The sequence below is a fragment of the Buteo buteo genome, chromosome 3 (assembly GCF_964188355.1).
Source record: "Buteo buteo chromosome 3, bButBut1.hap1.1, whole genome shotgun sequence".
Classification (NCBI taxonomy): domain Eukaryota; kingdom Metazoa; phylum Chordata; class Aves; order Accipitriformes; family Accipitridae; genus Buteo; species Buteo buteo.
In genome coordinates this window covers 19,909,565-20,031,460 of record NC_134173.1, presented here as the reverse complement: position 1 = coordinate 20,031,460, position 121,896 = coordinate 19,909,565, and the positions used below count along the sequence as shown (strand labels likewise).

The 121,896-nt window shown below is 42.4% G+C and overlaps 2 protein-coding genes across 3 annotated transcripts; one reads left to right on the top strand and one right to left on the bottom strand.

Moving 5' to 3' along the window:
- Nucleotides 1–267: 267 nt before the first annotated feature.
- On the top strand, nucleotides 268–34,853 carry VAPA (VAMP associated protein A). Its single transcript, XM_075022968.1, has 6 exons — nucleotides 268–431; nucleotides 21,056–21,208; nucleotides 26,780–26,883; nucleotides 28,893–28,973; nucleotides 31,865–32,041; nucleotides 33,044–34,853. Exons 1-6 carry the CDS (start codon nucleotides 356–358, stop codon nucleotides 33,200–33,202), a joined length of 750 nt encoding a protein of 249 aa, XP_074879069.1. The 5' UTR covers nucleotides 268–355; the 3' UTR covers nucleotides 33,203–34,853.
- A 9,697-nt stretch (nucleotides 34,854–44,550) lies between these two features.
- On the bottom strand, nucleotides 44,551–77,206 carry APCDD1 (APC down-regulated 1). 2 transcript variants are annotated; one of them, XM_075022967.1, is made up of 5 exons: nucleotides 77,089–77,206; nucleotides 67,772–67,955; nucleotides 65,889–66,420; nucleotides 51,160–51,481; nucleotides 44,552–49,144 (listed from the first exon to the last, which is right to left on the bottom strand). In XM_075022967.1, exons 1-5 carry the CDS (start codon nucleotides 77,144–77,146, stop codon nucleotides 48,696–48,698), a joined length of 1,545 nt encoding a protein of 514 aa, XP_074879068.1. In that variant the 5' UTR covers nucleotides 77,147–77,206; the 3' UTR covers nucleotides 44,552–48,695. The 2 variants fall into 2 exon arrangements, with proteins under 2 accessions (XP_074879067.1, XP_074879068.1); XM_075022966.1 differs by lacking the exon at nucleotides 77,089–77,206 and having other exon boundaries at nucleotides 44,551–49,144; nucleotides 67,772–68,111.
- Between the last annotated feature and the right edge of the window lie 44,690 nt (nucleotides 77,207–121,896).

The window sequence follows — 121,896 nt, the reverse complement described above, 5'->3', positions numbered from 1 at the left end:
CGCGCGGGCGCATGCGCGCAGGGGTGCCCGCCGCCTCCGCCGCCCTCGTGCCCGCGGAGGGGTGGCGTTGCCGGGCGGCCGCCCAGCCAGTCGCGCGGGGAGGGCGGCGAGCCGGGTTCGGGGCGGCAGCGCGCGCGCGGCGGCTAGGCGGCAGCGCCCGCCCTCGGCCCGCGCCACCCCCCTCCCCTCCCCTCCCGCCGGCAGCGCCCGCAGCCGCGCGGAGCCAGTGCCCGCCCGCCCGCCCGCCGCGAGGGAGCGGCGCCGCCGCCCGGCCTCCCCCTCCCGCCCCTCCTCCTCCTCCTCCTCCTCCCTCCTCCTACCCCCACTCCTCCTCCCGCCGGAGCGAGCGAGCGAGATGGCGGCCGCCGGGGCTCTGGCGAAGCACGAGCAGATCCTGGTGCTCGATCCGCCCACCGACCTCAAATTCAAAGGTGAGGGGGAGCCCGGCGCGGGGCGGGGGGGGCGGGCAGCGGGACTGCCCGGCCCTGGCGGGGGTCTCCCGTTTCGCCTCGGCCCCGGACCGCCTGCGGGCGCCTCGTCGTTCCCCCCTGCCCCGGGCCGCGGTGCCGGGCCCTGCCCGCCCGGCTCCGTCGGGGGGTGGGTGGGGGCTGGGGGGGCCGCCGCCATCTTGGGATCCCGTGGGGACTCGAGACCCCGTCCGCGGCCCCGGCGCCCGCCCGCCAGGCGCGACGCTCGGGGCCCTGCCGCCCCCCCCCCCCTTTCCCCCTTCCGGCCCCCGCCGGTGCGCCGGTCCGCTCCCTCGTCCCCACGCGTCCCCCCGCGGCGTGGCCGGCTTGGCCGCCGCCGTGTCACCCCTTCGCTCGGCAGGCCCGGCCCTGGAGGAGCGGGGCCCGGGGAGGGGAAGGAGCCCTGTCATCTCTGTGGGCGCGGGGGTCTGCGCGGCCGCCGGTCCCTCCCCGGGAGGTCTCCCTCTGGCTGTAGCGGGTAGGAGCGGCCCCGAAGCGGGCGCTGCAGCGAGGAGGGGAGCCGGCGGGGAAGACTGGCTTCGGGAGGCTACCCTGCTCCCTGGCCTCCCCCCCCCTCCCCGCCCCGGAGGGCCGGCTGCGGGCGCCTGCCAGAGCCCAGCCCCGGCCGCCGCCGCCGCCGGCGGCGTCCCCGCGGGCTGCCGCGGGTTTGCGCCGTCGCTCTGGGCCGTGCGAGGAGGCGACCTGCGGGCGCTCGCAGCCCCTCCCCGGCCCGGCGCGTGACTCCCGCCCTTTCCGCCGGGTTGTCGCGTCTCGGGCGGGTTCGCGGTGCGTGGGGAGGCAGCGTGTCGGGAGTTCGTGTCCGTGGGACGCTGCGTGCCGATCGGCTGGCTCTGACCGGCCCGACGTGCTGCCGTCAAAACGGGCCCCCGTTAGCGCTGTTACCCTGCGGGCAGGGGCGGGGGGGGGGGGGGGTGTCTCTCCTGAAAAATCAGGTAGTTGCGAAAAGGGAGGCTCTCGCGAGGATGCGTGATCCTTGGAAGGCAAGGGCATAAAGCAAAGCATGACCGAATAAGTAGTTTTCAGTAGTTTCCTGTGATTGTATTTCATACCCGTAAGGGGCATTGAGAAGAGTCTTGTAACGTTTCAGGTTTGGAATCGGTAATCTTAGTTTTTTATGTTTTTTAAAGTTGTTAATGTTACCTGAACTTACGTTTTAAATCTTGTGACTCGTGTCAGCACATGTACTCCTCTAACCCTATAAATGTTTCTGTTTTATTTTCCATTTTTAGTAGACTCATTTTCGTTGTTTTAGAGGGACAGAGTGGAATTTACGATGTTGTAAAAATCTTTAAATGGACAACTAGAGCAAATGAATGTTTATGATGGAGAAGAACACTGTATTCCCTCAAAAGACCTTTGGCTGGCCTGGCTTTTAGAAATAAAGCTTAAGACTGGTTTATCAAAGATCTTTAACAAACTGTACTTGTTTTATTGATCCCTCAAATCAATTAAAACCCAAAGTCTGTCTGATCACACATACTAATTTCTTCTTAATAACTTCAATTTTTAAATTGCACATCCATAGACAGAGACAAAACCATAGCGGAAACTTACCTTTTTCACTTCTATTTTGCGTTGTTGAAATGCTGCCAGGTCTGGCTGCACTCAGATTTCAGTACTGTATTCTTATTGCAAGAACAGGTTGGAGGAAAATGCGTGATTTTTTTTTTTTTTTAATTAAAAAGCTACCGTGTCTAATTCGAAGCTTTCAAATGTTGAGCTGTCTTCAAGCTGGAAGTAAGCCGTATTTATTTGATATGAAATGAAGTGTTGATACAGGGAATATAGCATAAATACTAGATTAGAAATTCTGTCTGTGTGAAGCCATTGTCAGTCAGGGATCTTTATTGCGCTGTGTTTATGTACTTAGAGCATGAAATGTGTATTCTTTAGGCATAAACTTTGGTTTTAGGCTAATGCATATATTGGGAAAATTTCTGTGGAGCAGACTAGGCAAAAACAAAATCTGAAGCATAATGAGACTGCAGTCTTAATACTCCATGGAAAGCACTCTCTATTACTATATTATTAACAGTAATATACTATAGAAAGAGCTATCTATTGAGAGAGCGTCGAGTGCACTCTCAATAAATATTTTCTAACTGGTTATTTTTCTGAGGTGTTTAAAAAGGTTTGTGGGCTGCAAACTAATTCAGTTCTAAAGTACTGCACTGAAGAATACAATATTGGCAGAAGGGAATTCCGAGTGTTAAGTTTTAAAAAGTAATTGGTTAGTAAGAGAATGTATGACTCGGAATAAGTTTAACTTAGTGTAGGAAAATCATACAACTTTGTTTTTAAAAGAAGTTGGGGTTTTTTTTGGCTATTCAGAGTTATTTTATCAGGACAATTATCCATTATTATTATTGACTTAATACTATTGATGTGTATGTAACAGAGATCCAGTTTAAGTCTAAACATCTGAACTGGACAAATAGCTTTGTTGGTTTTCTTGCCTCAGGAACTTAGAATGGATTTGCTGACCTTTAGGGTAACAGTGAAATGTGTTAGTATGTCCCTATGCAAACAATGATTTCAATTAAAAAGTACATAACTTAAGGAGTTGTTGACAAGGCTTTAAATTCATCACTGCCTGATGAAACTGTCTTTTTTTTCTTTTTTTTTTTCTTTCTATTTTTTCTTTAGATCTACTTTACTCGGTCAGCAAGAATAAGGTCTATGATAACCTTTATCCTGAATTTTATTCCACACGATTCAGGGGGAGGTCTAATGTCCCACGGTGGCTAACATTTTATGTATTTCCCTTGGTGACCAAAAGATTAGAATCCTGTTTTTATAGTACTTTGCATTCCTAGAAATTTCAGTCATTAATAGTGTTTTGGGTCATGGTTAATTGCTTCTGTGATAGCTAGGTTTCTTTGGATTTTTGGAACCATCAGGAATACCTAAGGAAAACCACAAAACAAATAGCTACCTTTCAGAATGTTGTGCAAATGTGGCAAGGGGGAAAACTGTACTTAAAAGTGATGAAACTAAGAGGTGGTTGATACACTACGTAATACTGCTTTCAGAGACTCAGTGTGGCACAGTGAGAATTCGCCTTGTGGTTCTTGTATCCAGGTCTTCAGCCATATTACTCCTGTAGGTTAGCTTTCTTCTGTAGTTTAGTCCAACGTATTTTGTTTAGCTTCTCAAATCTGAAGTTGTTTGGGTTTCTTTAGGGCTGGATGGGAAGAAATGAAACATAAGACACTTAAAAGCAACTAATTCGGAAGGTGGAACATCTGCTTCTTACTGGGGTCTTTTTCATGTGACTCATGCACATAACCATTGTCTGTAGCTCTAGTTTAGTAAAGATTATGGTAACCTGGAATTGGTTCCTTGTGAGTAAATACATCTTTTTTTTAAAAATATTTTTTTAAAATAGTTGTGTAGTTAAATAGCAGCACTTGAAGTTTTCAGTTCAAAGATTTCTAGCATTTTTATGGAAACCTGGTCTTCCTTAAGTCAAAGAAGCCAGTTTTGCAATTGTAAGTAACGTGTATTTAAGTTGGTCTTGGATGATGGTCCTTTTTAAAAAACCTTCACCAAATTTTTAATCAGTCATAAGACATGCTTCTGCAACACCTAACTGAAAATCAACACTAGTTGATTTGATGAGCCTTGGAAGATTAGTAGACAGTGTTCAGAATTTGAATTTCATGTGATTTAAGGTGTCTGACTAGTCAGACATTATAAAAATGTCTGAATATTCTAAATTAATATCCTTTATTGAAGTTCTTGCTTACAAGTGTGTGAAATCTAGTTACGTTACCTGTGTAAATGTCTCAAAATAATGAGGCACACTTTTCCTTTTTTTTTTGTTTTGTTTTTGTTTGTTGTTACCTCAAAGCTGGAAATAAGTCAGCAAGTAAGCAGACTAAAATCAACTTTTGAGCATGTCTGTGTGCAATAAATTTTCCCTTTGATGGTTTGAGTTACTGGGAGAGATCAGTGTAACAGATGATATTTAATTTCTGATTATTAATCTGATTCATAATCTGGGATTCTTAGTGTATAAAATCAGCTATCAGCTGGTGTACGTTCAAATGACTCTTTCCAGGTGAGGTAGAGAGCACTTCACTTAAGTATTATGGCTCATTCTGAAATGCAGATTTCGACAACCTTTTAAAGAATAAAAAAATATTGCTGTAGATTATTTTGTAATTGTTACAGTGCTATTGGTAACATTGAAAGCCACAGGCTATGTGTTGCTGCAAATGGAGAGGGTGGAATTTAAAGGTAAAAATAGCTCAACGTTAAAAGCATCCCCTGCCCTCAAGGTCTGTTGCCAGAATTGGCCCGGGATATCTTTTAGTGTAGGCAGGGTTTGAAGTCCTCAAGTGTGATCTTACTGCCTTATTTGTGTGTGTCTTGATTATGTCAAATTTTACGCCTGTTTTCACTCTATTCAAAGTTCAAGCAAATTTGTGATGTCCCAGCTTTCTAAGATAGGTTAAAAAAAAAAAAAAAAAATGATTGGGATGTCAATTTTCTGGTATCTTCATTCAAGAACATTTTTGAAACTAACAATGGGAGTGCAAAGGGAAAAAAATCCTAGTTGTGATTACTAACACAGTTGTGTCTTTTTGATACTTTGAAATGATTCCATTTAAGTTAATATTTTTGCTGGCTGAGTATTTTGTAATGACGAAGATTGAACATCCCATAGAATGACTCAGTATTCAACAAGTAGTCTTTGACTTCTTTCTTTTTTTTTTTTAAATTCAAGAAGGATTCCTGGAATTGTTTACCCTTTCTATGTATCTCTGCTTCTATCCATTGTTTCCTGGCTCAAATGTAATAGTTGTTAGTATTTTAGGTTTGGGGTTTTTTTTGGGTTTTGTTTGTTTGTTTGGGGTTTTGTTTGTTTGTTTAGGTTTGTTGTTGTTGTTGTTGTTCGGTTTTTTTGTTGTTTTTTTTTTTTTTAAATGATAGGTATTAATGAAAACTGAGACACAAAATGATTGGTGGGAATGTGTTGAGGAAGAGAAAGGAAGATAATTTTTTTTACCAGGTGTTGCTTATGAGCTGATACTATGTTAATACAGATGTCTCTACCATGGTATTAGACCGCATTTAAAACTAACAAAAAAAGAGTTGTATTGATCTGTGAAGTCAGGTGTATTATAGGTGTTAGTTTATATTTTGGCAGACCTAGTTTGCCATGTGTTTTAAGATTCAATAATGGAAGATTTTCCTATGATGATAGAGGGAGGTATACAGCAGTGAAGATTTGGAGGTTTTGTCCTTTACCTGCAATTTGTAGGACTCTGTTTTACTTAATATTGCATCTTCACTAAACAGAGAAGCACCACCCAAACCTCACTGTCTTGTACTTCTATTGTAGTCATTGGTATAAAAGCTTCACCTTTACACTATAATTAATATAAAGTGCCTACTTGTTCTGCTTGGTGATAGCCTAAGCAAGTGTTCTAGATCACTGTAATACATAATTATTAATATTGTAAAAAATACTGTATTATACATGAACACTGTACCATTGTTTAAAGCCAAGATGAAAAGTAGTAGCTTACCATGAACAAGAGGAGCTATTTTATGCATCAGTTAATAGGTCTGAATATTTAGTGCGCTGTCTGTCCGTTTTGGTATTATAAGTTGTTCCTGTTTCGGCTTGACTGTGGTTTGTGAATATGTTTTACTTTCTGACCGACTTTGTCTTTGGGAGATGTTTGTTAACCAGATTTTTGTGACCGTCAGTCATTAGAGGATTATTACATGCACAGCTTACAAGCCGTAAATTCAAGCTGGAAAAGGCTGCTGGAGAGAGTTTACTGTTTGTAAAATGGGGAGAAAAAAATCACTAATTAGATAAGTATTACATTTTCCAGTGTGAAAGTTGTCAAATTACAAGGCTTTTATTGTCAGATGAGCTAGATAAGTTTGTATAAGCTAATTTCTTTAAAAAAAAAAACAAACCCATACTAAGATAATTTCTGATGTGCTATTGTTGAAAATAAAAATGCAGAAACACAAGTTAGAATTTTAGTAACTTTGTTTTCCTTAGGGTAGTAAGACTTTATCTGGTGCATAGTGATCTTGGCCTCTTTAGCTTCTCTTGCCTTTTAGTGTTTTTTTATATTGTATACGGTTACTTCATTGCATTGTAAATTATTTGGCAATGTAGATGTCATATTTCATTTTATGGTTTGAAAGTATTTAGAAATACATGGTTATGCAAATTAAAATAAATATTTTCAGTTTATTTCTATATGAACAAGGTCTTGAGAAGTAAGATAGTTTGATAAATATTATCCTGGTGTAGGACTTCAGGTGTTTGGTTTTTAACAACATGAATAAGGAGGAAAAGAAAAAAAAAATAATTGTTTGCCTGAATTTTGAAAAGATAGTCATATCAGAATTTTTTCTTACTTTGTTTCTCAAAATGTGGTCTCACTTGGGGTAATTTTTAATTTGACACTTCAGTGCTTGAATAGGTCTGACCTCGACAGTATGCAAAGCCTAAGAGGAAAGAACAAAGACCTGGAGATAGCTGGAATGTGGAATAAAATGCAGCATGAGTGTCCTGGGTAGAATGTGCCAGTCTGATCTGAGACCTCCTTCTCTCTCTATCTGTGTCTCTTTTTTTTCATGTCTTCTGTGTGCATCCCCCAAACAAAATCTGATCTTGCCACTGGATTTACCAGATGTAATTATATTATTTCATAGAGTTATAGAATGGTTTGGGCTGGAAGGGACCTTTAAAGATCCTCTAGTTCCAACCCCCCTGCCATGGGCAGGGACACCTTCCACTAGACCAGGTTGCTCAAAGCCCCATCCAACCTGGCCTTGAACGCTTCCAGGGATGGGGCATCCACAGCCTCTCTGGGCAACCTGTTCCAGTGCCTCACCACCCTCACAGGGAAGGATTTCTTCCTTAAATCTAATCTAACTCTACCCTCTCTCAGTTTAAAGCCATTGCCCCTTGTCCTGTCACTACAGGCCCTGGTAAAGAGTCTGTCTTTCTTACAAGCCCCCTTTAGGTATTTAAAGGCCACAATAAGGTCTCCCTGGAGCCTTCTCTTCTCCAAGCTGAACCACCCCAACTGTCTTAGCCTTTCTTCAGAGCCTTCTGTGGAGAATGGAGCCTTCTGACCATTTTTGTGGCCCTCCTTTGGACCCCACTCTAACAGGTCCATGTCTGTCTTGTACTGGGGGTCCCAGAGGTGGATGCAGTACTCCAGGTGGGGTCTCTCATGAGAGCAGGGTAGAGGGGAACAATCATCTCCCTTGACCTGATGGCCCTGCTTCTATTTGTGCAGCCCAGGATATGATTGGCTTTCTGGGCTGCAAGCACCCGATCCCAGCTCATGTTCCATTTTTCATCCACCAGTACCCCCAAGTCCTCCTCTGCAGGGCTGCCCTCAATACGTTCGTCCCCTGGTCTGTATTGGTATTGGGGATTGCCTTGACCCAGGTGCAGGAGCTTGCACTTGGCCTTGTTGAAATTCATGAGGTTTGCATGGGCCCACCCTTCAAAGCCTGTCAAGGTCCCTCTAGATGGCATCCCATCCCTCAAGCAAATGAACATTACCACTCAGTTTGGTGTCATCTGCAAACTTGCTGAGGGTGTACTCAATCCCACTATGTTATTGATTAAGACATTGAATAGTATTGGTCCCAGTATGGATCCTTGAGGGATACCACTTGTTACTGGTTTCCGCTTGGACATTGAGGCATTGACTGTAACTCTTTAGACATGAGCACCCAGCCAATTCCTTATCTATCTAACAGTCCATCTGTCAAACCCCTATCTCTTCAATTTAGAGATAAGAATGGGGCGGGACTATATCAAAGGCCTCACAGAAGTCCAGGTAGATGGCATCCATAGCTCTTCCCTTGTCCACTGATGCAGTTACTCCATTGTAGAAGGCTGCTAGATTAGTCAGGCATGATTTGCCCATGGTGAAGCCATGCTGGCTGTCTCTAACTCCCTGTCTTCTATATGTTTTGATGTATCTTCTAGGAAGGTCTGTTCCATGATCTGAATATTGAAAATTTGATACAGAGGAATCTGCAAAACTAATAATTAAGTTGCAGGTAAAAGAGCTTAGTGGAAAATTGTAAGGTAGAGAAGGGACAAGCTATAAAATAAACTGCAGCACAGCTGTTAGGCTATTGGAAGCTTAATAAGGACATTTCTAAAGGACGGACCAGTGTCATGTTTGAATTTGGTTTAGTATCTTCATTAGTGACCCTGGTATGGGTGGGACTGTGCTGGTAGAGCTCATTGGTAATGCAAAGTTAGGAGGTGTGATGAATGCAAAAAAATTTGTGCATTTGATGTGTGCTAATAATAGAACTGCTGTTTTCTCAGTTTAGTTGAAAGTGATGAAGGAGTAAAACTAGAGACTAGTACTTAATCACAGATTTATTGCAAGTGTGATGAGTCATGAAACGGGGCAAGTATGAGACTGTAGTTGTGTAGTGAGGGAAGTATTAATGCCAAGGTTTATGGCATTGATGAAGCTTTATCTGAATGGTGCAAAGAAAAAGTTATTAATGTAAGTGAAGTAGAATAGCTTGGCTTGTTTATCTTAGCAAAATGAAGACTGAAAGGGGATCTGATTGCTATCTATAAATATATTGGAAAAAGTAAGCACTGGGGAAAAGAAAAGCTATGTAGGCTAAAGGATAGGATTGGTACAAAAAGGAACTGGCATCAAGTGGCTGTGAATGTATTTAGATCATTAGAAACTACTTGAATTTCAAATATGAATCATGTCAGTCTGAACCAACATTCTAAATATTATGTGTGCAAAAATAGTTTTAAATTCATCAGATACCATCTTACAAAATGGTTTGTTTCCTGTGGACTTCAGAAGGCTTCTCCTAGGTCATGAGGTTACAATGTTCTTGAAAGTTTGGTAGGGCAATGGTGGTACCTAATGATGTACTTAAGCTAGATGCTGGTATGTCACGTTACATTCCAAGACATTAGAATAGCTTGACTGCGATATATGTTTAATGGTTTTTTCTTTGTAAGAAGGGATGTTCATACTTTTAAAAATCATATACATAGGTGTAACTGCTCCATATGTGAATTAAACTTCGTAATTATAATTCATAGGAATATGATGTTGATTTAACATTTTAACAGTATGATGTTAATTTGGCCACTAAGTCTAGTAGACCCAGTGGAAGTAAAAACTAGACATCTCCTAGACATGTTCCATGCTGCAGCTCAAGTTAGAGCTCTAGCTGCTTCTGTACACGTCAGCTGACTGGTCCTGGGAAGCGTGGCTGTGTTAGCTCTGCTCAGTACTGTGATGTGAAGGTAGTGAGGGAATGGAGTTTATGATCTTGTGTGAGTGACAAGACTGTGACTGAATGCAACTTTTATTTAAACCAGGTGTTTGTTTTCCTGAGTGACTGTGATATGCTGTACTTGGCTTTTGGAGATTTGGGAGATGAAGACCTGTAGTCTGTACTTCCAGAGAATGAAAGGTCACCCTGAAACTGAAGTGAGCTGTTCATGTCTTTGGGAGGTAGTCCAGATTAGCTAGACCTGTCTGTAGGAAATTTGAATGTCTGCTATTTAAGCCTGTTCAGACTGGGCTCTGTGTTACAATGCTGAGGTTGGACACCATCTAGCAGTCAAACGCTGAGACTGGTTTTTTTTTTAAAAGAACTTTCTGGGCTTTTGTCCACCGTGGGAGAAGTGTGAAATTAATTTATTTTTAAAGTGAAGTTGTTACACTGTTGGGATACTACTTGCAAGGAAACTGGTGAAAACCACAAGAGCTCTGGTGTTCTGTTCAATGTTTGAGTCTGGTCTCTGATACCCAGTTCTTGGAGCACACTGGGAAAAGTGCTAGGTAACAGCTTTTGGTCAGGTATTCTGTGGAAAGACTGATTTTCTGTGTGCTGCTACAGCTGTCATCTGAGATGATTGCAGGGATTCTGATTACTGCTCTGGAGTTTGAAGAGTACCTTGTATGTTGTGATTCAGATCAGAAAGGTGTATCCAGTTGGAAATTTTGTATTTGAGGATGCATGCATATTTTAAGCTGCTGAATATTTGAATATTTTAAAAGGCAGATCGGGACTTTTCAGCATCACTGAAACCTTTTGTAAGCTATAGCAGGTTAAAATACAAAGCAAGTTTAAAAGGGGAAAAAAGGGAAAAGTTATTTGTTTATTTAGTTCTGTTGTTCAAATCTGCTATTTGTAATAGTATTCTCTGAAATCTAAGAGCCTCTGTAATTATCAAATTCATTAGTTATCCTACCTTATGCAAGTAAAGAGAATAGTTGCTCCAGCAGGCAGGGTTTATAACACAGCCCTTACTGAACTACATTGTTGATGTTGCATCTGTACTGAAAGATTGCTTGTACATATTACTTAGTTGTTTCAGGACTTTGGAGGTAGTTTGCTGGTTTAAATGTTCATGTTCAGCAGCAGTATTTCTACTGTTCTTGTTATTTCAATGGTGAGAGAGCTTTGGGATGAATAATACTTTATCATTAGATTCTTAAGACTTTATCCTAGTAGAATTATGAGCTACCATTTTTAGTCTGCTCTTAATATGTATTTGGCAAGCATAAATTGCAACTAAGGAATGCACAACAACGTGGAGGTTAAGTTTAAGAAACGTGCCTTTGATGTTAGTAACTTGACAGTTCTTTACTAGTGGCACTCTTTCAATAGGAAAAATGTCAAGAATAGACATATATGACTGAATTGGACTCAGACTGCTAGATTTTAAATCTTAAGCTAAATACAAATATTAATATATTTGGGTGAAGTTATTCCATGTTATACTATCTTATTAATAGTGTTTTTTGTTGTTGTTGAGGTTATATATGAACAATGGTTTCTTTAGCATCAAATGCAGGACAGTCTCCTTTTAGTCTGTATTTTATCTAATCTATAAAGTAGGTAATGTTCTCTTTATTAGAATTCATGGTAACGATCTGCGGCTGTACTTCACCCTTAACATAGATGCTTATTGCATTTTTACTGTGTTTTTTGGCCACTAACAACATGTCAGTAACAAGCTGGGATGAATATGAAATTTTGATCCAAAAAAAAAAAAGTAAGAAAAAAATTGTTTGTTTTGTCTGCTTTGAAATGCCACTGTATTGTATTTCTGTCTTTTCTCTATCAGAACATCAGGCAAAAGGTTTCGATTCCCATTTTACAGAAGAAGGGAGCCTACAGAGGGTGGAAGCAAGGACAAGTAGCCTGGGAAGAATACAGAGAAATTGTCTGAGCAGCCAGGGAACAGGTTAGGAAAGCCAAAGCCCTGGTAGAATTAAATCTGGTCAGGGATGTCAAGGGCAACAACAAAAGCTTCTATAGGTATGTCGGTGATAAAAGTAAGACTAGGGAAAATGTGGGTCCTCTCCAGAAGGAAATGGGAGACCTGGTTACCTGGGACATGGAGAAGGCTGAGGTACTCAACAACATTTTGCCTCAGTCTTCACCAGCGAGTACTCCAGCCACACTGCCCAAATCGCAGAAGGCAAAGTCAGGGACTGGGAGAATGAAGAACCGCCCACTGTAGATCAGGTTCAAGACTGTCTAAGGAACCTGAAGGTGCACAAGTCCATGAGATGCATCCACGGGTCCTGAGGGAACTGGCAGATGAAGTTGCTGAGCCACTATCCATCATATTTGAGAAGTCATGGCAGTCCGGGGAAGTTCCTACTGACTGGAAAAGGGGAAACATAACTCCTCTTTTTAAAAGGGGAAAAAAGGAAGACCTGGGGAACTACAGGCCAGTCAGTCTCATCTGCGTGCCGGGCAAGATCACGGAATGGATTCTCCTGGAAACTATGTGTTGTTTAACCCTAGCCAGCAACTAAGCACCACATAGCTGCTCACTCACTTCCTGCACTACCCAGTGGGATGGGGGAGAGGATTGGGGGGAAAAAAAAAAGTAAAACTCGTGGATTGAGATAAGAACAATTTAATAGAACAGAAAGGAAGAAAATAATAATGATGATAATAACAATATTAAAATGACAATAATAAAATAATTGGAATATACAAAACAAGTGATGCACAATGCAATTGTTCACCACTTGCTGACTGATGCCCAGTTAGTTCCTGAGCAGTGATCCCCTCCCAGGCCAACTCCCCCCAGTTTATATACTGGGCATGATGTCACATGGTCTGGCATACCCCTTTGGCCAGTTTGGGTCAGCTGTCCTGGCTGTGTCCTGTGCCAACTTTTTGTGCCCCTCCAGCCTTCTTGCTGGCTGGGCATGAGAAGCTGAAAAATCCTTGACTTAGTCTAAACAGTACTTAGCAGCAACTGAAAACATCAGTGTGTTCTCAACATTCTTCTCGTGCTAAATCCAAAACACTATACCAGCTACTAGAAAGAAAATTAAATTTGTCCCAGCCGAAACCAGGACACTATGCTAAGGCACATGGAAAATAAGGAGGTTGTTGGTGACAGCCAGCATAGCTTTATGGAGGTCAAATCATGCATGACAAATTTGGTGGTCTTCTACGACAGGGTTACAGCATTGGTGGATAAGCGAAGAGCAACTGATGTCATCTACCTGGAGTTGTGCAGAGCATTTGACACTGTCCAGCACAACATCCTTGTCTCTAGATTGGTGAGACATGGATTTGGTGGATGGACCACTCGGTGTATAAGGAATTGGCTGGATGGTCGCACTCAAAGAGTTGTGGTTAATGGCTTGGATGTCCCAGTGGAGAGCAGTGATGAGTGGTGTTCCTCAGGGATCGGTATTGGGACCAGCACTGTTTAACATCTTTGTCGGGGACATGGAACAGTGGGATGGAGTGCACCCGCAGCAAGTTTACTGACATCACCAGGCTGTGTGGTGGGTGTGGTCAACACGCTGGAGGGAAGGGATGCCACCCAGAGAGGTGGGCCCGTGTGAACTTCATGAAGTTCAGCAAGGCCAAGTGCAAGGTCCTGCATGTGGGTCGGGGCAATCCCAAGCACGAATACAGGCTGGGCAGAGAGCAGCCTTGCAGAGAAGGACTTGGGGGTGTTGGTTGATGAGAAGCTCAACGTGACCTGGCAATATGTGTTTGCAGCTCAGAAAGCAAACCGTATCCTGGGCTGCATCAAAAGAAGTGTGACCAGCAGGTCAAGGGAGGTGATTCTGCTGTGCTACTCCGCTCTCATGAGACCCCACCTGCAGTACTGTATACAGCTCTGGGGTCCCCAACATAAGAAGGACATGGATGTCTTGGACTGAGTCCAGAGGAGGGCCATGAAGATGGTCAGAGGGCTGGAGCACATCTCCTATGAAGACAGACTGAGAGAGCTGGAGAAGGCTCCAGGGAGACCTTATAGCAGCCTTCCAGTACCTAAATGGGGCCTACAAGAAAGCCAGAGAGGGACTTTTTACAAGGGCATGTAGTGATAGGACAAGGGGTAATGGCTTTAAACTGAAATAGGGTAGATTTAGATTGGATATAAGGAATAAGTTCTTCCCTGTGAGGGTGGTGAGGTGCTAGGACAGGTTGCCCAGAGAGGTTGCGGATGCCCCATCCCTGGAAGTGTTCAAGGCCAGGTTGGATGGGGCTTGGAAAAACCTGGTCTACTAGACCAGGAAGGTGTCCCTGCCCATGGCAGGGGGGTTTGGGACTAGGTGATCTTTAAGGTCCCTTCCAACCCAAACCATTCTATGATTCTGTCACCAGCCCCCAGTAAAGCATGCATGCCAGCATCTGCACAAGCACCTCTAGTAAGCTTTATAGCCATATATAAGCTCTGCTTGCCCCTTTGACAGAGGAAGATGAGCTCTTTTAGGATTAAAAAAATGCGCATTGTTTCAGCATTTTTTAGAAGGAAAACTCTTTGATGGATACATCATCAGCATGGATGCTGGCAGCACGTCATTGTGGGGAGCTCAGATAAAATTTCATGTTACCCCTTGTAAACAATTCTAGCCTAGAATCAGCCTTAAGGAGCTGTGGACATTGAGGTGTGTCAGCTTTCTTATAAAGCCTTTGTTGCATTCTGATGTTTACATGCAGGTTGATGACAAAACTAATAACTATTTCTGAAGTGCCAGGTTATAATAACAAGTGAAAGATTCTGTATTGCTCTAATATATGGATATCTACCTGAAAGCCATGGTTATTTGTAGGTGTTATTAATCTTGCACCTTCATCCACTGATTATTCCTGATCATTCAGACCTATAATGTATTAATCCATGAAGCCTAAGATGTTATGCTTCATAAACCATGAATAATTTTAACATACATGATCTGTTAGAGTTGGAATTTTTCTTCCAGTTGAAGAAGGTATTTGAATGGTCATGGGTTTGCTATTTCAAGAGGAAGGAATTATGTTCATTGGCAATGCATGTTACAGATTCTCTTCAGATGGTTTTCACAGAGGTCTGCATATTAATTTCTTAAAACTAATTTATGGAAATAAACATTCCTCTCGCTTTCTTTTGTGTCAGCTGTGTCACCTATGCCTTTTTCAGAAAGTACTATAAAATCCCATTTGGAGCAATTAAGTGCTTTTTGTACATCTTAAGACAAGTTTTCTTATCTGACAGTCAAGGTAGTTTTGACTTGCTACAGAACACTGGTCTCTTTCATTTTAGACATCTTTCCTTCAGTACTCTTGGTGGAAGATGAACAGGTCAGGGAATACTTAAGTAAACTGGACATACCTAAGTCCATGGGCCCCGATGGAATGTACCCACGAGTGCTGAGGGAACCGGCAGGTGGAGAAACAGGCTGACAGGCACCTTGCGAAGTTCAACAAGAAGTGCAAAGTCCTGCACTTGGGGAGGAACAACCCCCCATGCACCAATACATGTTGGGGTCTGACTGGATGGAAAGCAGCTTTGCAGAAAAGGCCCTGGAGGTCCTGGTGGACACCAGGTTGACCATGAAGCAGCAATACGCCCTTGCAGCAAAGAAGGCCAATGGTATCCTGGGCTGTATTAGGAGGAGTGTTGCCAGCAGGTCAAGGGAGATGATCCTTCCCCTCTGCTCAGCCCTTGTGAGGCCATAGCTGAGTGCTAGGTCCAGGTCTGGGCTCCCCACTACGGGAGGCATGGACATACTGGAGAGAATCCGGTGAAGGGCTACAAAGATGATGAAGAGACTGGAGCATCTCTCCTGTGAGGAAAATCTGGGAGAGCTGGGACTGCTCAGCCTGGAGAAGAGAAGGCTTAGGGGGATCTTAATCAATATCTACAAATACCTGAAGGGAGGGTGCAAAGAGGACAGAGTCAGGCTCTTTGCAGTGGTGCCTGGTGTCAGGACCAGAGGCAATGGGCACAGCGTGAAACACAGGAGGTTGCCTCTGAACATCAGGAAACACTTTTGTTTGTTTGTTTGTTTTTTACTGTGAGGGTGACCGAGCACTGGCACAGGTTGCCTGGGGAGGCTGTGGAGTCTCCATCCTTGGAGATATTCAGAAGCCATCTAGACATGGCTCTGGGCACCTGGCTGTGGCTGTCCCTGCTTGAGCAGGGGGTTTCGCCCAGATGACCTCCAGAGGTCCCTTCCAACCTCAACCATTCTGTGACTGTTATGTCAAATAATTAAATTAAAAAATTCTTTATTACATCATATGAATGTACTTTACATGGGGCTATGTTAATTTAACTTATTCTTTCTTTAATCTGTCATTACTTCTAATTCTGGCAGAATGAGTTAATGGAGATCTTACTCTGTTCCTGTCAGGTCTATCATAAAAGTCAGTGAACTTGTTCTCAAAACATTTCTTGCTGGCTTTATAATACTACTGCTAGTTTTTATCCTGCTGACTTTAACTCTTTTCTCCTTCATTAGGGCTCAAATTGTCAAATGCAGTAAATGATTTTTCTTTACCTGCTCAACCTGACTTTATTGTGTGCTGAAAGAAAACTACCCTGCCTGCGTTTGCTTTGCTAAAGATGCCTTGAAGTGTTCTGTATGTTTCAAGTGCTCTTGGAATTTCAAAGGTGGTTGAAGCAATGGTCAAAGAACAGCATCCCACTTAAAGCATATAATCCCAATAGTTTTTGAAGTTAACACTGTAACTTACACATTTTAAGGAGTTTGGATTCCTTTTGCCAGTCTGTGTACTTTTTTAATGTGTACTTATGTTGTTTTTAGATGTGGCTGAATATATCACTTTACTGTGCCAGTACAGTTTACAGTTTACAGCTTAAATAAACTTTAGTTCTGTGCATGAAATAGAGTGCTTTGTGGCAGTCAGCTTAGGTATTAGGTTTTATAACAGCTACAGTTCAATGTCTTAAATTGAAGAGGACAATATACTTAACACTTAAGCTGTTTCATGTAAAATGCTGTTGAATTTGTTTAATAATGCATCCTCATTTTTTGTACAAGTTATCTGCCTGTTAATTATCAAAGATTTTATGTAATTTAATAAAAAGATAATTTCTTATCCAATTTTAGGTAGAGGTGATATTCTGTGATGGGCTCTGTGTGTACATTACAACAGCCTTACTAATTTTGAATGGAGCTTCTTGATACCCAACCCTGTCCGCTTCTGAGAAGTTCTTTATGTTCACTCTGTACTAGCAACAGGTAGAGATAGTGACAGTGATCTCTCACCTTTCCCAGGGGTACCACAGGCTGAGGAGGTTTGTCTAAGCTCTTCCTTCCCACTCTAGAAAAGCATTCGTGTCATTTTTTTTCCTGTATGTTTGACTGTCCCAGGCGGTAGAAGGATGACTTCTGGAGCTGAGGAACTGAAGGAGACCTGAATTTGAAGACAAAATGACACTGTTGATCAAAAAGATCTCTGTACAGGTCCTACCTGTCCAGTAGTACATAGTATTTTGATTTTACTGCAGTGTAACTGGCAAGCTTGTGGCAGGCTGGGAAACTTGGCCCTGTGTTTCAGCAGTGGAAACTGGCTCTTCAGAATCTGTGTCATTTCTTTCTGCCCACTAGTTGCTGTAGTCCGAGATGTGTAGTTGCCAGGGGCAACCCCAGCATTAATGTTGCGGTGGCTGCACTGTAAGATTGCCGGAATAGAAATTCAGTCCATAATGATTTTGGAGATCTCTGGTATTTCTGAGGGTGATTAGGCAGGTGTCTTGTCATTCCTTTCTAAGGCACTTGTAAGTCAAAAAGAGAGGAAAAATCTCGGTGTGGATTGTCATTGCTCCATTCAAAACAGTTGGAATAACCTGGCACTCTCACAACTTTTATTCTAGGAAGATGCTGTAATCGGCATCTTGAATATACACTACTAAGTGCGTTGCTGAACTCCCTGTCCCCTTTAAAGTAGGTCTGACTCCCAGAGGTTGTTAGATTGAAATTACAGGTTTATAAAACAATATCTCTTGTCATTAGACATCATAGTTACATCAGTATAGCTTGAGCCTTTTATTAGTTAAATTACTACAGCTTCTGAACATCCTAGTTGCAGATCCAGAAGGCCATTGTCTTAAGTTCTACAAATATAAGACAAAAGATAGTCTTAAGCAGTTTACAGTGGGAGTATTGGGCAAACAACAGTAGATGAATACTGATGAGGTATTTTGTGTGGTGGGTACAGTTAGACATGAGCTTATCTGAGGTTAAGTGCTCAAAAACCAGCTTTGGCCTGGGTGTCATGCAAGCAGAGAGAGAGAGATGCTCTTTTTGAGAGTATAATGCTGTCCTAGTGAAGCTGCATGTTTTCTGAGATGAAGTTGGCATGTATCTTGGTGCATGTACAGAATGTCTGTATCCGTCTTAGCCTGTTCTTTTCCTTGTTCAGTTGCAGTCTGTGCAGCATGACATAAAATATTTCTCCTTCCTGGTTCTCCCTCTCCCCCTGCCTTCTCTTGTTTTTCTCAAGGAACCATCGTGATTTAGGCTTTTGCACTCAGGCCATTAGTGCCAGCTTGTACTTTATTTCCCCACTCCCCCAAGGGTAGCGGTATTTATGTTTGTGTGAATGGGAACTCCAGAATCCTTCTGCTGTTGCATGGTTTCTTTTTTGAAGGATATGTCGTGCTAGTTTAGATTGTGTGGCTCCTCTGAATGGTAATAGACATTTTTTTTTCCTGATTTACTATCCTTGTGTCTGCTCCTGCCTGTCCATGCTCAGATCAATGCTGTCTGTTAGTATGCTACTAAACTACTAAAATAGCTGGGTTCTGCAGGAACAGTGAAATTTAGTCATCTTTTCCTTTTGTGCAACAATTTGTTACCAGCTCTTTGTTGAATCTGATGGTTGCGAGTCTCAAGAGGCTTTATACAGTTTTTCTTTCTTTAAAGCTTATAGAAGCAGGTGAAAGGTAAAGCTGTCAGAAGAGTCCTCTAGACCTTGAAAAAAATTTCAGTCCGCTCTGAAAGAAATGTCTGATACTAAAAAAATGTCCCTGAGCTAAAGGCTCTTTTTTGGGAATTATCCAGGAAATACAAAGGAGGTCACTGCATTCATGCACATGGGGAACAAAAGCAGATTGTTTTTTTTTTTAATTATCTGTGGCGTTAGAAATTATAATAAATATCAAAATAATTTGAAGAGTGTTTTGAATCCTGTCTCTTTATTATGCACTTTGAGAAGGCAGATTTGAGGGGACCTTTCATGTCTCAAAAGAAGCAGAACTTTTTTTTTTAAGTTTAAAAACCAGTTTATCATCAGTTTATAAATTCATTGCTTCTTTGTCTTGAAACAAGCTATTTTTGAATAGTGTAGCTCCTTTTCTAGGTGACTGTGCCTTTCAAAATGAGCCTCTGAACTGAGCCTGTTTCTCCTTTGAGCAGAATTTCCTTAGTAATAGTAGTTGAGAAGATGGAGAAGCAGAGCTCCTCAGGTTTTCTAGAGTTGCAGTTAAAAAAAAGCAACCCACACTTTTGAAAGCCAGATTGAAGGTGCTGTATGCTGCTGGCCACTGCAAAGGCAATGCTTAGATGACTGTTAGTAAAACTCCCAGAATAACTTCCTCAAAAGTGTTTGTGAAGCTCGAAAGAGTAAATGTTTGGTCTTTTCTGAGTGTATTGCTAGTCTTAGATTTAGAGGAGTATTCAGCTGCCTGATTTTAGTTCAGCTTGTGGTATGAGTGATGGGAGTTATTTTTGGATCATGCTCTGTAAGTAAGTGCAATTGAATCCTGCAAGAGCCATGAAGAGGCAAGTGACAGGAAACTTTGAAGTAGTTTTGTAAATCTTCTTGGGGGCTGTGTGAAATTTGCTTGGATTGAGAGGGTGGCTATTTTGTCCACCGTATAAAGCCAGATGTTTCAGACAAGTAATACCAGTTCCTATTTTCTCAAAAGAGCCTCATTGAATGTAAACCTAGCTCATGTGTATCTTCATCTACACCTTGGTATTCTGATTCTCAGTAATTCCCATTTTAGTCCTTTATTGATTTGTATCTTGGTGTTTTGTGTCAAGACTGTTTAGCACTCTCTCAAAATCAAGGATTTGGAATGAGAGTGAGTTATAGAAACAAAGACATCGCTCAGATAGTGAGCCCTCTAGTGTCATAACATGTTTGATACTGGCCTGTTTCCTTCAGAGTAGTCCAGACACTTCTGTGGAATAAGGTGTTCAGAAAAGAACTGGCTTCCTTTGTCTCATGTAGTTAGTGGTTTTGTTGTACCTTATCACTTGTTCATATCACGTATATTTTTAATCCAGTTTAATTTAAAGTTTGCTTTCGTTGTGGTTTTTTAATGGAAAAGTAGTTGTCATGTTTTCAATACTGATGAAAATTATTTTGTGGTAATTTAATGTGTAATTTTTAAAGAACAATAAAGAAGGTTCTTAAAAGTTAAGGTACACATGAAATATTATTGAATAAATTTCATGTTCATATGAGATTCCATATTCTAAGTTGCATTCTTCTAGTGCCTGTGCAGTATTGCTTTCAGGTGTCACAACCGTAAGGGAGATTAACAAGCTCAGGACACTGTGAACCTTAGTTGCTTTTTGTGCTGTTGCTGTATGGCATCACACAGAGGTGATCTCTGATGGAAGACGTGCTTTTGCAGCTTGACGCTGAAATTATGCTTCTTGTCCAATCCAGTCGTAGAGGCAATTCCTATCCTGATAGTTTAACTTAAACACAATTTAGAGTATGTGCATAAACAGCATATCATCTCTTGCCTATTTTGAATTTAAAAGATGAGGCTGATGTCTGTTTCTGTCAAGTCTGTAGGAGCTCAGAAGCGCAATAGAAGTTGAAACCTCAAGAGCAGTTAGCATATTTCAGTATCAGTGTTTTCTTTCTTTAAACATTTGAAAGGGTTCCAAAGTATGTGTTGCTTCTATTCCTAAAGAAAAATCCAGCAAAATTTACTTTTGCATATGACCATTACCTTCTAGGTATTAAAATGTTAAGAATGATTTGGTAAAATTAGCATATGTATATATGAACTTTTTGTGCCAGCAGCTTGAGCCTGTCATACTATTTAAGAGTTATTTGTTCACTGCTGTAATGTATATTATTATAACTAAGGTGATAGAGCATACTTTGCATGTAACAGTTTATGTGCTTAACAGAACTATGATTTAACTTGCTTTTAGAAGTTTGTTGCCATCAAGTTATATTTTAAGAGTAATTTGTACTGTATAAACAGATTTCTTTTCCAGAGATACATACATATTTTAAAAAATCAACTCTTTTTACAGGTCCCTTTACAGATGTAGTAACTACAAATCTTAAACTACGAAATCCATCAGATAGAAAAGTATGCTTCAAAGTGAAGACCACAGCACCTCGTCGATACTGTGTGAGGCCGAACAGTGGAATTATTGACCCAGGATCATCTGTAATTGTTTCAGGTAAAAACAGATATATGCAGTTGTAGGTTAGGCGTTTTTAGGCCTTTTATGAAGTTCTCCAATGCTTGATCTTAGAGGCTGTTCAAAGTATGTCAGCTTTTTAAAAAGATTTTTTTAAAAATAAAACCGTTCCCCTTCATTAGTGCAATGTCAACTTGACATAGAGCTGCAATGATACATGAAAAATCCTCCATACAGAAATACTTGCCATTCGTCACATTTATCTGCAGCTCTCTGAAAGGAGGAAAAGTTGGAAATGGGTAGTGACATTAACAGTACCTTTGCTTCAGACTATTCATGCTTGTATCTTGAAGTAGGGCATTGCTTGGCTGCTCTGATGTGTTTAAAGTTTAACATTTGACAGTTCATTACATTTAAAAAAAAATAAAAATTCATTCACAATTGTAGGCTAGTTGTTTTGACTGTAGCATTGGTCCCTGAACTCTGTTGTTTCATAATTCTTGCATTTATTACAGTAGTATATGTTAAGTGGCATTCATTAAATTGCTTTTAAAAAATTGTATTTTCTGTTATTTTAGGTAGCTGGAGCAGTTTGTTGCCCTTAAATTTGAAAAATCTAGTACATTTCACTATAGAGACACTCCGTCCTTATTCTGTTTTTGGTTTTTTTAGGTGAGGGGATTAAAAAAAGAACCCTTACTTTTCAGCAGCATGAGCCCTGAAGCCAGAGAATACTATTTTTTTCCATGAAACTCCATGTAGGTTTGGCTTACATACTTCGTTCTGACAATCCACAGAATTTTGGTAGCTGGACATATAATGGTCTAATCCTATACTGGACTGTACAGTGTCAAAAAGACCAGGTGTTAGTAATCATGGGAGCAGGTGTTCTCCAGAAAATGGGAAAAGACTGGGTATCAGTCTTCTGATTTGGTAAATGATTTTTGTAGGTCATTCTCCTGATCATTTTGAGGTAGGAATCTCCAGAATAAAGGGGATTCTCAAACCAGTGACTGTGAGAGGTGAGAAACTCTTTATTTCTCTGGACCCACTGTATTTCCCAACTTGGAGAGAGGGGATTCCCCTTTTTATAGGCTGTGGTCTTACAGGTTGTAGACATCACAGGCAGAACAGTTGTCAGCTCCTAGACCTCCTAAGTCAAGAAAGCTGATTTTTGTAGAACCCTTGGAGCAAAGCAAAAGGGAAATAATGGAGCAATCCTCAGAGCGTTTCAGATTCATATCCTTATACCCTTCGGGAAGTTTAAAAGAAGCTGGAGAACTAGCTTCAGGTGATACGTTCAAATATTGCAGGGAATACCTCAGGAAAACTTTATATTTATGATTGATTAAAACCTTAGAGTAACCTTCCTTGAAGGAAAGACCAGTTTTCTAATCTAGTATGATCTGTAGAATGTAACCCTTTAAATCTTGCTTACCATGGACAGTCCAGCATCTCATGGATGAAAGATCATTTTACTGAGAATTGGTTCAAGATTCAAGTAGTCAAAAGCCAACTTTATTTTTGTCTTCAACTTCGACTTACAGCCATTTTGTGTTAACTGTGTGTTTGATCTGGTGTCAGGAATCTTTCCCATGGGTAGTCATACATCACAATCAAGATATTACTGGACTTTACCTTCAGGGAATTGAATAGATTGAAGGATTCCATTTGCCTATTGTAAAGTGTGTTTTCATAGTTACAAATCATCATTTTAATGCTTTGAATATTTCAGTTTTTTAAATGAGGCAATACTGGAGCTGTAAACAGTATTTCAGCTTCAGGTTCACCAGTAAAGGGAAACAGTGTCATACTGCTTGACTCTCAAGTTTGCATAGCAGGGAGTCTTTGATATCCCTTTTTCTGTATCACTGGATTCTCATGCAGTTATGCAGCTACAGTAACCCCAGGATGCTTTCATTGCTTAGTTATAGCGACTCCACAGTGCTTTTCAGAATTAAGTTCTCTTCCCCAAAGCTTCATATTTTTGTTTTTAAGCATATAATTTCTTTTGGGTCACTTGGTAAGATAAGTGCGGAGATAATTTTTCTAGTGACCCACTTTGTTATCTCATCAATCTCTCAACGGAATGTTTTCAGTGCTGACTCATCTTTTACATAATTAAAAATAGATTTCTGTCACATTGTTGTGCAGAGAGAGATCTCTATGGGATACCATGAGCTGAAACTCTGTGTTCAAAACTAAATGTTGAGATAGTGTTAGCTGTCTTCAGCCTGTACAATGCATCATGCTGATTTACAGTCAAGCCAGTTTTTAAATTCATTGTTGGAGATGTGATTTAACAGTCATTTTAAGAAGTCCATGGGCATTTTGTTTATCATTCAATTGTGAATCACTAGGTAACCTTCTTCAGCCATGTTTATACCTTTTTCCCAAAAATACTAATTTGGTAAGACCTGGTTTTCTTTATCTTGGTGCCCTAAATTAACTATTTATTATTGCATCATGTATTGCTTGTTGTTAACTTGTTAAAAACAATTGCTTGTTGTTGATTGTTCTTTTCAGAATATAGTGTGTTACTCTTCTTCCTTCACAACTTGTTAGTGTTACTTATTACGGTTCTTCCTTCTGGTTTTCAGACCCCTTTAAGATGTATTTTGTGGAGATAAAGCCCTCCTGTGTAGAAAACCTAGGCCTATTAACAAGAGGCTTACTTTCATAACTATTTGTTGCAATTCCCCTAGAAGTGATCACTGGACTACTCAGGGATTACAAGAGCATGTTGAAAACTGTTGCTTTGTATGTTCATGAGATTTTCCATGTTTACTTAAAACCGTGAAGAGCTCGAAGAGCTCTTTTGAATTTGTGGATTGTCTTTTTCTGCTGCTTTTCAATTCAATCAGATTTTCAGCTGTTGCCGAGTGGTCAAAGAACATAAAGTTATTTAACTAGTTATCTAAGGATTCTGCCAGCACGTGAAGAAGTTCTCTGAGGATGGAAAGCTGGCTTTGCGATCTTTCAAGTTACTCCATCTGTTCCCTTGGCTTTAGGAAACTGGAGTACTGCATGCTAGTCAGTATTCTGTTGATGGAACAATTCTTAGAGATAAATTGCTGTAGCATCCATACCTGGAAGAAGCATTTAGTTTGATCAGTTATGTTTTGGACCACAGTGAGATGAATGATTAAGGAAACCTGATTTTTAAACCTTTCCAAATAGGATTGTTTGGAAGCATGTCAAATTCTGCAATTGCTCTATGTGCTTTATTAGTGAAATATCTGAATCAGATTATTCACATATCCTTTGATTATGCTGTATATAACATTTAAGGGGGTGGGGGGGGAGAAGGATAATCATCCTGTAGCAAACACCTGCAACTTGTAACTAGTATTTAAGGCCTAAAGTTAGGTGGCAGTGTAATTAGATTTACAAGTAACTTTTTTTCATGGGTACTACTGGATTTGGAAAGGCCAAGTTAGTAATTTGATGCTGTACTTAGTACTTTATATACTAATGCAGTTCAATCCTATCATGAAGAATTTACTCTCTGTGAAGGGAAGCATGTTGAACTACACATCCAGTGAAGATTCAGAACTGTGGAAAATAAAACTGTACTGTTGAAAACTGTAGCAGTATTGGAGTCTACAGACTGAATTGGTTTAGAATATATGGGAAGGTTGTTCAGAGCACACAATCTGTTTTTCTAGCTAAATCAGTATTTCTGCTATAGCTTTTTCATTGCTGTAAAATAGGTAAATATACAGATATCTGTTGACAGAGCTCCATAAATGGAATTCTTGGGGTTTTTTTTTTTTAAATCTTTATCTGAAACTACTTCACCTTCTCTTTTAATTTTGTATAAAGATACACTGAACTGGAATTCCCATTCCATGGAATACAAGTGTACGTACACTGTCAAATAATTTATCTCTACAACTCACTCTGAGTCCTTATCCTCTGGTAGAACAAGTTGCAAGTGTACCCACATACACATATTTAAATATAATTTGTGGTCCTGTACTCCCATCTGGAGTACAGCAACTAACTGTCTCTGAAAGGAGACAAGGGGGCTAACATGACAGTTTGTTTCAGGGTCCGCTCCAGGCAGATAGTATGGTTGGAGGTAGACTCTGCTGGTTGTATATCCATACCTCTGCTTCAGTAGTCCCCCATCACTACCATAACAAACCTCGTGTATTCAGGTATTTCTGCAAACCCTTATATTATCCCCCTGGATATGTAGCTGTATCCTATAAAAGTTCTAATCTCCTGGTCTCTATTATAGACAACATGTTATTTCAGTCCCTTTGAACTAAAGAAACCACACACAAAATAGTGATGCCAGGGTGACCTGGACAACTGCTATGTGGTGTAAAAACATACAGTCTGCTCCTGGATGGTCTTATACAACTTGGGTGGATGAAGGTACTGTGCTTCTGTAATTAAAGCTTTCATTTAGAAGTATTGTAGTGTGGTAGAAATAATGGAGGCTATAAATACTGTCCGTGATGTAATTTTTTTCACTGAGCTTGTGCACACTTCAAAAGAATAACTTCAGAAACATGAGTTTCTGTTCTTGGCCAACAGAGTTTTCAACTTCGGAAAGCTGAAAGTACAGTAAAAAGGCTGTCATTAAGAAAGTCTGAACCACTTGCACACTCTACCTCTGGTACTTTTAGCACAAACTATGTTGCATCAAAAATGTCTGGTTTGTTTTTTTTTTAAATCTGCATTACAGTGTGCTGAAAGCTGAAAACGTGGCAAGAAAATACATAAGATAAAATGCAAGGAGCAGGTATTATGAGCTTTATTGTAATGTTCCACTTAAAGCTGCCATTACAGGGAATTTGATTTTGAATCCCATCCCTCTTTCTTTGCTAGTAAAATGCAGTGGAGGCCCAAAAGTTGCCATATAATTAAAGTGTGTACCTGAATTTTGGAGTACTTCTGGTCCAATGTTAACTGCTAGACTGGACTTAGAGTTAAGAATGTTAAAACCTGAGTAAAATGTGTTGTGTAGTTATTACATAACTAATGACTAGAATTTTTTTTTTTTAAAGAGGTCAGTTTGAAAGTGTTTTAAAGATTTATTATTAAAGCCCTAGGCAGCTTTACTTCCTATAATAACTGTAGTTTGAATGAAGTATTTTAATAGCTTTGCTCCCAGCTTAGATTAATATACCTTTAGAAGTCAGTTGAACTTTCCCCACTGCTGGTGGTCTACCTAATGTAGGTTCTCTCCCTCTTTTTTTTTTTCTGAGTTACTATCATAACATGTGCTACAATTCTTTAACTTTGCATTCACTTAATCATAAAATGTGTTTGTTCCAAAGAAAAGTCCTGTGATGTTTGCTTGAGGTTTTTTTTTTCGTCTTACAGGATATGTTTGTTCATACTTTATATGAAATGTCTGTTAGCTATAGTAATTACAGAAATAATCATGTCAGCTATGCCAGACTCTGAAAAACTTTAAGATCTTTCCACTCAGTAGCTGTTGCTACAGTGTATATCTGCTCTATTTTCAACACTGCCTTTGCATTTTAACTTTCAGTGTGTTCAGTGAGGAGCAAATCTAAAGCGGATAGCATGCTTCTTACAGGGATTAGCTGAAGACTCACAGTTTTATGCTTTATTTTTTCTTCTGAACAGTAATGCTGCAGCCTTTTGACTATGACCCAAATGAGAAGAGTAAACACAAGTTTATGGTACAAACAACCTATGCACCACCAAATATTTCAGATATGGAAGCAGTGGTAAGTAAAAATGGGGTAAAATGACTGTTGTATTTTTTTTTCTCTTAAAAAATCAGGCTTAAGTGTAAATGAATCAGTTTATTTTTGGAGAATTGGGTTTTCCCTGAAGAAGTATGACTTCCATACGTGATTCAGGGTTTTTAATATTAAATACAAGCTCAGTTCTTAGAACTCCCCTAGTGGACTGGTTGAATGGAAATAGTAGTGAATCTAAGGTAAGGTCAGTTCAGTGTTAAAATATGGGCATGTTGTACCTTATATGCAGCTAATCTGAAAGGGATAAACAGATTGTATTTGAAGGAATCAAGAGTTTGTTTAAACAACAAGCCTGAAGCTGTATAAAATGGGTGCATTTGGCCTGAAAAGTGTTTAAGTGAAATGTTGAATAGGTCCATAATGAATTAAAACATTTGGAAGACTAAGATATGTCTCCCTACAAGATACCAAGTGGCTAAACACAGCACAAATGATAGATTTATTTTCCGTTTTAATAGAACATGTTGTAGATTCAGTTCTTGGGCAGGATTGGTCTCATGAAAGATCCAGAAAAAAGATATTTAGGTTTGTGCTTGTTAGTTCAGAAGTAAGGACAGCTGTTTCTGAGGTTACAAGCTGGCAGCAATGGGAAGGAAGCCTTCAGTTGTCAGAACATGCCCTTTAGGGTGTATGTGGACTTCCATAAGCATGTATATTAAGGTGGAAGGGAATGATGCACAGGCTTCTGTCTCTAGAGGCTGTTTTAAGGAATGCCTGAGTTTGCACAGGTACATTCAATGTTTACTCAAGGCAGAGGAAGAGAGGGGAAACAAAGGATAAATACAAGATTTTATAAATCACTGAAATCCACTAGACCTTTCCAGGTTTAGGCTCTGTCCCCTTAAATTAAGGCAAAGACTACTTGTGGCATCACTCTTCACTGGAAACAGTGGAAAACCTTTTAGATTTTGTTAAGCTTTTGAGACATGTAGCTAGAAAGTTAACATCTCTCTTCCCTGTTCGTCTGGTTTACTTTTTCTCAATATGCTCCGATAGCTCTTGGTTATGTGTGGTAAGTGAAACGTAACTATTTGTTGAGGACATAAAAATCCACTTTAGAAATACCTTTCAAATAACTGCTTTCTCAGTGTGTTCAAGTATAGAATACTGAAAAACAGATCTTGCAGAAAATCAGTAATTGTAGTTACAAGTTACTGTACAACTAATGCCATTGAAAAAAGGGAAAAAAAAAAAAGCATGTTATGCAAAGCCTGGATATTCTAGTCTGTAGGACCTGCAATTCTAAGGTGACTTCGGAGGATCTATTCTTGGAAAAATTGCTGCAGACTTCATTCAGATCAGTCTCTGAGCCTAAAGATTTAAGGCAACTATATGAAATGTATGCTTGGAAAGTAAATTGTCAGCTGAGCAGAGAGATTCCAGCATATTTCACAATTATTTAAGTATATTGATAACCATTAGAATTTAAAATCTTTCTTATAAACAGCTTTGAAAAATTCTCTAGACCCAAATTGTAATGTATTACTCAGTAAAAGGAAGAAGTGGTTAAAAATCAAAATATGAAGAACTGAAGAAATTTATTCTGGAACTAAATATAGTCACTAGAAGATGTCTTGCAATCTTTTGTTTAAAATTGGTGCTTCCAAGATGGGACATAAGGAGTACATTTACCAAGGAGTGATAGGGCTAGAACTTTGTTCTTAAGTCAACTCAGATGGTACTTGTTCCTCACTGTGTGTCCTCTCCCTATCCCCTACAAACCTCTGGATCCATCCTTGCATTCAATTTACTCATTTCTATCTCCAGACTTAATTAACCATTTTTAGCTTTCATTACTTTGCAGTAGTCAAAGTGAACAAAAAACATTGTTCAGAAGCAAGTCTGAAAATTGCAGCTAGGGTAAGGACAGTATTCAGCTGTATAGGAGGCAAGTACTAAGAGCAAGCTTATGAACTGTTCAGATGTTTGCATGAGCCTGGCGTGTTAAGTAACTATATTAATTGTTGTCTTAGTGGAAAGAAGCAAAACCTGATGAGTTAATGGACTCCAAATTGAGATGTGTGTTTGAAATGCCCAATGAAAATGATAAACTGGTAAGTAAGAAAAGAGTAAGAAACTGTCATACACTGACTAGTAGGATCTCACGGAAATTTGTTTTGAATTTTTTTTTAAAACCTATTTGATTTGTTGATTAAATGCATTGTAGGAATTTGTACTAAACTAGACAGGAGAACTGTTCAGTATATAACTTTTCAAGGATTCATAGAATCATAGAACAGCCCAGGTTGAAAGGAACCTTGAAATAAATACTATCTGGTCCAACTTTTCGTCAGAAAGGGAGCAGCCTCTCCAACTGCATTTTAAAAACCTCCAGCAATGGAGTCTAGTGCCAAAAATTACTATTCTTTTGTTATTTTTAGTATTGATTTGCTTCAGCATTTTATTGCTGTCAGATTAAAAAAAAATCTTCAATACTGCATACAGTGAAAAGTGAATTGCATCATTTGCTTTTTAAAGTATTAAATGCTTTTCAGTTTTAAAAACTCTGTTTCTAATTCAACTGAATTAGAAAAGGAAGTACTGATTAGAAATTAATACATGCTTTGGGAATCCTAAATGCAGTTTTTAAGGTAGTGGTAAAGACAGATAATCAGACAAAAAAAATCCCATTACCTCTTTCATGCTCTTGCCTTCAGACAAAATCTATTCCAATTGTGTAGGAGATGACAGTTTCATTGTATATGGATTGAAGATGTCTGTTTTGTGTTGCCTGATATTTGGAATAATAGCTGTCAGTTACCTAGAAGTTTTGCAGTATATGACTAAACTCCTATGCATTCGCATTTTTTTTACCCTCATACTTGAAATTCTAATGTATGGAATCTTAATACTGTATATTCTGGGTTGTTTGGGGGTTTTTTGGATTTATTTGGGTTTTGGTTTTTTTTTTTTTTGTTGCTGGTTTTAGCATTGTAAATTAGAGTGTTAAAGTAGGATTTCTGTAAACAACCTTATTTACTTTATGGCCTTGACTTTTCTTTTTAGTACTGTCCAGTTTTTATGGTAGCCTATAAGGCATGTTGGGGGAAAGTACCATAATCCATGTGTGTAAAAACCATCTCAATATTTACATGCAAAAAGGGCCTCAGTGAAGGCTCCTAGCTGGCCAGTAGCTGTCTTTGCAACCATTCTTTTAACACAGTTTTTGGAGTGTAATGTAAAGATGTTTTTCAGACATGATGTCAGTATAATGTCCTTGGGTTTGTTTGGTAAAAGGTAATTTGAGATGCAGCCTTTTACTCAGATGTAAGCTGCCTAAGTGTGTGTTAAATGGTAAAACTGGAAAGGTTAAGCATTTATTATCAAGGCACACAGTTGTTTACTTTCTGTGGTTTTTACTTTCTTATTAAATTACATCTTAGATATTAGAAAAATTATACTTGTTTTTAATTTTATAAAATGTATAATGTAGTGAGAGAAATGTAGTGGATTATACAAAGCTACCTCCTTTTGTACTTTATTTAATGTGATATCTTCATAGTATTGATTGTATATAATGTTTGTGTTTTTCTGAGTAGCAGCATAGGGTTGCAAAACCCTGCTTTAGCAGTTGATTTAGTCAGTCCCTTAAGCCTGGCAATGAGAAATCTGCCAAATCCTGAGGGTATAAGCCTTACCTGCCACCTTGGGATATACCTACACCAGGACACAAGTATTTCACTCCAGTCAGCAACAACTTTCTTCAGATGCCTACCAGTCATAAGTCAGAAGATTGACATGAAGAAACCAGTCAGTGAGGTCAAACAGCAGAAGAAGGTTTGTTCCAGGGAGATAAGTCTTAGGTCTCTAGTGAAGTTTCAGTGCTACTAAACAATTCAGTTCAGCTAGCAAACCAATTAAAAAAGCAACAGATCCTGATCTGCTTACTCATGATATAGGTATGTTGACCTTTTTAAATCCAGTTAGGAATACCTGTGTGGAGTGGCAGGATCTGGCTCTTAGGCTATCTGTGGCTGCATTGCAAAAAATGTAAAATGCAAGTAGATGCTGTAGACCAAATAACAGCTACTTGCGTAGAAACTAAAGAAATTCTTGCATCTTGTTTTAGTTGCTTTGTTATTACATAGATCTGTTTACCTTTTAATAGGTTTTCTGTTACATTTAGTACTTACCTTGGACTACTTTGGTTATGAAAGATGCAGTATGGTGGTAGTCTAAACGACATAGCTGTGTAGCCAGGCAAGTAGGAATACAGAAGCCTGAGTCTGAATCTGATCTGTTTCTGAGTGTATTGCCATATGAATGCTGTATTTTTACAAATGGTAACCTGGGCTATACAGTTGAATCTATTGTATTAATGTCTACTGAAGATCATTGTATATTTTGAGCAGAGCTGTGGGAACTGGATTTTTAATTTTATTTTTGGCATTTTCACAGCTTTTTATGTGACTTTTCATTTGTATTCGAAATTATTAATGTGTATTTCAGACATGCTGTGAGATCTAAATTCCATGTTTTTGCAATACCTTAGTTTCCTTCAGTAAGAGGTGCTATATAAGTGCAAAATATTTGTGCCATACATACTTCATATTAGTTTGTGACACAACCTGTTTTCTTTATACTTTGTTTTGTTTATTACTATTGCAGGATTACTTCCTTCCTTTTATTTTTTTCCCCTCAAGTTCAAATGTTGTTTGGTGTATTTTATGCCGTCTCTTGGATACCTGCTGGGTCAGTGTTAAGCAGCTAATGTATTAATTTTTGTCTCAGTAGCATGTAGTACCAAATGTAAACAGTGCAGTCTTCTCTTGCTTTTTAATATTTGAGCTAATCAGAATTGAACTGATAACAGAAGTCTTTGTTCAGATTACTGTAAACATAAACTTCATTGAACTGTATTAGTAGCTGGATTGTTTCAGTTTTAAGCTGTGGATGATTTTTCTCTAGGTAAGTAAAATTCTCAAGTCATTCTTAATATTTGTAGAATGATATAGATGCAAGCAAACCTGCCCCAGTACTGAATACATCTAAGCAGGATGGACCGATGCCAAAACCACATAGTGTTTCACTTAATGATACTGAAACAAGGAAGCTAGTGGAGGAGTGCAAAAGACTTCAAGCAGAGATCATGAAGCTGACAGATGAAAATCGGCACCTGAGAGTAAGTTCTGCTTCCATGTTTGTATTGGAGGGGCTTCACTCTTCTTGATTGAAAGGTCTGGTTTGTAATTAGGCCAATAGATGTGTATTCCAGAAAGTAGATGCAATTGTTAAGAGAGTCAAGATTGATTTGTAATACGTTTTTACTGTCCTGCATATACTGTATATTTTGAACTTCTCAGTGATTGAGACATTGTGATTGTCATGGATGATACACTGAAGCTACGTAATTTTCTTCTTAAATGAAATGGTCCTATTTAAGATGGTCTTAGTTACTTAAAGTCTAAATCAGAGATATTGACTTAGTAGCTTTTAATAAAAGTGCTTTATTATTCATTAAGAATGAGTAAATGAGATGCAAAGTGGTAACATTCTGTATCACAAATTGTTAGTGAACAAGAACAATTGCTTGGCCAGAGGAGGTAAGCAAACACTACTTTCCAGTACCTTTATATAAAGGTGCCATTTCAGTAACATGTAACTAGTCAATATATAACTTTATGTGACTTTTCTATGTATTTGGGTTTGGGTATCTGACAATTTTGTTGATCATGGTAGTCTTTTTAAGAACCATGAAATAATGATGTCTCCACACCTGCAATTCTGATGACATTGGAACATTTGGAGAAACAGTACACAAAGCAGATGTTTCTCCTTAACAGTAAGGAATTACTGCAGATAACTACAGAATATTTAATTCTGACACATAGTAAGTAAAAGCAGGATTCTTCGTTGTGCCTTGCAAGAATTTCAGAATCTTTCTTAACTAGAGCACAGAGAGAAACTAGTGGATTACCTGTCCTTATTTGAAATGTTATAGTTTGTTATGTTCATGTTTTGGATTTTGGTGTGATGTAATGCTGTGGGTTTGGTTTTGGGTTTTTTTTTTTTAACTTTATTTAAGTGTTCACCAGTAAATTTGGCCTTTGTGTTCAGTTTTTACAATTGTAAAGAAGATGTGCTCATAAATTTTTTTCCATCTGTGTTCTTTTTCCCCCCTCAGGATGAAGGCTTGAGGCTCAGAAAGGTAGCGCACTCGGATAAATCTGGATCACCCACAGCTTTGGCCCTCAGAGATAATGGCTCTAATTCTCTTCCTTCACTTCTTGTTGTAATTGCAGCCATTTTCATTGGATTCTTTCTAGGGAAGTTCATCTTGTAGAAAGAATGAGTGAGAGAAGCATGCAAAATGCAGCTTCCTTTTTTTTTTTTTTTTTTTTTTTTCTCTTGGCCAGAAAAAGATTTGTTTACCTACCACTTCATTGGTAGTATGGCCCAAGCGGCCATTTTTGTGTACAGCATCATAACAGGCTTTGCCTTTAATGATCTCGCACAGTTAGAAAACACAATCTGAAAAGACAAACTGTTCGGCTACTGGACAAAATTGTACATTAAATCATCAATAGCAGGTGTCAGTTGCACATTCAGTCCTTTATGAAAATTCATAATTAAAGAATTGTTCTTTCTTTCTGTGGTTTTAATAAGAATTCAACAATTGTTCAGAGTCTTGTAAATGTTATTTTAATAATCCTTTAAAATTTTATCTGTTGCTGTTACCTCTTGAAAAACGATTTATTAGATTGCTAATCCCACTCATTCAGGAATATGACAAGAGGTATTCTGGGGGAAATGGTGCCTCTTACTGTGTAAATTTTCTCCTTACCTTACTTTGCTAATGTCATGGCAGAATTTCTTTCTTATTCCTTGTGAGGCATTGTTGAGAGTTCTTCATCCTTACAATCCTGTCCCATAATATTTAACATTACAAAAGAAATAAAATTGTTAACAGATTTTTCTGCTGGGTAGCCTGTTTGTGTGTGTCGTATTTCTAGAAGGGATTCCTAACAAGTTCATTGTTCATGGTAATTTGCTACTTGTAACAAATGGCTATTTTGAAGTTTATTTGCTTAAGTCTCTGGCTTAGACTGTTGTAATTGAAGCTTGGGGGGGGGGGGGGGAAGGTTTCCATTCCATTTGTTTAAAAAAATGAAGTTTTTTCTGGCTGCTTTCAGCTACAGAGAGGATGGTTATCAAACTTGTTCTGGGACAGAATGATTTGGATATCCAGCAGGTACAAATACCAGACATGAATGTTTTCAATATATTAACAATTTGCTTGGATTGTGTGGGCGTGTAATAATCAACCTTCTGTTCCATCTTTGGATCTTCTGGGTGTCTTCCAGGAGTCAACATTATTCTTTGATTTCATAAGGGTACTTAATTAACATATACTAATTTACTTTGTTTGTAATACTGTTTTAGCAGATACTCAAAAATGCAAGTTGAATCATTCAGACACCCATAGTGAATTCCATGATGCAGAAGAGTTGATATTTGCTGAGTGAGCCTCAGTTGCTTGCCTCTTGAAAATGAAAATTATTTTTATGCAACTCTTGGCAGATCTACCTGTGTTAACCATGTATAGCTAAGTTTTAAAGAATGCGTTTTTTGGGGGTCTGAAATGCTTCCCTGCACTTAATCTCATGTCTTGCCTCATCTCCAAATATGTCATAAAAACAAACAGTAGTATTGGAACAAAATATTATCTGTACTTCTGACTAAGTGTAATTCAATACAGGGAATTACTTGTAAACTGAAAAATTGTGGAAAGGGTATACTCCTGTAAGCAAAATTGTGTATGCTCTTGGACAGCTTGACTTGATGTGGTGCAGATAAGTGTGTTAGACCTTGGTATATGCACACCTTATGTAGCTGAGAAAAATGTTCTAGAGAAGATGTACGTTATTTTGGTTGCCTTTGATTTCTAGTGCTTTTTTTAAAAAAGAAAACTATAATTACATCATGTTCTGTCATTGCTCTCTGTGATAAACTTTTTTTATAAAATCTTGCAAGGAAGATGATGAAGAAAATTCAAATACTGCTTATCTTTTCACTTAGCATGCAAGCACAGGTATTTCCAATTATTTGTTCCAGTGTCTGCATTCAAGTCTCCTTCCATCCCAGTGACTGGAAAAAAACTATGTTAAGGTCTTGATTATTTTGGTTCCACTGGTTCAGAATGGTGTAATTCTCCTGATTTTTTCTCTAACAGAACATTGCCACATCAAACTTTCGTAGCCTGTTCCAGACTGATTACATGGAAAATAACAAAAGCAATAGTGTGCAGGATGTAGTTTGCTTCAGACAGAGCAGTCATTCCTGTGCTGGGGGCGGCAGGGAGGTGAGGGAATCCTCTGGAAGATCTTAAAATGTTTGCAGCATAGTGTATGGAGGTTTTGAAGGGTAGCTAGCATTTTTGGGACTTGCGAACAGAAAAAGGAGTCATTGCTCAATGCAGCTGACTCAGGTTTTGATGTCTGGCAGCAGAAATAAAAATAATGATAAAATCAGGTTGAAATAACTTTTTTCATAAATAACAAACAGGTGGCGATAAAACTTGGTCATGGTTTAAGTAATGTCTTCAAAGTGAAAGTGTGCAGCGGTCTCGTAACCAGTGTACTTACTAATGGTATAAGGAGACTGTCTTGGTTTCCAGTAATCCCTTCATAGCTGTATATAAAATGTAATGCTAAAACTATTTTGCTCTCAGGAGTCACTTTGGATGAGATCAACTGTATTCAGTGAATTATGTAATATGGATTAAATTGTTTGTCTTTGTTCCTGAAATGGTTAGAACTTGTTGCTTTGTCCGCCTGCTTACTTGTGTATGTAAGCACAGGGAAATACAGTCTCTCCACTGCTCCTAGTGATCTGGTCAGACGATGATGCTCATAAAGTCGTGTGAGGCTAAATGTGTAACTTCACTTAAATATGCATTGCAGGTTGCTCTTCTGGTTTCTCAAAAGGGCAAAATAGAACAAGTATACAGTATCAAAGTAGTATTTTAAAGTTTTTATGAATATAGCACTTTAAAAAAGGGTAGTATGATGGTTCAAGGGGAAAAAAAAGCCCTAGTTAAATAGATATGGTTTCTGTAGTAATTCTGGGCACCAAATTTAACCCACTTAAATAAATAAATAAATGAAGTTCATTTAAGAAAAAGTTATTGGTATCAATGCACAAGTTATTTGTGCATTTCTATGCATTCTCTAAAAGCTGTTGACAAGTGCTGTTGCCCAGGCTTGCATGTTTCTGCTGCTATGATTGAAGGCAATTTACATGTAAGAAGCAACCAAACACTAGCTTGAAACTTCGTTATCCTCTTGGGAGGAGGGAGGGTGGAGGGAGGAAGTGGAAGGTGACGTTTTGCCAAAGGGGAAAAGACAAAGTCAATCAGCAAAACTTATCTTTCAGGCCTTCTTCAAAGATACTAAAAGTTGAAGTGTTAATAAACCATTAAAAACATAGTAGTGTCCTTTTTATTTTGGAACTTCTCCCTGACTGTGTACGTTCTGTAGACTGCTGATACTGAATAGGTGTATCTAGTCCACCTCGCAGGCGGTGTAACTGGTCTGCTTCTAGGTAGTGCTAGTAAATAGTGTGAAGCTGCCTTGGGTGAAGATTCAGTGTTGGAGTGAGGAGCAGATGGCTGAATCCAGGCAACACTGAGGATCCTGATGGTTTGTCCGATTTATAATAGTTATTGTGACAAAGAGTTTTCTTTTTCCTCTTGGAGTCCCTAGGTATTTATGCTTGCCAGGGCAAGCACTTGCTTTAGTCTGTGGCAAAAGATGGAGTGAGACCTATGCAGTTATAGAGCAACCCTAATAAACATTTACTGTAATACTGAAATGCCCTGCTCTTCATGTTTGCAGGTAGAATTGAAATTCTGTAGCTCATCTTTGTAGCCACATTGCTGTGAACACAGTAGTTCACTGCTTTGCTTTTTACGCTCGTTCCTGTTGAATGGCTTTGCAGGGTGTGTCCTGGAAGGCACATCTGCATGCAGCACTGCCCACTGCTGCCAGGGTCTCTCTGTACTCACTGATCCTGAGCTTCTGTGGCAGCTTTTGGCTGGTGGCATACTTAAATAAATGTTGGGCAAGAGGAGCACCTAAATACAGGAGGTGGTTTTCCCAAGGGTTTGAGCTCCTGTAGGAAGGACTGAAACTAATGATGATTAAATGAGACAGATTTCTTTGTTTCCTGTCTGAATTTCTTTTCCAGGGGCACTTGATAACATAACCAAGTATATGATTGAAGTTGGTCTGTTGTGTTTTTCTTTTTGAATGCAGCTTGCATACGTTTAAGAAGAATTGCTGATTTTGACAGGGCTGCATAAGCAGAGGTAGTGATGGTGTCGTCACCTTCATTTATTTGCCCTTTAAGTGACAAATGGCTATGTAGAAGTGAGATCTTGTGCAAAAGCAAAATAATTGATTCATATCTTTTGTCTGGTTTTCTCATTACTGGTAGATGGTAAGGTCAGTGCCTGTTCCTCATTTGCTGGGACAAGGGTTTATGTGTTTGTGTGGTGAACTGGATCTGGAAACAGCTCTGGATGAAATCTCTTGTTTCATCCCCTGCAAATTATGTTTTAACTAAATCGTGGTATAAGTATCTCCCACCATACTAGAGTGCCATTTTATTTAAGCTTGGTACCAGTTTAAGTAACGTCAGTAGTAATGACTGCCAGCAGGTTATTGAATCCCTGTTTATACAGTAGCTACTTCTGTTGCTGGCGGTGGCGGAATGCTGCTCTTCCCCTCCCTCTTCTTTAGAAAAGATTTAAAAGGTGCTATGGTATCCAGGCACAGAGGTGTGAGACAGCTGCTATTATAGTTAAGCAGTCTGAGTTTGGACACTTGAAATAAATGAAAAATTAATTGAAAGGTGACCGAAATATTTATTCTTACCTTTTAAGCTTGTGTATAAGAAAAAAAGCCTTGTGAGTTGTTTTGGTTTTTTTTTTTAAAGTTAGTCAGTTCATCATCCAAGTTCTGCAAAAAAAAAAAGATAAAAAAGTGGGTGTAGTCTGGGAGTAATCCAGGATGTTCTTGAAAGTTTTTACTAATGCTGGTGTAGGTTCATGTGCATAGGTGAATTCAGAGAGATTGTCAGTGGTGATCAATATCTAGGCTGTTCTCAGAGTGGGTAGTAATAAAATAGCAATCTTTGTGACTGTTTCAGCCTGCCTTGTAAGGATGGCTTATCCTGGCTTTAGAGATGGGGAACCTGAGGCCCAAGTGTTGGGACAAATGATTGGGAGGGAAGGGATGGTTTAGGCACAGCTCCTGTTTCCTAGCACACGCTCCATCCTGTTTCTCATCAAGCCTTCTTTGAGCCTTGTCCAAGTCTTCTTTTTGTTGGATTTCCAAAATGCTGCTTCATGTTGCTTGGAAATCTGTCATAGGCTTTTAAAGCACCTTCCTAAGGGTTTGGCTGTTGCCTTGTCTGTTAGACAGAAAACATGGCTGTTAGGTGTGCAACAGTGGATTGTGCTCACTGGGTTTATAATGCCTAAAGACAGTGGGGGGAGGGGAAGCTGCTAAACATTTGGGCATGTTGTGTTTGTAGTCTTGGACCATAAAAGTGTGTCTGTATAGAAAAAAACTTCTGTGGAGCCAACGTGGTTTGTACTTTTCAAGTAAAAGTAAACAGTCCTAAATTTGTACAACTACCCTGTTAGTGGTGGTATATATTGCTTTACCCATGGGAGTGGTGAAATATTTTTCCATTGCTGCTTTGATAGTCCAATACAGATTGTACAGACAGCTAAGCTATGATTTTCAGAGGCACTTCTTCAGAAGAGCCAAGCACTTATTTTTGTTTAAAAACCTAAACATGTTTGACTCCTGCAAGAAGAGGTGCTCCAGCAATAGTAGACTCTTACAGAGGTTAAATCCACTGATGTGTTTTCACTCAAAATTAGTAAATGCGTTGGTGTTATTACTGCTTTTCAGACTGCAGCACACTTCTGCACTGGTATGAGAGCTGGTTTGAGGAATATTAATAATGAGAATTGAGTATCTTCGTTATGAAGATGGTGCTCTGTTTATTAATGGTTGAGAGGCATTGCTTTAAATCATTATGCAGGACAGCCTAGTTTATAGAACTGTATTTTGGAAAGGCTTAGGAGGAAGGTCTACAGAAGACAAAACTTGAACCCTGGCTCAAAGAGAGAGGCAGCCCTCTAGAGCTATAATTAGAGGTACTAAAGAGTGCAGCTTTGATAATGGAGTGGTTCATAGAAGGTGGGAGCTGATGCAGTGGGTAATTTTCCTTGATTGCCTTAATCACCTCAGGTTAGTTTAAAATTTTGAAATGATAAATATGAGACACCTGTCCCACATCTCAGGAGTGGTTGGTGTCAAGTGAAGAAAAAAGGAGTATGGTAGGAAGAGGCGGTCATGAGAAGAGCAAGACAGACTGCTTTAGAAGTGGCTTTGTTAATGGCTTTGTCTTCCCAGGACAGCTGGGCTGTCTGTACGTCCTGCCTTCTCCCCAGCGGCTGTGGCCTTCTCCAGGAATGGGAATTTCTCTCCAACCTCAGGGTGTAAAGCCTCAAACATGGTGACCGGTCTCGTAAACAGGAGAATGCCAGGAGAAGGATTTTCATTGTATTCATGCTCAGGATTGTCTAACCTCGGATTTCCAATGCAGCCTTCAGCTTCATGGCACTGCTTTCCAACTTCACTGTCTTGCATAATACCTTGAAATACTTTAGCCCTTGGGCCTCTCATTTCATGTCCCAGCTTCAAGAAAATCAGAACAGATTGCTTTCCTGATTAGGTGAAATTATCTCTTCATCCTGCCTCCACAGGAACCAGATTACAATGGCAAAGGAAGGTCAGCGTATTTGTGGAAAAACTTCTTAAAGAGACGTTTATGTGATTGCAGCATCTTTGTGCTGCTTCTCCCTGTGTGAATTTGAAATCTAATTCAAGCCACATTTGATAGAGGGGTTGATGTTTCACAGGTACCAACTACCTCCAATTACAGGAAAATCAGAGCTGCGATGAGACATGTAAATTGGTGCTCCCATCCAGGGCAAATCCACACAGTGAGCTGGAAGGATACCTGTCCCGCTTCCTGCTGTGTGACCAGTTAGTGCTGGTGTGCTTGCCAAGCTGTCAGCATGGGCGTTAAGAGCAAACAGCCCGGCAGCGGCCAGTGGTAGCCCAACACTTGTCAGCAACGTGGGTGAGAGATGAGCATGTTGCAAGGGAGCAGGTTAGCAGGTACAGCAGGGGAAAACTCAGGGGAAAACACCAGGGTAAGCTGATGAGGGGGAGCAGAGCTTGATCTACCCAGGGGCAGGAGGGAGGTGGTGCAAGAAACTGCTAAATAGCAGGGTGAGAAATGCTAAAAGTTGGAAGAAAGTATAACCCTGCATGTATGCATCCTCACTTCTCTGTCTGCTCTGCTCAGACACTTAGAAGCACTAATGATTCAACGCTAGCGTGTTCAGAGAATGGCAGCGAAGCTGGTGAGGGGCCTGGAGCACAAGTCTTATGAGGAGCGGCTGCAGGAACTGGGGTTGTTTAGTCTGGAGAAGAGGAGGCTGAGGGGAGACCTTATCGCTCTCTACAACTACCTGAAAGGAGGTTGTAGTGAGGTGGGTGCTGGTCTCTTCTGTCAGGTAACGGGATAGGACGAGAGGAAATGGCCTCAAGTTGCACCAGGTGAGGTTTAGATTGGATATTGGGAAAAATTCCTTCACAGAAAGGGCTATCAAACATTGGAACAGGCTGCCCAGGGAAGTGGTTAAGTCACCATCCCTGGAGGTATTTAAAAGATGTGTAGATGTGTGCTTAGGGACATGTTTTAGTGGTGGACTTGGCAGCATTAGCTTCATGGTTGGACTTCACGATCATGAAGGTCTTTTCCAGCCTAAATGATTCTGTGATTGCAAGTGGATGGGAGAAGGAGTCTGATGTTGAGAGTAGCTGTAACTGAGCTCAAAGCTTCTCTTAGACCACTGATTTTTTTAAAAAAATGCTAATTGTGATTTTGTCAGTTGACTTCTAAAGGTATGTAGAAGTTGCATTTGTAGAACTAGAGGCATAGAAATGAAGCAACTAATCAAAAGCAAACATTTTCAGCAATGTGACCAGTGGCATGTGGACAGGGGCCTCCCGATACCCCTGGCTGCTGCTGTAAGAGTGCAGCAGAGAAAGAGCAATGCGTGACCCGGGTCCTCCGGCGCTCTGCACACAGCGTGGCTCCTTAGGTGAGCCACACAAACATTAATTCCCCTTGGGCAGGCATAATAATAGCGTTATGCAAAACCACTGTGTGTGTCTATGTACATTCGTATTTATCTGTGAACACGGATCTTTCTGGGGTGCCCGTATGCTAACAGGGAAACTGGTGGTTACAGTGGGCTGGGTTGCTATAGGACTTTACATTGTATCTTATGTTTGTAATTGCTTCAGTTGCCTCTAACCCACTTTACTCCTTTAACTGCTCCCACTTTTTGAGTTACTTTAAAATTGCTAATTTTGAAGGCAACTGGGTGCAGAAACACTTCCTTCATTCTTGCCAAATGGGAGCCATCTTGTCCAGCTCCCCCCCAAATACACCCTGAGCCTCTGCAAGTATTAATTTGAGACCTCCAGAGAGAAACAGGAGGCTTAAGCAGGAGGATGCTGACACACAGTGAATTTCCAACATCCAGAAGTGTTTGCTACTGCTTTTGTGAAGTGCAAAGATACCAGCTGCCAATGCAAAAGCATTTTTAGATTTAAGAAATTTAAATTTAGATCTATAGAAATTAAGGTATTTTTATAGGAAGTCCTTCCCTGTCTTATGCCTGATGGCCTTGAAGTCCTGTATGCTCCCTTTCGTGTAGCTATACATTGATTGTTGTCTCCTAGTCCTCCTAGTCCTGTTTGGAATCATGGAAGCTAAAACATTCTTATAACAGCTCTTATAACAGTGTGAGCCAATAATAATCTAAGATTTAAAATTATTGATAGAGTGCCAAAATTTAGTAATTGTTTTTTGCATATATAGCGTATTGGAGACTTTATGTAGCTCTTAGAACAGTTTTAGTGAATGTGTGATACTCCTCATTAAAAATTTTGGTAATTCCATGAATGAAGTACTTGCATATGAGCTGTGTGTGTGTATATATATCATTACAATTTTCAGTTGCTGTTTATATATACATTTTTGGACAGATAGGAGGAGTACATTGAAGCAGTGCAAGGCTTACAGTTTAGTAATAATATTTTCCTTCTAGTATTAATTTAAAACATGCAGAAGTGGTTGTTACAGCTTAGACCATGGAACCATTTCCCCAGTATCCCTTAGGGAGTGTGGAGAAGGGACTCCTGCAGTGTGTACTGTATTTGTTCAAAAAGTTTTGCCCTGATCATATGGCACTGGGCATGCAGGAGGGGCTGCAGCAAAGGCCACAGGGGCAAAGCTTCATTCTGGCGTTTCTTAATTCTGGAAAGTGTAACTCGGACTTCTTCTGAGTGTAGTTCCCGTGATGGTCTTTTATCGCTACCGCTCACACCGATGCTGTGCTCCTCTGGTGAAGAGAGCACGTCACACGGAAGGAAATTGCCGTCTTAGCCTGGTCCTCAGGCAAGACTTGTCAAATGTCTTTAAAAGATGTGTGTATGTTTTATTTTCTGTATGCTAAAACCATGGGCTCAGTAGAGAATCTGGCTTGAGGACAAACAGGCCTTTCCTGTTCACTTGCCCAGGCTCTGCGGATCCCTCCTGTCTTTCATGGGAGGCGATGGTGTCCCCTCTTACCTTGCCTCTCCTCCGCTCCGCGATTACTGCTCCGCCCTCTCACCAGCTCTGAATTAATTGCTGGGACCAGACCAAGGGACAGCTTGCCTAGCCGCTGCCGCCCTGGGGAGTGGGGACTGAGCCTCGGAGCGTGCTGGGCTTGGCTCTGAGCGCTGGTCCCCAGGGCAGCTGGCAGGGGGAGCCTCGCTCTGCTGGCTGGCAAAGTCTGTGTGGCCCCACCCTGCCCCGCCCTGCTGGCCCTGCCCTGCCAGCCCCACCCCACCAAGCTGCCACCGCCCACTCCCACCTGCGAGCTCCGGTTGATGGCTCAGCTGGGTGGCCGAACACTTGGGAATTTGTCTGCCTCTTGTCTGTGGCGTTGAAACTGTTAATTGTGTTTGCTGGACGGCAGGGTCGTTGCCAGCAGTGCCTTCTGTAGGGCAGCTGATGGAGCTGATGTATCTGTATTTATTGCTTTATCTTTGGGGGTCTTCAGGCTACTGTTTGGTGCTAAGAGAAAAGTGATCCAGTAGTTGGGCGTTCCTTTAAAGAAATACGTAAGGCATGAGTCTGTCTAGCAAGCATCTGTCCTCTGGGTGAAAGTACGGAGGTCTGATCCTGGGATTTTTTTTGTGGGTGGAATCACAGAATTCGGCAGAGTTAATCTAGGAGAGCTAACAATGCCTAACAACTTCAAGCGTAAACTTTTTTTCCCAAGCCTTTTTCATTTCTTTATTTGCAGACAGCACTATCCCGCGCAGCTTGCTTTCTCATTTTCCAGTAGGCTGTCTTGGAAATGGCAGCAGACAAGGACTGACGTACTTCCCATGGGAAAAGTATGTTGGGAATTGTGTCTGCCTGCTTTGAGGCAGCGACCACAGGCAATTCCCATTACCAGAAGACATGTAGGAATTAATTATTGTCCTTGGGGCTTAGTAGTGCCATAGCTAGATTCCATCTGATGGACTGGTCCTACAGCCCGGAGCAGACTTATGAAGAGGAATAGGTGGGGGAAAAGGTGCCTGGGAAATAATTGCTCAGGCCAACAGCACTGTTTCCTTAGCTATTGAGGATACTTGCAGTTTGATTCCTTACAGCCATGTTTCTGCCTGATTCAGCAGTGGAGTGGAAATTTTGTTCCTTATTATTATTTATTGCTGGCAGGAAATGGCAGTTAAAAAAATAAAGTGATTGCACTAGAGGAGAAGACTAGAAGGAAAAAATTCTTGGCAAATACTTGTAGTAAGAGTACGGCAGATTATGGAAACTATAAAATTCAGAATGAGTGGTGCTGGGTTTTATTACCTAGCCTTCCCCGTTGTGACAGGAGTGAGTAGAATCTATTTATGCCTGAATTCATCCATACCCACCACTTTGTGTGGAAGGGAGGCCACTTCTTCACAGGCTGTGGCTACTGCATTCAGAGTACCTTGTAATTTAGGGCATGCTTCCCGGAAACCGAGCTCATCTTCCAGGGATTTTCTGAGTCAGTTCTGAAAACTCAGACATTGGTCAACTCCAAAGCTCTTGGTGGTGGTGGAAGTCTCACTGACTGCATTTCACCTCTTCTTTCTGTGCACAAGTGAGGCAGGAGTGAAACGGCACAGCACTGAAGAAAGATGTTTTTGTTATCCTGTGGCTTGCTTTCCTTTCTCAGTTTGTTTCAGGTTTTTCTTCCTTTTTAAGAAAAGTGTCCTTTCTCACCCCTCCTGCTCCCTCCCCCAGGTTGTAGCCCTTAAAGCGAGTGAGATGCAATAGCAGAGCGGTAATGCTGGTTTGCTTACATCTTTTATGAAAAACATTTGGTTTCTGTTGAACGACACCCTTTGTCCCGACACAGCTGCTCTGACCGTACTCTCCTTGCAAGCCAACACCATTGTTACTCACTGGGTGCTTCCAGCCCCATTTTATTCAGAGAACATGAAACTGTGAAACCCAAATCATCCCAGCTGTACCCATCAGAGCTGTTTCTAGTGACATGTTCTCAAGCAGAAATGTTTTGTGTATAGAGTAAGCAATGAGCTTTTCTGTGCACAAGTTACTCGACAGAGGGATTTTTGGTTATCGCTTTCCAAAACATCTATCATTTTTTACAGGTGGAAAGTCAACAGAACAGAAAACTAACATGTATAGGAGGCAAAGAAATCCTTAATTTTTCAGTTAGGCTTTTTTATTTCAATCAATAGTTTAACAAGTGCTTAAACTTCCCTGGCAGTTTAATCTGGAACATAGTTGAGAAGAAAAATATCTTCTATAACTTTAAAAAAATAAAAAGATTTTTTTTTTTTTAAATCCTGCACTTTAAGCAAGCACACTCCAACTCGAGCAAGACAGACATTATATCTTAAAATATGGACTTCTGTTCATAGAAATGACATTCTACACCAGGGCAGCAGGCACAATATGTAAACGGTATAGAAACAGAGCAAGAACACTTGTTTTGATTTTTCTGATCCCTTTTGTTCTATTTCTTAAATAGAACCTGTTAAAACAACTTGCCCAAGAACTTCTTCAGGTTACCACTTCTGTCAGGTGGCTCCTTGAGTAGGATTGTTTCATTTTTTAAAGCTTCTGCATTTTGGTATGGGAAAAATCACTGAGTTTGTAGGTCTTCCACTTCTAAACCACTTGCGGCTTAGCTTCTTTAGCAGCCAGGGCTGCCAACACATGAGGTCAGGTTGGACAAATAAAATGAATGGAATACATTGCATCACAAATGCATGTGGTGCTGTGCAGCGGTTAATTTAGTGCATGATGAAACCAGAAGATCAAGGAAACTTAGTTCCTCGTTCTGTGCCTGCAACCTAGGAGAAGCCTTGCAGAGAACATGGGTTGGCAAATAAACCATGCACTCTGAAGACTTATATTTTTGTTCAACTTGACTTGTATTGGCTAACAGAAAAATAAAGAAAAAATATATAGGCACATGGAGGGAAGCTGGTGCAGCATACACTAAGAACCCAGATCATAAAATTATGTTTCTGGTCAACACTACAAATAAACTTGAGGAGTACCCAGTCAGATCTCTTGTAATGCATTATGAAGGCCTTTTTCAAATAATTCCTTTTTAACTATCTCTAGATAATAGGAAAAAAAAAATGCAGTTCTTGTACAATTTGTACATTGAGTCACATTTGCATTTAGTGTAACCGTAAGCCTTGGAAAACCTAGACATTTGCAAGTCTGTGATTCAAAACAGTTGAGACATGAATGTGCTTTTTAGAGGCAAGAACTAGACAGGTCTTTCTCTTGAAACTTGTAATATTTCTGACATAAGGCAATTTACAGAGGAGCCACAAAGCACTAATAAACATTGCCCTGATGAATATGGAAGATCATGCTGCGGAGCAGTTCCTCTGCTCTCTGCTTCAGTCCTGCATCACAAACGTGTGCAGATCTCAGCTGGGACCGAGTTGTGTGTGGCACTTGCATAAGGAAGGGACAGGGTCTGGCAACTCCTAGCCTTTGGTATTTTTCCAGAGATAGGGCCACCTAACATGGGAATGGTCAATGGTGGTGGAAGAAGCTTGTCTTGTGTGACCTAAGGAATGTCACGCCATATGCATCCTCAGGAATAAAAACTAACGTGAATTCCCGCATGCCACTAGGTCTCACACAGAAGTCAGAAACGAAGCTAGTATTTAAGGGACTTGTTTGACTGTAATAGCTCAGTACCTCAGTTGAAGATACGCTGGTGCCAGTCCACTGAATGCAAAACTCAAGTCTAGCTAGAGAAAACCAAACTCCATCCTGGTCCCTAGCTTCTCTTTCAGAGGCGTCGTGTCTTCTTCTTGACCCTCCAGTTAAAACTGTGCTCCTGATGCCTTCCTACCAGCAACTGATCCAGAACTGACTCTTCAAGTAGGTTTGACTGTGTGGAGCAGAAAACCATCAGGAAATGCTGATCAGAGCAGCAGTTGTTCACAGGGCTGGATTAATCATGGTGAGTTGGCTTTCAGCTCCTTCCAGCAGGCTGAAGGAGGATCTGATACGAGATGGATGAACGAACACTTTCTCTGGTGACTACTGAGCCGTCCTGAGCTCCATTCCTGACTCTTAATGAGTCTTCTCTGACTTCTCATCTGTCTGGGAAAAAAACGTGAAAGATGTGATCTGACCTGGCAGTGAATCTGTGGTACTGTTCCTTCTCCTCTTCCTCCTGCTCTCTCAAAACCAGGTGAACCAATTTTGTTCCAGCTCTGAGGAAATCCACATCCAAGGCTGATACCTGCTTGGAAAAACTGCTGAGGTGGCACGGACTTTGGGAGGTAGGGAGCCTGAGCGTAGCCATTTGCTGCCTGAATGGCTTTTTCCTGCTGTTTTTGCTAGCAAGGTCCATGCTGTCACTATGTTTTCAAAGAATGCTTTTGCTATAGCAGACAGTATGGAGAGTCACCTATGTAAAGCTGAAAGACCTTCATTTAAGACATACTTTTCCTATGATTTTGAAAATAACACATTAAAGGCTTTTTTTCTCACATAGTACTGGACTGGGCAGCTAGAAGCTGCTGATACTGATGAAGAAATGCTATGACCTTACTCCTTATGTTTCTTACACAGGTTACTGCTCCTCCTGTGAGCCAAAACGCATGTTTGTCAGTAAAAGCCACAGCCCAAATGCTGCAAGGTTAAGCTGTGCCCTCAGCTCGCTCCCCATTAAAGCAGGGGGGCACGGTTCATGTAGGAACTTTTACCTCCTTGCTGGCCTTAAGTATCTCCCCTACTGCCTCCAGAACCTGCTCCGATTTGCTTCAGTGCACACAAGGGTGTTTTTGCCACTGGGGGAAACCCAAGGGTTTCCAGAGCAGGCTCTTGTTGAACGCTGTCGGAGGGCTGTGCCTATCCGCCTTCCCGGCAGTGTCTCCCAAAGCTGATTTACGCTCTTGAAACCATGGTATGTGCATGTCCAGCGAGGCTGCGTTTGTGCAACTCTTGCTCCTCCCTCTGGTAAGTCGGGGCCAGTCTCTCTCCCTCCCTCCCTCGGGTGGACGTGGGTCTGGTTGCAGCTGCTTTCTTGCTCTGCGAGGGGCCACGGTGTGCTCGCTGCTGAAACCCTTTACTTGTTCCTGCAGGAGGTCACATCACTCAAAATACGCTGTTGGATTGGGTCGCGGAACATGTCAGACCCCTCTTGCTTCTTTACTCTGCCCACCTGGCTGACACAAAATCCCAGGCAGAAATACTGCACGACGAGTACGTAAGGCCTCAGGAATAGGAAAACAAAAGGAGTCCCTGCAGCCGTCTGTTGGCAGTTTACCTGTGTGCATCCGACAGAAAAAACACTGCTGCCACTTCTGTCTGGCTTTAAGGGGGCTTGGTTGTGACTACTCACTAGATACAAAGAGAGGCCTCGAAGCAATTGCATAGCTAAGGAAATTGAACGAGAAACTATTAAACCACTAGTTATTTTTACAACTTAATGATTGTAAAAATAGCTTTAATTACTTGGAATATTTTTTAATTGGAGGTATCAACCGTTTACCACTATCTGAACGGAGGGCTGTTGATTTGCTGTTTCTTTTTGTGTTACGAGCTGTGAGATAATGACAAGATAAATCTTTGTGGGTTTCCTCATTATATACATATCTCCATCAGAGCTGTGAAGTCAGAGGGGAAGCTGCTATCACAGTACTGGCATGACACCGAGCCCTTCCCCAGAGCTAAATTCTGATGAGAAACGGGGTGTTGGGGAGAAGAGTACCACAACGGTAAGATGGCAGAGACGACTGAAGCAGGATCATAACGTTCACCCCAGCAGTTAAAAAACCAAAAATAATAAAAGGGAGACCCCCTCCCTCCCCCCAGAAGTCTGCAGTCCTAAAGTGCAATTACTTTTGTGCAGTCATGTCAGGCCAGGGATCAGACTGGATGAAGTTCAAAGCACAAACATCAAACGAGTGCCGTTCAGGATCCGAGGAGGAGGGGGGAAGTACGGAAAAGAACAACAGTTCTTAGGCATTCAAGTGCATCAAGAAAATAAATGTCCCTTTCTTTCAGAAGAAAAACAACCCCCAGTCTGGTGGAATCCTGGCTTTGTAGTCATGAAAAATATGTTTTTTTCATGTCTAGCTGAGAATGTCCCAATATGACACAGTACAAATAAACACCAAAGCAAGAGCTGGGGCGCTGGGATGTTTTTCCAGTGCCCCGCTGCTATACAGCCTTATTTTATTCTCCTCTGGTGACCCTTCAGATCTGGGTGCTGATGAAGCACACTGAATTAAAGGCATCTGGTAGGAAGTGGCTCTCTTCTCCGGTCGGTCGGGGCTGGACCCATCGCTTGGTCTCTGGCCATTGTACAGCAAGTACCTGCCCCGGGCATCCTGCTCCATTTTGAAGATTTCGTACTCCGTGTGAGGTAGGCGGATGCCAAGCGCGATGCAGCCGTTGGTGTGGGTGACGTCTTGCTGAACCCCAACTTGCCAGGACCCCTGTGCTCCGCACTCATTCCCGTTGAAGACATTGAGCAGCGAGGCTGTGGATATGTCCATGGGAGTGACCTTCATGTGATTCACTGTGAGAGAGGAAGAGGGGAGCTATTAGCAGAGGGACGAAAACAAGAGCAAAGACAACATGTGGATTGGGGCGTACCTGTGAAATCAGAATTGTCTCTCCTTGATCGTTCTTAAATCAATTTTTCATATTGCAGGTGTGGCCAGTGAATCTATTTGCATCATTTTACGTCTTTGATGTAATTGCTTCTCGCACAGAACACAGCCCCCACCAACTCAGTTGAAGAAAACCTGATGGCCACATATCTCAGCCAGAGATTAAGCAGAGTTTTTCATAAATTCCAGACAATCCTTTACAGATAAAGCCTGGTTGGTTATATTAGGAGATGGGTAACATTGGAAACAATAGAACTTGACTCATGTTTTATTACCATCTGTATTAATCCGTAAGTAGGGCTGTTTATCATGTATTTTTCATCATTTTTTAACATCTGTTACCCTGTGAAGCTGATGAAATAATTAGTTCCAATTAGAAAATTTGGAAGGTGCCACAGCTGCACTATCTTCCTATATTACCAGTTCTTTTTTGCATGAATTATAAAATATAGCTGAACTATAGAGATATGTTTTTTCTTATCTCTAAACAGTGGCTGCAGCTTGCAGTGTCAAACATAGAAATGCTGCAGCTTCTTCAGTTCTAACCTGCCTGTATTTCAAAGGAGCTTGAGGCACATACAGTTTTATTTTTCAGCCAAGTTTAAAAAGTTGGGAAAAGCCAAACTGAATGAGCCTATGGAAGCTGAACAGAGATTTTTCCTGGTGTGCATTTGACATCAAGAGAAGGGGATCTGAATGGATCGGTGCTGACCAAAACAGAAGCAAATAACTAGCCCTCATGCCTCCCAACACACCAAAATCCCAAATTTTCTTGCAGGTCATTTTGTAGTAAGATTTGTTGGGAGTTTTATTCTGATGTTTTATAAACACATTCGACTCAGTGGCTCTACGGTTCACATTATTTGCCCTAGCTGGTGTAAAAGGTAATTTATAGAAATTGAACCTGAAAGTATTGGTAAAATGAAATTAGTGACCTTGATCTGTAAGGTAAGTTGGCATACCATAAACCACAAATTCAAGCAAAAACTAGATTTCACGGACCTGAGCTGGGACATGCTGCATGCAGCTCGAAAGAGCAAAAGCTCTGACAGGCAAGTTCTGCCTCCTATGAAAATCCCAGATTAGTAAATTATTTTGTATAGTTAGATGCTTTCCTAAACTGGAGCCATGCAAGAAGCTTTGTGCTTCTCACGTGGTAACTGAAATAAGGAAAAGAGCCCACAGAGCGCTTGGGGCTTCCAGAGGCTCCGCTGGGGCTGGTGCCATGGTGGGAGGGATGTCGTGTTTTGCAGATGTTTGGTTGTGTGAGTGGTTAAAGCCACTGAGCTCTTTCTAAGAAGGGTGCTGCAGGGCTGTTTGCACAGGAAGGTTTCTCAGCCGCAGGGACCTGGGTGGCGTCACCACTGAGCGCTGCTTCCCAAAGTACTTGAGGGGTTTTGGTTAGATATGTCTAGTCGTCACTGTGGTGGGATTAATCAGAGCTGTCTTTAGGGACATCCTTGCTCTAGGGACCCTCGGAAGCTGATGAAAAGACACATGCTTCTACGTCTGTCTTTGACACAAAATGATTTATACCACTTCAGACCTGAAATGCCTTCTGAAGGTGCTTTTTTCTCTCTACTGAAGGAGCCTTAGCACAGAGATCTAATCTTGGACACTTTGCTTAGATGCTTGAAGTCTGGCCACTGGGCTCCAAGACTTAGTGATGCGAAATCTTATTTTCTTGTGCTCTACTTAAAGATCTCTGCCTCAAATGAGTATTGCTTCAGTGGTGTGAAATGCCATGCACCTGTATGGTTTGGCTGGGCATTCACACAATGCCTGCAAACTTCCCAAGAAACTACTAAATCCTGAAAATGACAGAAGGAAATCATCAGCAACCAAATTGTTAAGAGCGAACTCTGCCCTGGTCTATAACTACGTGACCGCCTCTGCCCCCCCGTGTAGCAAGCCACTCTACCTTTGAACACAAACTCTGTGCCACCCATCACTTTGGATGAGTGCACTCCCCGGCTGTAGCGTCCCTTGGCGTAGATGGTGAAGGTGGGGTGCTTGCAGATGGGGTCGGAGTAGTGGTAGTAGTGACCTTCCCAGGTGTTGTTGTTGTCGTGGAAGATGAAGTGCCGAGTGAGGAAGAGGACCTCCGGTCGCACCTCGCAGCGCTGGCTCACCCACTCTCCGTGTAGCCCTATGGTCAGATCCGCCTTGGGGGGTAAGATGGGAGGATGGTGCTCGTCCGACCGGTAGATGATTCTGCACGCGATGCATGTGCGGTCGTGGTTCTGAAATGAAGCAGAGAGAAACCCTCATTAGGCATTATCTGCGATACAGGGCAGTGAACCAGGCTGTCTGTTTCATGCTGAAGTGACACCAGCTCCACATTTTAAGGAATACGTTGTCATTTCTTATCTTGTTAGTGTTCTCCTGCAGGTTCTTAGCCTTCAAAGCACCTGAAACATGGCACCATTTGGTTTTTTACATATAAGACTGCACAGCAGGAGAGCAGTTAAGAGATTAATTCCCTCATCTGCATTTATATGAAATTAAGATTTTAGTTCAGCTTTTTATAGGATCGAGAAAAGGCTGTCTTTATCCTTCAAATCATACAAGAAGCCGGCAGATGGTAATTTACTGTGGTAGGGACTTGGCAACTCTTATGTTAGAAGTGAATACATTTGCTGAGCTCTTATTTTGCATCTGTCTTCCTTTCAATTGTTAACTTTGGGTACTGTAGATAGACATGGGTGTCCTAAGGACATTTTTCATTTTGGGTGGCGGCCTGGGAGAACAGTAGCCAGCGATTTTAAACTTTTTCAGCTTTTCTGAGCTGTAACGCAAACCTGTGAAGTGTACCATGCGGCCAGCTGCCACCAGACACGGTGAAAGCTTTCTGGCCTGCTCTGGCAGGAACGGGGTCCGCGGTGCCTGCCGGGCTTCACAGCGGGTCACCGCCGTGGGCAGAGCACCAGCCTCAGGCAGCCGGGTACCCCCAGCCCCATCTGTGGGTGCCGGGGCCGTCTTACAAGGGGCATGCAGGCTCCGAGTCCGTGGCAGGAGGGAAGGGAATTTCACGCTGAGGCTTCCTGACATCAGAAACTGAAACTACAGTGGAGATCTGTACGTTGTTCCTAAGGCTGTTTCCGCCTCTGCAAGGTTTTGTCTTGTTGGCAAAAGAGTTTGGCCTCTCAGTTTTCAAACTGTATTTTGCATTTTTGTCAATGGTAAGAGAGATGGCACCATTAACTTTTCTCTCTGCTCTGCTAAACCTTGAAGTAAGTTTTATGGACCAATAGGGGATTATGAAACTAATTTTTTAGCTCACTTCATTGATGACAAATAATTAGATCAAGCAGAATAAATGCCACCCTGCAAGGTAAAAGCAGTCTTTCCTGTTTTCCTGGTGCCTGTTTTGGGTTGGCGATGTGCTGTTCGTTTACATCTCGGGACCTGATGGTAGAGGCTTTCTAGTCAGCTGCCGACATGCAGAGGGGCTGCACCCTGAGCTGTAAGCAGGCTTATACTTGGAGCGAAAGGCAAAGATCCCACAGACAGCTTGTACCTTCATCTTTCAAGGCCATGCAATCCTTCCTGGAGAGAGGGGGATGCACTGGGTGGGTTACTCACATCCACCTTGTTCAAGCTGCAAGGTGTTTTCCTGAGGTGCAGTTCAGAGTGTACCGAGTTGAAGCTCCCTACGCAGCCATCAGGGAGACAGATTTATACAACCACTTTTCTTTGCACCCCTTTCCAGCCCTCTTTTCTGAGATCTCTGTGAGCTCCCTCCATAACGTAAATGCTCATATTAATCACTTTAAAGTCCATGTGAGCTGCTATGGAGCCAGCATTTCTCCACTCACTGCCCTCAGCTCACAGCACACTTCAGGGGCAACATTTACACAACCTTCCTTAGTGCCCTGAGTTTGTCTCATGGTATGACCTCAGGTGGCTTCAGGGTCAACATACAACTCTCGCAATATATCCCTTTCACACATATTAAATAGGGTTTGTATTTGCCTCCCTGCCCGAGACCAGATGATAGACACCAAAAGTCAGTGAAATCAATGAAAAGTCTGCTGTTCTACATCCCTGGGATGTAGAATAATGGTCTATGTAGCTCAGGTTGATCTGAACCAGTGTTGGCCAACAGCCCCGCTCTGAGGAGGAGGTTGGACTTGGTGACCTCCAAGGGGTCTTTCCACCCCAAAACACATGGTCTTCTGGGAATGACATGTCAGCATGTCACGTGGATGCAGTTCTTTCCCACTTATGGAGCTTGTTAACTAATGTTAAGGTACATTTTTCAGCTAAATTCTGCAAGTGGGCACAAGGGCCATTAGTATCGTAGTGAAAATACAAAGAACACTTACTTGAGTAATTTAACTGCAACTGGTGAAGTTAGGACAGATTTGTGCCATAGTAATTGACAGCAGAGGCTGGCGCAAAACACCTGGTTCTGAACACTGAAAGCACAGATAATGCATAAGGACTGTTGAATCTGGGCTGTTTTCTGAGATTGCAAGTTTTGGCTTGGATTTTCTGATGGCCAAGAGAGGAACCAAGATCCCGTTATGTTTCCTATTTTGCTCTAGGTTTCTTCTGTGACCTTCCTGTGTGACTGACTTAACCTCATTTCACAGAAACACAAACAATTACAGGTCTTCTGTTTGGGACAGGACTGGTAGGAGGCTAAAGACACTGAGCTGTCAGAAAGCAGACAGAAATTTCAGGGACCTGGCTATGATTAAAAATAAAATACTAGTAATAATTAATATAAAAAAATGTAGGTGTAGCTCTGTTCCTGGAACAAACCTGCAAATGCCAGCTGGCAGAATTCCAGTGTCCACCTTCCTCTAGCCTACAATAAAATCTCACCAGGTTTCATCTGCAGACTCATTTGGGACTTATGAAACCAGTCTGTTGAACCTCTAGATCTCTTCAGAAGATGTCAGTCTTTTTCTCCAGAAAGGGGTCTGGTTTACTGGGTGGCTTGCGGCTCAGGATTGCTGGAGGGCAGATGGCTGATAAATGGCCAAGAAACAAGTTGGTGCTGGGGAAAGGTGGGGACTGCCTTGGCACATCTCAGGCAGCAGCAGAGCCACCCTATCTCCCTCGAGCTCCAGCCGTGAATGGGGATGCCCAAAGCTGAGGTCTGCCCCATCTGAGGCAGCGCTGCTGGTGCCTCAAGAGAACCATCGGATGAGGTGTGCGATTTCATTCACTGCCAACCAAAGAACTGAGGAAACACACATTTTTGAAGTGCAATAGAAATAACGCTTTTTCTTCTTGGAGATCAACATCCAAAAGACGCTGCCGCTGCCTTGCACAGGTACCCGCAGTGATCCACGCCGAGGGGTTGCTCTGTGGAAGATGCTGGTGTAGATATCAAGTACTTATTTCTCCAGCATGGCTGTTCTGCCATGGGGCAGACTGGCATCACTGCTCCCTAACACTTTAAGGGCTAATAAACTGCACTGATGACTAACTTTATTGCTGTGATCACCCCACTCACATAAAGTGAAGCAGGACAGTGAGGAAAAGGCAGTGTTGTAAAACTAAACATAGCTTATGCAAGCTGAATTGGTCAATAGTAGGAGACAATTTCTGCTACAGTCCTTTCTCTAATGAAGTGAAGTTGAAAGCTTTTGTCTCCCAGAGGAAACCCTGGCAGAGTAGTATGGCACTTTGGTTTATATTCACAGTTCCCTTTGAGGAGCCTGTCCTCCACAATCAGTTTGTGAGCCAAAGCAATTTAACCTGGGAACCAGTGGTTTCTGTTGTCCTTGTTCAAAATCTGAAGAAAACCAAAGGGCAACCCAGCCTGTTGTCTTCTTGGTCTCCCTTGGCTGCTTGTGGGATTCCTCTGTTGTTTCTTGGGTCTAGTGGATGGACAAGAAGGAGATCTGTAATCAATCCTATTTGCAGCAAAATTACTTTTTGACTTTTTTGACCAGGAAGGACTGTCAAGCATAAATGTTCTTTTTGCTGTTCTTCTAGCAGTGATTTTAGGTTTCATCTCTCCTCTACAACATTAAAAAACATGGGTATTATGAGTCAAGGCTCTGATGCTGGGCAGGGAGTACGATCATAGTTCGATGTCTTCTCCATCATACTGGGAGTGTAGAAGGTGCAGACCGGTCATGCCTGCAGCTGCTTAGTCCTTTGGCTGTGGCCAGCGGCAGTGGGCAGAATAAGGTCCATGGAGCTCCACAGTGGAAAAAAAAAATCATAACTACATGCAGCCTCTTTCTCCCTGTCAGGGTTAGGTTCATGTCTTGAGGCATAAGGAGGAATTACTTCCTCAAACTTGTAAAACTCCTGCAGTGCAACTACGCCAGCTGCCATTACGCCATGAGTGGAGGTGACTCCTTGGGCAAACTCAAGGAAGGTCCAGGTTAACTCACTGCTAAACTTCACTTTGATTTCTGTAACTCATCTGTCTCCTTGACCTCTGCGGTCCTGAACTGCTGTAACTGTGTGCAGCACTTCCAATTCCGAAGACTTTGCACAACTCTGAAGGTCCGGCCAGCTGCACAGCTAAGAAACGTCCAGCTTGCCTGCCTGCCTCCTAGTCACTGATGGCGTGCCCGGACGAAGGGGCTGAGGTGAATGGGCACTTTTTGCAAGGGACTGGGAGTGCGACAGGGAGAGCTTGGGGCAGTGAGGAGGGAAGCAGCACTGTCCCTTTCACAGCACCGAGATGTCAGGCTGGCTCAGGCACTTCACACAGCCGTACCCGCAACACATCGCTTCCCTGAGACCAGCGCTTGAATCCAAGCCTACGCAAACCCTTTTTTTTTTGCTGTGATACTATCTTTCACAGAGTTATGAACTTCTTAGCGGAAGAATATGCCACATGTAAACTCCCTTGGTACAACTTTTGTCCAAGTAATGGACAAGGGAAATATCTAGTTTTGTTATGAGGCAATTCAACTTAATTATGGAGTAATTTACGTTTAACAATTGCCTGTATTTTTCGCTGTTGCTTTTTTAGGTCAGCTGCTCTTGCCTCTTAATTATACTAGCTGAGGCTTTGCAAATCACTCCCTTTCCATGTGTCTCAGGGAAAGATTATTTTCTAAAAACAGACGTTCAAAGAAAATAGAGAACAGAGGTAGAGGACATCCGAGTCCAAACACGATTAAGTACTCTCTAATAAAAAGCTCATTTAGGCATGACATAAACTAAAAAGCAATAAAAAGAGCAGTGGATAGGATGAACATCTGTTCTATGTTTTGATTATCTTAGGTGTACAATGCAATATTTTTAATAGTGGGGTCTTGCTACAAGGACTGGCCCCTGAAATGGCTGCTGCCCTGTGACTGGAAGATCCCCTCCCGTGAAGGGTGCCTCCTTGCAGCTCTGCAATGCCACGTCCATGGTGCCACAATTCCTTGCCCTCCTGGGTGTTTGCTTAAAGCCAATTTCTGCATTAATCCATGAGGCCATGTGGGCTGAAACAAGCCTGAAGCTCTGGCTGGAAACTCAGTTCTTGTAGTCAGGGAGAAAATAGTTTGTGATCTGAAAATTTCCACCAGCATTTTTCCTTATCCCTCCCTCCTGCTGCCTCAGCTGAAGCGGTAACAAGGCCAGAGTGCTCTGGAAGCCAAGCAGGGAGGTTTCTAATTAAAAAAAGCAAACAAGAATGAGGTTCCTTGATCTTTTTCCCAGTTGCTGTGGATAGTCAGAAACATAAACCGTCTCAGCACAGTTTAATTTTCTCTTAAATTCTACAGGATTCTATGGCTGCCTAGGACTAATTTGCCTCCAATCAATTCATAGTGTTTTTTATGGCCCAGGCCAAAAAACTATCACACAACTGGGATGCTCTCTGAGCAATGGTAATGAGCTTTGAGTAACACCTAGAAAGATCTTTTTGGAAGGTGTTCTAGTTTTCTTTGAACACCTTTGTATTTCAATGCTGTTGTTACAGAATGAGACATCTATGGACCAAACCCTTTTCAAAATGTACAGAAAATCTACCCGTTCCTTATGGTTCAAGCAGAAGCTGAAATCAATGCTTAATACTGAGGAGAGGACCTGCAGGAGGTACTGCAGGTTGTATTTAGGGACAAAACAAACAAGTACTAATAGTAAAGAGGAGGCTGAAAATACAGTTGTTTTTCAGCTAAACACCTTGTTCAAACATATTTGTTCTGTCCTCTATCTATTCTTTATATCTTGAAAATGTCTGTATTTCAATCCGAAAATTTTAAAACGCTATTTGTCTGAAACAGCTGAAATTGTAACTCAACTTTTCTCCTACAGAATAACAATAGATGACTAGTCTGATATTTGGCTATTTACATAATGGAAAACTTGCATGAAATTACACAGCAGTTTCCCAAAGTAATTTGGGAAATCAGCTCTCATCTTTTTATCTGGAGCCACTACACAGTGGACACATCCTTCCCATACCATAACCTGGTTAAGAGATTCAGGTATCAGCTCTGCCTCAGCAAGACGGAAAAGCACATGCTCTTCGCAGTCGGCTAGGCTGCCTTTGGACTCCTCCTCGCCCTCCTCTTCCCTGCCCGTCAATGCCAACATCAAACCAAAACCCAACCCAAAACCCTTGGCAGAGCAGTGGCTTCTTTCTGTAATGCCTCCCTTGGGGCTCTGGCTTTTCAACTTTCACCTTTTACTCGAAACCAGACATTCAATGTAGCTACTCTGAGTACACCCTTCCCTCCCTGTCCCCCACACCATTGCCAGTTGGGCCTGGTCTCTCCTCAAGGGCTGGTGCCACCACCACCCTGCTCAGTTACAGTAATACCATGCTGAAATCACTTATTTCAAATTTCTGTAGCAATATCCTGCCTTATGTGTCATGTACTGACATTAATAATATTTCTACAACACTCTACTTCTGCGGAGCCCCCATGTCTGTGCTGCGGCTGTAGCATGGGAAGCTTGTTCGGAAGAGGCAGGTTCTCAGCTTATACAAAACCACCTTTGGCCAACCCTGATTTGCACTGGTTGCTGGTGCATGGCAAGAAGCAGGTCTCGTTCATGGTTGGAAAAGGAGGACAGGTTGCATCTGTACAGTATCACAAGAAGCAAGGGCTAGCAAAAGCTCCAGCACCCCCCCGGCTCCCTCCTACACTTGCCTATCACCCGGGAAGATGCTCCTGATCTAGCTGTGGAGCCCACACGAGGCAGCCCAGGCTCTGGTTGTTCACAAGGTCAGGTTGCTCTTGCACTGGGGGCTTCCCTTTTAGAGCGGGCAGCTTGTCTGACGTTGGCTGTGCAGTGTCACTGGATGGGCCATATAGCAGCGCCTGGGTCCGGCATGTTGCACCCAGCACATCCTCATTGCAGGGCGATGTGTGGTGAGGGACCAGACATGGGGTTTCCTCAAGTGTGGGCTCAGGCCTGAACCGCGTGTGCAGTACAGACCTAACTGGTGGACCAGGGTCCAACAGTTACAAAAGCTGGGCTAGCAAACCCCTGCCATGTGAACGCATGTATTACCATGAGGGAAAACACTGAAGTAGAGAGGAAAGGAAAGCCACACTTAGTAATGATCTCTCACCCCCCCCCCCCCCGAATACCATGTGTCACACAGGCAGGGCTAGATGGGACCAGACCAAGGCATGCCTGGTGAGGATGCTTTAAACCTCACACCCTGAGAAAACCAGGTGCCAGGTTTTAGTGTTAGTAACTGAGCGCTCCCAGGATGAGCACAGATAGACACCCTTGGGAGAACGTCAATGCAAGGACGTGCTTCCAACTCAACCAAAAAAGTTGGATGGCTTTGTCTCAGACTGCCAAGGAGCTGAGTCCTCAGAAAGGGTGCTTTTATGAATTGCTCAGTGTAGTATCAAGCTCCGCTCCTCCACTGCTCTAGAATACTGCAGACCAAGACAACCCTTTAACAAACAGCTACAATCTCTCTCCACCGCAAAAGTGATAATTTGCAGGCTTTCCATGACCTCATGTGGAGCTGAGTTGGCTAATGTGCATTAGGCTGGCTCTGGGGAGTTGACAAGCACGGTTGACACAGTTATAATTCAGCCTGCCAAACGGAATGAAGAATAACAGAGATTTAAAACTTTAATTAAAAATCTTGAAGCAAGTGAAATGCTGGAGAGAGTGGTAACTCCTTTGCAGGGTTGTCAGTTTGGGATTTCTTTTGGTGGGGAACAGAGGAGCTGCAAGCAGGAAGGAGGGTGGAGATATGTTCAGATTTATCTACAAATGCGTACCATATATTTTAAGATATTGAGGAATGGTTTTTATTAACTGCTCCCATGAAGGGAAAGATAGTGAAGGAATCTGAAGGCACTACCATTACACAATTGTCTGATCTATGATGTTGATTCTGTTGCACAACCCTGCATAAAACTGAAATAAACACAACTGACATGAAATGCAAAAGTCTTCTGGTTGTTCTTTTCTGATGTAAACTACTTTAGCCTGGGCAAAAGGCAAGAACAAAGAGAAAACCGGCCTTTTTCTCAGATGAATGTGCTTGCATGTCACCTATCCCATTAAAATGATACTGATTTATGATGACATGAATATTTTGGGAAGTATCAACAAAAAAATTCCTGGAAAACCCGAAGGGACAGCTTGAATGTCCATCTTCAGGAACAGAGTATTCCAAAATAAAGCTGCCTTAGGTGCTTATTACACCTTTAAAAAGCAATCTATATAGCCCTATGAACCATGTAGCAATATTACCAGCCAGTCCTCCCTCCCTTCTTACAAAAGATGAAGCAATTGTGGTTAGATGCCCACAACAAGGAAGGTGTCAGTAATTTAGATACATCTGTTGAGTTGATCCGAAGGCCCGTGTTTTATTTTGCTAGGCTAAATAGTTAATTTTGATCCCTGGTACTATATTTGTATTGGGGCAGGCTTTTACTGCAGTTGCAGAACAGACAGTGTTAGTTAAACCAACAAAGATGAATAGGGTTTTAAAAGCAACACGTAGCTTTTGGAAGTTCACACAGAGCATGAAAACCAACCTTTTGCTTCAGCCCTTGCCTAGCCCTAATGCTGGTGTAGGCAGTAAGTGCGGAGTGGCCCCGTCGAAGCAGCACTCTTCTGAAGGGCCACGGCCAGCAGCGCTGCCGAGCGCAGCGAGGACCAGCCTCAGCTAGAAGCTGTTCGCTTCTTTTATCTCTGCGGGGCATCACACGCACTGTCATTGTTCATAAACCTGGAATTAACCTATTTGAACATTCTTCTGAATATCCTTTTTTCGCTCCCCCTATAATTCCCTAACCAAGAGTCCTTTGCAAGTAATAATGAACAAAACAAACCCTTCGAGTGTTGGCTTCATCTAGAAGTCTAGTGGCACTACTCTGGCAAACAAAGGAGTTTTGTCCTCCAAAATTACACTTCTTGGTTGAGATAATGTTTTGCATAGTTCTCTGAGGCGCTTCATATGTTTAACACCTATTTATTAACTTATGTTTGCATTTCCTCCTCAAGTACCTAGCATTCCCCTATAGATGAAGTCACTGAGTTTCAAACAGATGAAGACTCAAATTTCAAAAAGCGCGAAAAAACTTGGCACACTTTGTTCTTTCACCACCTGGCTAAAGGAAAGCCCAAGCACCAGCCTCCATATGTTGAATCTGTATTAGCTGCAAATGCCAGGTGCTGCTGGAAGTTAGCTCCCAGCAGCGAATAAACTTGTAATAGAGAATCAATCTATTGGAATTGTTTTTTTCAAGGGAAAACGATTACTGAAGGTGTGTGGCCAGTGAAGGTTTGAGCATGGCAAAGGCAGAAGGAACGTTATCGTAGCACATTTTAGGCTTCTTGTGATGTTCCAGCCATATTCCTAAATAATGATCTAACTAGAATGACCGGTCATCACAGCCCTGCTCTGATCTTTCCCGTTACTCTGTCAGATGATGAAATAGCACAGGGAGTTCTTTGTTTACAAAGTGCTATTACTAAGGCAATTACATGTGAATTGAGTGTCCCAGTATTGCTGTTGTACACATTTCCTGTAGTTTTAGAGCAGATATCTCTGAAAATATCTTCTCCTTCTGCATAGCGAACAAATACTGCATTCAAGCCTTCCTTCATGCTGCGAATGATAGAATGGTTTAGGTTGGAAGTGACCTTAAAGATCCTCTAGTTCCAACCCCCCTGCCATGGGCAGGGACACCTTCCACTAGACCAGGTTGCTCAAAGCCCCATCCAACCTGGCCTTGAACGCTTCCAGGGATGGGGCATCCACAGCCTCTCTGGGCAACCTGTTCCAGTGCCTCACCACCCTCACAGGGAAGGATTTCTTCCTTAAATCTAATCTAACTCTACCCTCTCTCAGTTTAAAGCCATCACCCCTTGTCCTATCACTACATGCCCTTGTAAAAAGTCCCTCCCCATCTTTCCTGTAGGCCCCCTTTAGGTACTGGAAGGCTGCTACAAGGTCTCCCCAGAGCCTTCTCTTCTCCAGGCTCAACAACCCCAACTCTCTCAGCCTTTCCTTATAGGAGAGGTGCTCCAGCCCTCTGATCATCTTTGTGGCCCTCCTCTGGACTCCCTTAAGCAGGTCCGTGTCCTTCTTATACCGAGGACTCCAGAGCTGGATGCAGTACTACAGGTGGGGTCTCACCAGAGCAGAGCAGAGGGGCAGAATCACCTCCCTCGACCTGCTGGCCACGCTTCTTTTGATGCAGCCCAGGATACGGTTGCTTTCTGGGCGAGTTTATCAAGTTCCTCTGCATACAGTCCCTGTATGCATTTGTAAATAAGGTGTGATTTATGACCAATCAGCCAGGCTCCTTGGTGGTGTCCTAATCAGGAATATTTTGTATAATACGCACGATGATGGCCAAGCAGTTCCCCTGCCCTGCCCCTTCCACCCATGTGCTGTCATGCTGGCTAAAGCAGCTGCATGTGCAATAGCTTGAATCCCTTGATAAACTCGCACTGTCGAGAGACATCAAAGATGTTCAGCCCCCTTCATCAGCAAGTCCTAATTGATATCTTGAGCAAGGCTAGAGGACTGCTAAGATAGATCTATACAGTGACCTACTCATCAGCTGCACTCAGGAACTTCCATGTATTTTACAGGAGGAATCTGTTTAAGGTATGCTCTTATCTAAGAGAATTCATAAAGCCCTAAGAGATGACATATTATATATTTTTAAAAGCTCCCTGATTTTATATGAACACTTGAGATACGGTAATCTGTGAATTTATTGACTTTTGTAGCTCAGCATAAAGCTGTCTGGTTTTTGGACAGCCCTTTTGATTTACCATCCTGTGGTGAAATCGCTGCAGGAATTTGGAGAAAGTCCAATTCTATTTGTTTAAAGTCCTGATCATGTGGCTTTGGCATTCCTAACATATCCAGCAATCATTTGCTTTTAATTACCATTCATTTCAACCACGTAAGTAATGAATGTGGCTACCACATCCAACTTACAGGCTGTGTAAACTCTTGAGCTGGGTGGAACTTTCTTCTATATAGAGGCTTAACTATAACTTAAAATGTGAATCCTCTTAACTTATTTTAGGCAGGCCTTTATAAGTTTAAAATAAAAATAAATAAAAAGGAAATGAAAAAAGCCTTAAATGAAAGATTCCACACAATACACCTGATTCACTTCAGAAGCAATTTCCTGGCCTCCCCAACCTCTTGGTATGACTGTAAAAACCTTAAAAAAACAAGTTGATTTAACGTTTCTATTTATTCATGGTGTCCAGTTTCCAGAGGAGTCTGTGACTTGTAGTTTTAAACTCAATTTAGCATTTAAACTCATTTTCAGCTGGGTCCCAGTGGAGCAACAATTAGAAAAGGAAAAGAGTTCAAAGAAGAAGGGTTATAACCTTTCAACGGTATGTTTGCCTGGAATTTAAAAAAAAAAAAAAAAGCATCTCTATTACTATTCTTCCTACATTTGGCAAACACTAGGTCAGACAGCCCGGTTGAGAACCTGCTGGTATAGAAAACTTCACGGTTAGGTACAAACCAAGACCCAAGAGTCTGTCATGACAGCCAAGGCAAAGGTTCATTTTTTAGGGGTATTGTTATTTATATTGTGCTGAAAGCCTGATATCAGCAGGCCCCACTTCTCTTCAGAAATCTCAGATTTAATAATCTGAGCAAGAGGAACCTACCAAAAAACACAGAGAGAAGCTGTGCTGTTGCACACTTAAAACTTGTGTTAATCCTACATATCTCTTGCTGTTGAAGGCTCCAGCTGAGACTGGTGTCCCAGCAATCCAGACGGACGCTGTATACATACATTGTGGGAGCCAAGCAGACCATGCAGGCAACAGCTGGAGGAGGAACAGAGGTAATGTAACCTGTCAGAAGTTATAACTGGCCAAACTGGGAGTGGAGCCGTGGCCTGCAAGTCAGGACCTGGGGCCCCCATTTATTAAACTACAGCGGTTTCACCACGGAGACCTGCAATCTGTAAGTATTTTGGTGTACTCAAAGTTAACCTGAGCGTTCTATAGTAACAGCACTTTCTGTAGCCAAAAGTACTGTTGTGAATGGGCTTCCAGTGTCATAAATTCAGCCTCAAGATTCAGCCTCTGCCAAGACCTGGCTACCAAAATCATATTTGGAAGCACTGTACTTCATGACTACCACTGCTAACTAGTTGGCTCGTTTGCTTTTCCTCTCCCCCAGTTCCTGTAAATAGCTGATGTGGAAGCCTCCCCTGGGATGCGCCCTCCAGGCTCTCCCCAGTGGGAGGGCACGGGTACCCCCGCACAGGACCTGCCCCGCCGGGCACCGGGCACTGCGGGATGACGGCGTGCAGGGCAACTCCGGCAAGCAGCCTGAGGCTGCTCCTACCTTCCACATAGAGAGGTCACCTGCTCAGGTCAGAATGGGTCAGCTCATGCCTGAAATAACGGGATTTGTGAACATAAAGCAGAGCTGCAGTGCTCTCACAGTTTATTTAGCTAACCTGGATCAAGAAACAGACCTCTGAGGCAAGACTTGATCCTTTAAATTTGAGCATTATATTTTAGAGGGAAAAAGTGATGCTGTAGTAGCAGAAGAAACAGGCAGGAAAATCATTACCAGTGTGTCCTTAAAATTAGAGCAGACCTGGACAAAAGTCTTATTTTTATAAAGCTGGTTGATAGTACACCTGATCATTCTGACTGTAATGAAATTACTACAAGGTAGAAGTGTAAACATTTACTATGTTATCTATCAGCCCATAATAAGACAACTAGATTTGACCAGAAAAAATTAATCAGCTAGGGTGAATTAAATCAAGATTTTGTCTCTGTTTCACATGGTCAGAAAAAGATCTGCAATATTTTCTAGAACAGATACAACATATAGCTGGTGTCAGATAATTTGTACCTACAGATACCTGCAAGGAAGAGATTTAGGAAAGAACCCTTGCTCCCAAACAAGCAAAGGGAAAGTCAATGTTCTTGTTTGAATTAATTAAAGAAAAGCAGAATTTTGATGAGGAACACGCATGGTTCATCTGCTGCTGCTGAAACTCTCCATTTTGGGAAGATATGTTTAAAAAGAAAACACAAATTTGTCCTTGGTCACTTGAAGAGAGCATAAGAATGACAGAAATGACAGCAGCTTTCATACAGAGACACAGTTGACTGTGGATTAAAATTATCCCTAGGCCAGGCTATTAAAACGATTAAAGGCAGATCACGTAAGGTCCTGAACTATTGAAATTTGATGTTCACAGGAAGCAGACGCAACCCAGGGCGGACATTTTGAATGGAAGGGAAAGCCAAGGCTTTCTCATCAAAACTCTCCCCTCCCCTGTTGTGTTTCTTGCTATTGCTGATAAGCTGTCGCTGATTTTTGGATCGGCTGTGATGAGACGATTAAAAATGGAAATAACCCATTAGCTGGAAGTGATGCCGTGGCAGCGCCCAGCTGGAGCACACCGACGGCAGTGGCACCTGGCAATGTGGTTCCAATTGCCGCCTGCCTTTGAAATGTCACCAGGAAAGATCTATAGACAGTCCTCCTGCTACAGGCCATCAGTGTCTACTCTTCCCGTTTGATTTTTATTTAGCTTACTACGGTTTGATCAGTTCCCAATGAACCTGAGGGCACTTTGAGGCCCCTTGGAAAACTAAATTACCAAATGGAATTAGAGCCCCATTCAAAATTCACCTGTTTTTCATTTCATTAATGCGCGTGCCTGCATCTGGATCCACGACCTGCACAGCCCATCAGTTTTTTTCCCCTTCATGCTGCCCCTTTCATGTGTCTGCCTTCCAATTTCCTCTTTTTCTCTTCAGGTTATGGATCACCCAACTTCCACATGCTGATACAATCGATTTCCTCTCTCCCTGGCATTCCCGCAGCTATACAAGCATCCACTGATGCCTGTTTCTCTTCTCCTTTCTCAGTCTTGTATGACACTTTCTTCTCAGCTGCTAGCCTACAGCCCTGGTCCCAGCCAGCCCTTCCCACCTCTGCATACAAGTCTTTGATTCTGTCTGCAGGGTGGCCTTTACAGACCTTAGCTTGTCAAACTACTTCTGCGTATTTGATGCAGTCACATAAACCACAGTGAAGTTACTATTCTCACAAAATACGTTCTGTGACCTTTTGGTAATTGGCTGCATCATCTATCAGGCTGCAGCAGACCTCTTATTTTAGAAGCACATCTGCATTTTAGGTTACACTAGTGCACTGACTCAAAAGAGCTGAACAGTGTGGGCTTTGTCACTAGTATCTTAAAAAGAGGGCACATACACACACGCACGTACCTTGGCATTTTGAAGAGGAGGTTGGTAACTAGATGGCCGATAGTACCTCCTCTGAGCAGCGTCAGTATGAATGTCTCCAAGAAATAGCTCCTCCACGAGGTGGTCTAAATTGTGGTGCAGGTACTGCTTCTCCACACGGATCAGCTGGAGTTCGTGCATGGCAAAATTCAGAGCTTTGGTGCATTCATGGCCGTTCTCTTCTCTCAGCAAATCGTAGCTGACATCCTGCTCCCAGGGACTATCTTCTGGTATAAATCCAGGACACGTATGGTTCACCAACTCACTTAATTTTTTGGCTACTGCTTCGTTATGGCATATGATCTGTATGTTGCGTAGTTGATAATCAGCTTCAGTACCCCCTCGGATGATCCAGGATGCTTGGCGGAGACGTATTTTGCCACGTATAACTAAGGTGTAGATAGGGTTTGTGCAGCGATTGCCACCGTAATAAAACTGATAGGCCTTAAATGTATTATTGTGGTAGAACCTGTAAGATCTTGTGATGAACTCTGGGCCTGCTCTAACTTCGCAGCTGTGGGAAGAGAGAAAGTGATGGAAACAAAATTTTAGCAAGGTGGCACATCTTGCACTGCAGGTAATAAGAGTGAGCAAACCCACGTGGGTCCACAGAGACACTCGTGTGCTAATGTCCCTTTGGCATGAATGGGAGGAAATAGGAACTAGGCCTCTGTAGCCTGCCAATTAACCAACAATTTCCTCTGCTGTTAATGCTGTTATTAATATACTGCCTCATGGTGATCAAAGGGCTTTATCTTTGCAGGTTTAAATACTTCGAGCCATGTTTTGCTTTTTCTTTTTGTCTAGGCACCACCATGTGACTCAATTCTTCTCTGAAAAAAGTAGCAGCTTATTAAACATCTATTCTTCTCTTTTGCATGGTAGATTTAGCAAAAGGACTGATAACATCAGAAAGTGAAATGCCAAACGTCCACAGAACAGTGCAAAGAACTGGCTTCTATGCTGCTGTAGAAGCTTCTTAGCAAAGCTCCACCAGCTCTAGTCTGCAGAGGACGTGCAGGATCGTGTCCTCAGCTTTTCCACACACTTTCAACAGGGGTGGCATTTAATGCAAACTTCTGACCATTAATGCAAAACTTCTATTTGGCTTGAATTTGGACCATGCAATATTCAGGTTTTGGGGGGGTGGGTGGTGTTTGTTGTTGGGGTTTTTTTTCTGAAAGTGTAAATGGCAGTTCAATTCCACTTCCTGTAGAAAGTCATTTTGTGCCTTCAAACTTGTCCCCCTTGTCACATCCACGCTGCTTAACGTAAATATACTCCTTTCCCTTAAAAGCCCCCAGTCTTTCCTACTACAAGTCACTTCAAATAAACATGTGAATATTGCCTGCTGAGACACAGAAAGCAAAATAGCTCTCTGAATTACAAGTTATCATGTATAGAGGGTAATAGAACTGGTGAAATACAGCTTCTTAATTCCTTTGCTAATAAAACCTGTGCTAGACACATGCTCTGAAAACAAGGACCCATTCAATGGATCTAATGCACATAGTCAAAGATAGTACAATATTATGTTTGAATAAGCATCCATTTTGGCAACTTGTTGGGCTCCTTCCTATTCAAAGAGAGATTTAAAGATATATCACAGCATGCTGTTTAAAATCCAGACTATAAATTGATTCATCAAGACAGCTTTATAGCATGCTATTCTCATGTACATAACGCTGCTCCTTCTCCTTTTATGCATAAACATATAGAAAGCATCTGGAATTTTAAGCATCACCATATTAAAGAAAATACTTCCCTGCTCCTTAAAGTGGGAATATTCATCCTTCCCTCTCTGCTTCCTTCCCCTCTTCTCTTCCACATATATCACTCAAGCATCTTGTTTTATCTTTCCTTACCCGGTAGAGACCCAGTGTCCCTCAATATTAGGAGGCATCTGCACAGTGATCCGGGCTCCATTGTGAAGGTGTTTCAGCATATGATGACACTGTGACTCCTTAAAGGCCCTCCAGGCACTCTTCTCCAAGGACCGAGGGTGGGACCTGCTGTCCGGGTGAAGAAGAGCAGAACCTTCTCCCAGCCCTGTGATAGAAAAGCGTAAATTATCATGAGACCCTGCTGAGAAGGGCTTCAGCACAATAAAGGAGGTCGTGAACATCTTGTGTTGAACGACACTTGATCGCATTATGTGTCTGGGAAAGTACTGTTTACATTTCTTTTCTCATCTGGAAAATAAAAAATGGGAAGCTCTTCCTCTCTGTCAGCCCACTAATAATCCACTAAATAAATTTGCTTTATGAAATACATTGGGGAAAAGGGCTTGAGCCAAAGTGTTGCGTTTCCACACTCAGGAGATGGGGCTCTGAACCTGAATTTTATAGACACCTCTGTAATCTCTGGTCAGGACAATCAAAAACTTGGACCTTGAAACTTTTAGAAAGTTGCATCCAGATCCGGACACAAACTTTGTGGTTTCAGCCCACCTCTAATTTGAACGCTTCTATAATAAACTTGCAAATAAAGACTACTCTTTAAAGCCAAGAGAAAACAGATATTAAAAGCAAAGCCTCTGCACACAGGAAGCCTCTGTGATGACTGAGGTGGTCAATTAAAGGCAGATTCTGCTATTTTTATTTTAAAGGAGAAAAGGAATTTCAAAAGCTAATTTTATCTCCAGCACACAGTAATTTTGGTTTCTAGTAATGTATACATGCAAACCCAACCAGCGCACTCTCTACACAATATTAATTGAACAAAATGAATATGTAGCTTCAGAAGGCATGCGTCTTTACCCTTTTAGGCACAGCCTGCTCTTAGATATGTTGGAAAACATGGATCAAAAGAAAAACACACATCTAGAGGGTAAGAGGTGACAAACATGAACCTTACATAATGGGCTGGAAACTGTATTACTTTGCCAGAAGGAATTTAAGAACCAGCAGGCTATTAAACAAATACAGGGTGGGGTGGAGGGTCTGGTTGTGTGCCTGGGAAGTCGGGGCAGCCGTCTCAGGAGAGGGATGTCTCGCTAACACATGCTCCCAGAGGCAGGGTCTGGGATTCACCCCCATCTCTTCTGGTGCTCTCTTGGCTGACGTGGCTCAGGAATGGGCTGGTGGGGATCACCCAACACCACAACCCTACACCCCACCAAGCCGCCCAACACAAGATCCTATGCTTTATTTCCCAGGCCCCATCTAACACGCAGGCACATGCTTGGGCAGCACACAGCATCGCTACAGAAATTACAAGAAAATCAGTATTACTTGTTTTTAGGTAGACACTGTTTCAAACCTTTGCACTTCCCTATCACGAGAAAGAAAACAGTGTCAGTGATTCATTATGCTGCCTAGGTCTTAGATCTTTCGGAAGAAATTTGGGTAACATGTAGGAAAACGGCATTGCTAAAAATATAAATACATGCCAACCATTTAAAAATAGCAATTCCTAAGCTAAACAAAGGCAAGGACTTATGCAGTAGGCAGGGTAAAGAACTGATCAGAAAGAATACAATAAATACCTGAATGTAAACAGGGCTCACCACTGAATGATCCCAAGATTTAATGAGATCAGTGAATACAACCTCACAAAGCCTTTACTGGAAAATCTGGCAGCTTTGTTGCAGGTTACAAACAATTCTTCGATGTGAAGGAGAATTTACAGCCTTACTTTCTAAAAGGTAATAAATACTAGAGATGCTTTGATATTTGAGCACACCATCTGAGATGCCCTTAAAGGAGCCTATTTTCAGGGAGTCAGTACTTCTCCCTTTCTGGAAGTCAAGGCTTCTCCAGTATTTCCAGATTGCTTAGCAGAGTCACTCACATTAGTGTCACACAACCCCCGTTCTGCAGCCAGAAACAGTACAGCCGCTTCAGAAATGGTAGGGCCATGGCAGGGTGATGCTCTGCTTGAGCTGACTATGTCTTTGGATAAGCAGGATTTACCAGATCGGGTCCATGCTTCATGTATGTGGCAGCACAGCAGCTCCATCCTGTGCCGTGTCTGCAGCCCATTGCACCTGGAGCAGCACTCAACACTCTCAAAAACTTGGGCTTATTTGGTTTATCTGAAACCTTGTGGGTAGGGGTGGGTATCACAGGCCTTCACACCACCAGGAGAACAAGTGCAGCCAGGTACAGGTGAGCTTACTAGTATATTTATTTTTGTCCTTGCGAACCACAGCTGGTGAGAGCTTGCCTTCTAACACCCTTCTCCATCTCTAAGTCTCCACACACTCAAAAAGCCCACATTACTTCAGCATCCAATTCTGAAATGGAGTGAGCACTCCTGTCCATGGGCTCAGAGTATCTTTTGGGTCAGAAGTGACACCTCCTGCAAGGTACCTGGTAGAGGCTGTAGCCATCAGTACCAACTTGCAACAGATACATAGCTGTTGGGATGTCTCCTGCAGACAAATTACCCCGCACTTTGAAAATTTACATTTCCACTTGAAGTTGCTAAGTGTTTGAAATCTGCCATCAAGAGGAGGTTTTGAAATGGTTCAAGTGACTGTTTCCAAGGCATATTTATTATACCACTTGCTTTTAAGCAGTTGTATACTGCCTAGCTCATGTCATATGATTCATGAATACAGACGCACTTAAAGATTTATTCGTTTAAACATACTTGGGCATTTCATTTCTCCAAGAAAAAAATCCTTCTGTGGGAGGATACCATCTTGTATGTGCACATTTCAAAGGAGAGAATGCAGTAACCACATTATATGTTCCCAATTATTCCCTGGAGGAAATAATGAAATGAAGGGGTTTTTGAAGAGGAGTCAAACTTTATGTGGTATTATACAGTGTCTTTTCTTTGCTACAGCTGAAAAGCAATTGGGTCTCTGCTCTCCCTGTCACATGTATATAGTTCTGTCTGCAACTTGCTAATGATAAACTGTAACCAGTGGAGGGAAGGGAGATTTGCGTGGATAGCCTGAGATCTGTGCCAGCGAAGAGGGTATTTGTCTGGGACTCTATCCATCCAACTGAGACAAATGAGGGCAGGAACAAGTTTAGGTAATCAAGACAGGCATGAGAACATAAGGAAGGCTGCAGCGACAGTGCAAGGGATGTAGAAAACACACACATGCTAGGCAACATTACATAAATAGGACGTGAATATCAAAATATGAATTATGGTACAAAATTAAAAGGCAGTGATGGGACCTTGTTGCTGGGGCAAGGAAATACTGAATTTAGCACAGGCTTTTTCCTTACCAAGTAAACATTGCAATGCTTTTGTATTTACTGACACACACCCGCACATACAGCTACCCTACAAAGGAGCCCTAACTCCTCCTTGTACCGCCCGAAGACAAACGCCCAGACCGGTGACACGCTGCCCATGCCGGGCAGTAAGCCGAATGCCGCCTTCCCGCGCTCTTCCTCGCAGCAGGTCCCCCAAGGCAGCGCGGTGTCCCCTCACTCCGCTCCCCCCGGCAGTGCACGAGGTCTTCTGCAAAACGGAGGTCCAGCGGGGATGATGTCACTGATCTTAAAAGATGCATTTGGCCATATTAAATGGGACATGGCTGGAAGGCTCAAGGTTAAAATGTGCTTTTGTGAAACTGGGAAAATAATTTCATGGCTCTTTAAAGCCCGCTTTGGAGCCTAGAAGCAGTTGCGACATAGCTGGAGCCGCTACTTTCATTCAAAGAGATCCAAGTCTGCTATTGTCTACAGCACAGACAGTGCTGTAGGTTTCAGTACCTCCACGCCACATAAGTATCTCAGACTCTCTCTGACTGACCGATTTTTAATTTTTTGTGTGTTCTGAAGGAATCTTACCCACTTGTTAAAAAAAATTAAAAAAAAATCCACCATGTTATTACTCAAAAGCGTGACAGACTTCAAACAAAAAGCAGTCTTCGCACGAGACTAATAGCACTAATTCTGCAAAGCCTCTGGCTGGCTTTCACTTTAACCACACCAGGACCAGAGGGCGTAAGATTGTATCACCCACCCCATGGTGGCTATTTACACAAAGAAGCAAGTCCGAAAGGAAAAGGAAAACTCCAGAATGCATCAGAAATGCCAGCTAGAAAAACAAAGCAAAACAAATGCATTTTCTGATGAGTTGATATCCAACTTCTCTTTCGTAATCAAGCCCTAGCAGTGTAGATCGCAGCTTTAGCATCAAACTAATTGAAAATAGCGTAAGAGGTGCCACAGCTAGCAGGGGATCCCTCCCAGGCCCTCATGGATCATGCTGTACAGGGGCAGATGCAACATCCACCTGAGTGGGGAGGTGAAGGTCTGCACAGCTGCCGCTTCAGCCAGATGTGGACAGGAGCACGCACCACACCAGACAGAGACTTCGGGCTCTCAGGTTCACCTATAAACCTGTATCTGATGTGGGAACAACCATTCAAGATAAAAAATAATTGGTAAGGGAAGGTAGGTTACTTTCAAGTTCTTCAAAGCTTTCTGCACGTAGCTGGGAGTAAAACACAAATCTTAAAAAGGGCAATCTGCTGGCAGCCTGTTACCCAAACGCATTTCAAAAATGGCTATGACAAAGCTCTCCGCCAACATTTCTGCAAAAACCCGCAAGCTGCTAGAAAGATTGTTACAGTTTCCTGAAAAACAGTACGCAAATAATGTACAATTGCAACACAGATAATGATAAGTAGAGTTGTGCTTGAACACAAATTCTTATAATTTAATTCAACCCTAAACACCCCGGCCAAATTCTGTTCTCAGCTATGCCAGATTGCAAAACTATAAAACAAGTAATCTTAAATCTTAAAACTGCTTAGATTTAATCAGTTTAATAAACACCTCTACCCAAATCTAAACCATGGCTTCAAACGTGTCCAAGGGTAGCGCTTCAAACTAGACCCAAAGCTACTACTAGGTGTTCAGCAGGTTCACCTTTTGCTAAATGGGAGAATAAATGTTACCTGAAAGTAGGATTCAAACCTGGATTTAGATTGGGATCGCTCAGCAGGAACCACTTCACTTTTTCTTTCATGTATAGCAAAGTAATTCCAGAAGAGCACAATTTTATTACGAATTGAAACAACCTCGAGTGATAGTACAAATTCAAAACATGCAATGGCTTCATCTCCGATAGAAACATTTTAACATTTGCGCTTTACTTCTGCAGCAAACTCGTTTCAAGTTAGAACTTGTTTGAAACCTGAAAAATCTTACAACAGATAAAGAATAATTGGCTGGATTAAGTTTATAGCTCTCCTTATCTGGGCAGTTGCCCTGCACAATTAAATAAATAGACATTTGGATTACGCTCTTCCTTGATGTGGGATAGGGTTAGATAACGCCCATGACAGGCTTTTAGCTACAGCGCAAACTTACGTAATTGCCATGGAGAATATAATGTCCTGTTACCAAGCCGCTGTCTGTGTTTACCAGTGTTTTCCCTGCACTTCAAACTTCAAAGAGTCCTCGCGGGATTGGGACCTAAATTAGCTACTACAAACAAAAAGGTTGGGAAAGGAAAGCTGGAGTTTATGGCCATGGAAGCAGACAGGACAGTGATTTCCTTTCACATGTATCTGTTGCCTTTCTTGTGCATACTGAGCATCCAGGTACAGCTTTCAAAGAGACGCGAAATGAATGTTTCAGTGCGGCAGATTCAGAAGAGAGATCTAAAGCATGTTGAGATGGGACAGCTAAAAAGAAACTCCTCCAAGGCAGACAGGCCCAGCACTGAAGTCTCTGTTATCCTACAGTGCGGTCCTTACTCAACGCCCCGTCTTGGAAGAGGTCAGAGAACCAAGCGCCAAGCAGTTACGCAGCCGATAACCCCTGTTAAGCTGAAGTTCAGCTCTTCATTGGGATGACTGCTGCGACCTGTGCAAGGTGAAACACCACTGCCTGCAGCATGGGCTTCTTTACGAAGCCACGAAGGGCTAACCCCCCACCCCCACCCCTTCAGGGGGGTGGGGACTCTGCCACAGGCACAAGTGGGTGCAGCCCTGGGCCCCAAGTGCAATTCAGTATCGCCAGTTGTTTGGTCTTGCAGTCTTCGAAGGGAACGCCTGCCCTCTGTCAGGGACAGACCTCTGCCCTGTCCTCCACCCACACCTTGGCACCAGCACTTACCCAGGTGGAACCGTCCCTGATGCCGACGGGACTCGTGTCCAAGTAAAGACAATGCTAAACAAGCTCACTATGTATAACCCGACCCTCTATCAGCCCTGCTTAAAGCATCATGTCAGTAATAAAATACTAACCTTGCCTAGAATAGCTGAAGGTACTGGCCTTCAGCGTGGTCAAGGCTAGTTTGGGGCCTCGTCACCTGTCAGCCTACCTCCTACAGAGCCCCGAAACCGTCCTTACTGCTCACACCACCTACACTGTGCCACTGCTAGCCCACAGTCAAGCTGCAGAGATGAGTGAAATTAAATTTACACTGATGAAATTGTGAATAACGTTGAGTGCACCTCCTAACTCTCGCTGCAAACTCTACAAATCTGACACTAAGCAGTGTGTCTTCCCCTCTTTCTCTCTGTATTGTCTTCCAGATTTCCAAATGCAGTATTTCACCGAGGGAACAGATCACATATGCCTCTAGCACAGAGCACAGTATTTGTCCATTTTATGGATGCGGGTATTTACATCTTCTGATACATTTACTTATTTTCCTGAACAGGTTTTGAAATAAACCACTTCTATGTAACTAATTTAAGCAATATTGCTAGAGAACTTTTAAAAGCATATATAGTTTTGCTCTGAAATCCTAGCAGTCTTGTCTTCATCATCTTTATTAGCAAGTACTATTTCCATGAAGTTATCAACAAATTGTTTTAAAGTTTCTAATTCATTACTCTAACAGTAACAATCAGAAATATGCTAAAGTTTCTTCTTAGCATCTGTATTTGTAAAAAAAAAAGTTTACATTTACAAAAGAAATTAGCCAAATTTGTTTCGAATCCACTTGAACATAGCTTTTATTAATCAGGTTTTCTGGAGCTGAATGATCTTAGCATTTGACATCTGAAACTTCTGTGGCTTTTTGTCTAAGCAAAGAAAACAGTGATAATGGACAACTTCCAGCTGCAAACCTTTTTTTTTTTAATTTTTTTTTTTTTTTTTTTTTTTACACTGTACAGGTTTTATCTTGATTAATGAAGACAAGTTTTTCCCAAGTTTCCAAAATTCAGTGATGTTAAAGTAGGCATTTCTTAATGTAATGAAAGCAGAAGCTTTAGCCTTATAGGACATTTTATAAAGCTTTAAGCCCTAAAAATCCTCAACCACCCTCCCACACTCACTCACTTTTAACCCTTAAAGTACCATTGCAATAGAAATGCAAAAGAAAACATCACGTGCCTTAAAGAGGCTTAACACTGCGATCCCCTGGGATTGCTGGTTATTCTTACATATTACCAGTCCGGGCTAGCTGCTGACCGAAGGACGCGCCTATTGACTGTGGCACAGAGGGAAAAGCTCTAGGCCAAGTTAAAAGTAAATACATTTAGATGGGCTACATTTCAGTGCGTTATATGCTGCTGATGTAATTTTCAGGTTTGTAAGAGGGCAGTAGTTTCCCAACACTTGAAGCTCCGATCCAAACTGGGCACTGCCACATTACGGAGGTGTTTATACACAAGGCTCTGAGCTGTATCCTTCTACAAGAACTTAGTTTTATGTTACATGATGAACTATAACTGCAGATGGAAGAAACGGATGATTTTCCTCCTTCATCCTCTTTTAGCAGCTGCTGTTTTGATCTGATCACTGGCCCCGATTTGTTTCCTGCTCCAGCCAGGGTTCAGCTCTGCTCTGTAATTCCAAGCAGATGAGCCAGGGAGTCCAACCCTGTAATTACACCTCCTCTCTTTACCCTCTAACTTAAAACCTCCCATTTCGACTTTTACATCTCAGATCACAGAGTTTTAAAGAACACCTCTGGCATCCTGGCAGGTCTGGCTCAGCTAAACACGTCTCTACACTCTCTGGATTTCATAGCTGAGCTGTGAGAAGGGCATAAAACCCCCTCCTGGGGAACAGGGTCTCCTGCTCGCTCTTTCTCAAAACAAAATACACAATCAGAAACCCATGCTCTTTATTATTTATTAAATACCATCTGTGCGCTTAGCACTTGTACAAACACAGAGAGAGAAAGTCCCTGCTCCACAAAATCAACCCTGGGAATAGCTCTGAAATCCTTACCCCAGCTCACAGATCTCACACTGAATCCATGTAGGTCACTTGCATTGTAACAGTTTAAAAAAAATTCCTCTTTTTACCAGTAAGCTTGACATCCCAAGAAATTTAACTGAAGAAGGCTGGATGCTACAAAGCACTTCAGAAACAGGAACACTCTTCAAAACGATGCTGTAACCGAGTAGGTTGAGTCACTCTTTCAGAACAGTATCGCGCCCAGATTTTTCAAATCTGGCTGCCAAATGTTGGACATACCTAAGCAGCTCATTAAATAGCCTCCTTTTCAGAACTTGCTCTTGAAGAGCACTGGCTTTCTGGAAAGACGGCTCATCTGCTGAAGAGCCGAAATACGGATTTACAAGCTGAACTCGTAAGTTTGAGTTTAGATACGCTGGCTTTTCTTGCTAAAATTTTGCCCACGGTGCTGTTTCGGAGAAACGTCAGTCCGGGGCTCAGCTGAGAGAGTGCCGAAGCAGGACTGCGCGTAACGACACCCGGCACCCCTGCGCTCCCCGGCAAAACGTCTTGAGCGGGGTGCAGGACCCGGTGCCGGCACCCGCCGCTGCCCAAGGCTTCCCGGCCAACACCGCCGCGCCGAGACCCGCTGCTTCGCCCGCGCGGGTGGACGGCGGGGCCGGCGGGCCGTCCTGGCCAGGCTGCCCGGGCTTTGGCGGAGCCGGCCCTTCGCCCGGAGGCCAGCAAGGCGTCCCCGTGCGCGCTGCCCGGGCCAGCCGGCCCGTCCCCGCGGGATCGGCCGCCGACCCCGCTCCGGAGCGGGGCGCGTCCTGCGCGCCTTCACCTACACCGCCCGCACGGCACGCAACGGGGTGCCGCTAACCGGGGGACGGGGGGGGTGCCAGGCAGAGCGAACAAGGTCTCTGCCCGCCTCGCCATCCGCAGGGACCCTTCCTCGGCCAGACTCCCCCACCCCACCCCGGCCCGGCACCCACCCGTGACCCTCCGCCCCCACCGGCAGGGTCACGGCCCCACCCCCGCAGCCCAGCCGGCTTTCCGGGCGCGCCACGAGTGACCAGCGGGCGGAGACCCCCAGGCGGCCGCCCCGGCGCCGGACTCACCGTGCAGCAGCAGGGCTGGGAACAGGTACCTCATCAGGCTGCCGTACGGGGCGGACATCTCCCCGCCGGCCAGCGCCCCTTCCCCGCTCCTTCGCTCCGGCCGCCACCTCCCGCCGCGCCGCCCGCGCCTCAGCGCCGCCGCGGGCAGCCCACGGCCCGGCGCTGGGGGGCAGGCGGCTGGCGGGGCCGGGGGGCCGCCGGGTTCCCTCCGGGGCCGGGGGCCGCCGCCGCTCCCGCTCCTCAGGGCCGCCGCCCCGCACACCGCCGCCCCGGCAGGGCTCCGGCTCCGGCTCCGCCGCCGCTCGCTGCCCGGGGCCGCCCGCCCCGCCGCCGCCGCCGCCGCCGCCGCCGCTGCGTCCCCCACCGTCTCGGCGGAGCGCGGCGGCGGCTCCGCTTCATATTTCCCCTTCCAGCAGGAGGAGGAGGAGGGGTCGGGAGGTGGGGACTCCTCCCGGGGCGGGGAGGGGGCGGCCCCGCAGCTGGGTTGGCGGCCGCGCTGCGCGGGCAGCGCTCCGGCGGCGGGGGAAGGGAAGGGAAGGGAAGGGGCGGCCGGGGCCCGGCGGGGGAAGGGAAGGGAAGGGAAGGGAAGGGGAGAGAAGGGAAGAGGAAGAGAAGAAGGGAAGGGGCGGCCGGGGCCCGGCGGGCGCCTCCGCAGGGGCGGGAGGCAGCGGGCGGTGGGCGGGGGACGGCAGGCAGCCGGCGGGTTGTGAGAGCGGGCGGCGGGTGGGATGTGCCCGCGGGGGGCTGGGGGACGCCTGAGGGAGACGTGCGGGGGTGGTCGGTCCCTTCCTCGGCGGCGGGGGGAGCGCCCCGAGCAGGGGCGGGAGGCGCCCGGATCCCGCGCCCGTGGGGCGGGGAGCGGGACTTCGCCGCTGCGCCCGTCGGCGGGGGCTGGGGGGCGAAGGTTGGCGTGCGCCCTCGCCTCTGAAAGAAGGTTTTCCACGTCAATCGGGCATTTTAAAAGCTAAAAGTAGGTGCCAAGGTTGCCGCCTCTGGTGCTGCGCCCTCCTGCACCCTCTTCCCCGTGTCGGTTGTCGAGTAGTTTTGGGTTTTAGTCTGGTCTGAGGCCCTGGCCATGCAAACACGCGTGGAGTTAACGTCGTACATGGGAGAGACTCGCGTGCCTGTGTTTAAGCTTTGGTTTGTAATGTCCTCTGGACAGGGACATCACGTCTTCTAGGTTGTGCTTGGACTCGTGGGCTCAGCTGTAGGGCCTCGTAGCAGCGAATGTGTAACAAATGGGAGGAAATTCTGAGAAGACCAACGTAACCGAGTTTTGAACAGCTTAACTGAGCTAAAGCGTTTACACGCTGCATGCTTAAAAAGAAATACTGACAATGATGACTCCTTCCAACTCCTTTAAGCGGGAAGAATAAATTTACTCTTCCACACTCGTATAGGGAGGAAACTGAGACAGAAACAAGCGGTGAGTCACAATTAGAGCTCCGGTGCCTTGGATTCTCAGGGTTATGCTTGTGCCTCCACACAAATGTTTTTCAAGCCAGAAAGGATGGTTTCCAGAGCACTTGGTGGCGGTCTGTACAAGCCTGTAGTGGTCAGGTACCCTCTCAGTGACCTGGAGAGAGATGTGCAGAGAAGAGCAGCATCATTCGAGAAACAGGCGTCCGTGAACATCAGCAGGTAACGCTGGGTAAGGCTGTAAAAATACCCTTACCCAGTGTTGCTTGCTCATCTTCAACCCATTCCTATAGTTGCCACAGAGGGGTGTGCGGAGGGAGGGGATTCTTGCCATAGACACAGTACATTTGGAAAAATTGTTTGGGAAGCCCTGTGTATCCACCTGGCTGTTTTCAGGACTAATCCAGGGCAAAATTCTGATTTTGCCACTTGTAACTATCCTACAGCAGCAGAGACACCCAAGTAGTTTTTCTTTACCTGCAGGTTCTGTAAGTGAAACAGATCCAGTGAGCAAGGAAAACAACAACATTTGCTTAAATATAGTACAAGCGTCTGTATTTCTGAGTCTTGAGGACCCATGATGTACTTCAGATCCGCGTGTGATGGTTACCTCTCCTAAGAACAGTTCCTGCCAGGGTGATCAGTGAGATAATGCCAGGCGTGCAAAGGGGTGACATAAGGAGAAGTGAAAGGCAGTGCGTGTGGGAAAGCGGATTGCCCTGTTGTTGGCCAGGAGTGCCAGGTTATTATGACGGGCAATGCCAGCTTAAAGCATCTCACGTATTTGGCGGGCATTACAGATAATATGGCGTGTAGGAAGGCTCTTAACGTAAGTCACCTGCTATTTACCTGAGTGTAAAAGGTAGGCCAGCATCACCGTGAGCAGTAATGAAGGACTAGCAGTTGTGAAGTGTGGTTGTATAAAAGCAGCAGCATCCAAAAGGAGAGGCTTTTTCTGTAGAAGCAACCATGCCCAGATTGAGCAACATAATTATCTGCAAAAAGATGAGACTGAGGATCACCCGCAAAAAGTCATTTATCCCAAAGTCAATTATCCCAGAAGCTCATGGTTTCTCCCCTGGGAAGTGACAGCCCCCCACCGCAGCATCGCTAACAGCTTTTCATAAGAGGAAAGGGCAATGACTTTACTGCTCCATTGGCCAACTTGGTAAATGAGGCTCCACTTGTGATTTACTATCAGTGCAGCTTCAGATGTGGTAATGAAATAAAATGAAATCAATACCCAATGGGTTCAGACATGGGAGAACCTTCCAAAAACAGCACAGACTGTACTTTGTCTTTTACTGGTCTTTTTTATTTTGTGTGTTATTTTAAGGATATGTATAAGGATAAGGATTTTTTCAGACTGATGCACAGTATTTTGTTTTTTGATATCCCCAGTCCTACTCGTTTCATGACTGTGCCCCTGTTCAGAATGCGCTGTAATGGGAAGCAGTGACAAATAACAGCTTTTTGCACTTTGATCTAAGCAGCATGTCACATCAGTGCTCATTAGAAATTGTATTAAGCAACCCAACCGTGACTTTCTGAACTTGGGCTCCTGGGGCAGGGTATATAACTAATGTAGGTATAATGTAAAATCATTTACAAAGGCACCTCTAGGCCATATTCTCAAAAATATCATAGGGGCCAAAGCATTTCAAAAAGGAAGTCGTCAGCAGAAGTTTGCACAGTAAGGAGCCTTTTTGGAAGAAAAAACCAAACTGGTGGGAAATGTAATTTGTGGCTGGGGCCCCTTGCAAAAAGTATTAAAATAGGAAGAAAACTAACTTGTTGGACTTGTTGTGTGACACTTCAAAGATCTAGGCACATCAGCATAGCACTTGTCTAGCTAAAGTGCCGGCTGGTTGGCTGGCCGCCAATGCCAATCTGGTGGTGAAAGATATGTAAAAGAGTGAGGGGATGGGAAAGAATGGAGGCAGCAAGCATGTGGGACACTTTATGCTGTGGAGAAGAATGGGATGGGGCAGCACTCCTGGACTCGGTAATGCTTTGGCAGTGCCACAACTATGATTTGCTAATGGCTATATTATGTTTTTTAAAAAGACAGTATGTTCTCTTGAGTAAGTCAAAGGAGCGGGATGTAAAGATTTATTAGAAAGGAGTGGAGTGACTAATTCACAAAGAATCAAACACCTGTCAGATTTCCGTTTGTGAATTGCCTGTGACAAAATTCATCAAAATAAGTGAAGATTTGGAGAGAAGTTTTCCTACATGTCCAGCTTGAGTTAGAATCTGCAAGACGAGCCTGGAGCCTGACTGATACACAGAAACACACACTATGTGACTTCTTATTTTGGCTTCAGCTGTTTGAGGGGGAAGTTAAACTGTTCTATGATGTAAAACAAATGGCAATTAGTTTGTTTCTTCTTTCAGTTTGGACTGAAAATGCTATAGTTTATGGGGTATAGCAGGTTTTATCAGTTACTCCATCTTTCATTTTTATGTTTTTAGAATAAGGTGTTTAAGCTGCTGATTTTTTTCTTCTTCTTTGTTAAAAAAATGTAACTGAAAGAGCGTTTGGTGATATTTTCTAGATGTTTGGCTCCCGAATTGTGCAGAATATTTCCCCTTCCCCTACCAGAGACTTGATCTTCAATGCAACCACTGAAGCCAGTGGAGTGTTATGATTATTTTAAGGGATGCTGAATCTGGGTTTAGTTTTCTCAAGCATGTACCTGTGGTAATGCTCACCTGCAAACTGTGGCTCTGAGATGGTGCAGGTTACCACAGAGATCTATCCTTTATTGCTCTTACTTGTTTAGGTAGATAGCTAGTCTGAGAAGTATATTTTGGAAATTAATTTATTTTAGTCATCGAAGACAAAATGCACGTGTTGAAAGTCTGCTACCTGGTAATGGGCATAGAAAATATAGACCAAACATAGTAAAAATGAAGGTCTTGTGGCCATTGTCAAGATAGGCTCTTTTCCCCCTATTTTTTTCAGATACACACAGAGATATGCATGCGTGCGCATGCGTGCATGCGCGCACACACACACAGAGCCCATCTGTGGGAACAGACTTGCTGATTTCACAAAAATGTAGTTATCTGAAATAGTTTTTTTAGTTTTCCTAGAACGGTTTGAAAAGTAGGTGGGAATAAAGGTATAAAACGACATGAGGAGTAGACTCTGCAGAGCTCAGGCCATTCCAGACAAAGAAATGAAAGAAAGATGCAAAGAACACAAACAAAGCAAATGTCTTTCTGTAAAATAAGCTGTCTCCTTCTTGTTTCTCCCCTTGTTTCTGGCATTTTAAATGTGCTTGTGATTTGATTGCTCAGAGCCAAGGAGGAACTTCTCTGTGTAGAATTACTTTACTACGAGCACAGACAATTTCACGGTGCTGTTGCTGCAACCAGAGCTTCAGGGCTGGGTCCAGCTCCCAGTGGGCTTGGCGGGGGTCTTGCCGTTGACTGTAGCAAGGGCTGGATCGGGCCCCAGATGAGGCTACTGGAAAGGCCAGCTGGAACAGCTAGTGCTTGTTGTACATTGACGGCATTTATTTGGAAGCATGGCAAACAGGGGCCGAAGGTGTTTCTTCATCCAGTGCGTACGAGCAGCTGTCCTAACCCTCTCCAGCACTGCTGATTTCATTCATTCATGGCACTCAAATACCATGAAAATGAGTGTGGTAAAAATGCCTTCATACGTGTTGTTTATGCCTTCTGTTGTTTGCACAGTGGCTTTCTGAGGTTGTGACTTAAAAATACCAAACTGCCCTACACAGCCAAACCAGCAGATTGGAAATCTGTTGCAGTCTGGGCAAAAATGCCCTCCATATATCTTCTTGCTCTGCAGCGCTGTGCAACCGATCGGAGTAATGACGGTTTCCATCGCTGAAGACAAAAGAAAACTTCTGAAAAAATTTAAACACATGTACAGTGTTGTTCATTACTGCTTATATTTTCTCTGAGTGAAATTAAACTCTGATTTTGATTAATTTCTCAGAGAAAATATAAATTCTGGCAATTTTTTATAAACTATCCAAAGAAGCAGGTTTCATTTCCAAACTGAAAAATGGATTAACGTGACCTGCCAAGCTTGTGTGAGAGTCTCAAGTAGCAGCTGATGCACCTGGGAGCTACTTTCTTAGTTTATATTCTTCTTGTAGTCCCTCTGGGGCCAATGCTTCTCCAGGTTAATAACATCCTTGGGGAAATGAGGTTTTCATCCCTTGCAGAGTGTTGCCCGTGGTCTTCCTTCCACTTGGCAAACTTCTGCAGCAGAAGAAACACACAGGGAGAGACCAAGAGTGGGAAATTGAACCTATTCCAGTCAGCCCTGATGAAGGAGGAGATGTACCTAGTGAGGAGAGGAGGAAGCTCTCCTGCCCTTCTGCCCAGAGCTGACCCGAGTGGTTAGCTGGACTGGGTGGACTCTGGGTATTGCCTTGAGGGAGCAGGTGGGAGATCTTCTTTCACGGTTTTGTTCAGTGTTTGTATGTGGTGATAGGTCTTTTGTAATGGGCCTTAGATACACAAATGGCCAAACACAAGTTGAAAGTATGACCTGGTCTCACAGTGCCTCTGGGTTTTTGTAGCGGCCCTTTGGCTGGCTGGTATCCTGTCTCATTCTCGTACTAAGGTTTTTTACTTCTCAGTGTGATATTACAGTAGCCACTTTCAATCTTGATCTCAAATCACAGGTATTAGTCTTGGAGGTCTGCAGATATCTCAGACGTACCCACATGTAGGCATTTTTTCTTCATTCACTACAAAGCTGACTCATGTTCAAAACATTCACTGAATTTTAGACTCAGGGTCCTGGCTCTCAAAACCACTTGTATGTTCAAGCACAAGTGCATTTTATCAAAGCTCCTTCCCAAAGGGGGCTAACCAGCATCTTTCAGCAAAAGGATACTACTTCCACGTACTTTAAAACAATGACAAAATCAAAGTGTCATCATGGCCACTGAGGGCACAGTTGGCTACAAAAAAACCCGTAGAAGCATGTTTTCCCACTTAGTTTGAAAATAAGGAGGAGGAAAAAAATCAAACAACAAGAAGTCTTGTAGAGTCACCATTTCCAGTCTTGGCAGCCAGTGTGGAACAGAGGCCAGGGGCAAGCCTCTGCTCTGGCCTGTTATTCAATGCTAGTGCAAGTCACTTGGTTTCTCACGGCCTCAGTTTCCCCAGCTGCGGAAAAAGAGTACAAATCTGTGGATAACTTCGTGGACTAGAAGCAATGCATGTACAGTATGAACTGTAACTTAAGGTGGGAGTTCACCCACGGATAGAATGCCATTAATGTGGCTTTAAATAAGATATATCACAGAAGCACAGAATTGTCGAGGTTGGAAGAGACCTCTGGAGATCATCTGGGCCAACTTCCTGCTGAGGCAGGACCACCTAGAGCCATAATGCCCAGGACTGTGTCCAGATGGCTTTTGAATATCTCCAGGGTGGGAGATTCCACAGCCTATACAGGGCAACCTGTATATACATCATCTCAGGGTATTCCCAATCAACTGCAGTAAGCGTTGAGTTCCTTCCATCATTTCCACCTCTTTACCAATGTAAAATGTATGTTATACACATATATTTGTATAGGTGGTGTATGTACATATACAATACATATATATGCATGAAATACATACATTTTATGTATGCATAAAATCTTTGAAGCATCTGGATAGTGCCTTATCCAAGCACATGCTTTTCAAGTCCATATGCAGCCAGCCAGCTTGCTGACAGCCTGAATTAAACTGCAGTCTTCCCAGACAATTCTGTCTGCAGCTGTAAGGTGTTCTCTAGGCTACTTAAAAGCTGCCAGGTTCTGTAGGAAAACTGCTTATCTGCTGAGAAAATATTACCAGCATCTTCTTGGAGAGAAGCCCCAAGTTTCTCGGAGCAGTGGCTAAATTACAGTTGTAGGTAATAAAAAAAAGAAGAGAAGAAGGAAAGAAAAGACACCAAGCAGCTGAATTCTGGCACATTTCTTTCCTCTCTTGTTTCTGTGCTTGGTACAAGAAGTAGGAGTATAACAACTGGGGGGTGGCGTAAGACATCTCTGTGTTTTCTGCGGCTGATGCTATCTAGGCTCTAGAAAATAGCTAGTGAGTAACCGCCCAGAGTAACAGAGAGCTGCTCTGTCCTTTTTTGCGCCTTTGACTATTACAGACAAGGACAGGGAGCAGTCACACGGTCTCTGTGTCCGGAGGATACCTTATATCTCCCCTCCTGCCCTTTATCTTTTTGGTCTGGACAAAGTTACAATTAACTTGTGTCAAACAGCATGCAGAGGTACCTTCTCTTCCTGCCGCGGGAGGAATTAATGGCAGCGCGAGAACCCTTTATCCCTGTCCCATCCACCGGCTGTGGCCTGGGGAGCTCTGACAGCCCCTTCCCCAGCCCTCCTCTCAGCTCCTTCCCTTCACACCGCCGCCTGCCCTCGCACCAGCAAGGAACGCCTTCCCGGGGAGGGTTACGAAAAACGCCTGGCAAAAGGGATGTACTCGCACCCGTGATGCCTTGCGCGGTGAGGGGCTGATGCTCTGCGAGGAAAAGAGAGAGCAGAGGTGTGGACCGCGGAGAAGGCAGCCAAGGCATGCTGGCCCTCGCACCGCTCTTCCTCCATCAGACGCACACACGCACAAATAAACACCCCACACGCAGGTGACGCGGGAAACTGTTTTTTCCCGTCAGAATAATCACAGCTACTCCAGTTATAACCACACGTGTGTGCGGCTTACTCCTGGCATACAATTCGGTGATCTTAAAGCTATCAAGTTACTAAACATATCCCCTTCAGCCTGCTCCTTAATTACCGAACTGTTCCCCATCACATTATAGAAAGAAAAAGTACATTTGGTAGCAATTGTCGGATGTGAAGGAGTCTACACACAGAGCTCTCTGCTCATCATGCAAGTGTGGTAAACTCCTTGAGGTATTCTTAAAGGAGCATTTTGCAGAGGTTGCCTCTGTTGTGAATCAAGGGGCAGACAGCTGCTGCTGCTGCTTTCACTTTGGTCTCTACTCTCCCACGTCTGGGGGAAGGTGATGGGATGAGAGCGAGCGGCCGGTCGGTGACTCTGCATTGATGCACGCGTGGGGAGCAGAATTTTCTTCTGGGCATTGTCATGTGTGAAATGGGAGCAAGCTGCCTGCAATGAGTGGAGCTGTTTGGAAGGATAACAAAGGAGTGAAGTTCACACAAATTCCTCAGGTCATACCAAATACGCCTCGTGGTTTTTCATGTTTCCATGGGGGGCACAGAGAGACCCAAGCAGTGGATAGGAGCTAACGTTTTACTTGCAGAGTATAAAACAGAGTGCCTTTCTGTAGCTACTGTCTATTTTTATCTTTGTATATTATGAATGTAGATGGTAGCCTGGCTACTGTTTTCTGACAATGCCACCACAACAGGGTCCACATTCCTGTGGGCTAACACCTCCAAGGAATACAGGGGAAAGGGAAGAGGAGTAGAGGTAGCTGGGTGTAAAGGGCTCTCTGCAACACACTCCACCACTCACAGACACTCTCCTCCCTTGAACATCAAGACTGGGAAATCAAGAACTCGAGAGAAGTGCAATTTAATTGCTCACACGGTCTCATGGTCAGCCGTTACCAAACTGTTGTTACTCATCTCATTCCTGTCTGACATGAGTCTGTAGCTATTTATGAGCTCCCAAACTTTATTTTACTTACTTATTCTTGGTTGTGGTCATCTTGACAGTACCGGAGTTTGCTCTGAAGAGCTGTGTGTTCCTTATTCACTCATGAAATGTCCTAGATGTAAGCACTGGGAATGCTTTATGGCATGATAGACAGGATAACTTGTATCCCAGGAACGGAGAGATGCACAGTGGTCCTTAAATAAAGGGTGGCAATTAGCCTACTTTTTACCAGCTCTGATGATGATGAAAATATTTATACCTTTACCTGCTTTTTCAATCTTCAGGCACACCTCTACCACCAAGTACGTTGTTCCAGGTTTTGTCCAGGTTTATACAGTTCAGTAGTTTTCTACTCCAGTCAGTGGGAGCTTCACCTTTGGTTTCAACAGAATTGGGGTAGGTTGCAGGGCTAGTGACAAATCCTTTATAGTTCAGTCTGAAAGCAAGTGCAAACAACTAAAAGAAATGTCTTAATAAAGATAATTTGCATGTTGAAACTTACATTGCGTAAATGTGCCATTAATATCATTAATATCTTCCTGGAGATAAGATGCAATGATCTTCTTTGAAGATGAATTGCTCAACTCACCCCTGGCATGACTTCAGTGGAATCTCACCCACTTGTGACAGTGATTTATTTCGTCTGGAGCACTTTCTTCTGGGAGTCCAAGATGTCTATCTTTTCAAATCCATACAATCTAACATCAGAGGACTCAGAAGCAGGACTCTCAAGCTCCAGTACTAGCTCAGCCATGAACTAGCATTATGCTGGTTATCTCATTTAATTTCTGTGGGCCTTGGCTTAATCATAAATCTCACAGGCATACTTATTTCTTGCAAAATTTTTCAGAATCTCACTTTGAAAGGTGTACTCATGAAAAATTTAAATTACCACAAATTAAATGCTTCTAAAATAATTTGCAAGTAGAGAAGGAGATTCATTCCCACTGAAAGGAAAGGAGGAGATGTTCCCTGAGGCTGTTGTAGAAATTTTTGATCGCACCTAATATGATAGAATAGCAAAGAAATATTCTTGGGTTGGTTGTTTGCAACAGAAAGAAGGCCCTGTCCTCAACTTTCTTTGTTGTTGTATTGGTGTTTGTCTGTGTATTCAAAAGTTAAAAGTGTTCACTTTGATTGTAGGAGAAGTGGCAATGGTTCAGGCTTGAGCATGGGTTGTGATGGCCTGCATTCAAAATTTGTCACATTTGACTTGGAAAAAAAATTGTCTGTACAAATGTTAGTTTAAGAAATCAATGCCAACATTTTAATCCTTTATGTTAAGTGAACAACTGGGTTTCTTTAACCCACTTTTGTGCCTCCTTGGTATTGGCTAGGAGCTGTTTTGGTCTGAAATGGCTTTAAGTGTTCATTTTCAAAGTCCTAAGTTTTAATGCATGCTTTTTATCTTGCCTCCAAGAAGGTATGAATGATAAGAGTGGGAATGGAGGCACATTTCCACAGTCTAAACTTCAAGGAAATTTGCCGGTATTGCAGCAATGGAACACAGGCTTTAAGAGTGGACGGAGCCCTTATTGGTCCTCTGCTTTGCTACCTCCACGATTTTTTCATACCTGGACTTTATGTTATAAGAGTTCGGGGTCCTTTTTCTCTCTGTGATAACACCAAGGGACCCCTGATTTAGCCTGACCTCTTGTGTAATGGAAGGCTTTTCATTAATAGCACAGTCACTTGTTGCTGAAGTTGAAGAAACCATGATTTATCTAAACAGCCTCAGACATTTGGACAGAGCAGAGACAATTCGAAACACTCATAGGCAAAAAATATTTTATTATAATGATATAGGGAAGTAACACCCTCAGAGATATGGTGACAGTTAACACTTAGAGAGATGTGCTAACAGGAAAAGTTTTATAAGTTTTTTGTGAAGAAATACTGATCTGGTGATGAAGGACACTTGGTAAATAGTTGCAGCTGAAGAAACACTAAGCAGAATGGGGTACAGTTTATCATACCAACTACACTATATTCTCCTGTTACTATTTCTTTTCTGCATATGAATATTAGTGTTAAAATACTTAAGCTATATCTTAAGGATGTGTCTGGTCATATATGTGTTTGTGTATATATATATACACATACACACACACATATATATATATATGTATCTATGCCAAATCCTTTTATGTCTAAACTGTAGATTGTGTCACAAGATTAAACAGCTTGGTTTTGTAAAACTAAAATAAAACATCTGTTTGGAAAGGCCCTGGCATTGTAAGAAATTTTTGCAGGCTGTATCTGCATTCAGTGAACATTAACCCACATAAGTTTTTATAATTATTTCAACTCAAATAATCTCATCACATACATTCAGAAACTGAAGCTAAAGGATCTGTTGAACTTAAGCAAATGCTTCTCCTGAATTGCAGTCGTTAAGTTTGTGTAATATTCTCTATGGTAATCTGTTGTTTTCACTGGCTCATAATTTTCTGAGCTGTCTTAGCTGGGTCCCTACTTTAAGGTGAACTATGTTTTTCAAAGACTACAGCAAGAAGTTATTAGTTTTTCACCACTTCTGTGAAAGGCAAGAGAAAAAGTTCACCTTACTTACCAGAAAATGCCCGCTGTGAACCTTGTGAAGAGGCCTGGGGCTAAAACAGGGGATCTGGGAATCAGAGTCCTTCTTGCACAAGGGAACCATGCATCTTTAAAAAACATGTATTAAACATACAGAAAAAGATGAGTCCATCTGAGGCATCCAAAATTAGTGAGCATTTAAAAAATAATCTACATGTTTTATCCCAGGTCCTACGGTCAGGTCTTGGTACCCAGCTTTCTGAGATGCACTACATTGTCCACAAGGCATGGTTGCTTCTCAGACGGAAACAATTCCAGATTCTGTTCAGTTCTGTTTCCTGGTGAGCAGAGGATATATTTACCCATCTGGGGCAATCACTTTATGATCTACCAGGGAAAACCACTTTGTAATTGCCATACTTTCATACTAGTGTTGATACAGATTGACTGCCTGATGTACTGATCAGCAGTAATTGAATAGCACAGCGGGTGGAGATCTGCTTCTCCTCTAGAAATCAGGTCACATGATGTTACACCATAATTTCTCAGTCTTTTCTGGATTCCCCTCAGATTTGAACGCTTGTTCTGAGAGCAGGGCGAGGACAGAGAAAACCGTTGTCTTTTCATCAACATAGCAAAATCTGTGCCAGAGCAAAGAAATGCAGGCTCTGAAAAAGAAAGTTTTTTCACTCTATCTGCCTGAGTAGAAATGAAAGCAGGAAAATAGCAAATTGTAGTTGTGAAAAATTTCACATTTTTCCAGCTATCATTGTCCTTTTGTAAAACGCACAAACTGGGAAGTGTGACAGACCCAGTTCTGTGGGTGTTTCAGAGTGGAGCAGGCTGGGAGGCGATGCAGCGTGCCTTTTGCTTTTGCAAATAGGCTCAGTCAGGCTGAGGGACTCTCGTAGCTATTTCCACTCAGTGCAACTCATTTTGCATGCTGTTTGTTGTACCCTACCTTTGGGCCTTGGAAAGAAGATAATTTATAAGCAGCTCCGAGCTCTTAGTGTAGCTTCTAGGAGTAAGGCTATACAGGCTTCCACACAAGTCTCAGGTGCAATGACATTGGACCAGGTCCTGGACCTTTTAGATGTATAGATATAGAGGAAACAAAAAAGAATAGAAGCTTTTAGAAGAGCAGAGACCTAAATGTATACCACATTGGTCTACACGTGCAGGTGGGGGTCCTTTAACATCATTATGCATCCAAATAATTGCACCAGGCTTCTGATGCTTGCCCTCCTACCTTTACGCTCATGTCCCCTCAACCACGCAGACTAAACAACCAAAGTACAGAATTGCTGTTTTTTAATTTTAGGCCCCCTTCTTTCCCATATGCTTCATGTTTTGGTTAGGCAACTGGCTAAGACTTTAGAGACTGCTTATTAGTATCCATGTGGATGTAATTTAACTGTCTTTTATTCCAGTCATGCTTTTATTTGAAATTTTAAAAGATAGTGGTACAATACTAAAAAGAAACAAAGAAAAAAAAATTAACACATGATTCCTTTCAGAAAAGACACATTACTCCATGAAATGGTGGACCGCTGTGCAAAATAAATCAGGCTATTAAAGAATAAGAATTAAAAAGGAGAACCAATAAATAAAAACAAGTATCAGTGTCCAGCAAATACTAATGCACTGGCTAGACACCACAGACAAAGTTTAGGTTCCATTCTTGCATGTGTTTATGTTCTTGAATAATCTTATATATATGGGGATCTGTCTATACCTGTGTCTGGAGGACACGGCTCTGTGTGAACAACCCTGCTATGTGGAATGAACTGATGCATCCATTTCACTGTTAGAGCCATAGGTAAGTGGCACTAAAGCATTGAATTAAGTTAAATGAGATTAAAATGTTCTCATAATAACCTGAAGGAGTAGGTAAGCATTATCATGTACATACAGGCAAAGATGAGGCACACTGTATATTTTCATGTGTGTACTCTGTAGGTCAGGCAGCTAAATTTATTTTGACTGAGGTCTATTTCCTGTCTTTGTTAAGTGTATTGGATCCAACAGCATAATATACATGATTTTGATGCGGAATGAAGCAAGGTCCCATAGCCACATAGTTTATTTCTGCTGAAATCTCATCTTATATATTTGTAAACATTACTATTTCCTTTCTGGAAGCTCCTACCTTATGCATGATTTCATCAATTTCTAGCATAACCACTTCTGACATAACACATACTGGGGCATGCAGCACACGCACATGGAGCATTTGCAGAGGCCAGTATCAGCTGCGCTCTCACGGAAGGATGGATTTGCTGGATTTGCTTTTACTTACAGGGCTTTTGGGCTGCCAGGAGGCCAGCGTGCTACGTGATGGTGGAAGGAGCAGATCTGTGCCTCTGCCCAGGGGACAAGCAGTTCCCCCAGGGCACCCTCCTGGGCAGCCCTGCTGGGGGGCTGCCTGCCCCTTGTAAGGCTGCCGGCATCCCTGGGGCCAGCACCAACCTGCCCTCACGGTAGGGGCTGGGAAGTTCAACCCAACCTTCCCAGAGATGGGGTCTGTAATTTAAAAATCAGGCGCTGAAAGAACCGAGCTGGATTTTCTGCTTTGGGATGCTTCTTCCCATCCGGGAGAGCAGCCACTTCTTCTGGACACCATGAGCTGCTCTCTGGGCACCCGGGGACCCTGAGCAGGGAACTGACCTGCCCCCAAAATCGCCACTGCTCGGCCCAGTCACTTTTTCGCCTGAGGAGATGGTGCCTACGCCAGCGTCCGGGGCGTTAGGAAGGACTGGCCAAGGGTTAGGTGGTATCCCAAGAGCCATACTCCTCGGGAAGAGATAGGAGGGATGCAGAGTGCCGTGAGTCCGGGACTGCGGCCGGTTCCAGGTGAAACGGACTTACGGCCGAGGCCAGGGTTGTTGTCTGACTGTTTCTGCTCTAGGACATTATATGCGTGATGGGTGAAGTACAGACAGATTTAGGTTTGGTACTTTGGCTATTTAAATGGAAAAATTTTCCATCATTTGAGTAGCATTTTGAACAGTTTTTGGTTGACATCTTTGTTCTCTCATCAGTTTTCCAGAGTTGAGTATAGAAAGGTAAAAATATTGATTGTATTTTGTTATCTCTTTTTATGACCTTTTTCTTTTAAGAAAAACTTAAAGATAACAGAGAGAGGATCGGGAGTTTTCTTGTGCTTTTAAAGTAGCAAACATCAAAGCTTTAAAAAAAATAATAAAAAAAGAAATCAGTTGGGTTTGTTTAAAAAACACAAACATCAAAACTCTCTGTTTACAAAAATCACATTTTTTGATAGAAGAAAACCTTCTTTAATTGAAAAAATGCCCGCCATCCCGCTGGCTGAATTATACAATGGTTTGGTGACAGTTCCAGAAATGAAACCAGAAAATCTAGTTGTTCATGTCAAGCAGGCCACATTGCCCCATTCTTTCCCAAGCAGAGCCAATTCTTAGTACAGGATGTCTCACTAGCATGGAAGGCCTATTTTGAGAGTCTTTGGAATAGTTGAAGTTTGGGATGAGTCCAGGATAAGTGTTACTGACCCTTTTTAGACTGAATATTTATTAAGCAAGCCCAGAGGATTTTTAGCTTGACCCTGTCAAATTTAGAAACCAGGGTTGTTGTTGGATGTTCTGTTGTTGCTGCATTAGTGGTTATGCTTTCAGTGTGTATAAATAAATTTAAAAATACCTATTTTGAACAAATGGGGCAATGTTTGCATGTAAGTAAACAAGACAAAAAGTTCATGGGCCTTGAATTTTTAATTACAGTTAGACAAGCTTGAAAATATCATAGTTCATCCTGACAAATATATTTACCCATTCCCTCCATAACATCTGAAATTTTCTCTGTAATAAGTTGGGTTTGGTTTTTTTTAGAATTATTTTTCTTTACCCTGGAGGACAAGATAATCCAATGTAGCTCTTGAAATATCATACGGGCATTTATACAGGACATCAGTAAAGCAGGATTATTTTCTGGTTTTTTTTGTTTGGTTGGTTTTTTGTTTTTTTTTTTCCACTGAAATATTTCTCTTTCTTTACCTTTAAACTTACAGGTTGGGTTCAGCCCAACCTATCCTTTGGTCATTCTGCTTTGATATGTCATGACAATTAAGTGCCCAAAGCATGGGGAATCACATATTCTGTGGATTGATTTATCCATTTTTTACACACCTTCTGTACATGGGCCTGTAAATACCAAAGACCATCATTAAGCACGTGGAGTTCCCCTTGACTTCAGTACGGGTGCGGTTCCTCCTCAATGGCTGTGATGTTCCTCAGATGAGTCCACAGAAGACTTATCTCCAGAAAGGACCTTTTGTGTGGTGAAGATGAAGGACACAAGCGTTGGAAGAAGGGTGTCTGAGGCAAGCTGTTGTTCTCACAGAAAGAGGGTTGGCAGGTAACTTGGATACGAGATGGTTGAGATGCTAGCAAAAATCTGTCACTAGAAGTAGTTTTCAGCATCAGAGATGGAAAATGGGAATGTAGGAATAGCAGTGCTGCTCAGACCAGGCACCCGCCTAACCTAGGGTCCTCTCTCTAATTGGTGAGCCGTGGGTGACTAGGTAAAAGAAGAACAGGGCTTAGTGCTTAGTGAGTGGTACTTGCCTGGTATGGTCTCCTGCCAGCCAGTGATCTGGGGCTCAGTTCCCCCTGAGGTGGAAGTTGCATCTGTAAAATGCAGCAGTCCCCTGCGAACCTTTGTTTTGTGAATTTGCCTGGTTGCTTTTTGAAACCGCTGGTACCCACAGCATCCCAAGGCAAAGTACTCCAGAGCTTAATAACACGTGGTGTGAAGACCCTCTGCCTTCCCCTTGTTTTCCACCTTCTCGCTACGCCGCAGGTTCCTCCCCTGTGGGGACAGTGCTCCCACTGTGCCCAGCTTGCTACCCCCAGGACACACGTGTGTGAGTTATGGACCTCTGTCATACCCCCATAGCTCTGTCATTTAATTTCCAGCCTATTCTGGCCAGCGGTTCCTGTGGGGGGGAGGCTGTCCCACACCTTTGATCGTCCTCGTGACCCTTCCATGAACCTTCCCCAGGTCAAATATACCCTCGCTGGGGTCAGAGGAGCAAAACTGCACAAGGTGCAAGCATGTGAGAAATACACACAGTGGCATAATAATAACAACTCTTTTCCATCTTTTCTTTAAAAAAAAATCTGTTTGATTTTCCTTACTGATGGCTTCTTGATACCAAATCTGTATTTGTGTGAAAATAGCCACAAAAAGGATTGTACTCTAGAGGGGTAATTGTCTTAGAGGCCATCATTTTGTGTCTGGAGAGCTAGACTAGACCAGCCTAGCTGAACAGTCACAATACAAAAAAAAAAAGAAGTTTGTTTTAAGAAAAACAGGATAGGATGATTTTTTTTAAAAAATCCAGAATGAAAAGAAACATTTTTAGGGCAATTCACCCAAATTTTCTTTTCCCACTTTTGTTTGAAAAAGTTTTGTGTGAAAGTTGTCTTTATTTTTCTTTCTTTATTTTTTAAAGAAATATTATATTTGTTTGGAGACAATTCAGGAAGTTTCAGGCCATGGACCTTACATTCAGACCTTGCAAAAGGCTTTGAACTAATGAAATAAAATGAATCTGGAAGATCAAAATGTGTGCTTGCAGTGGGGGATTGCGCTGGGTGAATCCTTGGACTTCTTTGAGTATGTCAATGAAGCGGTCAGTGGATAAAGAAAAATGAGTTGGTAAAATTTATTTAGGCTTTGAAAGACCTTTGACAGGAGCTATTAAAAAATTAAGGAGTCACTGGCTAAAAGTCAAAGAGTTGTTATTACTGAAAACGTGGGAAGGAATCAATTTCCATCGGTGATCAGGTTTCATTATTGCAAAATGCTAAGAGCAGGGTCTGACAAGTTTCTGTATTGGGGCCAGTGTTTAGTGTATACAGTAATAAGCTGGAAATGACGGTGAGCCCAGAGGCAGTAAGACAGCAGATGGCCCCCAAATAATTTAGCTTAGTCAAGGTGAAAGAAGTAGATAGGAAGACAAAGACTGGCAAAAATTTGGTGAACCTTAAGAAATGTAGATAAATGAATTACTCATAGCAAATGAAGTTCAGTATTGCTAAATGCAATTTATAAATGCAGTAATAGTTATAAAAACAATGGATAAATGCAGTGCAAATGTACAGAAGTGTTCTGCACACTGTAGACAGTCCTATGTTACAGGAATTCAAGAAAAAAAGTGAAAAATCTCTGCCCAGCATGTAGCTACTAAGCTGCTACAACTAGCATATGCAGTAGGGAAAGCCCTACCCACACAAGAAACAGAAACTATTCAGGTAGGCAAATCACTCCTTTTAAATTTAAGAAGTCCCTGAACCACACAGGTTTGAAAGACAAAACATTAATAAAGAACATAATTTTGAAGATGTTGCTTCCCTTTGCAAAATTATGGTCTTGGTAACTGCTATAAAAGTGTTCTGACTGGCCAAAACCCCGACTTTGACTAAATTAGGTTAATTATCATTATAAGTTGTTTGAAGATTATAAAGATAACTATCTTTTGGTGTACTGATACTACCAGTAAGTTTGAGAAAGTTCTCACATCACAGGCTTAATTTACTTGAGACTCATGGAATTGTTTTTATTTTGTGACTGACCAGTATAGCAATATAATCCTCCTTCTTGTTGAGTTAGGGGATAAAGCACATTTAAAGTTTGTTTTTCCTCAATATGCAACCTTGTGTATTTCTGCCTTCTACAAACACGTGAGCTAGTAAAACCCAATATCATAAATATCCAGAAAAAGCAAACGTGAAAGAACAAAAACCAGCTGAGAAGCATTTGTTTAGAAAGTTGATAAAATATTTGCAGACTTTTTTTTTTTTTTTTTTTCAGTATTCACTCTCCTCTGTAGGCATGGAGGTAGCTTTACTTCTTTAGGTGGGCAATACTTTTCACCTAGAGAATTCCAACCCCTTTTAAAGACAATGAGCAACACATAAATTTCAATTACATCACTGCCATCTGAACTGCACTTGCCTTTGGTGTGAAGTAGGCACAGCATACCAATTCAAAGCAATCCCCCCTTAGTTTTGATAGTGTGCCAATGTTGTATCAAAGGGGCAAAATAAATGGTAGAAATGGAATTTGACCAGCAGACTTGAATCAACACTGTCATTGCAATGAAGAGCGTCCTAGGTCTTTTTGTGGCTGCTAACGGCAAGGGGCTGCATTTCAGCCAGACCCTCTGAGCGATTCACTGGGTCAGGGAGGGGATGGGGAAAAGGTGCAGAGGGCTGTGGTGCTCGCATCGGAAGTTTGTCAGAAGTCCTGCAGTGTCATACAGACCCCTTCCAGCCTTTTTTAATGTGAAAGGAGGTATGTAAGGTATCAGAAGGCAGTCACTGTGGATCGTACGTGGGGCACTCAGTGAGCTGTTGTCTGTCTCCCTTTTCTTTCTTTGTCTTTCTTCTGGTCAGGTAGATTTGCTGCAGCTTGAATCAAATGGATTCCATTTGTCAGTTTTCAGGCTTGATGCTGTATCTCGCCTTACATCTTGAGTTTTCACTCCGTGCTTTTTGCTCTGCAGCTGCTCACAGTTCTTTACTGTAAGTTGTCACAGATGTAGACTTTGACTCACATGCTTGCAAAGTGAATCAGTGGCAACATCTGTTCCCCCAGAGGGATGGGTGCACCAGCCTCAAACCACCCACAGCGGCAGTGCCTATGGAAGTTGGCATTTCCTGGCTCGCATTCTGGCAAGCATGTTCATTAAGGGTGGGGGGGATGATCAATCCATGCTTCTGTGCTTTTGTGCATAGGTGTGAAGATCTCCCCTGTATTCAGGAAGACAGGGTCAGAGACAGAGTCTCGTGGCATTACTACTAACATGCATCTGAAAATTCCAGTTCAATCCAAGGTTCCCTGTATGGTTATTGCAGTCAGAGATGGCATTTGTTTTGTGTGGCAGATGTTCCAACATCCTGTAAGGAATTATTTGTAATTAAAACAGAAAACATTTTGTGAGATACATTTTCCTCTCTGTTCCTTCAGTGGGCGTGTGTGTACGTACCTGAAGCTGACCTGTATGGATGTTCCATGCAGAACTGAACGTGGATCCAAACAAGAGGTCACGGTACTTAAGAAGTGGCTTGATGGGAACTCAATTGCAGGAGTAGGGCTTGTAATCAGAAGTGGGGTCGTGAGCCTGGAAGTGCACTGGGAAGTGAGGTCCTGAGTGGAAAAATTTGAAAAACTGCCCAAAGAGCTGTGTTTAGTGCACAGTCGCCTGTGGCCTCTCCTACATGCTCCCATCATTCTGTCCTTAATGCTTCTACAGAGGATTAAAAAACCTCTTCCTGATCCATGAGAATAGTCACTTGAATCCCATTTCTTTGGTACAGTTCAAAACACTTGCCAGCAGGCTAACAACAATCTCCTTTGTCAACGTGAGGAAAAACCTGGGAACTTTGTGATCAAGGACTATTTCTCATTTTCATGAAAGCAACAGGAAAGGATTGAGCCACAGGGGAGATATTTAGAGTCAAAGAATAGAACTTGCCTCAGCAAAGCTATAATGCATATACACACACCAACCAGTGGAGCTTAGAAATCACAAAGTCTTGTAGCACCAGACCAGCTTCTCTGTGAGAATGATCATGCATAAGAAATGAGACTTAATAGGTATTTGTAATTTTAAAAAGGCTGTTTGTTTATATGTGCCATTCTCATGAATACAGAAGGCGGCTATTTTTTCTCAGTCTAAATAAAGAGAAAGTCAAATAATCTCTCATATTTTCCTTTGGAACTGTGTTAATAGAGAAACTAACATAAAGCATGTAAAAAAGGTGGTGAGATGTTTAATTAATATTAAAGCATTAGAAAGGGAGATGGTGCATTGTTCTATGTAAGCAACATAATAATTTTATATGATAGTCAGTCCTTTTACTGCACAATATTTATGGCCATATAGTTTATGTTCTATTAGGAACATTTTCCTGAATGTGCAATAAGATCCTTATCTGTACATATTAACAATGTCCTTTTATAAGGAGGCCTTAGAGAGGGTTTCGTGATCTTCAGGAGAGGCAAATGAGGTGCAGGATTTCCTTAGAACTGCATTTGATCTATAAACAAAGTTCCTCTCCATATCTCTGAAAGTTTAAATGCTACCTCTTAAGCAAGAAACAATAGAAGTATCTCAGAGTTCGCCAGTTTTGAATAATTATTTTAATTGAAAGTGTTGGGTTGTGTTCCCATTCCTACACTGAAATGTCTTGCAGGCACAGAGAAGAGGAATTATTTGTGGAATGCAGCATCAGCCAAGTCTCAACACACACGCTGGGAGGAATTGGCGTAGGCTCACCTGGTTTTGCATGCAGGGGAGTGTTGAAGTGTAGGAGTTTGGACTGGTTTTCTTTTTAATTCTTTTCATTAATGTTACAGAACAGTAGATCCAAATTGCCCATTACCTGCTTGCTTTTCACATTTTTCTATGTCGGAATAACTGTGGCTGTCAGTGGGACTTACCTTGTTGCAGGCAGCATTGGACAATTTTCTCTTTCTCTTCTCTTCTCTTCTCTTCTCTTCTCTTCTCTTCTCTTCTCTTCTCTTCTCTTCTCTTCTCTTCTCTTCTCTTCTCTTCTCTTCTCTTCTCTTCTCTTCTCTTCCCTTCCCTTCCCTTCCCTTCCCTTCCCTTCCCTTCCCTTCCCTTCTTCCCCATTTTCCCTTTCCCTTTTTCACCTGTCTTACAATAAGCATATTGTCTTCTACTGAGACATGCTTGGCACACCTTTTCCTGTTGCAGCTATTTGCTTTTGTAGCCTGGAGTTCTTGCAGCATCTGAGCAAGTGAGATCTAGCAATTGCAATTGATTGAATGTATCATTATGGCTATGTGAAGAATTGATTTTTTTTCTCTGGTGACTAGGTTAAAAAATGAATCAAGATTTTGGTTTGGATTAAAATGAATCTAGGCTTTTTTTCCTTTTTTTTTTCCCCAAGGAAGAATCAAAACTCCCCAAACTACATTTTATGTTGAATGAAACATTCTGTTCAACCCCAAATGAAACATTTCATTTTCCAAGCATTTGCAAGAAAAGCAAAGGAAATGAAGGGATAGATTCACAAAACTGGAAAATGAAAAGGAGGAGTTGGACACTTTTAACCTATTGCCAGAGAACTCTTCTGTTTTGTCACTTTTCAACTTTGTATAAATATTTATTGGAACACAGAAATGAGCCCAGAGGAGCATTCCAACTTGCACGCTACCTACACCTTCTCCTGTATCTATTTCCCTTGAAGATTTAAAAAATTATTTAACAAAAAGTAGACCAGAAAGCAGCACCTTCATTCCAGTCCCTGTTGTGAAGCACAGCAGTGGTAAAGGCAAAGGGTGAATTTACGCACGCCTTCTTTGCACAGCATAGCCTTTAACCACTTCTGACATGTACAACTTACTTTTCCTGTGATACCAAGCCCTTGAATCAGAAAGCAGTGAATTTTAAGTCGGATCTCTGTAGTAAACATCCAAGCTGTCAGGTTTTAGTGGGGCTGCCTCAGTCACTTCTGCTGAAGCTGTTCTACCCTGTATGGGATTTTTAGGAACTGAGACAGCTAGAGCAAGTCAATGTGACTCCCTACCCCAAAAGGTAGGATGTTCAACTGAAAGCTGGGAAACCTGCAGTTTAGTCATTTCTTAAGTTCTTTAATTGCTAATGAAACTAGTTAACAGGGCAGATTGAGACAGATAACCTGCCCTGAATATGAAAAGTGTTGATACTATGGGTGAACTTCTGGGAGCTGAGGGCTATTGGTTACATCTTCTCTGGCAGAGGAAGGAAACCAGTGTTTTCTCACATCCACCTGCATTCTCCAGCTGCTATAATACTAGTTAAAAGAATACCACAACTAATGCTTTCTTGAGTCTGGCTTTTTAAACTTTTCTTCAAGCCAAAATGATTCAGTGAATTTGAGTAGTCTGCCCTTTGCTACATGTATTATTACATGGCAGATATTCCACCAAATAAAAAATGTCCTTGAACATGTGTGAATTTACAGTACGAGCCCAGAGTAAACAGCAGGCTGAATGAAGCCTTTAAGGTGAAATTCACCTTTTCTTTCAGAAAGCTCAATCAAGATTATACATGGCATTTCTCTCTACACAAATAGAGCTATAGCAGAGTGGTCTATAGGCAGCAAAGGACTTTGAATTGTAGATTTTATAGAGTAGATACCATATACTCTAGGTATACTTTTGTGCTTGGTCTAAGCCCTTGACTGAGTAAGCTATGTTGAAGTTGCTTTCGGAGTTTGGGTGTCTATGCAGAGAATGTTAAAGAAGAGTAAGAGCAAACAGCCACTTCAGATTGCTTTACCAATGAGGATGAGCAGAGAGAGGCCTGGTTTAGAACTGAATGGCTTTTCCAGAATTGTACCTTTCTGTGGCAGCATCTTCATGAACATGGAAACTTCCCATGTTTTCCTGATACAGACAAGGAAAAAGGCTGCAACCAAGCCAGTTGCTCTGCACAGAAGTAAGCTACTCATCCTTTGAACTGTGGAGGCTTGTGGGCTATTTCCAGTTCAGTTTTAAGAGTTCATTCGCGACAAGAGCTCACGTTGCATTTTTGTAGAAAATTATACTTGTACATGGGGGGTTGTGTATGCAGATGGAGAACTTTTATTGGCAACCTCAACTTAGGCTGAGAAAGTCTAATGTAAGTTGAGCAAGCTGCAGTAATAGCAGTCAAGTTCTAGCATTCATAGCTTCAGGGTAAGTGAAGGGAGAGAGCAAGAAATGAGCCTTTTGTTCCAATTTTTGGTTTGAGCTAGAAGATGAAAAGTAATTTTGGAAAGGTGAAAAAGTTTCATTTTGGCCATAAAAATTCAGAAAATTTAGACAAAAGTGAAAAGGGAGAAGCAAGCCCTAACCCAAGTGCTCCATACAAGATCTCCACCGAATTTTCAGTTTGTTAGCTGAATTGAGGACGCTGGAATGGACTCTTGCTATAGTGGTGACCCTAAGTGAAAATTTTTCCTGTTTTGCAAGGACTCAATATCGGGACTTTTTTATGGTATTAAAATACAAAATGTCGGTATATTTCAGAACAGGTAGAGAAGACAATGCTTTTCTCCACACTTTACCACTGTGGCTGAGTAAGCAGATACATATAATTCACTTTGTTTGATATAACTGCATATGTTTACAAAATATTAATATTCATGCTAAAAACCACATACCCATATGTAATTACGTATAAAAACAAAAATAATTTAAGATTGATCAAAACCTTTCATTTGACTCAAAGTCAAATATTCCGTTTCCTTTGTGGGATTTTAAACTCTTTTAAAAAACTCTTTAAAGTAATTGGACAATTTTAAAGAAAAAAAAATGCCATTTTGAAACAGGAAAGGGAAAGAATACTGAAAATATCAAGTGAAACACTTTGCCCTGTCGTTCATCTAAGATCTCACTGCCAAAACTATTAAATTTAACCTATCCTTCCCCTGCCCCCTTGCAAAGTGTTTTTCAGCAATTAAATACTCACTGAGAATAAATAACCTAATCTACCCTAGAGTCCTTATGCTATACTCCTTTCTCTAGTCCACACATGCTGTATTTGCTATTATTTGCATGCTCAAATAACTGCCCCGATATTTGCTTACCCATTGAGTTGAGCAAAGAAATGTACTAGACGTATTCTTCAAATGTTTAAACAGAAAAATCTAAGATAAAAATATACAAAGACTGCTGCAGAATCTTAACAGCTGTCCTAATAAATTTCCAAAAGTGCAGGGAGCAATGTTAGTTTAACCACTGATGATGTCATGCTATCCCGCTTTCAGTGACCTGCCTCTGATGGGTCTTTCTTTTCTGCCTCCTCATGGATGACCACACTGGTTCTGCTGAACTTCAAGTTTAGGTCTGTGTGTTTGCAGAGGAAATTGGATTATTTTTTGCACATTTGTATGCTTGTTTTGTTTTCTTCTGTCAAAAGCATTTTTTACCTGAGAAAGAAGGAGTTAATAAAAATAGGCTTTCTGCTCTTGAAATGTCAGCCACAGCTTCTCATCACCCCATGAAAAGCCCTCTTGTTTCCTTGCTCAGCTCCTCCTGAACTTCAAACAGTCCTATAATCCCTCTGACCTTAGAAGGTCAAAGATATATAAAAAGTATCATTCTTTGTGTAAAAGCACCTTAATCATTCTTACCTCGCCCTTTATTCTCTTTTGAGGGCCCTGTGATATTTTAATTCAAGAACCACCTTCTAGCATTAACATATATAATTTCAACTCTTTTTTTCAGCGGGTAATAGAGGAGAAATCCTTTCTGTCCCTGCTTTTGCTGACTCCCTGAGTAGAGGCATCTAATTTATTTTAATAATTCATTTAATTGCATAATTTAAAATACTAGTGTTCACTCAAAATACACATGCGTATGTCCAATTGTACTATAAATATTGTTTAATTAAAATACTTTAATGAACGGAGGTAGATTTTTAAGTATGCTGCTCTCCATTTCTATGAATTTGGCAGGACTTGAAAGTCTTCGGACTAAATTCTGATGTCAATGCAAATCTGGAGTTTAATTTAGGTCAATGAAAAAAAACCTCTGGACTTTCACCTGAAGATAGAATTCATTTCCCTTGAAGAAAGAGCTGTATCCTGCAGTGGTGGGGGAAAGGGAGTAGGCGAAATGAAAACCCAGCTAGAAGCGAAGCGACTTACAGCCAAACTTATTTAACTGTGTGGAGCCTGTCAAAGGTCAGGGCGAGACCACCGCAGGAAACGCAAGATGGACACAGCGCTGGCGGTGGGCGAGCGAGGGGAGAGGTGGGAAGAAGCTGTTGCGGCAGGCGTAGAGGCATGGCTTTGCGCGGGAGAGGTTTAGCCTGCCCGTGAGGGAAGAGCTCCCATCTCCTCCGGTCCTGCCTGTGACAGCAGCTCGACGCGCGCTGATGTCCACGGGCAGCGACCCGGCTTTTCGTTAGGCACGTGCTCAGGGCACTGCTGCAGCAGCCCTCGGTTCCCAGCAGGGCCTGGGAAGAGCGGCACCAAGGAGGTCGGTGAGAACGGGGCAGGCGATGAAGTTGTTTTGAGCCCAGCTCCTGCTTTCTCAGCTACCCGTACGTGATGCTTTTGGAGGAGCAACTTTTTTGAACCCAAATACCTGTGCGCTGGTACTCTGGTTTTCTTTTTTTTTTTTTCTCTTCCTTTTTTTGAAGTAGGATTGTTTGCCAGTGGATTGGCAGGACAGTTTTTAACTCTAGTTTCATGAGCAATGTTGAGACTAGTAGGTTTGATCGCATATTTGGTCAGAAGATGTCTGTGACAAGATGCTTGGAAAGGGAATGCACAGAAGGCTTTCTGAACGGGGTGGTTCGAAGGAAAACCACAGGCTGCAGAACTGTCACAGTGTCATGGCTGGGGAAAAAAACCAAGGTGGTTTAGTCTACCTTTTGTATTAATTTTAATTTTTTCTGTGTAAACAGCCTTGCACTAAAAGAATACAAGTAGCAACTGGTTGCTGTGTTGATGTGCTAGGGAGGTTATACTGATGTGTCCAGACCTGTTCATCTTCTTCTGTCCCTGCTTTTTTAGGACTGGAAACCAGTTCTGGGGACAGATGGGGGCAAGGGCACTGCCCTGAAATTTGGGTATCATCTGACACGGCTATTCTCAGCTTCCTTCAGCCTTCCTGGCATTATTCCAAACCTGGCATAGAGCACTTGCTGATCTCCTTAAATCTTCGGAGCAGGACAGTGAGGTGATGGGAGAAGGACCACTCAACATACATGAAAAATCCAGGGAAAAATGTCCATTTTTAATGTGCTGTGTTCCCCCAGAGGGGGAGGCAAAATGCCTCTTGCTGATTGTTGTTTCCCACTGGCTACAGAAAGGCTGTTTCTGACACTTGTGTGGTTTCTTGGTATTTTTATCTTCCCTTCTCTCTTACCCTTGCCAGGAAGCAAGGGGAGCTGCAGCAGCTCTGACTTTTCACCAGTAAATTCTGTAATCTGAGAATGAACCAAAATCATGGATTGATGCTGGGAGGGCAAGGGTGCACTACAGACAAAACGTTATCTTGGCTGATAGCATGAACTGATGAGCCATTGGGTTGTTCATGCCAGGGGAAAACACGTTGTAAGCCAGAGGACCGGATGGAAAATGGGAGGAAATATTCTTGTATCTGCGAGAGAGTTACATCGCTGTAAAATTCTCCTGCTTCTTAACATGGGATCCTGCTGTCAAATTTATCTCAGACCATCGGCCCATGACCCTGTCACACACTTGTCTTCTCAGTCCTTTGGCACTGCCACCTGTGCAGCATGGCAGCTTCCTTGAGCTGCTGGTGGTGGGTGCCCTAAGCTCAGACCCACGGCTCCCTTTCTTCCCAAGCTTCACTGTTAGCCCTTTTTTTCCCTGTGGCATGGTGAGGCCCAGCCTCCTTCCTGCAGTGACTGCCTCTTCTCTTTTCCAGTATCAAAACTCAAAAATCCCACCACCATGACAAAAGACCACAGAGAGCTCTTTACCTGGGTCCTCGCAAGGGTGCAGTGTTGTGCCCCTCGGCCGTCTCTATGGGTGTTTTTATCTTATGTCTTCTGAAGCTTCAGCTGCTTTTGTCCTGAAAGAGTTCAGGCACCTCTCTGCCCCCCAGGGTTGTGATCCATTTTACCTCCTACCTTCTGCACTAAACCTGGCTTTTATCTACCCCCATTACGCACTGTTCTGGCTGCTGAGCCAACTGATTGTAGAGGAGGGGCTTCTCCCAGTCCTTTTCTCGTATATGAGGACTCAAAATCACATCATGGGAGGTGTGTATTTACTGTTCTTGGTCAACGGCTATTTCTTTGTCCAAGCCATGAGCGGCTTGGTGTCCTAATCCTGCTAAAGGTACCACCTGAGCTGGCCCAGCCATTATGAATCCCCACCTGGCTCAGACATCTGATATTGGGCATGAATTTCTCTAACTTGCCTCCCAGAATTTGAGAGAGGTGGGTCAATAGTTCAAGCCTGATTTGTGATCCCAGCCCAGCTTGGAAAACCATTGCAATCAAACCTCCCTTACGGTAGAGAGGACAGAACTCTTCTCCAGAGACTTGTTGAGAAAAGTATGTAGTTGCCTGCAGGTTTATTGGGGGGAAAAAAAAAGCATAAAAATTAACCTAGGAACTGTCAGGCCAGGTGCTTTACCCGGTGTTACTGGTTTCAGGGTATTGGCAAGCTCTGATGTTAATGGATGTCCCAGGTTTCCTGCTGGGACACAGAGAATCGGGGCATTTATATTTTAGCAAAGAGCATTTCCAGATACATGTGTGAAGGAAAGAATTGAAATTGCAAGGGCTTGCATGAAAGTTAAAGAATCTCTTGTTTATATCTTTGGGAACAATGCATAGTTTATTCTGGGTACTTCAATGTGCAGAAAGGGTTCTGTCTAAGCCCCCTTGCTTCGGTGGAACCTCTGACACACTGCATGCCTTCTCCTTGCTCAAATCCTTCCCAAGTCCAAGAAGTGTGAACACAGCCTGAGACACGTGCCACATACTGAGCTCCTAGCTGTTTCTGGTGAACATGAGGAGGAGTTCAAGGGAAGGATTTGAGGCACGCTGCTCGTGCAACCCCTTTGCTTTCTTTTCACTCCTCTTTTATAGCTGGAGCGAAGCTAATAAACCTGCCTGTGAGAAAGGCTTTTCATGTGTTACAAAGCAGCTGGCTGGAGGAAGTTGACAGTCCATTGGTATCCAGGAAGAGGTTGATTTCCTTCTTTATAAACATCTCAGAATAAGGCTATAGAAATAATAAAATATTAAACCTCCACCTATTTAGTTTCTTGTGCGCTCTGTCAGGAGAGAAATGAGGGAGGAAGTCAAAGAATCATCAGTGTGCTAGTGCATACAGATTGGATTATTTGCCCAGAGAAGAAAGAAAAAAGTCAGACTGTGGGTATCTTTTAAAAGTAAGGAGGAAAACCACATAACTTCTTGCTGTTAGATTCACGAACATCCACCCAGCCCTACTTCCTTCACTGGAAAGGCCAACAACTTTCTGGATCACACTGCTTCACAGATACTAGGAGAAGATTAAAGGAAGGATTGAGTACAAGCTCTAGAACTTATTAAAAGTTGCCTGCAACTTTGAGAAGGCATATCTTTGTGCAGCCTGGAGAATAATCTGTGCATAGTATCTGCCTTGTTCTTACCGGGTTTCCTAAGATTAGTCAGAATCATTTTACACCTATTTTTTGAGTACCCTGTGCATGGGAAACTTATTCTGAATAGTCAGGACTCTACCAACAGCAGCTGAAGCTAATTTTGCTTGAGTAGCTTTGAGCTGATTCTGAGTTGGGTGGTGTGGAAGAGGACAATGCTTTTCCACCAGTCCCATCCCCAGTTTACAGTGCTGTCTAATTTAAGCTGTTTGGGTGTGTTGTAGCACCCAGACTTCCAAAGAGCTTGGGAATGCAGACAGGAAGCATCCCACCTTCTCCACCCGATGCCAATGGAAAGAGCCAGCAGATCCAGCCAGGGTGTGGACAGTGGACCTGTATTTGTCAGTGGGGTTGGGCTTCTCTTGCTCAAGAAGGAGCAGTTCAGGTGGAGAACAGGGACCTTCTGTTCAGGAGAGGCAGACAAAAGGAAGGGCAGTGCCCTCGTGGCTGCTTGGTGACCAGCCACTCGGTGATATTGCCAAATACTCAGCTGTGTGGCAGGGACCATATGCTGTGCAAGATGGGACCAATAACCATAAGAGTCCGTCTTGGTCAACACACTTGTTGGACTATGAAGATCAGGATGGAAGTGGGAAGGAGAGGTAAGGTAACACAGGAGAGTATCACAAAAGATATGATGAGAATGGAAAGGTAACATGAGACTTGCACACTTGAATGGTTAGCACTGCCTTGGGCTGATGCTGTCCATCCAGAGTGGGAAATGCTTTTTGTAACAAACCATAAAGAAAGATATCTTTTACTTGGAGGGGGCAAGGTAGGTCCAGAATATCTACTGATAGTTCAAGGCCTCTACTGGATTCAAATGCTTAAGTACAGGAATGCAAAAAGAAATGCATACAATGTCAGCCCCCAAAATCTCCCCAAAAGGGAGAGAATTTTTGGTGTGGAGGAGATGGAGTGACTTAGCAATAAGTGTAGGCTAGATATTGGTAGTCATCCCAGATGACTCAGGTGCTGGTCTGCCATGTTCCTCTGCCCTGGGAGGTAAAACGCAGACAGTAGGATATGGGTAATCAGGCCCTCTGACAGGAGTCAAACTGGAATCAGGTTTGGAGATGGGATGAAGGTACTGCAGTCAATTAGAATCTGGGAAACAGGCCGCACTTAGCCGGAAGGTCTGGCCAAGAAGGTCCTCAGAGGCTTAACCACAAGATTAGGGACTATAAACTGCAGAGCAGATTCTGGGATAGCAGATGAGATAAGGTTTAAGCAATGTAAGACAAGCAGGTCAGGATTAGGAGGAAGAAAATTAGCAAAGGTCAAATCAGAAGCCTGTGAAGAAGGGTCAAGAGCTAAGTAGGGAATTACAAGTGAGGTTCAAAGGCCAAACCAAAGACTGAGCAGACAAGGAGTGCTGTATGCTGAAAGCATATATATCCCCCATGGCAGAGTCTACCTGTTAACTAGGACCAGAAACTGATTTTGTGCCGGGTCTCAAATTCTTACAGGGACCAAACTTGGAGACTGCACTTGTCTTTCTTCAAAGAAAGGAGATTTATTTTTCACAGGCAGAATCATCTGAGATTCTTCTTTTTGTAGACTCTCTGAAGATAACTAGCTTTAAAAAGAAAAAGATCTGAGACACATGATGGTAGTTCCTTCTCCTTGCTTGAGGCAATATTCAAAATAATTTCCAGTGTCCAAACCCTTCTAATCTAGACCTTCCAAGTCACCCAAGGGTTGTGGTCTAACTGCAGGAATTGCTGAATGACTTCTGTGGTCTGCATGCCGTAGGCTGTGATCACAGCAGTTCCTCTTGTCACTAAGTGTCAGGACGCTTTGGAGAATGTCACACCTTATGGCACTCGCAAGGGCTCCTTACCCATTGCTGTTGCTTATTCCAGTTAGTCTTCTCTTTCACCTGGGTTAAAAACTGTCAAGCAGAGAAAAAAGGGTAAAGTCATTGCCATTTTTCTTGGCCTCAACAGGCTACAGACCCATATTATTGACTGCAATAAAATGATGCTGGAAAGGAATTGAGTATTTTGGTGCAGAGTACTTGAATGAGCTTCAAAATCTTGTGTGTTCCAGCTGAAAGATCAACATCATTTTGGTTTGAAAATGCTGAGACTGCTCTGGATGGCTGCTCCGTTATGACTTCATTAGTGTGGCACAGATTCTTGTCTCCCTTGCCCTGGTTTAACTCTGGAGTATCTCTGTCAGCTCACTGGAGGTATATCAGACTTAACTCAAGCTGAGAGGAGAATCAGGCCACAAATGTCCTATGCCTAACTCTTTTAGACAGGAAGGAACTTCTGGTTTGGATCCCTTTGGGTTAAGAGGAAAAAAAAAAAAGAAAAAAATGCTTTTAAAACCTCAAAAACAAACATAACCTTTCTTTCCCCTCAGCAGCAGATTTTGCTTATGAAGTGATAGTATGTGACTCTATTTAGCGTGCTGCAGCTGCCCCACAATGATACAGTACGTTTTCTATTTTCCTTCTGGGAAAGAGCCGGCTCCCAGCAATGATGTGTGGACACAGTTCGGTTAGCTGCTGAACCAGGAAACGGTGGGTTTGCAGAGCTGACGCACTTCGGCTACCTCTACCATCTTCCATCCTCTGACGGCAGAGACAAAGTTCATCAAGGCAGACATGACCTAGAAGGATGTTTATGCAATAAAACAATGAAGTATTTGTTTCAGGCAGCTCTGATGACACTGAAATGATATCACTAGAAAAGCATCTTTTCCGATGGTAATTGCAGCCTACTGCTAGATCTAGATCTTGGCAGAATTTTATTGGTCTTACTGCCTACATGACCCAATGTGGGTGTAGTGCAAAACATCAGGCTAAAGCAGAGATGATGAGAATGGCAGAGCATCGACACGGCTTGGGTAAGGTCTCACCGCAGAGCAATGGCAGAGGTGGGAGTTTTTTCTGGGTTTCCTAATTCACAACACCTGAGGTCTTCTTTGTACATGAAATCGTGATTACAGCATACAGGTCTGGTGGTTTGCCAGAGGAAGACAGAATATATCAGTTCTTCTTCAGTGCGAACTCTCTGCTTGTGGGTGCAGCTGAAGATGTTGACACAGATTTCTGTGTGACAACCTGACTCAAAGGCTATTGGACTCAAGGACTTTTGATTCCGTACACAGGTTGGAGGAAGACTTTTTGAACTGCTACTTGTCTTGCCAAAACAAGTGAGATGAGTGGATTATTAGTATAAATGGTGGATTATTAGTCTTAATTGGTTGTGATCAACTAATGGTAGATCTGCTAATTGAAGATGCCAACCAATTATTGTTAAGGAAAACTACTATCTCTGCAACATTTTGTCCCCATTGATCTAGGAGAATTTGAGGCTACTGATCTTCATGAGACGGTACAAGGCTCAAGTCACTCCCAGCCTTCTGTCTGATGAATGGGAGTTGTTGCCTGGATGTTGGTTTTATTCAGTAGTTTGATTTAAACCAATCAATGATGTTATCTATACACACTCAGAGGCTTTGGTAGTAGAGGCATCTACAAACCAGTCAGTATACTACTTGGCAGCCTGTGCTATAGCTTGTGCAAGCCAGCGCTTTACTACACAACACAATAGGCTGGATTCATCAAAGTGATAGCAGGGTCAAAAGGGTAGAGTTTCCAAGACATAAGTCACTGTAGTTCAGAGGTAATTTTAGTTTTATTTCACTTTTGATTAATGTTTAAACTTTGATTAAGAGTTTCCATGGGAGAACAGTAGAGCTGTGGAATAGATGTTTAAGTCCAAACTGATAATACAAAACAATTTAAAAAAAGTCCCCCTAAACCCCTCAGCAGAACTTTTCCCAACAGAAGTCCTTCATGTCAAAACTAAACAGGCTGTTCCCCTTCCATGTCTGTTGTTCTGCGAATGAGGACCGTCTGTAAATAAAACTAACATGTTGCCCATCTGTTATGCACAGCTAAAGGAAATTTAAAGACAATACTACTAGAACTCCCACAGATACCATCTAACCCCATAACTAATTTATTTTCACAGCTCAGATCAAAGAGCTCGTGGATATTAGACTCAGCCAGTGGCATGTCCCTTGGCAGAAGCTCCCACAGTCATGTGATTGTTTGGCCACTGCCCTCCGAAAAAGTCCTCAGGCTCATTAGTTCCCTTTGCTGCATTTCCTTCCCCTGTCCCCTGGGTTGCATTTCACATCACTTATGCTGTGGCCGTTCACACCATCCTCTCTAGATGAGCAGGGTTTTAGTTTTCCTGGATGGTGCTGAGTTCCCCTGCTGCGCTGTGGAGGGAGTTGGGTCACAGAGTGAGTGGTGGACTGTCAGAAGCACCTCGAACTTGAAGAAGGAAATTTTCACTCCAAAGTGGGGCTGCGTTTCTGGCCTTTAGTCTTACAGAACGGGCTGCTGATGTGTGCGTAATGCTGCTGAGATGGCTCACCAGTAACCTTGACTTAGGTCTACCAGCTTTGGGAGGCTTTTTGAAAATGCTGGTGCCATTCATATTTCTAGATAAAGCAAGGAGGGCTTAGGCTTTCTCTCTGGACCATGCCTTGGCCCAGGCAACCAGCTCTTGTGCAGTGGATTAGGCGTGATGGCATGATGCTATCGCACATGGGAGACTCACACCTGTTGCAATGTTTTTAAAGCTGGCCAGAGCAGGGTTATGTGTTATGTTGGGTTATGTGTCACATGTGTCAAGCCACAAAAATGTGGAAAACAGGCTGCATGGCAGGGCAGACAAGTGTCAGCTCAGACATACTCATGAGGGTCCAAGGCCAGTGCAGTATGAGCAACCAAGAAATTGGCTTTCCAGTTGTAACTGGGAGCTCTGTAGCTGCTCTGTACAGATGGACAACTTAGGGTTCACCACCAGATGCGGATTAATGCAGAGAAGCCACACAAAAGCAGTCTTCTCCTTTCTGATTAAATGGTTACTGCTGATTTTCCTCATGAAATGAGGAATGTTGCTTCATCTATATGGCAACCATGTGTAACAGCTGTCATACTTCTCCCAGGTAGGACTTTTTGCAAACTGGTCCTTTAAATTTGGCAGAGCAAAACATCTGTGATTCTAACACAGGTGCTTTCTGACTCAATCTTCCTCTCTGCTTGTAAGCTTTAAGTCTTTTTTTTTTTTTCCTTCTTTTCCTTTAAAGCATTGCTGAGAAAACACTACCTGTGATAACTTTGATAAAAATACTCTCTGTAGCAGTCTTGAGTCCTCTGAGAAGCAGATTGCATACCCATTGCAGACATCTTGCAGAGCTCTGGCAATGAGAAAGTGTGGCCATGGCCTGAGATGTATGGTAAAACAAGCTGTGTTTCATGTAGCCTGTTAAAGCAGGAGAGGTTGCGGAGAACGGCCACACTCAGATGTATTTTGGCAGTTACTTCTATTTCCCTATTGTTAGCCACTTTTAAGCCTCTGGGGATTGAGGATTTGATTTGGTGGACTAGGAAAATCTGTTTTGAATTGCCATACAATGTATGTATGTCTAAGCAGTGAGATGAACATTAGGGCTGTTTGTAGTGCAGATCAGCATACATCATATTAGCTCTCAAAATGCTAGGAATAGGACTACTTATTTTTGAAAAAGCTCTGCTATACCCTCATCTACATCCTAATTATTTACACATATACAGGAGCAGAGCAGTTTCTTAACATTATATACTTAAGGCAGTAGCTAAGTATCTAAAGATCTCATTACTTTAAAAATCTTATTGCTTTATGTGGTGGGTTGACCCTGGCTGGAGGCCAGGTGCCCACCAAAGCCACTCTATCACTCCCCTCCTCAGTTGGACAGGGGAAAGAAAATATAACAAAAGGCTTGTGGGTTAAGATAAGGACAGGGAGAGATCACTCACCAGTTACTGTCACGGGCAAAACAAACTCGGGGAAAAAAATTAATTTAATTTATTGCCAGTCAAATCAGAGTAGGATAATGAGAAATAAACCCAAATCTTAAAAACACCTTCCTCCTAACCCTCCCTTCCTCCCGGGCACAACCCCACTCCCGAGTTCTGTCAGTTCATCACACCTTGTCTCTGCTGCTCCTTCCTCCTCAGGGGCAGGACTCCTCACACTCTTTCCCTGTTCCAGAGTGGGGTCCCTTCCCATGGGAGACAGGCCTCCACAAACTTCTCCAACATGAGTCCTTTGCACAGGCTGCAGTTCTTCACAAACTGCTCCAGCGTGGGTCCCTTCCACGGGCTGCAGTCCTTCAGGCACAGACTGCTCCAGCGTGAGTCCCCCGCGGGGTCACAAGTCCTGCCAGAAAACCTGCTCCAGCGTGGGTTCCTCTTTCCACGGGGCCACAGGTCCTGCCAGGAGCCTGCTCCAGTGTGGGCTTCCCATGGGTTCACAGCCTCCTTTGGGCATCCACCTGCTTTGGCATGGGGTCCTCAGTATTTGGGTATCATTGTGAAAGCTTTGTATTCACAATATAAAAAAAATATTAAAAATCAAACTAATTGGTCAAATGCCTAAGAGCTAGGTTATCAAACAGTTAAATGCTCCGATGTCATCACGGTGATGTGGCCTCGTCAGAAATACTGTGTTCATTTCAGTCATCCAGTCTTAAGAACGGTTTTAGAGTTTATTCTAGAAAAGAGACAAATGCCTCTGGAGATGCAGATATAGACAGGTCTTGAAGATAAGGCTGTGGACTAGCTGGGGTGATTCCTCTGATTTGGTTCAACAGTGGTGTTTCCTTTGTCTCTAGCATGTTAAATATTTAGGCAATGACTGTTTCATTTCCTGAACTTGCATTCGTCTTGTTTAAAGATGCACTTAACTGATGTTTAATGAAATATCACGGATAGTCTTGAATTTAATGAGTTGCCATGTCAGATTTCATTTAAATCCTTTGATTTTTGTCTTAGGTTTATAGCCTAAAGCTCTGTGTTTCATTTTGACCAGAATTACTGCTCTAGCTATTGGCACTGGATTGCCTGTATTTACATACTTACAAAATAAAGATTGAGCCAAACTAAATTAAAACTTAATAATAATAAAACCCCCTCAGAAAACGAAAACAACAACTGAGCTCCATACTTCACCTCCTCAGAAATCCTAAACCACAACATATCAGCAAAAAGTACCTTTTTTGCTTTATTACTCAAGGCATGTTTATGTATTTTGGGCCCAAAATGAATGGGCCCTTCTTAAATATGACATCTGTGTATTTTAAAGCAAACTAAACCTTTCTGTGGGGATTATGCTAAATTGACACCCACGGAGATTACAGACTCATCTTTTCATGTGGACAGGATGTCACCCCACATGTTTGTTTTTGTATGCATGTGTAACCCATGCTCCTGCAGTACCTAAAATAGCTGGTTTGCTTGGGTGGACTGCGGGAGAACGCAGCCCGTGTTGCTGGAGCTCGAAGTGTGCTGGTATTTGCATGCACGCCTTTGCACGCATGCCTTTGCACATAACCAGTCATGGGCATATGCGCATGTTACACGCTGTAGGTATATGTTGCCCTGTTGTCGTGATATGTGGCTGCAAGTATCCTGCGGTTACATCCACATGTGAACTGGAGTGCCATGCTTGTGCATATAAAAAGCAAGCGCAGGGCTATGGTATTCCGCTAGAAGCCATGAGGCCTTTTGATAAGAAAGAGCAAAACAGAAGGAGGTATGTGCCACCCTGGCTGCTAAAAGATTGATCATGGAATAAAACGCCCCTTTTTCTATGTGACTGACATTTTCTTTTAGAAACTGTTTCTGCTTGAACAGAATTTTTGCAACTGAGAATAAGTTTGAAAAAATGCTGGAGATGATTACTTTTTTTTTCACTAAAAAGTTCTTGGATGTGTGGGGGTGTTTCATATTTCCAGGGCAGGGAAACTTGTGATTCTGACCTTTGTATTACGCTTTTATTCTGTTTGGTAATGTCCTTATTTCGCAGCTCTGTATATACAGGTATGTAAACAGAGTGGTCACCAGTATGCATGCAGAATGGCACAGATGAGCAGAAACTCCAGAGTTCACAATGTGAAATTCCAGTCCCCAAGACCACTCTTCATTTTATATTATACTGTATTATCCGAGAAACAGAAGCAGGCACGTAATTAGATATAGCTGTGACAAAGATGAGCAATCCATGCAAGAGAGCCTTGTGGAGACTAAGCTTTGGCATTTCAAATTCTCATATTTGCCCTTACTCTTAAATCATAAACCTGGATCTTCTCCTAAATTAAATTTCTAATGAGAAAGGTGTTTACAAGCTTGATGCTGATTTAACAAAGTGAGTTTGTGAGTGTATTTTTGGTTCCCTGTGTGAGACCTTTTAAAGTACTCTTTAACAGGCAAACAGCAGCTACTGCAACCATATTCTGAAGAAGCAGATGCTCAGGTGTGCTCTTGTCAGATAGAAGCAGCCTGTGAAGTTAATAATTGGTGCATGTAGCTATTCATGCCATTTCATTGTAAGATATATTAGTTGCTCTTTTCTTTACCTTTGATGTAATCTCTTGAGAAAAAAGATCTGCTGGAGGGATTGGCACTACAAATTCTCCTGGCTAAACCAAGAGCCGTGTTAAAGTTGTTATCAAGTGTTTCACCCTTCCCCAGACTCTGCTTAACTAAGTAGCTCATGGGAGAGGTTTATTCCCCATTTATAGTGAGTTCAAGTGGGACAAAGGATTTGCGTGGCCAAGGATTAAGAGGAAAAGACCAAGGTAGTCTTTCTAGCATTGTGTCCCTCTCTAAACCAAAATCCAAAATGGTATACAAAATACTTCTCTTCTTGCACTTCAGTAAATCATGAAGTTATTTCCCCAGTTTTCCTTTATGTCAGCACAGGGCATTTTACTTCCAAAGTAGAAAGTGTTATTTATATACTTCTGTATTTTTTCCACCTTTAAAGTTTTTCCAAGGATTACAAAATAAGCAAACCATACAAAAGTAGTTTGAGAAAGTGCACTAAACCTCCTCTCGTTAATGAAGGAGAGGTGATTGAAATTAAGCATAGATGTGTCTGCAGCTTACTCTTTCAGGGCTGATAATGAGATTAAAAAAAAAGATAAGTAAATGCTCTGTAATTAGGCATCTGTTATGTTCTGTCATGATCAGTGCTGTATGGGACAAAAATGCCAAATGCCAGTGACATTTTGCACAGTTTTGAGAAGAGAGCATTTCTCCTCACTCTTTGCTTAAGAAATACAGTGAGGCTGGCTTTGGCTTGCTAATAGATATTTTTAAATCAGTTTGGGAAAAGTTATTCCATGAGGTAAAAATCCTGTTTGAAGTCAAAGCTGTTCATCTGAAGAAACATCCGTCACAACACATGAAAAGAATGATTTCTTTGTAACTGGGAAATCAATGAGACATCTGTTTTAATGTACAGCCGAGAAATAATGCAGCTAGTTCAAAAGGGAATCATAAAGAAGGCTGCTTTTTGTGTCTTCTCTCCAGAGTGTGTAGGATGGGATTCAGCAAGGTATTTTGCATGAGCAGGACTTCTTTAGTTTGTGTCCTTAACTATGTGGCTGAGGCAGATCTTTTGAGGTTGCTGACTTCTAGGGCTAGATGAGCTATGGGGATTCGTGTTTACTGGCCTCACAAAAGAACCCCATTTGGGGCTGGATTTTGCCCCTGTTTTCCAGGCACAGATTGCTGGAACGGCTGATCCTGCCCTGCTCTCCGTGCGGAGCGGGAGCTGGAGGCTGCGCAGCCCTGGGATGCCTGGCAGGAGGTCGAAGCACTGGTACACGGCGGGCTGGCTCCGCATGTGCGGACATCTCTGCATGTGGTGTGATCGCATCTGTCTGTCCTGCTTGCTTCCTTTCTCTCCTCTGGAGCCCCTGGAAACCTTGCTGGGTGCCTGCCTCTTGTCTTTCATGTGCATATGCAATGAATTTGGGTTTTCCCTTGCAGGCTATTCTTTGCAGTCCCTTTAGCTTTCCTGAGTGGTAATGGTGTGGGAAGCAGCAGAAAGAGGTTTAATAAGAGTATACATGTCCTTATACTGGAAGGACCCTCCCCACAAAACCTAGATGCCCTGAATGAGACCTAACCCCTTATTTGTAAGGTTTTTTGAGGACAAAAAGAAATTAAACATTGAGGACTCAATTACATCAAGGCATATCAGACTGGTAGCGTTTTATAGCTCACTGGTGCATACGTACTGTGTAAGATAGAAGACCAAGAGGAACCCCCAGGCATTAGGTAGAGCCCCCCTGGGGTGTGTAGTATGGAGTCTCCTTACGGCAAAATAGGGCTCGCAGACTTTTTTTTTTTCCAAAAGGAGGAGAGACTCGCAAGAGGATACGCAGCTCTGGCAATGTTTGAAATCTGAGATCAATGGTCACCCTGGAAACAGCATGTTGAAAGTCTGAAAAACCTCCTGGCAGCGCGTGGGTGGAGTGAAAACAATCCTTGGGGTTGTGTGTGCCATTCCAACAAGTTGTGCTCGGCAGGAGGGAAGACAGCTACTGAGGGGACACACGCACGCCGTTCTCTGGGGAGCCATCTTATCGCTCCTTCACATAGAAAGCTGCTGAAAACGATTTTGTTTAGGACATTCTTTCCCTTGGGAAAGTGTCAGCAAAACGAGTGCATTTTTGTTCCTGTCAGCACAGTCCTGTGGAAAAAAGTCTGTGGAGAGATGCACAGAACAATAAAACAAATAGTCAAAGATGGGAGAGCTGCGCCCTACGAAAGGCAGCAGAAAATCCTTGCTGTTCCCACCACATAAGATGTTGGCATTGCAAATTCCAGCCTGTCTGGTTACGGAACGGGGTCCCAAACCTCCCTGTGCCCCAATGTCATGTTTACCTGTATTGGGGAATGTTACAATCTGACGTTTATGGACTGGCTGTTGAAGCAAACCCATGAAGACCATGAGCGGGAGCCGTATGGCCGTTCCTCAGGTACACATGGCTCAGTGGTCTGACTTCAGCTAGCTGCTACCTACCGGACAGCTCGTAATGATACTTCCCTGGTGCACTGTTCAGGCTTCAGTGAGATGTAGTTCAGGGCGTTCCTGAGCCAGCAATGGGTATCTTGACATCCGACAGGTCATGAAAGATTTTTCTTCCATGAATTGGTCTAATTATGTCTTTTAACAATGTAAACTTTGGCACCCACAATACTGTCTGACAATGATTCCCCAGTTTAAGCATATGATGCTTTAAAAGATAACCTCCCTTTCTCTACTTCAAAACTGCCACCTGATAACTTCTTCTGATACCTTTATTTCCTATATTATTGGAAATAATGAAATCTTTGCTCATGTCTTCCTTGCCACTTGTAATTTCATCATTTATCTCTTTTCCGAGATGAATAGTCCTAGTCTTTTAAATCATTTTTGTACAGACATTGCTTCATGCTTTTTGTCATCCTTGTTGGCTTTTTGTGGACCTTTTCTAGCTTTGTTATGTCCATTTTGTGATGGTGAGACAAAAACTATATTCAGTATTCAACATGTAAGTGGACATAGACTCATGCAATTGTATAACAATATGTTTAGCTTTGATGTCTGCTCCTTACCTAACAATTCCTGGCATTTGATTTGCTTTTTTGATGGCTATGGGGCAGTCAGGTCAATGGAATTATCTGGTATGCCCCTAAAATCTTGTCTGTAAATAGCAATACTAAAGGTTAAGTTAGGATTTGTTTTGCCCTTGTGCATTTGTTTACACCAAATTTCTTTTGACATTCTGTCACTCAGCCAGTTTTATGAAACCCTTGTGCAGCTCCTCACTGTCAATCTCATCTTTCCTGAGTGTCTTTGAAACTGCTGTAGTCTCATCCCTTTTTACAGGGGCATGAATATGCTGGTGGATTTGCTGAACAGCATGGACAGAGCCTCTGGAAGGACACTGAGAAACTGGTACTTCATTCCTACATTGTGCCTCCTGCCTTTGAATCAGTTACTTCTTCATGGGAGTACGTCTTTTCTTACATTGCTTATCCAGTCCAGATACTCAACTTTTTAAGAGCCTTTGGTGAGACACTTTTTGGAAATCCAAAATGACCAGATCAGTTTAATCTCCCCTGGTCCACACACTTGTCGAGTCCTTCCAGGAGCTACAACAACATAGTGATGTGACTTCCTTTTACAAAAGCTGCGTGGACTCTTCCCAGCATATTGCGTTTATTTCTGTGCCCCCCTAATTCTATTCTTTTGAATAATTTTTACCAATTTGCATGTGCCACTGTGTACAGGAGGTCCCATGGCATTAAAATTTGGCAACATTCCTTTTGAGCACTGGTAACAGGAAACTCCATGGATGACGTAGTGGAAATCACATTATTAGGCAAAGGAAGCCAGTGTGTTTCAATGTGTGTAAAGCAAATCAAGCTTTCCCACTTTTTAAGCTTGATTCACTGTTGATATTCGATAGGGTGTGGGAGGACAATACTATGATATTCCTGGTTTTGTTGTATTGGTTCTTCAGCAGCCTTGCTGGAGTTAAGACCTAAAGCACTGAAGACTGGAGTCCTGTGTTACTTGTGAATACATCCTATCGAGTCTTTCTTTTTCTTTTTTTTTTTTTTTTGGTGAAACATGTAAATAGTCTTTAGGCTTTAATGGAAGTAAAGACTGGTAATGAGGCCAGTGCTGAAATATTAGCTGAGAAATGTAAGGCTTGAGGGGCGATTCAAGTCTTGCAGAATGAAATTCCAAATTCTAATGTTCACTGGGTTGTTTCCTGCAGAGACTTCCTAAAGATATAGAAAAAATTCTACAAAATTAAAACCGGTTACTGTTCCTTTTTTCACTATTTCCATACCCTGTGATGACTAAATAGTAGCATCTTGCCTTGATTTGCCATCTTTTTGGAAAAAAAGAAATGTTTAACCAAAGTAAATAAAATTTCCCCAGACTTATGGACTCCTTAAAACGTAATCTTTACTTGGCTTTGCTTTTTCTGTGGACCTGGGTAATATAGACTACACTAAGAAAAGTCTGTTTATTTGATACCTCAGAGAATTCCTTGACATGTGTAAAAATGGTCTCTGTGCCAAGGATACACAAGCTTATGTGGAGATGAAATAAGGAGAAAAAAAAGTAAGCTAAGCTGAGTGCTTTAAACTACTGAGAAAGAACGATGTGCATAGGAACATTAGCACTGTATTTGATATATCAGCTTGTGCTCTGAACTTTACAGATAGGTGCAATGCAATTTATTTTCCTGCTATTGATTATTCATTGCTTGGTGAATCTGTCAGCTAGGAAAGATAGAATTAATCTGACAATAAATTTACAACACACAGAAAGCACCCTGCTTTCACACTTTATGGAAATATACATATCAAGCCTTTTTTTTTATTTATGCATACAACTAATCCCACTGAATTCAAAATACGTCGTGTGAGAAAAGCTATATATATATCTGTATGCACATTTGCAGACTCCAGATTTAAGTGCTGACTTTGTTCTATGGAACCTAGTATTTTTGTATGTGTCCTGTTTGTGTTGTTTCTTTTTTTTTTAACAAATCATAATCTATGATTTATATTCTGAGAGTGCCTATATTTGCATTCCCCCACAGCACAATTTTATTGACTGCAGTGATTGCTTTAAAGAAAGCGTATGTTCCCTTATTTTTCAGCAGAATTTGGCTTAGATGGAGCATCTGGTTTTCAGTGAAGCCATTTTCCTACCTGGTTTTGCAGCTGAGCCGACAAAGGTGTAAGAAAGTTGGGTGCAAAATGATACAATGGGTCGGAGGCTCAAAGAGGATTAAAGTTGTGAGCTTTTTGACCCTGGAGTACTTTGTTTAAGCCTTAGCTGGCAAAATGTATCTGAAACCCTTCAAACTGAGGGGAATCTGAAATACAGATTTGAACATAGGTCTGGATGACTTTGATTAGGTCTCTGGAACTGTCTCTAAGCCAATAGATTCTGCTCCCTGCTCTGCATGGGGGTGACTTATCTGTACCAAGTTCAAACATAACTCTTCTGCAAGCACCAGGTTTTACTTTACAACCAAAACACCCATGGGAAAAAGTAAAGGTAAACTTAACTTGCCTTTTCTCAGGGCTTCTTGGCAGAGACCTCAGAAAGCAATTCTTTCTACAGAAATGTTCTCACCTGCCTCCCTAATTTATAGGGTTAATAGGTTGTGTTAACTCTTTGTGGGGAGTACGACATCTTCACGTTTGCTGATGGCATGTTTCACTAGGATAATGTTGGTATCCTTTTACATGGCAAAACTGGAACTCTTTTTATTCAATAGGAAAGATCTGCAGAACTAAATAGTAGTTAAACTAGTAGGATTCCGCTCAAATATTTTTTTCCTTTTAAATTTAGAAAAAAGTGGAAGAAAACCCCTCTAACTGTAAAAAACAAGGAGACATGAAAACAACTTACAGTAAGATTCAGTTTCTGGATTAATCTTCGTAGGCTTTTAGAGTCATTAAGCATCCTTTACTTTTTAGTAGTAGAAATTCAAATTTCTGATATAATCTGTGGAGGTGCATGCAACTTCTTAGTTTTGAAACCTGAATGTTTCACTTGAACACTTACAGAATCACAGAATCACAGAATGGTTGGGGTTGGAAGGGACTTTTAAAGATTGTCTAGTCCAACCCCCTTGCTGTAGGCAGGAACATCTTCCACCAGACCAGGTTGCTCAAAGCCCCATCCAACCTGGCCTTGAACACTTCCAGGAATGGAGCATCCACAACTTCTCTGGGCAACCTGTTCCAGGGTCTCACCACCCTCACAGTAAAGAATTTCCTCCTTATATCTAACATAAATCTACCCTCTTCTAGTTTAAAACCATTACCTCTTGACCTATCATTACAGGCCCTGGTAAAAAGTCCTTCTCCATCTTTCTCCTAAACCCCTTTAAGTATCGAAAGGCTGCAATAGGTGGTTCCTTTCTAGTCATATCCAAACTTTGCACAGGCGTTTACAATCTTTGCTTCCGTGGGACTAGCTGTTTTCCCTGCTGCAGACTTTGCTGTCACAAATGCTATATAAGCAATAAGGTATGGTGCCATGTGCTCCCTAAACACTACAAAAGCAAAAAGGTACATTGCCCTCCACTATTTGTCATGTCTTGTTGGATGCTAGCGCATGCACATAACATGACAGCACTTTCCAAGTTCTCAAATGAACCCTTGCATATGGGTTCATTTTCAGCCCATGTGTTTATTTGTAGGAGTGGGGCCTCCTAAGGAGCTTGCTAGTAATTCCTTTTGGCCTTTGTTAGATAGGAAAACATTTGCAACAAATGAACTTTTATTCTTGGAAAACATATACTTTGCCATCTTTAGTCTGTCCTGTTCTTGCTTTGTATACCCCTCTGACTGTATAGGGAAGATGTCTTTCTGGTTGGTGGAAAAGAATATTAATAAATGAACGATCTATAAATAAACAAATGGAGACCGCTGAAAGAGGAGTGAAGTTGTTTAAATGAGTAGGACACCAAAGTAGCATAATTGTTTCCGGGAATAATCCCCTATTACAAAACATTTAACTTTTTCCACATTTCAACTTCTGGGTGCAATTGTCCTTTAACACAAATTTTAGTTCAGAATACAGCATGAACTCATGTGGCTTCATCTAAAGTGCTGTGGAATTCAATCGCTTCATGATTTTTTTTTTTGCAAATTGTTATTTATTGCCATGTGGGCACTATAGAAATGCATTTTGAATTTATTTACTCAAACTGAAATTAAAAAGTGGAAAATTCCTCCTAGTACAGTCTAGCACTGGGGCTTCACAGAGACAGTCTTGATCATGTTGAATCAATGTCTTGTGGTTTCTTTTAAAATAAATTCAGGTGGCTGACCTAGTATGCATGTAAATCTGACTGAAGTTAGTCACTTTGAAAGATTAGTGATTATATAATTGAGACTGCAAGTCTTAAGAAAAATTCTTGGCATGAAATGCAGAAAACCAGCTTTATAGATTACATGTCCCCCTTACACATTCTGTGCCACATAAGAAAAAATCAGTTCTGTCCATATTAATTTGGCCTGAGGTAGGCCTCAGTTTGGCAGCTTGCTCAATGTAATTTGCCAGCTTTATAACATGCTGGGTTTAGTTATCTATTTCTCAGTGTGCAGGAGGCTAGGAAGACTGTTTGTTAGGAAGAATACAAAAGTACTGGA

What these genes read in the sequence shown, in the direction of transcription:
- APCDD1 (XM_075022966.1), bottom strand. Translation starts at nt 68,058, where the DNA reads ATGCGATCAAGTGTCGTTCAACACAAGATGTTCACGACCTCCTTTATT. An exon ending in CTCCTCTTCAAAATGCCAAG is followed by an intron (nt 51,482 to 65,888) that starts GTACGTGCGTGT and finishes GCTTCATTTCAG; the next exon opens with AACCACGACCGCACATGCAT. An exon ending in CACAGAGTTTGTGTTCAAAG is followed by an intron (nt 49,145 to 51,159) that starts GTAGAGTGGCTT and finishes CCTCTCTCACAG; the next exon opens with TGAATCACATGAAGGTCACT.
- VAPA (XM_075022968.1), top strand. Translation starts at nt 356, where the DNA reads ATGGCGGCCGCCGGGGCTCTGGCGAAGCACGAGCAGATCCTGGTGCTC. An exon ending in CACCGACCTCAAATTCAAAG is followed by an intron (nt 432 to 21,055) that starts GTGAGGGGGAGC and finishes CTCTTTTTACAG; the next exon opens with GTCCCTTTACAGATGTAGTA. An exon ending in TTTCAGATATGGAAGCAGTG is followed by an intron (nt 26,884 to 28,892) that starts GTAAGTAAAAAT and finishes TTGTTGTCTTAG; the next exon opens with TGGAAAGAAGCAAAACCTGA.